This window comes from Taudactylus pleione, unplaced genomic scaffold (assembly GCF_031769625.1).
Source record: "Taudactylus pleione unplaced genomic scaffold, aTauple2 ptg000019l, whole genome shotgun sequence".
Lineage (NCBI taxonomy): Eukaryota > Metazoa > Chordata > Amphibia > Anura > Myobatrachidae > Taudactylus > Taudactylus pleione.
This window is the reverse complement of record NW_028284421.1, coordinates 18,099,917-18,223,234: the sequence shown is the minus strand read 5'-3', so window position 1 is coordinate 18,223,234 and position 123,318 is coordinate 18,099,917. Positions and strand designations below refer to the sequence as shown.

General features: G+C 39.8%; 2 protein-coding genes across 2 annotated transcripts; one reads left to right on the top strand and one right to left on the bottom strand.

Moving 5' to 3' along the window:
• Positions 1-3,585: 3,585 nt before the first annotated feature.
• On the bottom strand, positions 3,586-90,279 carry LOC148540359 (dual oxidase 1-like). Its single transcript, XM_088445741.1, has 34 exons — positions 90,203-90,279; positions 76,922-76,982; positions 73,032-73,115; positions 68,116-68,280; positions 66,716-66,903; positions 64,810-65,008; positions 64,234-64,400; positions 63,475-63,535; positions 62,466-62,562; positions 60,889-60,979; positions 58,562-58,664; positions 55,556-55,719; positions 49,365-49,528; positions 48,077-48,195; positions 39,420-39,557; positions 35,987-36,103; positions 34,521-34,723; positions 34,115-34,300; positions 33,358-33,574; positions 30,732-30,825; positions 27,147-27,319; positions 24,621-24,693; positions 22,321-22,374; positions 22,039-22,223; positions 18,279-18,509; positions 17,980-18,079; positions 16,588-16,637; positions 15,228-15,355; positions 9,907-10,060; positions 8,711-8,940; positions 8,129-8,287; positions 7,488-7,643; positions 5,456-5,584; positions 3,586-4,162 (listed from the first exon to the last, which is right to left on the bottom strand). The coding sequence occupies exons 2-34, from the start codon at positions 76,965-76,967 to the stop codon at positions 4,040-4,042; spliced, it is 4,548 nt and encodes a 1,515-aa protein (XP_088301867.1). The 5' UTR covers positions 76,968-76,982; positions 90,203-90,279; the 3' UTR covers positions 3,586-4,039.
• Positions 90,280-90,501: 222 nt separating this feature from the next.
• On the top strand, positions 90,502-121,196 carry DUOXA2 (dual oxidase maturation factor 2). The gene is made up of 7 exons (XM_088445742.1): positions 90,502-90,576; positions 97,397-97,569; positions 100,814-100,871; positions 101,354-101,488; positions 102,314-102,527; positions 106,626-106,840; positions 119,592-121,196. The coding sequence occupies exons 2-7, from the start codon at positions 97,423-97,425 to the stop codon at positions 119,759-119,761; spliced, it is 939 nt and encodes a 312-aa protein (XP_088301868.1). The 5' UTR covers positions 90,502-90,576; positions 97,397-97,422; the 3' UTR covers positions 119,762-121,196.
• Positions 121,197-123,318: the final 2,122 nt, after the last annotated feature.

Below are 123,318 nucleotides of genomic sequence, written 5' to 3'. Positions count from 1 at the left end.
CATGTAGGTCATGATGGGTAGTAGAGTTACAAAGGCCTGTATCCAATTTGGAGCGAAAAGTCCGCTGCCGGACTTTGCTGTCATCGCGGGTTTTGCCGGCGAAAAAGTATTGCGTGCTTCCCTGCATATCCCTGTAATCAATTGCAAGTGTGCGAAAACAGGACCCAGCGAATTGGAAATCGGCGAAAAGCTCTGACAGTTTTGGGGAAATCAGCCTGACACCCCCCTAAAGATGCTCTGACATAGGGGTTCATTATGGGTACCCCCGAATAGCCCTGTTAAAGGTATTTGGGATTTTTAAATGGTCTCAATAGGCACTATTTAGCGTCATTGAGTAAGTGGTGAAGAGCACTTTGCAAGTTTTTTGGGGGAAATGAAATAGTCCCATCAAATTTGGGGTACATGAAAATGGGTGCAAGCATAGTTCTAAATCACAAAAAAAAGCTTTAAAGTACACAAAAAAATGCACCTTCAGCAAGCATCTGCAATAAAAAAAAACTTCCTGCATACTTCCAGACCCCCCCAAATGCTATTTCGCTAGTTTTTGAAGTTGTACCCCCACTTGTCCTTTGTGTATTTTTTTTGCGTTTTTTGACGCAGTTAGCGTCAGGTGGGCTGTCCAAAGGGTTCAGGATGGCTCCCGCAACGTTGCACCCCAAAACCCCAATTCTGCACAAAAAAACGCACCTTCAGCAAGCATCTGCAATAAAAAAAAACTTCCCGCATACTTCCAGACCCCCCCAAAGGCTATTTCGCTAGTTTTTGAAGTTGTACCCCCACTTTGAATTTTTTCACCCATTTTTTCAAAGTGCTTTTTTTGGGGTGTCCTTTGTGTATTTTTTTTTTGTGTTTTTTGACGCAGTTAGCGTCAGGGGGGCTGTCCAAAGGGTACAGGGTGGCTCACGCAACATTGCACCCCAAAATCCCAATTCTGCACTTTTTTCCGCCAGGTATTCATAGGCAAAACTTTTTCGCCTATTAGATTGCATTGCGTTATCGCACCGGCGTAAAGACGCTGAAATTGAATAGGGCATAAATGAAATCGGCGAAAATTACGTCATCGGCGAAAAAGTATTGCCGAAACGGTCTTTTTGCTCCAAATTGAATACGGCCCTATTTATTTATTCCCATGAGAAGCTTTTCCTAAACTCCAATTGGAGCAGTGTTCTTTGCATGTATGACATATTCAAGACTGAGGACTGTGAAGGCCATTTTCACCTTATGATTAATTTTGAGATATGACTTGGATTGTTGTCTTGTTAAAATATCCAACCTCTTTATAGCTTTATCTTTTCACGGACACTAGGACATTGGCAACTAGGATTTGTTGTCATTTAGCTTAATCCATTTATCCTTATGCTGGCCATACATGCTACAATTATCGGGGCGATCCGCCTGATAACGGCGGATCGGCCCGTTAATTGTAGCGTGTGGGGGGGCGACTCAGGGTTAAATATTGCTCGGTCGGGCATGCAGGATTGTCCAGCATGCCCGTCCGATGCGATATTTACCCGGTAACTGTCGGCCGCATCGGGCAGTGTATGCCCAGCGCGGCCGACAGACAGACATTTCCTGTGTTCCTTCCTACGGAAGGAACAGGGAAATGTCTCCTCCCCCGGGGGCAGAGCGCGGATGTCTGCCGAATTCACTGTGAGAGAAATCTCACAGTCTATGCCGGCGACATCTGCGGCTGGCAGATGGCCAGATAAAATGTCTGTCGGTCTGACAGACATTTTATCTGGCTGTGTATGCCCAGCATTACACACATACGATTTGTTCTGTTCTTTGACTGCCACACAACTCATAACAGATCCACCTCTAAGCCTAATGGTTCATAGGTTAAAAAACTAATCTGTTTTTGTTTTTTTTGTATAATGTGTATGTAATGATTTTAATTATTTTTCATAAGACCATGGTACTTTATTCCAAAAAGTTTGTGATATTGTTTTCTTTGTTTCAGATATTGACTTTTGTTATGTGATTGTAGGAAACATTACCTTCTAATAGCTACTTAATGCAAATAATTGTTGCTTGCGCAAAACTGCTGTGGTCTGTAATGAAACAAAGGGATAACCTTGCCCCACCATTGTTGCACCTAGTTTCTCAAAGAAAATGGATTGTGGACAAAATATTTTCTACCCCTTTGCACTTCCCATTTACCCCATGTATAAGGAGAGGTGGGTACTTGGCATATTCAAACAGAGGATACAGTAAACTCTCTTCTCCAGTTGGCAACCTTATGTTTTCTCCCCTGTATGTGTGTGTAAACTGTGATTATATATAGGTACCATATAATATGTCACTTAGTTGTAGTCAACCTAGGGAAGTTAGACCTCACACATTTTTGAGCGTAACCTGGCCTGCTGCAGTGTTAAAATAAGTTAAAGCTATTGTTGGTTTTGGTACCAGGGTAATGTACTTAATGGTGGTCAGACTTCACTGGTAGTGTCATTCAACACAGAGCTTGCAAATCTTTGAAAAAACAAGAGGCTGGTTAATCCAGAAAGGATGACATTGTTAATTTAATCTGTAGTGAATAGGCTGTTTTGTTGATATCCATTGTTGGTGGAACAGTTATCGTGGAGATAAAATGGTAACCACCACTGGCAGAAAGTCCTAAAGAAGCATATGCCCACAGAAAGCACGTTGACACTGAAATTGGGGTGTGGCCTTGCCAGCATCAGGGGAGCAATTTCTTAAACAATTTCTTAGTACTACTGGACTGTGCCTGATGTGGACATCCCAGGGAATGGTAATAGAGTCTGGTATTGTATTGTTCTCTTGTGTGTTATTTTACAAATGTTAAAGTGTCTTTGTTAACATTTCAATTAAAAAGTATAGAGCTATTGGTGAATATTTTTGTTAAATAAACTTAGCATTCTATAATCAAGTACTGTATTTGTCAAGGTCTAAAAATATTTTCCATCATCCATGTTACTGGATGCACATGATGGGCTGAAAAGTCACCTGGTGGGTACGGACTTGGTTGCATGAGTCGCTGCTGGTACTCTTGTGTCAGCAAAATCTTTCGGTATGACTTATACAGTGAAATGTGCATGTCTCACTTTTATGCACAATTTTCCACAGCAGAATGATTTGAACATTATTATTAAGCTTTTCAAAGACCTGTTTTACTTAACATCAGAAACCAAATGAAAAAGGAGTTACTTTTATAATAAAATAAATATAGCAGACATGTGGCCAAATGTAATAAATAGGGTGAGAGTTTAGAAAATGTGAGAGTTTAGCAGTAAATAGAGACCGAGAACATACAAGCTCGCACATTTTTAGACTAAAAAAACTCACGATTTAAAATGTCATCCAGATATTTTCCCATTTTGAAGATAAAACTTGACCAATGTGAGAGATTACTGCTAAACTCTCACATTTTCTAAACTCTCACCCTATTACATGTGGCCCCCGATGTTCTCAAATTGATATTTTCATTATGACCTAGAAATACACCCCAATAACTAGGTTTCCTAGCTAATCATGTTCCAGTCACACATGGCTAGTACATAGGTTTCATTTCACTTGAAGGACAGGAAATCAGGGGTGTATTTGAAAGTTAAATCTTTATTTGTATATTGTACTATAAACATAAAAAGTTGTAAAAAAAGAAAATTACATACAAATTATAGGGTTCTTTATGTATAAAAATACTGATTGAAATTGTAGATATATATTTCTTTACCACATAACATAGGCACACATTAAAATCCCAGACATGTCTTTTTGGTTTAAAATTGTTGTTTGACAGGTAATATCATAAAATCATATACACCTAATGATGTTCCTTATAGCATACTGTTATGTTGTATAAAAGTCTGTCATTATAATAAATATATACTCATATATCAAATATGTATAATTCAATAGAAATTGAAGTGGTTTCGATGAAAAGCTGTCAGCAACAAATCAGCAGTCATACTGTCCTGTGGTATCATCCATACTGTGGGTACTGTATATATGTACTTCTTTTTCTGTATAAATCTGTTTTTCTGGTACAGAATAACTTAGTAGTTCAAGGTATGGTACACTAAAAATTCTCATAGTGATGCACAAAATACGACTCGTCTCTTTTGTTAAGCTTCTGGCAAGCGTGCTCCACGTTTTTAGTCATTCCAGGGGGGCCACAACTAAACACACCGATTTTCTTTACCTTTTAAAATATGCAAAACAAAAATTCAGTACAATTATAGTGTTTCAAAGAACTTGTTATATAAATCTAATAAAATAACACCCCTCCCCTAACTGATAGACCCACAGAATTTCCAAGATCCCAAAGTTCAGGAGATATTATCCTCACTAACTGACACTTCTCCAAGGCTAATAGCTTGGAGAAGTTTGAAAGTAAGATGCAACCATTTAAGTGTCCATGGAGCTCTACTGACAACTTTTCAACGCTTGCAGAGTACCTCTAAACAGGAAGTACACAATTCAGAAATGGGGATCTATCAGGACCTCTGTGATTCTTCTAGATCAGTGTTTTACAAATGCAGTCCTCATGCATCTCCAAAAGCTCATGTTTTCTGCATCTCATTAATCATGCACAGGCAACTTAGGGCCTGATTCAGCAAGGATCGCTATTGCGAATGTAATAGCGATTACACACGCAGTCCCACTGCGATAGTATGCCAATCTACTGCAATTGCTAAGCTGCCGTAGCAGCACAACATGAGGATGTCCACTTTCCCTTACACACATCCATAATACTTAGGAAGACTACAAAACCCTCACGCACACTTGCACAAGGTCAGACCTTACTCAGAAATTGCTAAACTTCCTGTACCAAGTGAGAGCTCAAGCTACGTATTGAATCGCAGTGGATAATTTATGCACGCCCCTGCATTTCTCTGACTCCCCCCCCCGCCACCATCCCCAAACGTTACTCCTGTCAATCACTCTGCGATAGGTCTGTTTGGCCTCTGCGATCCCAGTCCTGATCACAGTGGCTGGTTCGCGCACTGCAATGTATACGCATGCGCAGTAGGCAATAATCAGCCAATTGCGTGCGTATTAGCAGTTGCGATCCTTGATGAATCAGGCACTTAGTCTATTGGCCGTGTCAGTAAGACAGACATAAATTCTCAAAACATGAGTTGGAGGGATGTGAGGACCAGACTTGGAAAAAATATACTAAAGAATACATGAGAATTGAGAGATATTTATTTCAGTTAAAGGACTGTAATTAATTTACCTGCATGTGGTATTTCCTATTTACATGTAGCTACAAATTATGAAAATTTAGACTCGTCTAGTGGTGATGCATTGGTTAAACTAAGGACTAAAATTGGACTTGCATTGATATTTAAATATTTGTGCATTACTCAATTTTGTGTTGAATAAAATTAATAATTTTATAATTAATTTATAATGGAAAATCAAACATTTTTGATCTATTGGTGCCCTCTAAATTTGTAATATTAATGTATATACAATCTTCTACACATACCTTAGGATGAACGTCTTGTAAGGAATTCAAAAATCCCAGAAATGGTGGTCTCCCAAAATGTGTGGTGGATCTCAGGCCAGTCATTATACTCTGATTCTGGACTTTCTGGAAGTGTTGCTCACAAATGTACTAAAACAACCAAGATAAGATTTGTTATGCTGTTTAACACCCCTGCTCTAGCCTAACCATGCAAAGTTGATTCAATTAAGTACAGTTATTTATAAAATAAAGAAGGCACAGTGGTGTAACTATAACTTTTGCTGCCCCCTGCCAAAAATGTGTCAGGACCCCTACCACCCAAAAACTAAACGCACCCAGAGACGACGTTTAAGGTGTGTGGTTTCATGATACAGTAATGTCCCCTACACATTATGACACACTAATTAATGCCCCTTATAACACATTATGCCACACCATAATGCACTTATAACAAATTATTCCACACCTTAATGTCCCTATAACACATTATGCCACACATTATGCCCCTTAAAACACGTAATTCCACACAGTGCCCTTTGTAGTTGTGCCCCTTATGCAATGCCCCCTGTAGCAGTGCCCATATGCAGTGCTCTTGTAGTTGTGCCCATATGCAGTGGCCCCTGTAGTTGTGCCCATATGCATTGCCTCCTGTAGTTGTGCCCACATACAATGCTCCCTGTAGTTGAGCCCATATGCAGTGCCCCCTGTAGCTATGCTCATATGCAGTGCCCCTGTAGCTATGCCCCCTGTAGTTGAGCCCATATGCAGTACCCCTGTAGCTATGCCATTATGCAGTGCCCCTCTAGTTGTGCCCATATGCCGTGCCCCCTGTAGTTGTGCCTCTGAATCTACGCGGCCATCGTCCAGGCTGTTGCTTCTGCTGCCACGCTGACTGGAACTAACTTGATCCAGAAGGTGCTGCCGAGCAGGCTCACTGGGAATGCTTTAGCCTCCGATCACTTCAGAGGCCAGCGTTCTCAGTCGCAGTGGCGAAGCAACGGCCCCCAGTGCCCCTAAGCCACCGCGGGGGCCATAGTTATGCCACTGAGCAGGCAGCAAGATTAGAGCATACACATTATTTGAATACACTTGATTTGCTTTCTAGCATTACTTTTCAATTACCATTTTGTTTTGCTGCCTTTGAACCCCGTAACTGAAGTCATGAAGTTTAAAAGAACATAAAACGTTACGTTTTACACAATAAGTCAGTTTGACAGCACCACTCAGAAATAAGAAAGGGGTGAAATAATCAACTTTGTCCAAAATATTACAAATTGTAGGGTGAGATCACTAAATAATAATATATTTTTAAGACATCCTGAGCTGGAGATGGTTTATGAAGTCAACATTAATATTTATGGTATTTTTCCAGAAAGCAAAGAATAGCCCTTGAAGTATTACAGCAAATGTACCAACCCATGATGAAGATTTATGGTTTGCATTAATAATATAGGGAAATGATTTGATAATGAGTTTCAGCATAAATGCTGAGAATGTTCCTTTGTCATCAGTAGAATGTACTAATACTATGAGCAACGTGGGTGGTTTCTGCAAAGAGATGACACCACTCATTCTACAGTAAATTAAGGCATTCCCCATTTTAGTACTACTCTGTAATCTAAATAGTTATGTAAAGTGTATAATAATAGCAACTGGTATTATGTTATCTCATTGACGCTAGAGATGTGCAGTTCAGATTTGCTGAAAACCGAACACACCCAAACTTTGGGGTTCTGAGTCAAACCGAGTTCTGGCTCAGGTCACTTTGAAAGTTTTGAGTACAACCGAGTCCTGGCTCAGGTCATACCGCTTGTCGGATCTAAAAAACGATCTTGCATGTTTTTGATTGCATCTAAACAGGTCCAAATTACATCATTTTGCTGTTTTTATCAATTTCTAAAAAATCCAAAACTGTAAAGAACCAAACTTACAAAAAACAAAACACTGGGTCCGTGCACATCTCTAATTTACACCAATCCAGCAAGGATATCATGCTATACATTTTATTATCTAGTGAGGAGGAGAAAAGAGAGATGGATAGCTGTGTGATTACCAGCATGGCGGTGCGGAAGTCAAACTTTTCAGTCAGTTGCGTGATGTATATGTGGACTGACAGGAGCTCATGTTTATCGTTTTCCTCTACCTCTCGAATGATATCGGTCAACCATTCAAACTGTCTCTGAGTGCGTGTCACCCATATGAAATAAACCTGTGCAAGGAAAGGACATTTTTAGCCATGTAATGTAAATTTTTTAGACTTTGTTTTATTCATAGACAACTAATTATATTAGTATTATTGTGTTAAATTAGAATTATAAATTGCCTTTGAGAAAAATCCTGTATTTTTTTTTTTTTTTGTTGATAAGAGACATCAGGGAAAATTTTCCTGTTTTACAAAATCACAATCGCATATTTTTAGGAATTTTGCCAGCTTTTTAAAACATCATTGTTATAAAAGGCATTTTTGAAAAGTTGGCAAACTTACTGAAAATATGCGAAATTGCAAAACCGGAATTAATTTCCCACTACTACCCATTTACTAACTAATGGTTACTTTTTAATGCTTACAAATGTCACCTTGTGTTACTACCTCAACAGGAGCATATTATCAAAGTCTTAACAGTGGAGTAGTTTTCTTTTATATTTTAAAGTGCAGCTTTAAACATCTGATTAGGAACAATGAGCTACTCTTACTTTCTTGCAGTGGATCCTTGCATTGACTGATGATTTGAAAACCAAATCCTTGAGAATTGAAGCAAAAGGTGTAACACCGATTCCTCCACCAACTAAGACGGATACTTCATACTTATTCCATTCCTGATGCCCTTCTCCATATGGCCCATCCAGAAAAAGCTGTAAAATCAGTTTAGAAAACAGTGTTCTTTAGGAAAGCCTGGATGTTATAATGAGTAGCATACCCACTACTGTAAATTAATATGGAGACCTATATTAAACCTTTAAATGATTGCAGCACTCATCAGTGATCTATAATATACTTATTTTTTAAAACAGGGAAGATTATTTCAAATGTTATGCAGCCATTCTGAAATAGACTTACTGTATAACAATACATGTCAAATATTTAAGATACATGAGTGCATCAAAGGATAATGGGGTTTTAGAGAGAGAAGTTTTTCCTCTCTGTGCTTCATTCATTATTCTCTATATGACTATATTTATTCTAAAATAAAATAGTATTTCCAGTATATGAATAGTCATGAACATCTATGCCTAACACTATTCAAGCAATACAGTACATGAAAATGCTAGATATACCTTGGGGTATTTCATCTCTACCACGTTATGAGGAGAGTAAAGCTCTCTTAGTCGTGTTGTCCATGGCCCCACAGCTCTTATATGTAAACTTAATGTGTCCTCATGGGGTGCAGAAGTCAGTGTGAAAGGATGGTACTCGTCTGTGGCAAGAGATAAGGAGGCAATCCTAACCCATTGGCCAGACTTGTAGTCAAATTCGGAAGGACGCTGGAACTTCAGATATGTTACACCTGGGAAAAAGTTACAGACACTGTGAGGGACATTTTTATAAACTGGTGCAGAGGAGCCAGGTTATATAACCCAGAGCAATCGATCAGATTATAACTGTCATTTTCCCCATGCCGTTTAGACAGTGAATCTGATTTGTTAGAGCACTTGTGCAGGACGTTTTAGAAATGTTTTTCATATACTTGTCATATGAAAGCCTTTCCCTGTTGTTATATGTAAAGGTCCAATATTGATATCTCTGGATATGTCAGTTCATTTCTTGATGGATGTTAGTGTTTAAGATATAGCAGGTTGTTAAAGGGCAATATAATATACAGTATATTAAGGGTATATATGACTACGCCAGTACATACTGTATACAATACATATTCTTCATACCATTAATACATTTCTCAGTTTCAGATATGAGTCTTATCAGACACTTAGCTTTTACCTAATAAACTGATTTACAATGTCATAATATGTGATTGTCATCTTTCAAAAGCTTTTTATTTTCAATAACCGGTCATATTTAATATTTCTTTGTTAGTATAGATAAGCAGAACTGCTATAAAAATGTTTGTGAATAAAATTTTGTGGCAGAACAGGTTATTTTGCACAGTTGTGATAATCCACTCTTGTTTCCCCATTCTGCGGATGCCATTCTCCACTACATGTATAAATTCACATTTCACGTAGTTTATAGTTTTTGACTATAGCAGAGGTGGCAATGGTCAATTCATTCTGCCATGTTTGTGTGTATCGATCAGTCATTTGAACACTTAAAGCTAAATTCTGCTTCCAAGTCTGGGATGAGGCAAATATCTTGATGGAATGTTTTGAATTTTTTTTCTAGGTTTTACAGTACTAATAGTTTCACACTTGTATAATGTAAACTCCAGAAATGCTTAGTTTCTTTTCATATCTAAGTTTTACATTGTGCAGTCAATGTAAAATGCACCAGTGTACAATACAGTATTAAGTCTTACCAGAAGGAAGTTGCTTCACATCTAGAACATCAATCTCTGTCTTCTTTCTGCTTAAACTAATTAGTTTATCGACTACAAAGATAATAGCTGGCACAATAAAAAATATGTAAAACCGGGTTTGCTGGATGAGTGCAAAACTGCCATGAATGATAGTCTAAAAAACAGACAAAAATAAAATGATAACAGTTATAACTATTGAGCAATATGAAGTCAAACATCTTATCAAGTGGAATTAAGCCAAGCCTCAAGTTTCTTATGACAGCTGACAACCACTGATAATACTTTCATTGGCCGCCCTAACATATTAAGCACAGTGGTGAATAGCTCAAGGGCTGGAATCTGTGTGTTTGGGTATCCCATGTTGTGAATGACCCCAAAACCTGAGGACATTGGCAGATGTGTAATGGGTTTGTGACCTTGTGGACTATGCACCTTTCTACTTCCTCCATCTGGGGGACACTTCTAGACCATGGGGTGTAGTGAGGATTGTGGATCTAGCAATTAATAGGTTAACTTTTTTAACTATTAATAGCAGAGTCGCATGGGACCTAAAATCTATTTATGTGGCTGCAGAAGCAGCTTTAAGGTCCAATATTGTTTCAGCTCGGGTAGCTATGGCAATGGAGAAGTGGACTGACCTTTTAATAGAGAAGGTCCAGTCAGACAGTTCTATGTCTCAGCTATTATCTATTACAGAGCAGCTCAAAGGAGGAGCAGATTATTTGGGGGAAGCCACTTTATTTTGTGGCTAGAAACATTCTATGGTTAAAATCATGGAATGGAGATTCTGAGACAAATACATTTTATTTAGCCCAGAGCTAGATAATTTCTTAGACCAGGCAAGGTAAAAGTTGATTTTTACTTATAGGAAAATTGTCTAAGTTTAAGATTTGGTCTATTCATCCTTTAAACAGGGGCAGTCATCCATATCCTTTCAGGCCAGGGAACAAGCACATTTGTTCTGAGGTTTTGCAAGTAAAAGAAGAAATATTAGTAGGAAGGAGCCAGGAAAACAGGTGCCTAGGCTCCAGGATAAGTCAATATGACAGGAAAGGCATACATCTAGAAGTGCCTGTGGTGGGTGCCTGTCTTCTGTCAAACAGGGACCCGTGGAGAAGGTCCTCTTCAAACAAATGGGTATAATAGACAGAAGACAGGTATAATAGAAATAAGTTACTTTCGCAATCTTTTGGGCCACCACCAAGAAGGTACTTTACAACAGTGTTACCAAGGGACAAGACAGAAGTGTCTGGCTTTATATCATGCAATTATGGCTCTTCTTAATTCAGGTGTGATTCTTACATTACCAGAAAGTCAAAGAGAAATGTGATTTTATTCCAATTTCTGTTTAGTCCAAAAATCAGATGAGAGTCACAGACCCATTTTTATTTTAAGGTACTTAAATACTACAAGACTGCAGGTAGACAGATTCAGGATGGAATATGTAAGAACAGTGAAATGAAATGGAGGTAAACACATGTTTGGCATCTATAGACATCAAGGATGCCTACCTTTATGTACCCATTTGGGAAGGCCATCAATGTCTTTAATACTTGCAGTTAAAGGAATACATTCAGGGATTTTCCTTTCAGATTAACAATAGCCCTGTATTATTTTCCAAATTTATGGCAGGCCTACTAAGATCTATGGGTATAATGATTGTTCCCTATTTAGACAATTTGCTTTTCAAAGCAGATTCAAAGGATGCTCCTCAGGTAGATCTGCTAAGGTCCTACAGTCCAATGGCTGGGTTATCAAATGGCAAAAGTCCAAGATAATTCCTATTCAATGCATGATATTTTTAGGCTTTGTGTTCAATACCCATCTAGCCACCAAGAAAGATCAGAGACATAAAAAATCTAGGTAGAAAACTTTCTCACATGAAGTTACTAGGAAAGATGGCGTTCTCCTGCAAAGCAGTCTAATATGCAAGACTGCATTTCAGAATGTTCCAATTAAACATTCTAAAGGCTTTGTTTCATTCCAATCATCTGTTATTTGCTCAATTCATCATCCTTTCACCAGAGACAAGACAGTCTTTCATCTAAAGTACCCGCTAAGAATACTTGAACATAGGCACTTTGTCATCCAGATGTGGTTGGTCATCTTGACTGATGCCAGTCTCAACCGATGCCATTCCTTTTCAGGGACTCTGATCCAGTAGGAAACAAGGCTCCCAATTCTTGTGCTGGAGCTAAGAATGGTTCTAAACACATTGTAGAAAGCACAATCTCTGATTCAGGGAAAGCCTGTAAGAGTCAGACAATGCTACAGCAGTAGCATACATAAATTATCAGAAGGGGACAAAGGGTACTCTGGCGATGAGGGATCTTTTCAGATCCTATTTTGGACAGAGGTTCATGTTTCACGGATATATGCAGTCTTTATTCCAAAATTAGGTAATTGAAAGATGGACTTTCATAGTGGTCAGTCTATTCTTCTAGGATAATGATCTCTGAATCCAGAAATATTCAACAGTCTGGTAAAGGTGGGGTCAGCCAGAGATAGACATAATGGCTTCTCAGTTCAACAACAAGATGGCCATGTTTTGTTGCAGAGTCAGGAATCCATTAACCTTTCAAATAGATGCTATGGTTGTCCCTTGGACTTTTCATCTAGCTTACATTTTTCCACCGATACCCATACTTCCTCAAGTTCTTAGCAAGATAAAAAGGTTAAGAATTACAGTAATCTTAGTAGCACCAGGCTAAACATGGCAGTAAGTCCAGGGATCTGACTTCCACTTTGATAGAACCTGTTGTCTCAGGGGCCAATTGTTTGTCAGGACATCAATCAGTTACATTTATTGGCATGGCTCTTGAAGACAGAATCTTAAATAAGAAGGGGTTTTTTTCAGATTCATTAGTTCAGACTATGATAAGTGTCTTCAGACAATAATCATAGAGTCTGGAAGCATTATATTGCATGGTGTAAAAATTAAAAAGTGTCTTATTCCTATCTTTCCTTGCCAAGGTTTCTCTCTTTTCTTCATACAGGCCTCAAATTGGGTCTTCAGTTGCAGTAGGTTTTCTTTAAGGTACAGGTATCAGCTTTGTCAATTTATTTTCATGATCCCAGATTAAAGACTTTGTACATATATTACATATAAGGCCAATATACAGTATATGCATTCCATAGGGCTTTAGGATATAAATATTGTGCTGTCATCACTTAAGTTGCCATCCTTTGAACCTTTGCAGGAAGTGGACCTGAAGTGGGTAACCTGGAAGTTATTTTTTCTTTTAGCTATATCGTCAGCTAGAAATCTGTTAGAATTAGGAGCTTTATCTTGTAAACCTCCATTTCAACCAAAATTTGTGTCAGCATTTCATCTTAATCAAGAAATTGTAATACCAACTTTATCTGAAGAGGATAACTTGTATGAGGAAAACTGATAGTTTAATTATCCTTTACTAAGTTTACTTATCCTTTACTATTATAAGAGTGGTTGATCAGCGTTCAAGTAGACTATAGCCTGATGGATTAATCCTACAATTCAGCAGGCATATGATGGTGCTTAATGACCTATTCCAGTTAGAATCTCAGGTCATTCCACTCACATATTTGTAACTCGTTTATAACATCATGGGTGATGTGGCATTCTGCAGAGCAGTTATGTAGAGTAGCTATACATGGTCTTTGATTTATTTATTCACCAACTTTTACTGATTCCGTGACTTTGGATGCTTCTTTTGGATGGAATGTATTGGGTTCAGCCAAGGCTGTAAATACTCTCCCCTAGAGACAGATTTTACACATCTCCATGGTCTAGAAGTGTCCCCTAGATGGAGGAAGGACAAACTAGGATTTTGCTTGCTCTTACTGTTAAATATCTTACCCAAGTCCATCTGGGGGACTCTATGATCCCTCCCTTATTTGGTTGTGTGTGTGAGAAAGATGTGATCCTGTCCTTATATTTTTACAACCTATCCTTGGGACTTTTTAAGTTCACACTGAGGAAGGGGTTGGAGGGAATGAGCTTATATACTACACAAAGTTGACTTATTTAGTGCTAGCTCCTCAACCCTCACTACACTTCATGACCTATAAGTATACCCCCAGATGGACTCAGAGAAAGACATTTAATAGTAAGAATCAAGAATGTTATATTTTATCATTTGTTTACCCTAAGCATCACTGATGCATGGTGGCTACAATTTTTTTGCACTTTTCATTATTAGGTTTGTTTTTGTCCTGTCTAGTAAAAACAATGGTGATGATTCAATTAAATGTAATATAGGGGTGAGTGATGCAGGTGATGTTCCATTGGTATGACATGTTAGCGCCAGCAATAGTACTATAATCTCTCCTACATTGTGCATTTTACCTTGGACCCATAATGGTGCGCATGGAAAATGCACAATATTAGGTTACCATATGTACGGAACAGTGTGGACACTGTGGGCAGTTTGGAAATATATCCCCCTGAGTGACACCCCTCCAATACTGCACGCAAGAAACAGCAGTTTCTCACTGCATTGAAGGTGTGACGTTAGGATAGGGAAAGGGGACTGATGGAGGGCTAGTGTTTCTGGCTCCAAAGTGATATATGCTATGGGACATGTATGTGGCATTTACAGATAGAAAGTATGGGAGGAAGAAAGAAGAGAGTGACCAAGTACAATCAAAGGACACACAGCAGAGTGTAGGAGTAGATATAAAGTGAGTAGAGTCTAAATAACAGAATAAACAACATAACAATGCACCAACAACAACTGAAAAGAGAGAAAGAGGACCAGAGAAAGACAACATGAGGTGTGAGCCAGGTAAAAGAGCAGAAGACTAAAGGTGAATGGAAGCTACAGTATAGCAAGCGCTGAGGAAAGGGGGCAATAATTTTAAAGTGTACTATACTATGGAAATTTTATTCTGGTTGATTACAGTACCATTTGTGAGAAATGTGAATTTATATGAGAAGCCACTATATTGAGGTAAGCTGATTTTTTTCTAATATTTTATAACCACATTGAATTCACTTTTTTTTAACTGTGACTATTAATCAACTTTTAATACACTTTATATGACACATTGTCTTCTCTTTTTCTTGTACATTTAATTTAGTCCAATGTACAGTATCTCTGGACTGTAGCAGGATTGAGCAGCCAATCATTGCACTCTATCATCCTATTCTTCATTATGTGAGTTACTTGTGCTGTAAGAATTGGCCTCCTACAACTTTTTTGTTTATTATATGGAATGGCCACATTCTATCTATCTATCTATCTATCTATCTATCTATCTATCTATCTATCTATCTATCTATCTATCTATCTAATTATTTTTTCCTCTGAATATGCTATCTCTTAGACTTCATTACTTACCAAAATATAGAACAGGACATATAGATGATGTATGACCCAGAACCCACGAAAACTGACACGTCGAAAATGATAGGTGGAAAAGACATACATAAAAGCCATGACTAAAAGTAGAAGTACTCCAGTCAGACCTGTATGGATAAACAGATTGGTTAGTAAACTGCAGTAACAATAAGTCTAGTTAAACTTTCTTTTGCTAAATTTTGTTGGATATACAGTACCAGTTTTTTCTGATGATAAACATGGTTCTGAATCATTTACCCACTGAAAAGAATACTTAATTCAATGTAAATTGATATAATGTTTATATTTTTTCCCAAGAGTATTTACAGAATAATGTTTAGCCTTTGTCTTGGTTTTTAGGTGTTGAGTGTTGAAAAACCATTAGTAACAGTTCTGCTAGTTTTCATGTATAAGACTGCCTGTGTTATAGGGGCATATTACATAAATATTGAACATTTTCCTTTACTAAATATATCTCTTACCACCGCTAAACACAATGATAAGAGATGAAGCTTTGTGGCAATTTACCAAGAAGCCCAGCCTGGGCATGGCATCAAAAATATACTGTCCTGGTGAATAAATAATAGAGAGTGATAGATTTACTCAGTTTAATAAATAGGTCCCATAACCTTTTTTTCAGGATAGGATATACTGTATACAGAATACATATACAGAATACATAATATTAGTTGTTAGTTGTAATTTAGTTGTACATATAGAGAGTTTACATAATTATTTTTTTTGCTGTCACCGCTATTATAGATATGTAATACTAATTGTTCTGTTACTAGTTCATTTAAATCTAGTTAAGGGGAACTGATTTTCCGTACTTATTACTATGATCAATGGGGTTGTACTTTCCAGTGTAGCAGTAAGGAGTTCTCTTCACTGTAGTCAACTGTTTCCAAGGGGTACATCTATCACATGGCAAATACTGGCTATATGCCTCACTCTTTTATATAAATAAGCATTTTTGTAACAAATATCATGGTGGTATATGTACTACCACAGTAAAAAAAAATATCACCATCTTGCAATGTAGATAACATGAAAATTATTGACAAAAATGCTTAATTCGTTGAATAAGCATTATTTTAATGTTTAATAATTTACATTTTTAATAAAAAAAATTATCTATTTTGTCAATTTTTTTAAAATTTACTTTTAATAGTGGAACTGAGAGCCCAAATATTTGACACTGAGCATATGCAAGCCAGCTTGCTGGTATTCACTTGCCCAAATCTATAGAGACCTGCACGGTGAAGGCGTTTAGGCCAGTATCGCAGGGGCATCTGAGTATCACTGATGTTTTCTATCTAGATGTACATTGCAACTACAGTATCTGAAAACAAATGCTTACCTGGCACAGTCTCAAAGAACCACCAATAGTACTTTTGTGGGTATTCAGATCTATGGATATTAAATAAGCCTATGTCAGCAGCAATACAATATTTACAATTTTTTTCCCAAACAATATATTATCTCTATGCTTTTGCAAACAGGCTTTTTCTTTTTAATGTGTAGTTATAAAAATATTTCTAGCATTACAATTTACCTAGGCTATAATAACACATTAGAATAATAGATCTTACTAAAAAAAAACCACTGATACCAATAGTGTCAGGACCAGGAGGTGAGGGCTCCAACAAAGCAAGGTCTCTCTCACCTCCAAGGCCGCATCTCTGAATAGAGCAGGATGGGGTCTCTTCTGAGCATCTGATTTAGGGCATGTGTGCCATGGGTTTAGGTGCTGAACTGTGAATTCTCTGAAGAGGCTGCCAGTCTAATCTATTTAGGGCAGGGAGTGTGGCCCAGGAGGCAAGAATGACATTATTCTAACATTTTGCTATGGGACACAGCAATGAGATGTTCCGTTCCTAATTATTATTATACTTCAATGACATTTGACCATGGAAACAAACATCTCATGTTGAGCAAACAATGTCATATAACATATAAACAATGTAATTTGTTATATAACTATATAATCTGCAATTCAAATGGAATTTATGATCAGCTACATTAAAATAAAATAACAATTCACTACTGAACAAGTTGTCCACTAAAAACCTTATTATAGTGCATGTAATAAGGCTCAGTTATCTCTGTTGCTAAATAATAAGATCATAATCCTGCATTCTAAGAGATGTTGATTGAATAAAAACTCAACACTGTTGAGTAGAGAGTCTTTAAATGTTTACTGAATAATATTTAAATTATTTTCTCAATTTAAGAAAGAGTACACTTTCTAATATCATCATTAATGGTATTTTAGAAATTTTGTAGAAGGCACCAGATTTATCAGAAAACTGCTTTGTTGTTTTTATTATTTTCCTTTATTTCTATGGCACCACAAGGGTTCCCCAGCGCCTTACAAAGTACATAAACAATTGAGCAGAACAAGGCAACAGTGACTTACAGTATAAGATAATGCAGGACAAGTATTTGGTATATAAACAGTGCTGCAACAGCGGTCATAACCCTCAAATAAGTAGTATGATGGCAGAAGTCAAGGGTTAGGTGTTGGATGTAATAGTGAGGGAAAAGCACATAAGGGAAGAGGGCCCTGCTCGTGAGAGCATACATTCTAAAGGGTAGGGGTAGACAGACGGGGGTGACACAGATGGGGTAGTTACTGTAGTATTCCAAGAAAACATTTAGGCTTCAGAATTCATAGCTAATGAGTATCATCATTTACCTTTACACTAACCAATGTTTTCCATTTCTGATTAAACATTATGGTTCAACATACCCGTTATCTGCAAACACTGTAGGGAACAGGCAGGAGAGGACGCTTAGAGGAGTGATAGTGAAGATGTACACATTAACTAAATGCCCAAGTGTGTGTAAAACTAAAAGAAAAAAAACAGATACAATTATATATTATAAATAAATTGTAATTCTATATATATTTACAATGTTGGTTGTGCTATGTGGTTTATTTTCAGTTAGTGCATAAAACCTTAAACCAAATGTGAAACAAATATATCAGTTTTTGCAATTGGTGTCTTACATGTATCTTATTTTAGTGACAATGAATATAATTCTTACTACTAAGGATTAGGGCAGTTATGGCGATCCAACGGTGGAAATCTACTGCTGCATCAAATGGAATATATCGGTTCAGGAAGGTCTCTCGAAGGAAGGTTATCAGGTTCCGGCACATTGTCAGAAGAATGTAAGAGAACATGAACGAAATGCTGGCAGCGGAACCCCGAGAAATAATGAGTCCCGCATATGTGCTGTCAGCTATTCCCGATGCTGGAGATGCAAACCCATAATCTGTGGAAAACATTTAAATGTAGTAGAAGATATGACATTATCACAATGATTGCTGAAGCCACTTCAAGGTATTTAACAATACATTTTAAAAATGTTTTATATGAACATTTGTCATTTAAAGGCCACTAAACATAAAATACTAATTGATTTATATTATAGAGCTACAAATAATACTCAAGACATGCTTTTTTTTTGTTTGGAAACTTCCCCTGGCTGAATATACATACAATGACTACAGTAACCATGTAGATTTCAAGCTTCATTCTGTACTATCACTATAGGATCAACTTTTTGATTGTTTTCCTATCTCTCAACTTGGTTTAGTCTCAATTACTAAATTAATCAAGATAGCGATGGTATATGAGGAGTCCTGATTCAGGACTGTTTTTAATATTATTTTGTAAGAATTAAGGATGACCTTAAATTGTTTTTAAAAATATTGACCTTTGTTTTCCAAATATAACGTTTCACCAGTGGAGTCTGTCCTCAGATGTCCCCAGCCCTGCACCAATCACATAGCTTCCTTTATCACTACCTATATTTCACTGAAACAATCTAGTTCTGCAAACTGATATATCTATTTTGCTTGCGGGGCATATTTAGATTTATTAATTTACCCAAATCACAAGTACTGTCACAATCCACCCAGCTCCTCCTGCCCGAAAATGCTCTCACTTTTGCAAATCCATACCCTTACACTATGTAAATCCTGGCAGTAGTATAGAATGTCACTAAATAGTACTGGTGCTGTAAGCCTGCAGTTTTGACTTGAATGAATACTTATGGTTGGGCACACTACATCATAGGATAGCATGCAGCATACTTTTTGCCAGCTGTAAGCACATCCGAAAGGCTCAGAAAGAGGAAGTCCGCTTACTATTTACTTCAGTGTTAGCAATAAGGGTATGCTTGGCTGGAAGCAGCGTATAATAAGCAATGGGACTATGCTTCTGCCCCTCCCTCTGCTATAACTTTTATGAGAGCCCTGTTCCCTTTCTGTTTTGAACCAATCAGTGTTCAAGCAGGGAGGTTGGCTCGTAGAATTCAGTGTGTAAACTGCTCTGTATAGAAATTGATGTACAAACCATTGATAATACTTGCCTTTATTATAAAGTTCAGCATATTATAAATTAAATCAGATATGGCTCAGTTGTTTTACTAGCTAGCACCAGATGTGGTTCAACATATTAATATTGCTAGCAATTATATCTCAGTTTTGGAGTCTTGGCACAAGCTATAGTATAGCCTTATTTCTGGTTTGCACCAGATAAGGCCTATTTGTTTTCTAATTGGCTAAACCCACACAGCCAACAGTTAATCTAGAAAGCTAATATATACTAATCAATACTGCCAGGGTCTTCAACTGGGCATATAAATTAATATACACTATGTGCACCTTTCTGCATAAACTGAGTCCTCCTTGTCAATTAATTCTATCCACTTTTGATGAATAGCATTGCAGTGAAGAGACTCACTACTCACCTTTGAGATTGGCCTTTAGATGTTGAGTGCCAACTACTGTACACACACTTGAAAAGGTGTATAGTTATGTGATCATGTTTTTTACCATGTTTCATGACCCTAGCTCTCTGAAGAAGTAGCACATATGTGGGTTATTCTCCTGAAGGTAAGGATGGTGATTTTAGCTTTACTTATGTCCACAAATCATGCCCATGATTATTTTTTTTGATAAAACTTAGGTGTTACATGACTTTCATTTAAGAGACATTTTGGTGGTAATACAGTACATATGCCCCTCAAAGCTTTTAACGTATCTCTGACAACACTCTTAAAAAGTAAATCTGTGGCTACTTTGGCTGCAAATGGATTGATATTTGGGTATGTTGAAGAACATTCTGGTCAGTTGGTCTGTGTTTTACATAAGATGAGGAAGTCAGAGCAGTGGATCGGTGCATTGCTTTTCATGTAACCACTTGGGATTGCCCCTCAGAATAAAGTTATCACCCATTATGGCCCTTACATTGTTAACCTTGATCTTATATATCTCTATGCATGACACCATGAGATTCTTCATATATACATTTATATGCAGTTTTTTCTATGGAAATTCAATATATTTATAATGTATGGTCCGAATGGAGCCTTTAAAAGGTCCAAAGTGCGTTGTGGATAATAAAATTAATAACGCCTGTATAATGCATAGATGATGCATGAATAATGCATGTATAAAGTGGACCCGGGCACTATCATTCATATCTGGTGGTGGTAATGCACAAAACTGTCTTCCTTTTAGGCCACAGTGATATCTTCATTGAAATAAATTGAAGGGATGCTTACACCACTGACCATAGTTTTTGGCTATTCTCTTACTCTAATATTCCAATTTCTACTTAGGAAGTCACTGCATAACAACCTGAATAATTACTTATTCATTTTTTCTATGTCAGGATGATGTGAACATGTCAACAGCAGACAGATTTTCTGAGTTTTCCACTACATGTATTCCTTGGTTGGAATTTAAAAAGTCTCCCTCATATACTTCCCATTTGGAATGTTAAGCTCGTGGCTATTGGTGTTTCTTCAAAGACTGCTGTTGCACCTGCATTCAGGTGTATGGACATTGCTCTGGACAACCAGGTTTCCATCTGTACCACTTACTCTCCTTCTTGTCCTTGCCCCTTCTCTATTCCTTCTTTCTTTATTCTCTGTTCTTTCTTTTCATTTTTTTATTGGGCAGTTTCTGTGTTTTGCCAGTTTGAGTGCTAGCTTTACTATGTATTAGGTAGCATTTATTGTTTTGCCTTGCTCCCTGTATTATGTTGTACAGTATATTGCACAGGGTGTGTTTTTGTCTCTACATGGAAAATTAGAAATAAAGTTTAAAAAAAAATATAGTAAATGCTTTTGAAAGGCATGGTATTTCAGGAGTCTGTTTCGTTTCAGTAATATGCTAACTGAGGTTTCTGTTCTCCCTGAGCTCGTCTTAGTATACCTGCATATACAGTACTAAGGGGTATACTGCCCTTTTCAAACTTCCCACCTTGCATCAGCCTTAAAATAGGTCCAGGAAAATGTTGCAGTTAGTTGGATGCATGTATTCCTTTTATGTGCATCACACACTGTACACATGGCTCAGTATCCCACAAACATGTCATACAAACACGGCACATGTTCATAATATAATGATTCTACTCATTAAATATTTTCAAAGTCCTGAGAAGTCAGTAGCCAAACAAGGGACTCTGCAGGAAAGAACCTTTGGTAGAAAACGGGTAAATGGGATAGGAATGGGGTATAAGATTTTAACATAAGGGGATCAGAAGGGGAAACAACATAAAAACATGCTTTTCTTTTTGCACTATATAAAAAGCTCCAAAGAACAGCCTGACGTGCTTTCCATAAATGGCTATGTGACCAGAATATATAGCATGTAATGTGCCTCTTAAGTAGCATCGTGTGACATTGTAATGAAATCTTGACTACTGAACATGACATGAATAATCCCAGAATATAACTTGACCAACCAAATATAAGATATTATGGACGCATGGCACGGTGTTATACTCACAATAAGCTCTTTCAGCAAACAAACCAGCACAGATTCCACAGAATATTACTATGCACACAATATGGCGCCGGTAGTTTTCAATTAATCGTTTAAACTGCTGTATTTTTTGGTGGATTTTGCTGGACTCGTATTTTTCTCTTCTTGCTGTGGTGTATATATTTGGCTGATCTATCCTATAGTTATTCCTAATTGAAAATGATAAAACACATGATTTAGTGAGTGAGATAGTTAAAAATATTAAAAAAAAAGAAAAATACAGTGTGTCATATATACATACAGTACCTTTTACCATGTCTTTGCCGAAGTTCGTGTCCATCAGTATGGTTTTCAGCAGTGCTATAACACAAGACAAACATCATTACAATGTCGTCTTTATCAGTGAGGGTTATTTACTAAATGTGTACAAATGTACCCTAAACCCATGTCAGTCAGCAACTACAAATGTGTCCTCATACACCTAGTCCCCAATACGCCATACAGCGAGAGACACTTGGTGCAAGCGTCTTTTTCATGTCATTTTCACTAAATAGTCTCAACGCGATGTGACAATACCGCTTCACAAGACTGCATTGATTAGTTTAATATGCGACACTTGTACAGTTCATCTATGTGCAACTGAGTCTAAGGGGTAAATTTACTAAAGTGAGAGTTTTAGAAGTGGAGATGTTGCCCATAGCAACCACTGCTAGTCTATTGTTAAGGTGAAGGTGCTAGTTTAATGTTAAGTAGAATCTGATTGGTTGCTATGGGCAACATCTCCACTTCTAACAACTCTCACTTTAGTAAATATACCCCTAAATCTGTACAACGGAACATGACAATAAAAAGCAGCGGCTGCTGCAGTGTAGCACTTCGTATACAGTCGCACAGAGATACAAAAGTGTCACATACCAGATTAATCTGTGCAGTCTTGTGAAGCCACTTTCTCACATCGTGTTGCAAAGAAGACACATATTTGAGCAAAAAAGATACTTGGCGCAAGTCAAGCAAGACCTGGCACGCCAAGAAAAGTGATGGCGTGACTGCGGCAGTAGTGTATGAGGACACATCTGTATCCTATGCCAGTTAGACAGAACCGGGGTCGTAACTAGGGTAGTGCGACCTTTGCCATGGCACAGGGGACCGCAAGGCAGGAGGCATGTTCAGGCCTGTCAATTTCCCTGTTTATTATCATTCTCACTTGTAGCTTCCTCTTCTTTTATCCCCAGCTTATCCTGGCTGCCCCAGGAGTACCCCTATCTCTTCCCTGGCCCTTTCCATGAAGCCATGTCCCTTTTACAGGTGCACTATGTACCTATTTATAAAATGGGGGAGGGGCGCCAATGCCCTCTCTGGCACAGGGCACCAATAGGCCTAGTGACGGCTCTGCACAGAACAAAAGTGTCAGGCGGATTGCATTGGTCTCGGTTCAGCGTTTCAAATTTGAGTAATGTTACAAAAAACTCTCAGTTGATATTTTTTACCAACTGTCATAGATTCCTGTAAACCAGATGCAGAGATGTATATACACGTTTGCAGAGTATCTAGTGTGTTTTCACACTGTGTATTCTCCGGGACCATGTGTATGGGCCAGAGTTGTACGCATTTCAGTCACATTTCCTCTTGTGACTGAAGGGGAATAACTGTGCTGTCATGGGTGATTCTCACATAGGCAATGTACACTGAGGGCTTATCGAAAGAAATGCAGGCTATGGAGAGTTGGACAGAGGCATAGATACAGCTGTTTCCAGGCATATCATTTACACCAAGTATAGCCTGGTCTGAATGCACCCTAATGGTGATGTACGGATAGCATATGGATAGGGGAGTGGTTCACCACAAATATGACTACAACTCTGTATATGGGAGAATATACACATTTAGTTCTGTGTCGGTAATGTCCGAGTAATTATAGCTGACTTGCGTTCACCTCCGCATCAGACTTTGAGAAAGGATTGCAGTTACAAGGAGGACTTTATGCTAATGCTAGTATCAGCCCTTCTTCTCGGATACAGCCTTGTGTCTGAATGCAGATGGGCTGGGACGCCCACTTGAGAGGTTGCAGTTGCAACCATCAGAAGCACCATCAGGACTTGTACCAGCTCCATGCTAGGTGCAGAACCTCCGTCACAGTATGGCGTCCAATGTGAGCGATTAAATGCCTGAGACCAATACCACTCTCCACTCATGACACTCCCATAACACGCCCATAAGACGGAATATCGTTAGGTGTCTGCATAGCCACCACCCAGGAATGCCCAATACATTCCAGAGTCAGTGCGTCTCAACCGATCCTACAACTCTGTGCTGTGCATAGACATTATGGAACGCATGCACCCTGCGATTATTTAAGGATTTAGATGCATGCGCCAGGGCAAAAAAATAGCGAACATCGGCTTTGCATCTGATTCATGATACCTCCAGGGGTATGTAAATGAATGTGTTTTTAGATTTGCCTGCCACGTATGCTACAGTGCTACAAATACAAAAGTGTTTTATTCATAAAGTAACATACTTAGAAATATTGCTTCTTGGATTACATACATTTAAAAATGGTAAATGATACCCCATGACCATGCATGTAATAAAATATGCTGTGTTACCTATTGGCGTGTTCTTCATCTTTCCTTCTTATAATTGAGAATTTAATGTTCTTGTTAACAGGAGCTGCTGATCCTTTAAATCAAAAACAATACCTATTGTAATATAAAAACTACACATTGCAATGAAATTAAAAATGGTGAAAAACAACAAAACATAAATAGTGCATAGAAAACATCTTCTAAACTAAGAAGAGACTGAATATCCACCTAATAAATCATCTTAGCCTCCTTATTTACATTACACTTATTCTGGCAATAAGACTAAAAGCAGTCCCATCATTTCCAAACTCATTGTTATATCCCCATCTGAAGACACAAATTATTTCTAATATAAATGCAGTTATTTGTCACGGAACCATGCCAAATTGTAGTAAACCCTGTGAAATTGTCAAATGGGAGAAAAATATAAAGCAAGTAAAAAAACGGAAAAATAACATAAGGCATTTTGCAATGGACTGCATATAAAATGCATACACCTAGTGGTTTAAGTATTTATATGGAAAAACACATCGTAGAATAAAATTTTATCTTAATATCAAAAAGAAAACAAAAACAAACTTGATGTACTAAACACTTTCCTCATAATTCTCCTATAGAAAATATAAAATAGGCTCAATTTCCCTCTGTCATACACTAGTTGATCCATGCCTGAAATAATTGGATGTAATTTATATTCATGGGCAACTCTTTTGGTCCAAAAATTAGTACCTTGTAGCATTTTCCTTAAACAGTAATTTGAAAACTCAGGTAATAGCTCTAATAGAAAGCAATGTTTCCTGTACGAGTGCATTACAGCCAGGAATGATCTGGTCCTCTGGTATATTGCAGATTGGCTGATGCCCTGGTAACCTGATCTGGCTGTATAGCTGTACTATACTTATGGGCCATTAGCGGCTGGTCAAGTCTAGCTGTACCTTGCGAACTTGGCTGCACTAGCCTTAGATAGAGTGTCTATTATTACATACTGTATGATAGGCTTATAGAGGTCAGCAATCACTTCTTGCAGACTAATTTTTGCAATCCTGGTGCAACAGAGGTCACTTGCATGGTCACCTACGTACACCCCAGTTGTTTGACATGTGACAGCAAGCTGGAAATTTTTTGGGTAAATTCAACACTGCCACTTCCCTAGTTTCCCTCCCATCATTATTTAACAATGATTACATTATTTCTCCTCAATATATAGTATATAATATTTTTACTTATCACCAATTCCTCTTTCTTGCACTATCACTTAATGCAGGTAATTCGAGCAAAAGCATCTAGTAAAATGTATATTTTATAATATATACCATAGACATTAATACCTAAAATAACTAAACTTACCCTGCTATTTGTCTTTGTACTGGGTAACCAAGTAAGCAATAGAAATTGATGACAAAGCTAGGTAAATATATAGATATCTAGAGTACTGTATATATAGAATCAAAATAGTTACCGGTATTCAGTTTTTTTTTTTTCAATTAAAAGATAGTTTACAAGCAGTAAACTGCTGGCAATGGTTGGTCAGATGGGGGTGAAAGTGTAAGTACTTGGTAAGTGATAAGTATTCATTGCTGACATTGATAGACTATGACAGCAATGAATTTAGTGGTAGCCAGTGATAATGCAAGTTAATCATAGCTATGACAATATCCTGACTGCACAGTCCAGAGTTTAGAACTTGTAGCACTTAAGGCCCTCATCTCTACAATGGCTTTTATCTGTAAAAGCCACATTGGCCCAGGGAGTAATTGACCCCTTCCTCTTTGATAGCTCTCTCCTGACAATAAGTGATTTAATTGCTCTTCATGCGGATCTGGAGAATTGGTGTAAGTGGTACAGGGGAAGAATACTGATATGGATGTAGTCTGCAGTAGGGCTGGAATGTTCTAGTTGATAAGCATTATTGAGCAGTAGGAAACTGCAGGAGTAATTTAGGAGACTGGAACCTGCAGAAGTAAACAGATTGGAACTTGCAGGAGTAAATAGCATACTGGAACTTGCAAAGTAATCAGATTGGAACTTGCAGGAGTAAATAGTAGACTGGAACTGTAGGAGTTAATTAGCAGGCTTGAACTTCCAGAAAGTAATCAGCAGACTGGGATTGCGGGAGTTAATAAGCAGATTGGAATTGCAGGAGATAATCAGAAGGCTAGAACTTACAATAAGTTAAAAGCAGGCTGGGACTGAAGGAAGTCACAACAGCAGACTTGAGCCAAGTAGTTCATCCACAAGGGAAAGAAATTGTACTGGCAATGACTGCCAGCACTAGCCAGTTTATATTAGGATGCCTGTTCAGATGATTGGAGGGTCTGTCCATGTGACTGGGATCTGCCTGAAGCTACAGTAGTTGGTCAGGAATCTGATGTCATCCCAACATGGCGGCATATGTGGGACGAAACATTGGGAACCTCCAAAGAGGATGCCAAACATACAGGTAAGTTCTTGGGGACGTGAGAGGTAGCCAGACTTGGTAACGGGGTCCCACGTCCTGGTGTGTGACTGATAAACTGTCACTTTGTAAATGATCTTACAGATCCTTACCTTGTGTTTGGAGTGTTAATGAGTTTAAGACATTGGAGTATTGCTTAAACATAGAATAAAATTCCTCAAATGTGATCTCTTGTTTGGATGGAAGTCCAGCCTCATTGAACATGCTATTAATTACTTGTTCTATTTGGTCTCTTGAAAGAAAGTCGGAAACTTGTCTGAAAGACCTGAAAGACAAAGAAATTATGCAACGTAGTTACATTTATTTATAGGTTGCATAAAAACCTAAGATATGTGTGTTACGTCATCGAAAACCTGGATTAAGAAAGAATAAAATAAAGAGCATATTGCATATTTAAAGTATGCTTATGACTTCTGCTTCATCAATAATTGTTCAGCAGCAGTGTATGGACAATCATCACACACATGTTCCTGTATAGAGTATAAGAGAATATCCTGTGATCAGGTCAGCTCATAATAGATATTTCTAGTGTCTTATGTTTGTATAGGACCTAATTTTATAGCACTGTTGACACACACCACACAATGAAATTCACCTCTTTTTATCTTTCTATTTGTAGAATTTTGAAATTAACTGTACTGTATAATTATGTCCATTGGCCAGGTCACATTGTATAAGTGTAGATTTACAAAACCAAAATAACCGCTGCACCAGTACTTGTATTATTTTTCACTCCGGTATAGAACCAGAAAAAAACCCTAATCAGACATATATATATATTGCATATCATGCATAAGTACAGGTTGAGTCTCCCATATCCAAATATTCCAAAATACGGAATATTCCGAAATACGGAATATTTTTAGCATGACTGAGATAGTGACACCTTTGCTTTCTAATGGTTCAATGTACACAAACTTTGTTTAAAGCACAAAATTATTAAAATACATAATAAAATTACCTTCAGGCTGTGTGTATAAGGTGTATATGAAACATAAATGAATTTCATGTATGTACACAAACTTTTTTTGATGCACAAAATTATAAAAAATATTGTATAAAATGACCTGCAGGCTGTGTGTATAAGGTGTATATAAAACATAAATGTATTATGTGTTTAGATTTGGGTCCCATTCCCAATATATTTCATTAATTATAGTATGCAAATATTCCAAACTACGGAATATTCCAATATCCAAAATACCCCTGGTCCCAAGCATTTTGGATATGGGAGACTCAACCTGTATTATACTGTGGGGATGCAGCACTCTGACAACTGGTAACGATATTCAACAGGTAGAAGAGAAGAAAGGAGTTGTCTTGTTTGGGGCGCACAATAAATTCATGCATAAATATTAAAACATAACTTATTTAATTGCAAATAAAATTGAAGCAGCAAAATATTTAAAAACCTCATATATATATGAACATAAATTGTGAAGACAATATTATTAAACTAAGTGTGATTAAAACAAAGAATCTCATTCTGTGTTTCTTTCCCCTATTCCAGTGGTTCAATGTAAATTGTAATTTATACAGCAGTTATATTCCCTTATATTCCTATACATTCCTGGTAACAAAGGTTCATTAAAGTGACACCATAGAAAAGTTGCGTCAATTATTGGAAGCCCTGTGGTGGATTGGGAACTCGCATACACAAATCAAGTATTGTTTACCTCTACTGGCTGAGACGTGTATGTTTAACTGCTGATTATGTGGTCATGTAAGTATAATATCTGCGTTATCCTTACATCATAATAACACCATTATACCGCATTAGAGAGTACAAATATGACATGCCCTTGTTATCAACCTGCATAAATAGTATCTTATTCTATCTTGTATTGTAACCACCTACGAATGTAGTCTAGGAATTTTGATACTATGTTCCTAATATCTCACATTAATTTGTAACAAAATACTTGCAGTATGTTACTGTTATTGGTATGTCAAATTTCAATATGACATACTGGTATTGGCACTGGCTGGTTTATGAATAATAATAATTAATTTCATCCAGTCTAAACATAATATAATATAACAATGGTAAGTATAGTGTTATTGTGGGGCGCGGGTGTATAACGCTAATATAGTTCTCTAGTGCACATCAATTGATCCCCTCCAGAATATATGCGTTGACGATGCCCGGCTGTTTGTTATGCTGGGTCCGTCACCGGCTTCTGGTAATCATAAGCAGGGTACAATGTGCGGCTTGCGGGTGTGTCCCGTTATTGCCGCCTGGCATACCAGTGCATACTATGTATGCCGTCAATATTATTACATTACAGTACACATTAGTTGGTACCCTCCAAGATATATATGGTGATACCTCCCGGCTGGTAATGATGCCGGGTCCGTCACCAGCTTTGGTAGCTATGAACATTATAGAGTATATAGCTTACGGGTGTATCCAGCTATTGCTATATGTGCACCAGTACAAACATGACACACAAACAAATAAACACATATTATGTTAAGTAACACATGGGGGAGAGAAACCACAGCGAGGAGAACGCCGACGCACGTTTTGCTGGGTTAATGCTTTTTCAAGGCTAAACCGATTGCCTTAATCTGTGCCTCTTTATTCCATTCCTCCACCTATCATGTCATCCCCTATGGATCATGGATTTAGAGGGTAAATTCATTACCAGAGCTGTTTATATGTCTCCCGGCATTTATTTAAATAGTTAGCTGGCCTATTCTACCAATCCAAATTCAGTCAGTCACAACAAATAGATGTAATCCGTGTAGCACATAGGGACTGTTATTCCCCAATGGATTATCATACTTAAAAATAAATATATTATGTGTAATATTGACATTAATAAATTGCTTTCTCCCGATAAATTATTGAATATATATATTGTAAACATTAACTCTAATAAATAAAATATATGTAAAAAAATTATAAAAAAAATGAATATGCATAGATAAATAGAATATACCTAATGCATGAATTCCTATGTAATTACTAGTTGTGCTAATATTGAAATTAATGTGCATAATAGTGAGAAAAATAGATGTATGTAAGTAGTAAAAAAAGGTAATTAAAAGTGAATGTTGATATACAAGTACAAAAATATTGAATTGAGTGATACAAATGTGATCCTAGTGAAAGTGAAAGTGATGAAAAACCAAATTGGAAAATAGTGAACAAATAAAACATAGTGCCTAAAAGTGTACTAAACTAATTCATGTAAAGTATATATTGGTCACATTTAATCTTCTAAATTCATATAGGTACGAATGAGATGATATTGTATTCACTTGAACCTAGAGAATACAGTGGTCTTAATTACACATATAATATATTATCATTTATCATATTAGTGTCGATGAATAATTCAGTCACCCATCCATCATAAACCCCTAACCTAAACCAATACTTTATCAATAAATAATAAAAAATAATTACTATTCTGATATATTTATATCAAATCTCAAACTATTAAATAACAAACAAATATAATAACATAATCATAAATTATATGACACAAATATAAATATATGAACAAAATAAATCCTAAATTTGCAAACCATAATAAATATTAAATACTAATCCAAAAACATATTATCACAGTTAAGGCCAACTTGTGTTCAATTCTGCATCAGGCCCTATATCAGCAGTTACATCTTTCTATGGAAGCAACTTAGACCCACTAAATGTAAATACATACCTAAGCAACTCACAGAACTCGTCCTTTGGAAGAAGCCCATTTCCATTAATATCATGCATTGAAAAGATAAATCTCAATTTGTCTTCCACAGAATCTAAAGCAAGAGTGAGAGAGAAATGACAAAGGATAAATATATGCAGAATTGACCATTTCAGCACACAGGCTGATATTAATTTATAGATACAGTATAAATACTTCAATAATGGAAAACTGACTGTGACTTAAGCCGGCTACACACTTGCACGATATCGGCCTGATTTGGCCAAATCTGCGTGCTCCCATGCGTGCTCCTGCACGGCCAATCACACGATCGCATGCGGAACCATACATATTAATGAAAGCTGGAACAAGTAATTGTTCCGTCATTCATTAAATTGTGTAGTGTGTACCGACAATCATGTGATGTCCAGGGTGAAGGCAAATCGCCTTGAACATCGGCATGATTGCCGGTCGTTCTGGTGTGTACCCACCCTTAACTTTGGCTTACTATAGTGGTGGTAGTTACCCCCAGGCCAATGAGCCTTAAAAGCTGAATACAATTTCCAGAGGGTGTAAAAAGCTACAGTAGCTTTTACATATAAGTTAAAGAGAGTAATTATGAATGTACTGTACATAAATGCACCCTGCAGTAATTTGTATATTTAAAACATGCACCTACTTATTTATCTGCTCTGCCATAGATGCAGGTTCAGGTACTGTTTTTAAAGTTGTTCCCCTAAAATCTGTGCCCAGTAGGATTTAGAGTTCGCCTGGAAATGAATAACATCACTTTACAGTCGTAGTACCACTTTAGCACAAGGTTTATAATTGAATCTTTTAAATGAATCCCAAGAGTGCATGATAACTGTCTATTATGTGTTTGTGGATATATACATTTTTATACCCACACTACTTGCTTCTGGTTGGTAATAAGACAGACCACTGAAAGTATAGGATGATGCCCAAGCACCAGTAAAAAACTGATATGTACTGGCTGCTAGCTCGGGAGAGATTTGCAGAGAGAAAACACTGCAATCTCAGGTGAGTAATCTCCTGCAAAACGAGTTACTCGGGAGAGATATCTCGTTCTGCTTCACCATTGGCAAACTCGTTTAGCCTCAAATCACCTGTTGGTAAATTTGGTAAAAGAAAAGGGATTAAATCACCCGAATTTTGGCGAGGTCCAGCGAGATAAATCACTTTGAAAATTGGGACCATCTCGTATCTTAGTAAATTTACCCCTAACAGTGTATTTTGCCCTTTGTTTTATTTGATTCACAATTAAACAATTTGAATCAAATAAAGACAGGTATTGGATCTATTATATGAAATGCCTGGGATTTAGAGTATTCCAGACAAAGATGTATTTCCTATATGATGAGGTACTTGGTAATGGATTCGGTATGATGTACCGCCGGACCGCATGGCCGGCAGTTCAAACCCCGGCAGCGGCGGCCCAACACGTCAGAAGGTAAGTATAAACTAACCTATTCTACCCCCTAACCCTTCCTTAGGGGTGCCTTTCCCTAACCTCCCCCCTAAGTGCCTAACCCTAATCCCCCCTCTAAGTGCCTAAACCTAACCTCCCCTTCCCCCGCCACCTAAACCTAAGTCCCCCTGGGGGGTGCCTAACCCTAACCTCCCCCCGGGGGTTCCTAACCCTAACCCCCCCTTCCCCTAGCCTGACCCTAACCTCCCGGGGAGTGCCTAACTCTAAGTCCCCCCCGGGAGACCTAAAACTAACCCTCCCCCCCCACGGCTGTCTGCACCCGGCGTCCAGCATCCCTTTGATCGGGATGCCGGGCGCCTGTCTCCCGACGTAGGTAAAATGACAGGCATTGAGATTTCAACGCCTGTCATTTAACCCTTGCCGGGATTTAGCAGTCGGGAAGCCAGCGGTCGGCATTGCGTCTGCCGGCTTCCCGACTGTTTCCCGCCTATACTTATGGTATTATTAGTTAACAAGCATAATGTGATTAAAAATAAAAGATCCAATACATATATGGGATCATCAGAGAAATAGGTATGTTGGCCACTAACAAATTTTATAATTAGGTTGCAAACTTATACCTATGAGTTCAGAAACATTAGACAACCTGAATGAAGCATCTACAAATAAAGTCATATTTTCACATAACAGCCTGTGACCTTGTGATTTATTTTCTCCAGCCTTGCCTTGATTCCTAAGTGGGAATTATACATATATTTGCGCATCCAAAAATTCCTTCTAGCCTCAAACCTCTAGCTGCCACTCATTAATTTTAATATACTTTAAATTCCAATGTATAGATGAGCAATTCCAGCTAAAGGGTACAGATTTGTGCTCTGCACAAACCATGTTTGATTGTAAGGGATGCAAATGAAATATTGTTTTGTATTTTGGAAAAATACACAGTTTAAATGTGCCTCTCCCACTCAACCTCTGCCCCACCCCTTACCCCTTGCAATCCACTAATTTGTTTCCAAAGTTTTAGCTTGATTTACTCTTAACCCTAAATGAGGCTCATAATGTTTCTGACGTTACATTATTAATTACTGACTTTAACTGACTTTTTATTTAAACAGTAAACATTTTAATAGCATTCTAGGAAAGCTTTATAGGATAGGCTGAATTATGTAGTAGAGAACTATTCAAAACCAGTCTTACCTTTTAATAATATAACCAATATGTAGCAAAATTCCTTAAATGACAGATATCCATTGCCATCTTTGTCAGCCACAGAAAACATAGACTCCACAAAATGGGCATTTGGATTGAGTCCAAGTAATTCTGCAAACTCTTCCCGTGACAGCTCGCACTTTAGTGCCTCAGTGATCTTCTGCCTGTCTATGGCTCCTGCATCTGACTTCTTTATGTTTAGGACCTACATGATTACATTACATTTTAATGAATATACTGTATATTTTGAAATTTATAAAAAATCAGGCATGTTTTATTCATCTCAAAATGCACCTATCAATACTCAATTTTTAAAGTATTATAGAGGTTAGCTTCGGCATGTGTCTCTGTCCTGACCAGCTACTAGATGTCATTACTTTAGCCTCAAAATCAGCAATATTTCTGAATAATGTATAGATACTGTAGGTATTCCTGAGGCCCAATTGAGCAAGCACAGTGCCAATGATATCAGTAACTTCATAGATTCCAAAGGGCCATTGCAAAATTAGCAAATGAACAATCCGTTTTTATTACTCAACCAGCTCCTTTGACAACAACCTAGTGCCTACTGTTTACTTTCAAACTTTCCCTGGCTGAAAGTCAGTGAGAATAAGTCAGGAAGGAGGAGATCAATTTCATTGGTTGCTATGGACAACAACTCCACTTTTAAAAACCTGCACTTTAGTAAATATAACCCATGGTTTGCTACAAATAATAATGATCCAAATTCTTATCACAGTCTTACATGAGAAAGTGAGTGTCTGAAAAATGTCTCCAACTTCTCTTGTCTCTGGATCTTAGAAATTGATTCTTTTAATAGGTCCAGTTCCCTCAGATACTTGATAGAAGAGGAGACTTCACCTTCACCTAAAAATTCTGTAAACTTTTGGAGGAAGGCAACTCGATCTTCGTTGTTGTTAAAAAAGAGCACCTACAGTAGAATGAAGAAAAAAGTTTTGACTACCTCAATATTATTATTATATTATTTATATCTTGCTAATAAAACTTGCATCTTCTTTACAATGTCTTAGGTCAATGCAGTCAAAAAATATTAGTAATACTGATACTATTGGTGCAAATGTATGTCATGTCAATACAGAATACAGTTCAACAAATTGACACCATTTATGATGATAAGTAAATATTCTTACCAAGTCATACTCTTTTGGGATCTTGATACGGGCAGCTCTATCCCCGTCACTGTTGGAAAGGGTGACCTCCACATTTTCCAGACTATTAAAGTTTATTGTCCTAGTCTTAGTTTTTTTACTATCTACAACTTTAATGATTTGGTTTTGATGAAACTGAATAAAAATGGGTTGGAATGGCTCGTCACCTCCACACCATTCAGAGGCTAAGAGAAACATACATTAAAAAGTAAAGAAATCATATATGAAACATAGCATCTCTAAAGCAACATATAGAAATGATTTAATTAGTTTTGACTTCGCGGTATATTATTGTATGTTGGAAAATCAAACATATTGTAAAGAATATAACAAATTACTCCTAAATGACTTGGGCTCAATGTTCCTATGTAATTTAAAGGAGTTGTAGGAACATATTCCAACTTCTTGTCAGATTGTTAAATGATGGAAAAATATGCCTTGTTATTTAAAGGTTTGGAATTAAGGACATATGAGAGCCCTAGGTACTGTGAATCATGCTAACATTCGTAGTATTAGACCAATTTGGGATCTGCATTCCAGAGTTAGTGATTCCCTACTCAATCGCCATTCTTATGGTGCATCACAACTATATATGTATTTAGCGGAATCAGTATGTAATGCCGGATCAAATACCGACAGCGGCAGCCAGACGGATCGAAATCCCGACTGCAGCAGGTAAGTACCCTAACCCTCTCCTCTCCCTACCCTAACCCTCCCTCAGTGGTGCCTAAACCTAACCTCCCCCCCTAGTGCCTAACCTCCCCCCGTTAGTGCCTAAACCTAACCCCCCCTCCCGCACCCTGAACCTAACCCTCCATGGGGGGGTGCCTAACCCTAACCCCCCCTAGTGGTGCCTAACATCCCCTTCCGCTACCCTAACCCTTCCAGGGGGGGGTGCCTAACTCTAAGTCCCCCCAGGGGTCCCTAAACCTAACCCTCCCGGGGGAGCCTAACCCTAACCCCACCCTAGTGGTGCCTAACCATAACATCCCCTTTCCCTACCTTAACCTTCCCAGGGGGTGCCTAACTCTGTCCCCCCCATTGGTCCCTAAACCTAACCCTCCCGGGGGGGTGCCTGACCCTAACCCCCCCTAGTGGTGCCTAATCCTAACCTCCCCTACCCTAACCCTCCAGGGGGGGTGCATAACTTTAAGTCCCCCCGGGGGTCCCTAAACCTAACCCTCCCCCCTGTGGATAAACGCTAAGACACCCTGTTTGCCTTCGTTCGGTATGCCGGGTGTCTGGATTTTGTAGAGGGGCTAATGATAGGCGTCAGGATTTTGACGCCTATCTTTAGTCCCATGTCGGGATGTCAGTGTCGTGATATTGTCGGGCGGGATAGCGCCACCCGGTATCCTGACTGCATCCCATATTTAGCATAGCAATCATATAACAAAAACATTTACAAGTGACACTTTTGGGGAAAAAAATTGCCAAGAATGTATTACCTGGAAATCCTGCTGCATCATCCACACGTCTGACCCCATTATTATTATTAAACGTCTGAAGTTTGGTAAAAGAACTTTTTCTAGATTTGGCGACCAGCAGTGCAATAAGTAAACTTACTAGAGGGAAACAACAAATAACACAAAATTGTCTTTCAGAAAACATATCCATTACTTTGATTCTATTTATATCCTGATATACTGTAATGTTTTCCAACTCCAGTCCTCAGGGAACACTAACAGTGCATATATTTTTTAGATCTCAGTATCACAAGTGAAATAAATACGGTAACACCACCTGTAGATCTTTTTAAAATGTACAGTATCAACCAGTTATGACCACACCTGTGCTCCAACTAGGAGACCTGGAAAATAGGCACTGATAGGGGTTTATGAGGACTGGCGTTGGGAACCACTGCTGTAGTTGTCTAATATGTAAATAAGGCAAATGTAAAATACTTCCAGTGTAATGCTAAATACTGTAAATATGTGCATCCCTGGTTTAGATGATAGCTGGCAAAGTCCCACAGGGGATGTATATTTCTCAGACATATTTGAACTATGTATGAATAGGTTTTGACAATGAGTGAAAATCACAAACTGGCTGTTTTGAATCAGTGCAATGTTCTAGTGATAAAATCTGCAGGTTCTGCTCCGGCTTCACCACTATACAGTATATGTATTCTGCATTTCAGGGAATTTATTATGTGACTTTGATGGTATAATTTCACTCTGCCCTGTAGTACGGTTGGTGTAAAATAGGGAAATCCTGCCAGGAACAAAATGATAGGGTGTTCCCACATGAAACATTTAAGGCCAAACATTGAAATTCTGTACCATATGTAAAATGAGGCTAATATACCACCAATGTTTATGTAATACTAATTATCTATAAACATAGTTGTGATATTTTGTCCAGACCTGAATATCTTAAAATGGCACATGAAGACATGTCATTTTGATCTTCTTCTATTAAATCCCATCATCCTAGGGAATGTTTACTATCCCATGGAGGTGTGGTAAGGTCACCCTCCCTATAAATATATATGGTTATAGACTGTGGGACTGATGCAGAGATGGATGCATATTCAGTTGTCTTTGTACGCAGTGACTGTGCAAAAATACGCAAATGTCGCAGCCGCCAGGATTTGTATTATGAAGCCCACCGACGGCTTCGCAAATACAACCGCTTGTGTACAAAGATGCAGCAATGGACACAGATCAGTCGATTATCAAAGTTCTGAGTAACCCTATGGTCGTGCAGAATGGCTAACAGAACTAAGACGCTGGAACCTCAACTGCGTACGGGATTACAGTCTCAGGTTGCGACGCCCCAAAATGATCGAGACTTTCCAACCCTCTCTGGGGGTAAATTAAATTGACTAAGAATCGAGTTTGGTCGAATTTTTATTGTTTTAACTCTTTGCTTACCGAAACACGGGTGAGTTTACCATTTAACAACTCGCAAATTTACTAAGAAGTGAGTTTAGCTGAAAGCGAATTTTCCAATGGTGAAGTAGATCGAGATTTCTCCTCCTATTTGCGAATTTAGGTAAGATTACTCACCCGAGATTGCAGTGTTTTCTCTCTGCCAAACTCACCCGAACAAGCAGCCTGCACATATCAGTGAGATATGTGTAAGCTGCTTGTGTGTTGTACCTGTAAAAAACAGGTTAAAATATATTTAAAAAATGAAGCAGGGTCCTCCCCAAAAGCCTAAACGGCTCTTCCCCGCTCCCCCGAGCTGTGGGCACAGGGGATAATAAAGTGGAAAATCTAAGTAAACTATTGTATTTTACATTTGAACTACAGGTGCCAGCTTGCCTGTCCTTTGGCACTTGTGGAAATACAAGTGCCAGCAGGCGGCCGGCACCTGTACCTCCACTGTAAAATAAATAGTTAAACAAAGATAGTACACACACACCATATACAGAAAAGTTTAATACACACATACCTCATGCACACATACTTACCTGCTACCAGATGTACCCATGAAGAAATCCGTGAGGAATGACCTGCAAAAAAAATTCTATACTCACCTCCATCCTCGCTCTGGTCTCCATAGCATCCAGGGGAGGTCTTTGCAAAAACACAAACCGAGTATCCGATTCATATACTTACCATTAGCGGTGTATGTGTGTGACCACATACACCACTAACTTGCTCCCGACTGTTCAGTGAGAACTGTCAGGAGCCACCAGCCAATCAGCAGCCACTCTATAGTTAGCGGCTGCTGATTGGCTCCGGCACCTGACAGTTCCCACATGGGCAGGTCAGTGTGTCAGGAGCCAAAGCCAATCAGCAGCCGCTAACTGTAGAGCCGGGAGCTGATTGGCTACGGCTCCAGACTCACTGGTCACACACATACACCACTAAAGGTAAGTATATGGATCGGGTGCTCGGTTTGTTTATTTGCAAAGACTACCCTGGATGCTACGGAAACCAGCGCGAGGACAGAGGTGAGTATAGGATTTTTTTTTGCAGGTCATCCCTCACGGATTTCTTCATGGGAACATCTGGCAGCAGGTAAGTATGTGTGAGTGAGGTATGTGTGTATTAAACTTTTACTGTATACGGTGTGTGTACTGTCTTTATTTAACTATTTATATTTGTGGGGGTCCCCACCTCCCCTGAGATCCCCGGCTTGACCTGAGCGACTTGGGGTGAGAATGTTTTGGCCCTGGAGACCCAGGCGTTTTGGGTCCGGTGCTGGTTTTAATTATAGGGGGACCCCAACGCATTTTTCCACCCCTATAATTAAAACCAGGACTGGCCCTGCAACCTTATGCTGGTACCTAAATTACGGTGGAACGCTACTCATTTTGTTGCCCATCTGGTTAGGCTTTTGGGGGGGACCCTATGTCTTTTTTTTTTTTTTTTTTAATAAAAACGCTTTACATGAGGTATACAGGCAGAATCATACACAAATCACACTGATCTGTGTATGCTTCTGCCAAACTCGCAGTTCAGGAGGTGGTTCATTTGAAACTTAAATTTCTCATTGAGTTTGCTAATAATTTCACATGAGATTGGAAACTCTATTCTTAGTAAATTTGCGAGTTGCATCTTTTTCATGTAAAGTACTTCCTAATTTGGCGGATGGTGAGTTTTTCCGAGTTTGCAATCTCACATGAGTTTTAACAGTGAAAAGAGAGAACTCATGCCAAAAACATGCCTAAACTCACGTGAGATTGCAAACTCACACAAACTCGATTCTTAGTAAATTTACCCCTGGGTGTCAATATCTGAAGGAACTTGAGCTGTGATAAACTGCCAGCTTATCAGTTGAGATACTGATGCAAAGCTTTATTATGAATTAGCTCTTCAAAATTTAGAAACACACAGCTTTTCCCGTAAGAAGTTTGGAAGTCACCAATGTTAAACATATTTATTTTGATATTATTTCTAAAAAATAAATTCAGGGTTTTTTTTTTACCAATAGGGAAACAGCAAAGTACAGCAATACTGATTCCAAATCCAGCAGCACAGCCTTCAAAGTAGTCAGTGACTGTAAGAGGAACACACTTCTCCAGATCTTCTGAGTTTAGCTGGTTTGGTTGAGGACATGGATCATCTAACAATGAGATTTGTTTTACTTGTTAGTATGTAGGGTACAGTTCAGAATGTCATAACAAAAAATATATATAATGAAACTCAATGAAATATATAAGTACACATTGTAATTATGACAGAGAACATTTTAGAAGTAGCACTGTCTGCTAGAGTGTATCTAATGGCTCCTCTCCCCTGTTTTGGCAGTCCCTTTTTATGTAGGAGTTCGTTCCATAGGGTATCAGTAATACTGTGATGGAACAGCTCTACAGTAGGCAAGGGCCATTGATGATTAGATCCATCAATGCTTTACCATCCATGGAAAAGGTCTGATTGTTTCATCTCTGCCATCAAAGGAGGATAATTATTTGGGGGTTTTTTCCCCAGGGGCAGGACACTTAGCCCCCCCATCTGTAATGCTCCTTAGTCCCACCTTAAAATCAAACCAACAACTAATATCTCATCCATCCTCATTCCTGTAAATAACAAAAATAAATAGGGATACATATTGAACACTCCTAGTGGCATGTTCTTTATCTAGCTATAGCATCTCTAAGTCTGTTAGCAGTTCTTGTTATAGTTATATGTTTGGTTCATAAACCTTTTACTTGCAAGAAATAGGAGCTAAGGCAACATCTAAAGGCTTAAGGTCCTAGATGCAAATTTTGGATACACGTAACTCTTTTAGCACAGGTATGGGTAAGCCTTAGTAGTAGTTAAAGAGTAAAGTGAGAGCAATAATTCATCAATGATTGGATGCCTTAAAAATATCTAGTCATGGATTTAACTTGGCCAACTAGTAATAAATTAATCGGCTTTATTAAATTTGAAGAATAGGGTTTTTGGTAAACTGTATGCATTTATGGATGGGTCATAAGTGAGCAGGTAGCAGGCTAACAGGTCCAGCCTACAAATCTAAATCCCACATTGTCATCAGACTACAGATACAATTTTAATATGTTATGGCAATTGGTGCAATTGCTAACATCTCTACAGTCACAAAACAGAGACTGTTATTCTCCTGCATATTAGATATAAGGAAACAGAGACTGTTATTCTCCTGCATGTTAGATATAAGGAAACAGAGGAGAGAAATGACACGTACTCACTTTTTTCCATCATTAAGTAGGTTGGAGTGTAACCTCTTCTGTGTACTGTGTATGGCATTTTGCGATGTACACATAGGAATAACCTCTTAGAATTGGCTGGAGGCCATGACATCCTTTTTGTTTTGTGTACCTGGAACTGTGATGAGTCTGTCCCTTATTGCCTTTAGTGCCAGGATACTCCTTACTGGGTCTATTGTTCTGTTACTTAACCTTGGATTGAGATAAAGTGAATGGAGTCCAAACCAATCAGCTCTGAGCTGTTATTTTTCAAACACAGTTTATAACATGGCAGTTAGGAGCTGATTGGTTGGGACTTTATCTCCGTTCACTTTATCTCCATCTAAGGTTTAGTAAATTGTCCCCACGCTTTCTTGATCTCTCTGTTTAAAGTAGCTGGGTAATGGCACGTGCAATGTGAACGAGTCACAGTGTGTGTTGCATTGATGTGTAGGGAAAAGGGTCCAAAATAGAATAATTATGTGGGTATTGGGCCTGATTCATAGTTGTACACAAATATCACAGCCGCTCTTTGGGACTGATTCAGCAAGGAACGCAGTTGCTTATACGCACGCAATTGGTCGATTATTGCGTACTGCATATGCATCACAGTGCGCGTGTGCGCAAACTAGCCACTGCGATCAGGACAGTGATCGCAGAGGAAACGCAGACCCATGGCAGAGTGATTGACAGGAAGTGCCATTTGTGGGTGGTAATGGGGGGTGGTCAGGTGAACGCAGGCGTGCCATTGCGTTGGGATGGCGTTGCATGGGCGTGCATTAATTAGCCACTGCGATACCAGTTGCCGTCTGAGGCCTCATAGCGTGTGCTGAAGTAAGCAATTCCTGAGTGAGGTCAGGGCTTCATTAACTGTCCGATGTTACCGATTGTTTCTCTATGTTGGCCAAGCATACAGATATGAGTAAGGGGAAGTGGGCATCCTTATGTCAGGCTGCGATCGCAATGCACATGCAAACATTTGCATGTCACCGCTGATTTTAGCAACTGCATTGCATGCATATAAGCAAAATAGCGATCCATAGTCAATCAGGCCCTTTGTACGCAGCGTTTGTGCTAAAATATGCAAATGGCGCAGGAGGCGTCTTGTGTAAATAGATGCCTCCTGCAAGCTTCTCTGATCCACAGCATCACATAACTGCATGAACATCGGACATGGATGTTCGGTGAAATCATGCTGCCTGGGCCAGTTAAGCTGTATCTGAGGACGCAGCCACTGGCTTAAGGAAGATCAGAAATCGGAGCCGATATGCCCCCTGTTTTCTGGAATGCAAAAATATCGCTCCAGTGTACAACTATGAATCATTCTCGTTGTGTTGATATAAATGGTAGGAAACACTGAGGAGAAAGGAAAATAAATCTAATACCCTCCCTGGGCTCCTATGTGGTCTTAATGCAGTTCAGCGATTGTCACTATATACTGTAAATTAGGGGTGAGCGGGTTCGGATTTCTGAAATCCGAACCCCCCCGAGCCCCCCCGATCCGAGTCTGATCCGAGTCAGGCTCGACTTTTCCCGCCTGACTCGGATCTGAAATCGAGGCAAAACGTCATCATCCCGCCTTCCGAGTCTCGCGGGTTTTGGATCCTATATAAGGTACCCGCGTCGGCGCCATTTTCTCACTCGGCTGTGGACAGTGAAGAGGGAGGGTGGGAGTTAGGGCTGTGTAGTGTAGTGTAGTGTAGTGCTGCTGTTGTCCACTACTTCAAAGTCCATAGGGGCTGGCTGTGTTGTGCTGTGCTGCTGTTGTTAATAGGGGCTGTGTCCACTACTTCAAAGTCCATAGGGGCTGGCTGGACTGTGTTGTGCAGTCAGTTCTCCATAGGGGCTGTGTCCACTCCAAAGTCCTGTGCAGTGTCCCAGTCCTAAAGGAGTGCTGTAGTGTTGTCCAGGGGGTGCTCTGTCCATCAGGGGTGCTCCCCCCAAGTGCTAAAAAAATAATATATTTTCTGTGTTTGTGAATTGTGTGCGCAGTAGCCGCACGTGCATCAACAAAGTAGTGCCAAGCGTGCGCCTGTGTCATAAGTAAAGGGCCGGCTGGCTTGACCGTTAAAGGGTGCTGTAACCCCCGAAAGTACACTCCAGTCCAAACCAAAAAAAAATTATTTTCTGTGTTTGTGAATTGTGTGCGCAGTAGCCGCACGTGCATCAACAAAGTAGTGCCAAGCGTGCGCCTGTGTCATAAGTAAAGGGCCGGCTGGCTTGACCATTAAGGGTGCTGTAACCCCCGAAAGTACACTCCAGTCCAAACCAAAAAAAAAATTATTTTCTGTGTTTGTGAATTGTGTGCGCAGTAGCCGCACGTGCATCAACAAAGTAGTGCCAAGCGTGCGCCTGTGTCATAAGTAAAGGGCCGGCTGGCTTGACCGTTAAGGGTGCTGTAACCCCCGAAAGTACACTCCAGTCCAAACCAGAAAAAAAAATATTTTCTGTGTTTGTGAATTGTGTGCGCAGTAGCCGCACGTGCATCAACAAAGTAGTGCCAAGCGTGCGCCTGTGTCATAAGTAAAGGGCCGGCTGGCTTGACCGTTAAGGGTGCTGTAACCCCCGAAAGTACACTCCAGTCCAAACCAAAAAAAAAATTATTTTCTGTGTTTGTGAATTGTGTGCGCAGTAGCCGCACGTGCATCAACAAAGTAGTGCCAAGCGTGCGCCTGTGTCATAAGTAAAGGGCCGGCTGGCTTGACCGTTAAGGGTGCTGTAACCCCCGAAAGTACACTCCAGTCCAAACCAAAAAAAAAATTATTTTCTGTGTTTGTGAATTGTGTGCGCAGTAGCCGCACGTGCATCAACAAAGTAGTGCCAAGCGTGCGCCTGTGTCATAAGTAAAGGGCCGGCTGGCTTGACCGTTAAGGGTGCTGTAACCCCCGAAAGTACACTCCTGTCCAAACCAAAAAAAAAATTATTTTCTGTGTTTGTGAATTGTGTGCGCAGTAGCCGCACGTGCATCAACAAAGTAGTGCCAAGCGTGCGCCTGTGTCATAAGTAAAGGGCCGGCTGGCTTGACCATTAAGGGTGCTGTAACCCCCGAAAGTACACTCCAGTCCAATCCAAAAAAAAATTATTTTCTGTGTTTGTGAATTGTGTGCGCAGTAGCCGCACGTGCATCAACAAAGTAGTGCCAAGCGTGCGCCTGTGTCATAAGTAAAGGGCCGGCTGGCTTGACCGTTAAGGGTGCTGTAACCCCCGAGAGTACACTCCAGTCCAAACCAAAAAAAAAATTATTTTCTGTGTTTGTGAATTGTGTGCGCAGTAGCCGCACGTGCATCAACAAAGTAGTGCCAAGCGTGCGCCTGTGTCATAAGTAAAGGGCCGGCTGGCTTGACCGTTAAGGGTGCTGTAACCCCCGAAAGTACACTCCAATCCAAACCAAAAAAAAAATTATTTTCTGTGTTTGTGAATTGTGTGCGCAGTAGCCGCACGTGCATCAACAAAGTAGTGCCAAGCGTGCGCCTGTGTCATAAGTAAAGGGCCGGCTGGCTTGACCGTTAAAGGGTGCTGTAACCCCCGAGAGTACACTCCAGTCCAAACCAAAAAAAAATTATTTTCTGTGTTTGTGAATTGTGTGCGCAGTAGCCGCACGTGCATCAACAAAGTAGTGCCAAGCGTGCGCCTGTGTCATAAGTAAAGGGCCGGCTGGCTTGACCGTTAAAGGGTGCTGTAACCCCCGAAAGTACACTCCAGTCCAAACCAAAAAATAATTATTTTCTGTGTTTGTGAATTGTGTGCGCAGTAGCCGCACGTGCATCAACAAAGTAGTGCCAAGCGTGCGCCTGTGTCATAAGTAAAGGGCCGGCTGGCTTGACCGTTAAGGGTGCTGTAACCCCCGAAAGTACACTCCAGTCCAAACCAAAAAAAAAATTATTTTCTGTGTTTGTGACTTGTGTGCACTGTGGCTGCACGTGCATCAACAAAGGAGCAGCGCCAAGCGTGCGCCTGTGTCCCATAAGTAAAGAGCCGGCTGGCTCATTTCTTAAAGGGTGGTGTAACCCACAAAGTGCACTACTCTCCAGCAAAAATAAAAAAATATTTTCTGTGTTTGTGTGCGCTTTAGCCGCACGTATATATATCAATATAACATAAATGGAGGACCAAACTTTCTCCGATAAAAATAAAATAGGGAAAGATCAAGAACCACTTCCTCCTAGTGCTGTTGCTGCTGCTGGGAGTTGTTCATCATCCCAGAGAGGAAGTAGGAACATCACTACTTTTACTAAACAATTGACCCTCCAACAGTCCCTAGCGATGAGGATGAAGTACGACAGCAGTCATCCTGAAGCAAAACGTATAACTGAGGCCTTGACTGCAATGTTGGTGTTAGACGTGCGTCCGGTATCCGACATTAGTGCAGTGGGATTTAGACAATTGATGGAGGTAGTGTGTCCTCGGTTCCAAATCCCGTCTAGATTCCACCTGCATCCTCAAAGCAGCAGCGACAAGCGTGCGTCTGTCTGTTAAAGGGTGGTGACACCCTCAAAGTGTGCTACACAAACAATTAAAATATTGTTCTTTTTTTTTCTGTCTTTGTGAATTGTGTGGGCTGTAGCTGCACCTGCATCCTTAAAGCAGCAGCGACAAGCGTGCGTCTGTCTGTTAAAGGGTGGTGACACCCTCAAAGTGTTCTACACAAACAATTAAAATATTGTTCTTTTTTTTTCGGTCTTTGTGAAATGTGTGGGCTGTAGCCGCACATGCATCCTTAAAGCAGCAGCGACAAGCGTCCGTCTGTCTGTTAAAGGGTGGTGTAACTCTCAAAGTGCTCCAAAAAATAAAAAACTATTTTTTTAATGTGTTTGTGACTTGTGTGCGATGTAGCCACACTTGCATCCTCAAAGCAGCAGCGACAAGCGTGCGTCTGTCTGTTAAAGGGTGGTGACACCCTCAAAGTGTGTTACACAAACAATTAAAATATTGTTCTTTTTTTTTTGGTCTTTGTGAAATGTGTGGGCTGTAGCCGCACCTGCATCCTTAAAGCAGCAGCGACAAGCGTGCGTCTGTCTGTTAAAGGGTGGTGACACCCTCAAAGTGTGCTACACAAACAATAAAAATATTCTTCTTCTTTTTTCTGTCTATGTGAATTGTGTGGGCTGTAGCCGCACCTGCATCCTTAAAGCAGCAGCGACAAGCGTGCGTCTGTCTGTTAAAGGGTGGTGACACCTCAAACTGTTCTACACAAACAATTAAAATATTGTTCTTTTTTTTCGGTCTTTGTGAAATGTGTGGGCTGTAGCCGCACCTGCATCCTTAAAGCAGCAGCGACAAGCGTGCGTCTGTCTGTTAAAGGGTGGTGTAACTCTCAAAGTGTTCCAAAAAATAAAAAACTATTTTTTTAATGTGTTTGTGACTTGTGTGCGATGTAGCCACACTTGCATCCTCAAAGCAGCAGCGACAAGCGTGCGTCTGTCTGTTAAAGGGTGGTGACACCCTCAAAGTGTGCTACACAAACAATTAAAATATTGTTCTTTTTTTTTGGTCTTTGTGAAATGTGTGGGCTGTAGCCGCACCTGCATCCTTAAAGCAGCAGCGACAAGCGTGCGTCTGTCTGTTAAAGGGTGGTGACACCCTCAAAGTGTGCTACACAAACAATAAAAATATTCTTCTTCTTTTTTCTGTCTATGTGAATTGTGTGGGCTGTAGCCGCACCTGCATCCTTAAAGCAGCAGCGACAAGCGTGCGTCTGTCTGTTAAAGGGTGGTGACACCTCAAAGTGTTCTACACAAACAATTAAAATATTGTTCTTTTTTTTTCGGTCTTTGTGAAATGTGTGGGCTGTAGCCGCACCTGCATCCTTAAAGCAGCAGCGACAAGCGTGCGTCTGTCTGTTAAAGGGTGGTGACACCTCAAAGTGTTCTACACAAACAATTAAAATATTCTTCTTTTTTCTGTCTTTGTGAATTGTGTGGGCTGTAGCCGCACTTGCATCCTCAAAGCAGCAGCGACAAGCGTGCGTCTGTCTGTTAAAGGGTGGTGTAACCCTCAAAGTGTGCTCCACAAACAATAAAAATATTCTTTTTTTTTTTCTGTCTTTGTGAATTGTGTGGGCTGTAGCCGCACTTGAATCCTCAAAGCAGCAGCGACAAGCGTGCGTCTGTCTGTTAAAGGATTACATCGGTGACAGCATCCAAGTAGGCATGTCAGACAGTCCGTACCTGTACTGGCAGGAAAAAGAAGCAATTTGGAGGTCCCTGTACAAACTGGCTCTATTTTACCTGAGTTGCCCCCCCTCCAGTGTGTACTCCGAAAGAGTGTTTAGTGCAGCCGGGAACCTTGTCAGCGAAAGGCGTAGGAGGTTGCTTCCACAAAATGTGGAGAAGATGATGTTCATAAAATGAATTATCAACTCTTCCAGGGAGACCAGCCTCCAGAACGTACAGAGGGACCTGTGGTTCCAGCAGGGACGAATTAATACTCTGTGAGGATGAGGATGTACACACTGAAGAGGGTGAGGAATCGGTGGATGAGGAGGATGAGGATGACATCTTGCCTCCGTAGAGCCAGTTTGTGCAGGGACAGATAAATTGCCAGCTTGTTTTGTGGGGGCCCAAACGAACCAATCATTTCAGCCACAGTTGTGTGGCAGACCCTGGCGCTGAAATGATTGGTTTGTTAAAGTGTGCATGTCCTGTTTATACAACATAAGGGTGGGTGGGAGGGCCCAAGGACAATTCCATCTTGCACCTCTTTTTTTTCTTTGCATTATGTACAGTTTGGGGCCTAGTTTTTCAATGCCATCCTGTCTGCCACTGCAGTTTCACGCCTAGATGGGTCACGTGTTTGTGCCGCCCACTTGTGTCGCTTAGCATAGTCATCCAGCTACCTCGGTGCAACCTTTTCGACATAAAAACACTATTGTGAGGTGTGAGGTATTCAGAATAGACTGGAAATGAGTGGAAATTAAGGTTATTGAGGTTAATAATAGCATAGGAGCAGAAAAACCTACAAATTCTGTGATTTTAGCTGTTTTTATGCTTTTTTCAAAAAAATACAGATCCAAAACACAAAACCCAGAACCCAAAACACGCAAGGGTGGTTTTGGCAAAACCAATCCAGATCCAAAACACGAAGAAAGATCCAGATCCAAAACCAAAACACAAAACACGAAAAGTGGCCGGTGCACACCCCTACTGTAAATACAGTAGGAACAATTTTTAAACTGTTTTATATATCCCTGCATCATTACCAGACAATCTCTAATGGGAGCAATTCAGTTCACCACTTTATCAACATAAGCTGCTTTTATCATTTGTCACTGATAAGTAAACTAATACTTAAAATGCATGTATTGTAATCATCCATCTCATCTGCACTACCAATAAATTGATTACTATGGCACTTATTATAATTACGACATTAAATACATTACATTTGTGCCCTGCTTGAAAAGCCTGAAATAGTTTATAGAACTCAAACATCTTACCGTTCTTCCAGGTAAAGACATTTTCTTGAATTTCAGCGTCCGTTGTTTTGGTGACAGCAACAAGCACGTCATGAAATGTAGTGTTCCTTATATTAGATATTTCTTCCTCTGTAAATAAACTACACACAAAACACATTTGTACATGATGCCAAAGGTAGCACAGGCCTTGGTAGGGTTTATTTTGGGTGCCTCAATTTTATAAGGAAAATACACATTTTGGGGATGATTCTGTGTCAGATGAATCTCTGTGAATGGATACAAATGACGTGTTTAGCATACAGCACATGAACAAATGTCAATGTGCACATTTCTGTGTATGTGCGTCCTATCCTGAGTTGTATAGAACTTTATGTCACAGAAAGACTATAGTCTTTCTGTCACATTGCACGTTCTGGGGCGACAATGTGAATGCACAGGACCACCCTGTTTTGTTGGAGTTGTGCATACAGGGAAGGGAAGCCTGTCTCTGATGGATCTCTGACACCTCGCATGGGGCTAGTGCAATGGAATTACTAATCATGATGGTTGTGGCAGCTGGCATAACGTCAGTGGGTGCACAGGTTTCTGCTTGCAGACATGCAGCATAACAAGGTAGTAAATCTGGCTTCCGCAGTTGCAGCCACTTTGTGTATGACTTAGAATCAGCCCCTTTATATGGTCTAGACCAGGGGTCTTCAAACTTGGCCCTCCAGCTGCTGTGGAACTACACATCCCAGCATGCACTGCCACCTTTTTGATATAACAGCATGCTAAAACTATGTGCAGTGCATGCTGGGATGTGTAGTTCCACAGCATCTGGAGGGCCAAGTTTGAAGACCCCTGGTCTAGACTACTAATATGTTAAAAGCACCCTCTCAAATTGCCCATAAAAGTACATTGTTGTGCTTTGATTGAGTCCTGGTTGAGTAATGCAAGTTTAGATTAGTATAGCAATATGTGTGAAATAAAAACAGGGTATAAATAAACTAATAAAAGGACATAACAAAACTTGATAATTTACATCAATATTCTAATAAATAAGTCAGTTTACAAATATTCTTGATGTGATCAACTGCTTTTCATCTTATTTATCTATGATACATTATATAGCAGTAATGACACTACTTGCTAAATATTGCACTCAGGCTAAAAAGTGCATTACAGAACGGTTATGTCTCTGAGATGCAGTCCTTCCTGCAACCTAGTCCCTTGTCACATATTAAGTGCATTTGTTACTTGAGTTTTATTGTCATTCATGCAAGTTCTTCATATACAACTACACTAACCAGATGTAAAAACAAAGCCATACCGATTTTTCCTATTTTCAAACCAAAATCTGTCCCCATCTCTTATGCGACCAAATTGGTTGAGCATGATTTCAGATATAAGGTCACCAGGGTTCCCGTTAAGCTCCAGCATGGCTCCAGGAATAAGCTCCAGCTTTTCTATGTTATTACCATACATTGTTAAAATCTATTGAAGGCAATAAAAAGTATGAAAGTGTCATGTTAAATATGGTGAAATATTAAGAGTGAGAAACAACAACAATGGTGTACAGTACATATTGTATAAAGCCAAATGTATGGTGCTAATCATAACAGATCTTAGATACAGGTTTCTCTCATTCATAGAAGGATGAAATGCAGAAACGCCTCATTATTATACACACTGTAGTATTTTATTAGCAGCACCGAATTATATATTTTCTACAAACACTGAATTTAGAGGCCAATTTGCATAAGAACAGCAATGTATGAGACATTAGAACAGTGGTTGCCAAACTTTTTTGAATCATGACACCCTAGAGTATCAGCATTGTTTTCACGGCACCCCAAAGCCAAAAGTTTGTTATTGAGAAATTCAGAAAAATATGTAGTGAAGTAGTACAGTGATGTAAATTGTGCTCCCCTGTCATCCTTAGGTTTGGTTATATAGTGGTGGACAGGTTAGTGCTTCTTTTTTGTACACATATATAAACTACATTGACCATTTGATTTTGTACTGGACCACCAACCTGAGATACCCCAGCAAGTGTCCCGAGGCACCCCAGGGTGCCGCGGCACACAGTTAGGGAACCACTGCATTAGAATATATTTTCTTACTTATATGGGACAGATAATGCTAATTGCTGATTGCTGCAACTCCAACCCTTAAGCTGGGTACACATAGAACAGATATATCTGCAGATGATGGTCATTCATACACACTGAACGACCATCATCTGACTCTGTACGCTGGTGCTGCTGGCCGGGGGTGTGTCCCGCCCCCCTTCTCCCGGCCTCTGCTGCCAGTGTATGGGCAGTCAACATACCGCCCGTACACACAGCACGATGGACAGATATATCTGCAGATTCATGGGATCAGTATGAATGACCGCCAGACAGGGACCCAGCGGTCAAAACTCCGACGCCGGCAGGCCGAACAGTGGAGATCCCGATGGAGGTGAGTAAACTACCTAACCCTCCCCTCTCCTCCTCCTAACCCTTCTGTAAGGGTGCCTAACCCTAACCTCTTCCCTTAGTGCCTAACCCTAACCTACCCCCTGGGGTGCCTAAACCTAACCCCCCCTCCCCGCACCCTAAACCTAACCCTCCCGGGGGCTGCCTAACCATAACCCCCCTTCCACTAGCCTAACCCTTAACCTCCTGAGGGGGTGCCTAAACCAAAATTTCCCCAGGGTTCCCTAAACCTAACCCTCCCCCCCCGCGGCTATGAGGGCGCTCAGATCGTACTTACCTTGTTCGGTCCCGCATCGTTCTGGATTCCGGCATTGGGATTATGATAGGCGTCGGTATTCGACGCCTGTCAATAATCCCTAGCCGGCATTCTGGCGTCAGGATTGTGACCGGTGGCTGTCATATGACTGCATCCCGTGGTTCACAGACATATCGCTGGTACACGCTGGCCGACGGGCACCCGATATATTGGCCAGTCAATTGATCGGCCAATATATCTGTCAATGTTTACCCAGCTTTAAGCTCTCCTAAGAGGTTTTGCTGATCAGATTGTACTGATATCCATGTGTGAGTAGGGCTGGCTTAGTTAGGGCCTAAATAATTTATACTCATCCACCTGTGCTGAAAGATGGATTTCCTTAAAACGCAGACTATTACAGAAGCTTGAAGTGGTAATCGCTGGTTTAGTTTACACCAGAATACATGGTCTAGTTGTGCTCGTTTGCTAGGACTTGCTAGATGTCATTAAATAAAAAAGATTCAAGGGGGAGGAGAATGTACATATCAGGGATGTTACCTGCCATAATTGTCCTTTCTGTGTTCTTTGGGTAGAGAAAACCAGGCTACAACCTATACTTGTAAACTTTACAATTGTTCTCTCTGCTGAGATGTGTATATCTGGGCAGATTTAGACCAGTGTAATACAAACATTCAAACACACAAAAGTGATATCAACTAAAACTTAAAGGTATCAATCAGTGAAAAGAGTGTAGAAGTGTACCAGAAGAGAAGTTGCCCATATCAACCAATCAGCTTCGAGATAGCATTTGTCAAGTATATTCTATAAAATGATAGGTAGAAGCTGATTGGTTGCTACTTTATCAACAACTTCTCCACTGGTCCACTTCTCCACTTATCTCACAGTGTGGTACATCTCACCCATAGTTCCACTGTCTTCTCATATTCATGATTATGTAAGACATGAATGAAGTTATATGCGGGATGTAGTCGGCATCCCGGGGTGCAGGATGCTGACGGTCTTTAAATTGACGACGAAATCCCGACAGGTCAGGGATCCCGACACCAGTATCCTGACTGCCGGCATCCCTAAGGTAGGTATCGGAGTGTTAGGGGGAAGTTAAGGTTAGGTAGCGGGGTTAGGCATTAGAGGGAGGGTTAGGGTGCAGGGAGGGGGGGAGGTTAGGTTTAAGCACTAGGGGGGTTAGGTTTAGGTACCGGGGAGGGGGTCTTAGGTTTAGGGTATGGGGAGAGGATAGGCTTAGGCACTAGGGAGGGGAGGTTAGGGTTAGGCATCGGGAAGGGAGGGTTAGGATTAGGGAATGGGAAAATACTTATGTGCGTTCCTATGGGTGTCGGGATTCTGGCTGTCGGGATGCCGCTGTCGATATTCACCCAGCAGCATCCCGACAGAGGGGATTTCATACCCAACCCTTATATACAGTAGTATTGTAGCATTTATGTATAACAAAGGCATCTGTGGGCATCATGTTTGTTTTAAACACACATATGACTGGACATATGGCACTCAAGGCACAACATATATGTCCAGCAAGAGAGATGACACCATGGGTCTTAAGAAGAGTAATTGTATTTAATTCACGATATGTTTAAATCTCCAAAATTACATTTTTAAGTATATGAGTTTTGTGTATTTGTATATCCCTGAGGCAAGCACTGTTTATAGTACTAAAACATTGGATGATAGAGATTTTGGGCCTGATTCTTAGTTGCAGTCCATCATTCAATCCAGTCGTGTCTGCGACTTTATGCTATTGCTACTACAAATTCCTTCCTTGGTGTACATCCACGCATCCGAATGTGCAAGGACCGAGATGCCCACTGACAGCATATACAGATGCTGCATTACCGTCTGGTGCTTATTTAGATGCACCATCAGTCACACCATTGAAAGTTGCACCAGTCCTATTGTAGGTGCTGTTTCTCCATCTGAGTGTGGCCTCCTATGTGAGCTGCTGTGTGTCTTTGTACAAAACAGCATTCAGCGACACGCCCATGACACACTCCCATAAGATGCAACATCTCAATGCTTCTTTTTAGCCACGCCCCTGTTACCTACCAGTCATCGTCTAGGATGGCTCCTTACATTTCTGAAACCATGCGTCTAAATTTGTTCAGTGACTCTGTATGAACAAATCAGATTGAATGTGCGGTGCAACTCAGACACATGCACTGATGAGAAAACATTGGCCGTGCGCATTTATGTCAGCATGGTGAGCAAGAATAAGGCCCTTCATCTGTTTGGAAACAATTATTCTTGTCTCAGATACCTGGTGTACTGTATATACAGAATCATGTTTGAACCTGTCAATTTAACATGATGAGTTTTCACTTTTTTATGTGGAATTGAAAATGTACAGTAGTATTTGTAGAGATTAAAAAAGTGAAAATAGAAGCATAAGCTTTATTACCTTGCAGGAGCTGTTAGCAGGGGCGTAACTAGACCTATGGGGGCCCCAGAGCAAAATTTTCACGGGCCCCCCTAGGTCCCCCGGCCCCCCCCCCTTCCTCCTTGTCCCTCTCCTCGACTTACCTGCTCCATGGTTGCGCTGTGCAGGGCAGGTACACCTCCTCTCCCGAGCGAAGGACACCCCCAAACTAGCCCAGCTAAGCCACCCCAGGGCACCGCCATAGAAAGAAAAGTGCAGTGTGAAAGAGATAGTTAGGAGCTGCTACTGCTGAATATAAAGAATGAAAATAAAAAGTGAGGTACATATATAATAAACAAACAGTGAAGGGTTAAAATGTGTTATAGAAGAAAAATATGTTATAATGCAGTGCCCTGAAACAGATCAACAAAGGCAATCCAGAGGGACCCACGCCCCAAAAATTAACCAAAGTTGCACTATAGTATATAAAACTTTTAGGACTTACCTAGAATTGTGCCTAATACTAGTGTGCATATTCATTACAAGACTCCATGCTTTAAACCAATAAGGTAGGGGTGCTAATCCAGACTGAGGGTGTCTCCTTTCCCTCAGGTGTGCAATAAAACACATTAAATGGAGTATATGGGAAAGATCCAGTCCAGAAATCTTTCCCATATACTCCATTTAATGTGCTTTATTGCACACCTGAGGGAAAGGAGACACTCTCAGTCTGGATTAGCACCCCTACCTTATTGATTTAAAAGCATGGAGTCTTGTAATGAATATGCACACCAGTATTAGGCACAATTCTAGGTAAGTCCTGCAAGTTTTATATACTGTAGTGCAACTTTGGTTAATTTTTAGGGCGTGGGTCCCCCTGGATTACCTTTGTTGATCTGTTTCAGGGCACCGCATTATAACACATTTTTCTTTTCTAACACATTTCAACCTTTCACTGTTTGTTTATTATATATGTACCTCACTTTTTATTTTCATTCTTTATATGCAGCAGTAGCTGCTCCTAACTATCTCTTTCACACTGCACTTTTCTTACTATGGCAGTGCCCTGGGGCAGCTTAGCTGGGCTAATTTGGGGGTGTCCTGTGCTCTGGATTTGAATCGCAGTATGTTAGGGACCTACCATACAGAGGTTACCTGGATAAGGTGGGTAGGCCCATAACCTTGGCCAAGATTATGATAAAAACCTCTATTGATTGCAAAATGTATTGCATTTATATATTATTAATAATTTGGAGGTGTGCACCTGAGATTTGTCTGTTTTTGTGCCTGCAATTAGTCTCATCAGGTAGCACCTCCCACTATATATATATATATATATATATATATATATTCAGGGTGTGCAGTCCAGAAATCTTTCCCATATACACCTCCTCTCCCAGTCTGCTCCATCAGACTCTCCTCACTGACTGATACGCCTCCTCTCAGTATCAGTCAATTAGAGCTGGAGGTTGAGCCGACTGGGAGGACGCGACCACGGAGGGGGGGGAGCGGGACCACAGAGCAACCAGCAGGTTAGTCAAGGAGAGGGGAGTAAGGAGGGTGCAGGAAGGGGGGAGTGCGGGCGAGGGGAGTGGACCGTGGCCTGGCACCTTTAGTCCAGGGGAAGGGCTGGGCCCCATGTCGGTCCGGGCCCCATGTTGGTTCGTGCGCACCCCCTGCACCTATGGAAGTTATGCCACTGGCTGTTAGCTATTGTATATCTACATGAGACTTCTCTTCACTCACCACTCTGAGCTTCCAGATTGGAAGCAGGAACAAAACACCTTGTCCTTCTTGGGAGTTAGGTGGTGGAGGATATTGTGCGGAAATGTAGCGACTGCCCAGGGCCCATGGCTCTGGTCCCATCTGCAGCCCCATTTAAAATACCAGAATTGGGAAAGTGCAAAAACCAATAACTAATAGCTTGCCTAAGTTGTGAATGCACCCTACTGTAGAGGGAAACCCTACAAGCAGCTGCACTGCATCCTGATGTTTCTCCCATCCTTGCTCACTGTTTAGCCTTTCACACAAGAGTGTATTGATGTCTGTTACCAAATGGAAAGTTTATGGAGATGGAATTTGAAAAGTCTAAAGAGGTGTGTAGCATGGGACCATTATACATACACCTGGCATATCATGTGAATGATGCCTTTAATTAAGTATACTTCTGTATTTTATTCTAAACCCTCATTTCTACCCAGAACTAGATAATGATGTTGGATATTTGTTTGAATATTTTGTGCGACAATATTTGATTTTTTTTTTTTGCTAAATTGTCTTTTAATCTATACAAAGAAAGAAAATATCTGTAACTTTGTTTTTATTACATTGAAAATGTTAAGTTAATGCATTGCTTTATATAGAGTATCATTAATGCACGGTTTTCATTTCACTATATAAGGGAAAAGCAGACTAACCTTTTCTCCTATATTGGTGGTTTTAATTTCATCCAGTGTCATTGGTGATTGATCATAGTATTTTCTAACTTTGTTATAGCTTGGTAGCCCCATGTCTCTTCCATGCTGAATACTTGCAGCTAGCAAATCTGTTCGGGAATATTTATTTTGCCCATACCAGTAGTCTGAAATAAAAACATAAATGTTATGTTTTACATTTTTTATACGCACTTTTTTTCCCATTGCACCAAAACACTTGGATCAGAAAGAGTTCGTAATAAGTCTTAGTCCATCCCTTTTTGGGGGCTACCACGCGGGCAACAGGTGTGCATCATTTAGGTAAGTGAGGTTATTTTGCCCAATGTATATTCTACTGATTATTGAAATAATTTAAGAAAAGGATCAGTCTCATTTACTCCATCAGTGCCCTATATGACAGTCCTTCTGCTTTCCCCTCATGCTCAGAAAGCATTTCATAGAATTATCTGGTCCTTAATGCTTGATACCTTCTATCAATTTGGGTTTTGGGAGGGGGGAGGATTCATTAGGGGAATTCAGACCCAGGGTTCCAATCCCTAAGCCTAGGTGTCAAGTATATGTCATCTAATCTGGTATTCTTAAAACTAGAAAGAGTACTAGGCAACAGTGCCCACTTTTATCCCTGGGCTGATTACTGAACTCCTGGTACAGTAGCTAGGATTTGACTTTCCTGTCAGTCAACATAGAAGAGGAGATTTCTGTGTTTGATGAGGACACTCTGGTTCATAGTGACCTCCCGCTACACCTCACTACCAAATTTATATAACATTCTGTCAATCTATGGCTTAGTCACGGGTGACAAAATGAACTATTCCCTAATTAAAGCTCTCTACCTCCATGCATCACACTTTACCCTTGGCCTATTAAATTCCACTTTGGCCCAGTTAGTTCAACCAAGCCCAATAAGATAAAACACCAGGCAGTCTATATTACAAACAGCTATGATACCCTCGCTAAAGTAGACTATCCCCAGGTCCTTGCATCCACTAGGGCAAATGTATTAAATTGGCAAAATCGTATTATACTAACAATATCTGTCTTCTGTTCCAAATGTTGCTATTTGCATGCCCAAATCCTCTCAATTACAATTACAAAAAATGTTTGTGCAGTTCATCTCCAGGAATAACATTTCCAAGATTACTTTCCCAATCCATTGGTGCCAATCAAAAGTGGTTTCCTAGGGCTCAATTAGCTAGGGAGCATCTAAAACACTAAGTGAATGGCATTCAATTTTTTAGGCGCCCCCATAGTGCCCACAGATGAAGAGTCAGCCGCTGACAGGTGATGCTGCTTGCTGCTGCTCCTCTATGTCAGTGTTATGCTGTGAATGTGACACTAAAATAGGATGAGCCTCACTCCCAGTCTACGGAACTGAAGATGTCACCACAACCTTCCACCTGCCTAAGTAAGAAGCAGTGGGGATGAGGCCACAATGTCTAAGGGGGTGGCAAAACATTTAAATCATAGGAGGTGTCATCTACTGTACCCCTGCAATGGCAACCACTAATTGGGGATGGTTCTTTCCAGATGTTAGGTAATACCACTTGTCTAGTCACTTAAAAAAGGTGACTGGCTGAGTTGCCCTTAAACACATATTGAGGTGGATTGAAGTGGAAACAACATTATGTGAATATCCTCTATGACTTTTGTTTTAGCTGTCCACAATGAAAGTAGATCTAATTTACTCCACAGCACCCCACCATTAACTTTCTTGTTAAATGTGGGGCTACTGCAGACTTCATTATAAACTATATACTCCTCCATCCCCTCTTAACCCTGTTTCAAATAATCTTAGCTTCACTCCTGGACACCCACCAAGTTCTCTTTTTTTGTACTACAGTGGCCCCAATTTCACAGTTAACCCCTTTTCCCACCCAATCCATAATCTTCTTTCCCCTCCACTTACAATAATTAAGAGTTTATTTATTCTTGTCATGAACGCATGCCAGCATATTCTAACAAGTTGGAGCCTGTTTTAAGGCAGCTGGTGTTCAGTTTTATTGTTCACTTAAGGTGGGTATCCACTTATAGATATACAAGCGAGAGCACGATTACGACATTGCTGTCGTGCTCTCGTTTGTATATCTAGTGATGTGCCTAGACCACAGGTTCTCAAACTCGGTTCTCAGGACCCCAAACAGTGCATGTTTTCCAGGTCTCCTTACAGAATCACAAGTGAAATTATTAGCTCCACCTGTGGATCTTCTAAAATGTGTCAGTGAATAATGAATACACCTGTGCACCTGCTGGGTGACCTGAAAAATGTGAACTGTGCGGGGTCCTGAGGACTGAGTTTGAGAACCACTGGCCTAGACTGAGCGTTCGCTCGTTCAGTCCAGGGCACATCCCTGATCCCCATACATGCTGAACCTGACGAGATCGTCAGGTTTACCAGCATGTACGGGCGATGTCGGATGTCGGAAGTGAGCAGCGGGCACGTGCATCGCTGGTCGCTTACGACCAAAACATGCCCAATGCATGCACGATGCATGCGAGATTTTCAAGCGATTGCATGATAACAACGTCGTTATCGTGCAATCGCTTGGATAAATCGCTAAGTGGATACCCCCCTTTACTCTTCCACTATGCTGCACAATTGCCACCCATATTATTTTTGTATTAATTTGTGGAAATTAAAATAAAAAAACAGAAAGACAAAAAAAAACAAAGAACTAGCAATGATTCCTATATTAGGAAGAATATGTGAAAGGATACAATTGCCTCTCTATGCAAGAAGACAATTTAGCAAAGGAAAGAGTGCTTCTAACTGAAATATATCTATGCCTCAAGGGAAGAATTGCTACTACTGTATTGCTTAAGGCCAGCATGAACCACACCCCATATACAGTATATAATACTGTTATAGAGTATATAGTATTTATACAAAGCACAGCTGTACAGTCAGGAAAAAACCATAGTACAGTTTAAAAAAATGGCAGGCAATATTACTAAACATAATTAGAATTATCTATACATCATATACTTTACCTCGCAAGTCTGATACTACTATGTGATCTTCTTTCTCAGCTATTTGTGAACACATACCCAGCAACAAATTATGGAAATCAGTAGCGTTCTTCAGGTTTATGTTCTAAAATGATTACATAGTTAAAATAAATATAACATTATAAATATGAATAAATATGAATAATGAAGACACTTAAATGCAGGGCTATTTTTCAGCTGGAACAAGCAGGATCTCAGTTCCTGAACCGCTCATTAAATATGACGAAATGTCCTGTCCCAAAATATATTTCCATAAGATAAGTTTATAGTAATATATTATATGTAGCCTTTATGGTTTGTTTACTATTGTTGGCAGCGCTCACCAGAGGAGTGAGAATGCTACGGAATTTGCTGTGCTATATAAGAACCTGTTAATAAATAAATAATAAATACGCTGCATTTTGTTTATTGAGATGTTGTTGTTTTGATGTATCCACTGGGGAACATGGCCCGTGTGTATTTGACATATTATAATATTTTTGTGACTATTAAGCTAGTGTATTTACAGTAATTAGTATATTTAATATTTAAGTGCTAATTTTTATTATTGTTTTTTGTATCTTAATCAGGACCATAGTGTTGTGTGTCCTGTTCCGGGTCCTAGTTTCTATCTGTCCCCCCCTTTCTTTATCTACTCGGTGCCTGTTGATTCAGCATTATTGAAAGTGCACTGGCTGAAATATCTTAATTGCTTATGTCACATGTTTTGATTGGAGTGTTGCCCAGCAATCACTTTGTGTTTTTCCCCCAATCGCCCTCTAGCTCGCTGCATTCCACAGATGGCATACACGCAGGCAACAGGTGTTCATCATTTAGGTAAGTGAGGTTATTTTGCCCAATGAAGTGAATTTTGAACATTGATAACATTTATTTAGAGGTGGATTATTTCTCCAGGTTTTGCAGCTGATTTTGCTAAAGTAAGAGATCATATGTTGTGGGTGCACAAACTGGGATCCGGTGGGGTGTGCATACTGTTGCTGTTATTACTCTACTGTTGATGCTATGAACTTTTGCATGTGTTTGCATCACAAATCTTGAGAAAGGACCACCTAGAGGTCCGAAACATCGACACATTGTATCTGCGACCATTTATGACAAGACGAGATATTAAAGATATATGAAGCTGTACTGTGTCAAGTCTGATGAGTGCTCTCTTATGATATGTGTCTATTTGATTTATATATTTTTGGTACTTTCCATTGAAGAGCATGGCAGCATCTACAACAATATTGTGACGTGAGTGCAGGATTTTTTGTATATACAGTATATATATGAGGCACCCTGACGAAAATGCAACAAGCATTAAACATTGATAATGATTCTGTCTGCAAACTTCTTTATTTCTGTAACGAGTGCCACCGTATAAGATAAGGGGATCTATTTACTAAGCTTTGTTAGGAGATAAAGTGAACGGTAATAAGGTACCAGCCAATCAGCTCCTAACTGCCATTTTTCAAACACAGACTGTGACATGGCAGTTAGTAATTGATTGGCTGGTACATTATCACTGTTCACTTTATCTCCTAACAAAGCTTAGTAAATAGACCTCATGGTATTTATGTCTGTCTGATGGCTGACCGGGAGGGCACCTGCGTTTATTTGGCTTAACAACCTGACATAGATGAGTGCTACCTGCTCTAGGACTTTTATATATATATATATATATATATATATATGTATATATGTATGTATGTGTATATATATATGTATATATATAATATATATATATGTATATCTATATATAGTATATATAATATATATAATTGTGCTAAGAAAAATAGCCCTGCTTAAATGTAAATATATAATTCTAATGAAAGATACAAAAAGGTAGCACATTGTGTAATCAGTGTTATGGGAATAAACGTAGCTCAAATTTTTTTATAAAAATTGTTAAATTTGCTCAATACCATACTGATTCCACATCTGATTTGTATGTGAAAATTAAGTTGAAGGGAGTTTGATGGAGAAATGTAATCTACAATTTTAACTACTGAAATTAATGATAATATTGTCTGGGCTCAGAAATGGCAGGAAGATCAGCATCTGAATTGGATAGGCGAATTTGGTGGAACCTAAATCTTACACAAAAAGTTACAACCATCATAAAATGCCATACAACTAAGGAAGACCAGAGAATAAACATAAAATGAAATCACTACTTCATCCTCACTTCCGCCACTGTTACTTTAATTTGTGAATTCACATGAATACTAACAACTTGTCTGCCATCATCTGTATAATTCAACTAAAGCTTTTGTTCTCAAACACAAAGAAAAGATCATTTTATTTCAGGTTTTCAATATTTGTACCTTTCTGTTCCAGTAGTTGTTGCACAAACGAAGAGCTGTATAAGTGCCACCATCTGAGTCTGTCACATTTAGAAATCTGCAATGTTTATCTCTAGAATGAAAAATAAAAATAAATCCAGTTTAGAGTTTATTTTAAGCCAACATTTGGTATTATTAAATCAATTAAAGCCTTATTCACATTTGCACACATGTCCGTTTCTCATATTTTGTTTTAGCAATGTGCATGCTTTGTAACAGAGCCTGCACAACTTTGAGCAACTGTAGGTAATTCATAGTACCTGTTGTATCTCCACTTGCGACTGGGCGGCAACTGAGGGTTTGTTCGTAGGCTAAGTGTTCCGAGAGCGTGTCATTGGCATGTATAATTGTGAGCTATTCAGAGGTGAGTGTATGCAGAGAGATCCTTCTGATTTTAGAGACAAAGGACCTGATTCAGTGATGTCTGTTCTGTTTAGGGGTCTTTGCTTGCGCAGGCCCCATTCTGCGCATGTGCAAAATGGGTCCTGCGATCTGGCTCGCAGACCCCCCAAGCCACAGCATGATTGACATGCTGCGGCATTTGGGGGCGTGCCTCGTCACCGTTCCCTGGAAACTGAGGCATGTTGCCTCCAATTCCCGGGAGGTATGAGGCCAGGGTCTGCATTGGTGGACGCAGATTCCTGGTCTCTTGAGTGACCAGGCACCGGCCAGGCTGCAGGAAGCTTCAGCTCCCACAGCTGGACCGAAGGAGCAACCATCAAGACCATCCGTTGTGATGGTTCCGAAGGTGATCCCAGTCTGTGACGTCGGTCGCAGTGCTGGGATCACAAATGCAGCAAGGAGGTGTCTGACATCTCCCTCTGCATTTGCATCTGAGATGGACGGATTTACACAGCCGCTTGTGTGTGGCTGTGTAAATCCGTCAATCTCTGAATCAGGCCCTAATAATACACCTGGTGCAAATAGATACTGACAGGATGATGTTTACGTTCACAAGCGGATTGATAATAGAGGTGCAGCCGCATAGATGTGGCCAACGCAAAATACAACCAGAGATCCACATTATTTTTCCAAGCAATTTCTAAAGCTGGCCACACACATAGCAATATTTTACCCGATCTGGCCGATTCCGACAGATTGGAGCGACAGATCGTGTAAAATTTGGCCAAATCCTCAGTAAATCGTGAGTTCCCACTCATGATCACGATGCGATGCACGTCCCTGCTGGTCGCACATCACATCGTCAGATCTACCATGCAGAAGGGCAGATCTGACAATCTAGGACCCGATGCACTGTGAAAGTCTGACTGCAGGAGAGATCGTATGAAGATTGGACACCAAATTGTGTGCAGATCATGTGGAGATCGTGTGCAGAGCTGCCGGGGAGAGTTTCAAGGGAAATCGTACACAAATAGTACACATCGGCTGATCGTGTGCAGATTTCCATGTGTGTGGCCAGCATAAGGTGTTAGCATAATATTTTAGTCCCTCAATCAACTTATTACCAAGCTTCCATATGCTTCACATTAACATATTACTCAAATGTTGGACAAGTATGATTTATTTGTAAAAACTTAGCTAAGAATGTAAACAATTACCTCATATAGACTCCTGAGGGCATCATAGTGTATATTATCTGTGCTGTTAGTGCCACAAACTCAGGGGATATGTTAGGGTCCACATGTTGTTTGTAGCCTTAAATGTAAACAAAAAAAAACATAAACAGTATTATTCAGAAACTATGGAGATAGTTATCGACAGTATAAAATAATTTTAATGTTCAATGAAGCTGAGCATGTCTGCCCCAAGCTGATAACGCATGGTTCCTGCCAATAACCGAACCAAGGGGCTGTTTGGAAAGTAGTTTTTCTCATGGATCCTCCACTCCTATTATTACAATGGATGGAAACCAGAGAAATATAAGTACCAGTCACAAACCACCATAAAGAGACTAAAATTTATGATTGGTCATCTCGCTCACAACACCCTCTTCACCCATTTTAAGTTGGCAAACTAAATTGATTTGTGGATTCTGCTTTGCAATACCCCAGGAAATACAGCTGCATGTAGCAGCCACCAGGGTTCAGTTATTTGAATGTTATGCCTTGCACTGCCAGTTTTATGCGTTATAGTGTTGCTTTAATTTATCACCATTATATTTTTTAATATAGCAAGGTTCTATTTATTAAATATTTATTTGACTATATTTTAGATAATATACCTATACTGTGTGAAAAGACCTGTATTAAACTTTAGCGAGAAGTGTTGTCAGAACTCAGCAGTTATAACATTTTACTTTATGTTAACTCCCTCATAACACATCTGCAGTGATACATGTGTTTTGCTTTCACTTACTAATGTTTTTACTATTTCATTTTGTTGTGTTTACAGGTATCTGTTGCAATTCTTTGGTCAGAGTATATTGAAGTTAAATATAATATAGCATGATATTATCAAACCCCGCCAAATCTATGCTAAGATTTTTCAACAAAATAAATCACAATTGTATGCAAAATGTTTATTTTTCTTTAAAATAAGCATTTGCTGTTAGTTTACTGTATATTATCATATTAAGGTATTTATAAGCCATGCCTGAATTACTAGTACCTTTGTAGTCTGGCACATTTCTTGACAAAAATGTAGGCAGCCATTCATAAAATACAATATTCTACAAAATAGACAATAAAAAATGGAAATAAGAACATATTGCATCAAAAATAATATTAATTAATTTACATGTTTGTAGTTATTAGCAAATTTTAGTTTAAATCCAAAGCAATAGGAATGCAACATTTTTTTAAATCTATATATTGTAAGCTAACAAACAATTAAAACTTGCACTTTTAGATAAATTATTTTACGTGATGAAAGCAGTCGTTCACAAATAATTATTATTTTATAATGAATTATGTGATAAGTGGGTTTGTATCACCTACAATGTAAGGTTCTCAAGTCACTTCTTGTCCACAGAAAATTATGATTTTAATTTTTTTTTTATATTTTAGTTTTTATCTTCTAACAGTCTAGGAACAGTGCTATACTTTTTCTTAAACCAATATTTAGTTTTATTATAAGACCAACTATGCACTAAAGGCATTTAAATAATCTACTTTTTGTCTTTAGGCTACACCACTTATCTACAGTGTTAAATGATTTTATCATATATGTCAAATTACTTTTAAAAAGACATACACAAAGTTAAGCAATGTACATACCTTACTGTTTTAGATGATGTTTATAATTTAAATATGCATCTATAATGTTTGAGTACATTTATTGTACTAATTTAATAATAACTTACATTTTTAGATTTCATATTCGTATGTTCCCATATATGCTATAGAAAAAGAGTAATGAATGCTTTACCTGGTAAATGGCAATTACCCATTTCCTAGCACTTTGAAACAGGACTTCATCTGACCAGTCTGGATGGCTTTCTGCAAATTCGTGTGCCTTGTAGTTGTGGTACCAGAACCAAACCATACTCTCCGCTTGGAGAAATGGACTTTCATTAGCCATAGCATTACCAAAACCTATAGTTCAGTAATAAATATAATTATAAGAATGTAACATTTAGCAAAATAGTTATTATTTACAGTAAGTATAAATAGCATATTCTTGATTGTGCTAATCATGCAAGCAATGGCATATTGCAGAATTAAATAATATAATATTATCTTAAATATGTTTAGCGGAGACTTATAACAATTTCTACATATGCATGCATCCCTCACTGACAGCCAAATATGATTATCATTAAAATTTAGCAACAATTCAGAAATTAGCTGTGTGCAAGAAATATTACAATAATATGTCATGTTATGCCAATATCACACAATTTAAGTAGGCTCATGGAGACCCACTCTAAATTAACTCTAAATTAACTTACATTTACATTAGAGGTTAAAAATTTCCACTTTTAATGGTAGTATAAACACTTACTGTATATTCCTTGGTCTCCAGTTTGCCCAGTTGAAGGATCTGGCACTTTCCACATGGGAAGACTGTTTGTTGAATATGGTGGCAAGAAATCATTCTCATAAGCCAACTTTCCTCCAGAAAAACTTCTCAAAGCATCACTCCAAGAATTAGATGAGCCATAAATGGAACTACCATCAATCCATGCTGTTACAGAGTTAATCTGGTTAATCAGAAACCAACTGTTACCTTTAAGTTATGCCCCAGAATATTGCTCTAGCCCATTTTATGCACCAATCAGTAATAGTGCCCTAGTACCGTAGTTCACATTATACCACACAGTGCCACCAGTTTATATTATTCCACATTGTATTCACCCTAGTTCACAATATGCCACAGTGTATTGCTGCTAGTACACATTATGCCACACAGTGCCTCCAGTTCACATTATACCACACAAGAAGGGGCGAGGACCAATCAACTCCTACCCGATGGGGATACTTCCAAATGTAGGACATTCCATTTTGAGTGGAAATCTACTTAATTTAGGCACACTTTTCCTTTTTGGGAGAGATAATCTTGGAGCTCAAATGCCATACACCAGCTTCACAATGGTTATAATCAAGTAGAAGCTTAGGGGTAAATTTACTTAAGGTCAATTTTAATAGATTTTGATAATTTTAAAATTGATTAAAAAAACAAAAAAAACATCAATATTTCATAGCTGTTGTGTTGCTAACAGACAATTTTTTTTAAGTATTAGTAAATATGCTATTTAGCCCCAGAAACACATCATCAAAGTTGATTGATATTGAGCCATATTAATCGATTTTAAATTTACCTTTAGTAAATATACCCCTTACTTTCTGACAGCGCTGGGCTTACTGGTTACCTCTGCTGTGTCTGTGAGTGTGATCAAGAATGTGGGAGAAGGCTCATATCATTGTGGAGCTTTAGTGAGAGGAAGAGCAAGAGATTGCCACTGACGTTTCCCCCTTTTCAGGCCCAGGCAATGGCCCGGTCCCAATTCTTGCCTACTCTCCCGAAATGGCTTGGAGGCTCCCGAATATCAGGTGCAATTCTTTATAACTCTGGTGCATCTTCTTCCAGAGTTTGACCCCCATGGGTAGATAATTATGATACTTAATAAAATGTTTGAAATCTCATAAATGTTTGCGTTCAGTTATCAGTATTTCTTGAGATTATGGATTTATCTATTCCCTGCTAGTTTTTCAATTGAGTGTCCTCTTCCCCCCTTCCCTTTCCACAGCCGCCATTCCCCTCTTTACTTCCCACTCCCCAATTTGCTCATTCCCCCCCCATTGAAAATATTTAAAGGCTCTTTTGCTAGAAGGTAGCTAGCAGGATCAGAGGACAGCATATGAACTGTTGTTGTTTTGATGACTTGTTATTGTGTTTTATTTATATGCCTCTCTGTATTATTGCGGAATACTCATCTGAATATAAAATGCCTATGCAAATAAAAAATGAAAAATTCCAGACATATTTATAATAAAAATATTGGCAAGGTATCTAAGCATTTATCAGCTTCCCCAGAGATACAGGCCAGAGAAATAAGAGTTTTAAAATTTCCACAGATCCACAGGCATAAAATAAACTTTAAAGAAAACAAAGCTCTTATATAATAACAATGTAGCAGTAGGTATAATATTTATAGTATTGTTAAAGGATTTCTATCCCTAACATTACTATTTATGTTCTGGGGAGTGGGTCAATGTCTTATTCATTTGATAATGGCTTCCTTTGAAAAATAACATTTTCTTATTTAATAAATTTAGTTTTTAGTGCTTTTACTTTGTTAATGATATTATGTCTTATTTTTTGTCACGTACTGGTTGTAATGATGCATTTACAAGTTTGTAACTTTGTATATTTTTGCATTAATCCGCGAATTGAGCACTATTCGAACCTGTTCTCTTGGGCTGTTTGGGCTTTTTCCTGTATCAGGATCCCATTGAGTTCTTTGCCATGGCAGAACCACATTGCTTTTGCTTTCAGGATCAAACACAGGGTCTCCGGTAGGAATATCAATATTCAGAAATTCAGCTGGGCAAGCGGACTTTTTTGTGGCTACAATTTCTGAGAGTACATGGTAACCTGAAAGAAATGCAGAATTTTATGTTGGTACTTATTGTACTATTATTGATCAAAATCAACCCATCTGTTGAATAATAATATACCATATGAATTTTAGAGGTCTGTTTGGTCTGAGCATGGGAACCATGTGCTCTGACAAAAATGCATTTTTATGGCAGTGGTCGAGAGTGAACTCTTATTTGCCAGTATTGGTAGTAAGTGGTGTGTTATTGTTTTGTTTATTTTTGCTAGGATCCAAAGATGCCTACAAGGAACAAAACAAACCTTATCCATCTGGAACTGAGTGATTAATAAATTAGTGAATGATGGTGTTATTTAATAAATTATTTTTACATAGTTTTCGTATCCCGTGTTTTTTACATCAATTTTTTTATAAGTTAACTGCACTTCCCAGCAAATCCTATATGCCAGCGCATGCTGGCAGTTATGGTTCTCCAGGAGCCAAAATGCCCTGGCAGACATTTAAATACATGACAGGGCTAGATGGTGCCACTAAAGAATAATGTTAATTATATCTTTAAACAATGTATATGAGAAATAGTCTTAGTGCTATAAGCACATAGCTGGTTCTTCCTATGGGGTGGGGCAAAAACAGAAAATGTAGGCCCCCACACACCTAGGGATTCCAACCCTGTTCTATTTGGCCTAGGGTTGGTTGATAATGATACACTTCACCTTCTTTATCCCCAAAATAATGCTAAAAATAGGGAAGACTGTATAGATCCATTAGATCTGTGCAGTGCTTTACACAAAATGTGTCCCAGAGGCAAATCTTGCTTTGTCATTTTTGCAGCATATTATCTGGTTTTCTGCCTCTTTGCAAATTTGATTGTTTGTTCGCTTCTAATGGGGAAATATCAGGTTAGTGATTTCTGGTCTAAAGTGTGTTTTTTTTGCATTTTTGTGGTGGTTTTGAGTTTAGTAAATAGGTGGATGCAGACCTGCAAAGTAAATGCAGAAATCCCACCACAAACCTTCCACATACTAAGTTTCCCAAATCTGTTTTCTATATGTAATTATATTTTTATTCTAATGTACTTTTAAACATTTTCATAAATATATGAGACAAAAATTCACCTTCCTTGGTGGAAGTCTCCATATCAGCAGTGACTTTACACATTATTTTCCTGTACAATATGGTAATGCTGCATCACTAATAAAAAGAAGTCAATGAAAGAGTTTAAACATAGATTGTCTTATTTTTTATCTCACCAAAAAATATTGCCATCACTGTCATGTTGCGAGGAGATGGAAAACCTGACTCTCCCTTTGTGACCACATTACTGATTTCCCTAGGATTAGGGAGCTCTGATTTTGATGCCACTTGATAAACTCCATCAGAATAACTTGCTTTAATGAGACGCAATAGTTTTGAATCTGGTGAAACATAAATGAGAACCTAATTTTCCTGCATAAACAACAAATGTAAATATTAGACAAAGAACACAATGTTCACAGCTTAGCAAGTTTTTTAAAAAAAACTAAGCCAAATTACAGTCTTGTGTGGTATTTTACCTACTTTATTGTCAACTATTCAGATGTTGAAACGTATACAATCTGTTGCACAAAGATAGTCTTGATTAAGAAATTTGAATTAGACAAATTTTAATGAAAAAAGTCTAGTTATGTCTTTTATTATTATAACATAGGACTAAAGGTTATTTCTGTGATATGTGTAGAACAGGTTATGTTGGTGTTGATATTTGAAGATGATTATAGTTAAGGAAACCTCTTATTCAGTGTAAAACAACTGTAAAACCGAAAGGAGGTGATTTATTTAGTATGTTGATACTGTATTATTATTATAATTATTGATACTGCATTATATTATGCAGTGCCGTGCATAGAAATTTGTTCAGGAACATCAGTCCCTATAATAGTGGATTTTACAAACAGCTTTTAATTACCTTAACACTCTAGTGCCGATTTAGTAAATTGCAAATTATGTATTCCTAGTGACTCTACTTCTACTGTGGAGGGATTGAATAGACTTTTGTTTTGGAAATATTACTTCACCTCTAGATTCAGAAGGGAGATTTGAAACACCAAGTCAGTATGAAAGGAAGTTGGAAGCTATAGTCTACACACTACAGGATTTATCTTTCCACTGATTGGGTATATTCAGATGTACATAGGCACCAGTTTGAATGAAAACAACTTCAAGGTGATGTTGTGTGTGTGGAACCACACTTTCTTGTACATGGAAAATACTGGCCCTTCCCATCTCCACTGGTCTGCAAAGATTTTTTAGGTAGTTACCACTGTTCAAAATACTCCTACAGCCACACAGTCCCAGGAGGTCCTGTACATGCTTGTCTTCAGGAGAAACAAGTGACCATGGAAAAACAGGATGACAACCAGGTGCAAACCATGCTTCAGGTAGAAAGGGGATACTACCATAGAGTCCTGTGCAAGGTTTTTCCATGAGAACTTTGCCTATGCAATCATTTAGGACTAGTCATCTTGGGCAACTATGGCAAAACACCGTAGAAACTGTTTGAGGGATTGGTTAGCATACTCCATCTGTCTGTTCAACCATATATGAAAATGACCAGTTCTTTGGAGACAAACTCCAAAAGAAGTTCATGCTACTGGAAAACTTTGTTGATAATGATTTGGGAGGAGTGCATAGGTGGCAGGTTTTTCAAGGTCGTGAGTGGACAGAGCAAAGAGTGTGTAGTATTTTGGTGCATGCACAGGTAGTGCATGATTGGACAAAGGTGGAAATATTATACCTTACAATTGACTATCAGAATTTTCGGACTATCAAATTGATTGTTTACCTTATTCCAGGATGCACTTCCATTCATAATTTATTTCTCCATCTCTAGACTTGCAGCTAATAGCCAGAAAAAATGAACCTCTTGCCTTTGATTGTTCTGGGCATAATGGCTTCACCCACCATGACTTTTAGGAGATAGATGTCAGGAGAGTGCATCAGATTAAATGTAGCTAAATCCAGCCTGGTATATTATAATGAAGTCAAGCCTGGTTTAGAATAATGTTATGAGTGTCTCTTGAGAGGTCTACCTCTTCTCATCTTGAGTGTACTGTAGGTTCTTGTGGTCAAAAAGTTGATGATGTCAAAGTCTCCCACATTGTATTTAACTTTGGAAAAGAAGAATATCTTTAAAAAAGCATGATTCCTGCACCACACTTGGACATGTTAACTTAGAATGTTTGTCTGATAGGGGTTGGGCTGGAGTGGGTGCAGAAGTGAAGAAACCTTTTAAGGTGTCAAAAGCTGTGGTGAAATAATGTGCACCAGGAAACTCCTGCTCAACTTTTTGAGTGAATACTTATCCAGTGTGGTAAAGTGGAGCCTCTGCAATACTTCTCCCAAGTGGCTATGATTTTCAAAATATGCTGAAGAAAATGAAGATATCATCCAAGTGGATGAGTACTGATGTCCTCATTCAGTCCCTAAAGATGGAATTCATGTTTTTGGAGAATGCTAGGGAATTGCACAGACCAAACAATATGACCTGGTATACATAATGTCCGTCCTTTGTATTGAAGGTGATATTCAGTTTGACAACATACTGTATCACATACACAGGTTGTAGGTCCCATGCAGGCCTATCAATAAGGTCAGAGGACAGTGGTAGGAGTAAGCTAATATTGATTTTGTTGTACCTTGATAGACACAGGTCTTTAGGAAACTGTCCCCTTGCACAAGTTAGGCACCTGGTCTCTGTGATGAACACCATACCTTGTCTTCTGAAATGTGGAGCCATGTTACCAGGTAGCAGGCTGATTCAGCAGTTAGTGGGGTTGTAGGGACTCGGCTGGCATTTTATCATGCACTCTGTTGAATCTTGGTACGTTTACTTGGTAACTGGTACTTGGCACCATGCTGAACTCTAAAGGGGGGTATCCACTTAGCGATTTAACCAAGCGATTGCACGATAACGACGTCGTTATCGTGCAATTGCTTGCAAATCGCACATGCATCGTGCATGCATCGGTCATGTTTTGGTCAGAAGCGACCAGCGATGCGCGTGCCCGCTGGTCGCTGCCGATATCCGACATCGCCCGTACATGCTGGTCAACCTGATGATCTCATCAGTTCAGCATGTGCGGGGATGAGGGATGTGCCTGGACTGAACGAGTGAACATTCAGTCTAGGCACATCACTAGATATACAAACGAGAGCTTGACAGCAATGTCGTAATCGTGCTCTCGTTTGTATATCTATAAGTGGATACTCATCTTTAGTCACTCTTCTAGTCATCGTTGTTCTCCTTTCTTTGATTAGTAAGTATGGTTGTTGCTTTCACTATGTGTAGTCAAATAACTTGTTCTATTCTTTTATGTGGGTTGTATGTAACCAGAAGGAACTCGGAATGATTTGGCTCTTTGTGGTTTACTAATGCTGACATTATGAATCATCTGTACACAGCTTGTATGACAATTTACTTGATCTTTTGGGTGAGGTATAAACAGTGTATATTGTAAAAAGAAGGAAGGTTCTGACCAGTAATATTTTTATGAAAGGAGATTAGCAATGACTAATTTTTCCATCTTGTCTCTGCTATAATAGTTTGAGATTAAGGGCCTGATTTAGATCCGAATGCTGTTGCCATCGTAGCTCACGGACTACAATTGTGAAAATATGCTAATGACACACTCACCGTCCAGTGCTTAGAGACACGCCCACTGAAAGCATCTCACATCCACCGCTCACGCACAAAACTGGAAACATCGAACGCAGATCTGGCAGCCATGAGCCTTCTGAGTAAAGGCCCCCATACATCAGCAATTGATTGCAGCAATCGTGCAATTTGCAATCGATTAGTATAAAAATCTTTCTCTTTTTCAATCGATTGCAGATTGCAGAATTGCCACAATCGATTGAAAAAGGGAAAGATTTTTATACACAATTGATTTCAAATTGCACGATTGCTGCAATCAATTGCTGATGTATGGGGGCCTTAAGTCTAAGGTGCCAAAGATACAACGTGTCTCTAGACACACAGAGGGCTCTCCTGCTGCAAGCAAGGACACAGTGGCTAATTTATGCATGCCCTGAAAACAGTGTTTAAACTATCAGACACACCTGCGTTTGTTTAATCTCCCTCGTTTGCATCCCCAAATGTTCACTACTTGTCACTCACTTTGCAAGTGAATCCTCCGTACAAGTGCAATCATGGGGCTATTTATGATTGTACATACAGTATGATTCTGGGTTCCACTATAATATGTTACTTAATGTAGCACAATACAGTGCAGTACAGAAACTAGGGGATCTGCTTGCAATTGCATACAGTATTTATAAGTGTGTGGAATTGTTTCGTTGTTAACACTGATCAGAGAACATATACACTATTTAGCCAACATTGGAATAGGCAGATAAAGCAGAAATTAAACATTTGTTTTTCTTTTTAAATTACAAGTAAAGTAACCATTAAGCATGCATGTGTGTCTTTTTCTTAGCTGACCTCTGACAAATACTGGACCTCCTTTTCAAAATCTCTCTTGAGGTTGCCAGTCACACAAAGGGGTAGACATAATACTCTGTGAGTTGCAGGCAGGAGTGAAAGGCTGGTTTTGACTTTAACTATTACTACTTTAAATCACTTTAAATTGCCAAAATCTTGCAGCTGTCCATAGCTTGTAGACTATTACATTTATCCAAAAGGCTCACAGCTCCACGGCATGTCATGTGAAGGCAGGTGGGAGGAGGAAAAGGATCTTTACAGTGTAATAGTCACAGTTTTGCTGTATTGTAATTTCCTTTCTAATATATATGACTTCAGAGAATAGTAATGTTTTACTTATGTTGATTTATTATGTTATATAAATTTTATATTTTTTCACTTATGATAGTAATGAATGTATTGCATACAGTTATGATAATTTACTTAATCAGAGCCATGGAGACATAGGGCGGGCCTGGGTCTAGATAAGGAGGGGGCATGTCCAAATTAGGGAGACGTGGCCATGCCCCCCCCCAAAAAAAGCAGCTAAAAATACTATGCATTGCACTGTGCACTGCGAAAGGGGCGATCGCCCCACTCAGCAGCTGGCCTGGAATGGATCACCACCAGGCCCTCGACCAAACCTGGGCAATTAGCATTGGCTCCCCTCCCCTCTCAGTGTCCCTTGACTTAATTACTATGTCTTACCTTTGGCACCCATATTGTGATGTGCCAGATTATTGTACCAGCCATCATAACGTTGTACCTCCCAGTTAACAGTTAATTGTGCATCTGTTAAAACAAATAATGTAATAATTTTAAGTTATTAAATAATTTGCAGCATTCTCTTAATATTCATTAAATTATAGTTATGTCTATATAAAGAATTAGACTTTTTGCCTCCTGTACAGTATTTTTGTATTCAATTCAACAAACAATATTTAGTAAACTGTAAAGAGCAGCATATATAATACATTAAAGTAAAGTGAGTCGGGAAATCCCCTTAAGACAAAGAATCAACATAACTGTTGAGTTGTTGTCCAAAGATCAATATATTTCTGAAAGCATTATATACAGTCTGTTGTCTGCAAGACTGATATATGTACATTCAATGTGTATTTTGAATGACTGTTGAGGCAAGGAAGAGAAATATGAATGCAATAACTATTTGCACGTAAGGGTTTGTCACAGTGGCGTAACTATAAATTTTGCTCCCCTCAGCCAGAAATTTTTCTGGCGCCCCCCATTCCCCTCCCCTTGACCCCACTTCTGACTGTCTTCACCAGTGTCTCTCCCCTGCTGCCAAACCCCTCGGCCACTGTCGTGTTCGCTGTCCCCGCTGTGGGTATTCTCCGGTGCACAATTCAAGCCCCTGGCCTCCTGTGCAGCCAAGTCCGGTCACTCAATCTCCTCCGCCGGCTAGTCTCTGATGGTGCCAGCTTCCAGCTGCCGGCTCCCATCAAACCTGCTTCGGCTGCCGGTCAGGAGCCGGCTCCAAGGTGCAGCAGACATTCTCCCTTCCTTCTGCTTCTTTCCTGGCTCACAGTGACAGGCTGGCAGGTCTTCTCTCCCTCCGAGGCTCCCACCCCTCATGTTCCAATCCTCACTGTTGCCCCCGTGCCCCCCGTGCTGGTGCCCCCAAGTCTGTGGGGGCCATTGCTACGCCACTGGTTTGTCACCAGAAGTAAGGAAGCATTTTCCTCTGCCAAGTAATGGGGAATATACCAGTATTATATTAATACAAATCATTAAAATATAAAGAAATTTTGTTGTTTTCTTGCTACTATATTATGCAAAGTTACATATTTTATATTTTTTAAGCTTTGCAGTTGTCATGTGATTTACTGATGCAGCAATGCTGCTTTAGAGAGGAATTGCTGTATTTAACAAAGGTAAAATGACTACATTGGTAAGGAGGTAGAATAAAGAATTACAAGTTGTGTGAGGTGAAGCAACAACTACAGGAGAGACAAGGGGAGAATTGATGGGTAAGGAAGGGTCAAAGCACAGCAAAAGTGAGAGATACTGTAACATTGGGACAGGGGTGTATCTAGGGATCAAGCGCCCCTGGCAATATAATGGACTGGCGCCCCCCTATGCAGTGCCCCTGTAGTAACCCTCCAGTAGCAATCCCCCTATGCTGCATTGCCCCCATTAGTAGCCCCCCCTATACAGTGCCCCCAGTAGAGTGTCCCCCCTATACAGTGCAACACCCCTAAATTACCCCCAGTAGTGGCCACCCCTATACAGTGCCCCCAGTAGTGGCCACCCCTATGCAGTGCCCCCAGTAGTGGCCACCCCCCTAAATTGTCCCCAGTAGTGGCCACCCATATACAGAGCCCCCAGTAGCAGGCACCCCCCCGTAAAGTGCCCCCAGTAGCGGCCACCCCTTATTTCAGTGCCCCCAGTAGTGGCCACCCCTATAGAGTGCCCCCAGTAGTGGCCTCCCCTATAGAGTGCCCCCAGTAGTAGCCACCCCTATACAAAGCGGTCACCCCCTATTTCTGTGCCCCCCCTACACACACACACACAAAGAGAGAAAAAAGAAAACTTACCTGATCCTCGCTCCTGACGCGACCGCCGCTGTCCACTTAGTCCCGCCCGCTCTTCTCCTGCATGGGAGAGACATCATACGTCATGATGTCTCTCCCATCACATGCTGCAGAGGGAGCCGGAAGACGGAGCTCATTAGTGAGCTCCAGCCGGCTCCTTCCGTGGACGACGCAGCAGCTAATGAGAGTCAGGCAGACTCTCATTAGCTGGCTGCTATTACAAACACACAGCCACCACTGGCGGCTGCGTGTTTGTAAACTGTGTAGGGCAGATCGCTATCTGCCCTACACTTGTGGGGCCGAGGGACTTGTCCACCCCTTGGCTACTGGTGGCACTGCCGGGTGGCGCCCCCCCTTTGGTCGGCGCCCCTGGCGAGTGCCATCCTGGCCAATGGGTAGATACGCCCCTGCATTGGGAGAGAGGAAACCTCAGAGGAAGGACAAGGGGAGGTGTCATGATTAACTTAAAAACTTACACGATTTAGGAGATAAATGGAAAATAAATGGGGAATTGCTTAAGCAAAGGAAGACAGGATCACTACCTACAAAATATCTCAATATAGAGTGCTAATTTAATGACTCCACAGGAAATGGAGCAATATGACAGAGAAGGGCACTGATCTCCAGTTATGTATAAAGGTTTTGTTCAAAAACACGGGATTTGTTAGTGTGTAATTAGAAAAAAGAATTATTAAAAATATAAAACATGTTTACTGTTATGTACAGTATATATTTATTTTAATATGTTTCACATATGTAATATTTATGAATATATTTATCTTGGCTGTTACTGAACAGATATGTTCTTACATAATACAATAATTTGGTTGCATAAAAAGATGAATGTAAAGTAAATCATTTACATTCAATATTGTACAATACACATACAGTATGTTCACATGTTATGTTACACACAGTACAGATAACCATGCACAAGGGTCCGAAGAGAAGGCCCTGGACAGGAGAAGTTGGGCCAGGAGGAGGAAACTACCTACCAGTTGCAAAATTAGGAGGTGGTGCCTCAGGTACAGGAGGCAGGACAGGTGGGTCAAAAGGTGGACATCCAAAGTTGGGGTGTAAATATTGTAAATTAACTATAATACAAAACAAAAATTTGCAGCATGCACTAGCGTTCATGGGCATGGTGGCACTTGCAATTATACAAGCCCCAGTATGCCTAATCACTCAATAGCTGCCAGATGTTTCTGGGGCTCACAGTATGCATAAACATACTTAAGGTATGGAACAGTATAACCCATTACCCTGCCACCAACCAGTGAGGAGAGCGAGGGGGAGCTCCAGTACTATTTACTATGTGGCTAATTTACCCAGTGATTTTGCACAGGGAATTCTGTCTCGGGGACCTCACATTTCAGGACTCCCTCTTATAGCATGACTAGTCCAGCCTTGCATAGAATAATAGAATAGCGACAGGTGCCACTTATACAATGTAATCCTGGTCCAACTGCATTTGCAGTATCCAACTCCGGCTTTAACAATGGTGCTTGTTATTGATATGGGAAATCATGTTTTCCATTTTATTCTATGTTTGTTCTTTTACAGAGTTTCCTAGTGGTAAATCTAGCACTACTGCATGAGCTGCCACAAAATGTTGCTACATGTTCATAAAAGTGTAATTGAGACTTAACACTTTGGAAAAGCTTTGCCATGCAATGCAATATATTCCCAGGAATTGCCATGGCACGTTATATGAATGGTAGCGTGCCATGCTGGGTGTCAACTTAAGACTTTATACATCTGCAATCTTAATATGCAGAGTTGTTCCTGTAATGAGGCAGCTGTCTCAGCAAGCAAGTTTTGTTTTTATTTTTTTTTTGGGGGGGGGGAATGAGGGTAATCTATTTTAAAAAAGATATATTGTTGGTTGATCTAGTAATGCATGAAAATTACAATAGTTGTCTAAAATTGTAAAAGAATAATGCATATCAAATGTGCATAGTAGTTTGTATAAGTCATTGACACATATTGTAACAGAATACAAATTAGTAAAAGATAAACGATCCCTTTCTTGTTAAATGTACCTACCCATACACACAATTGCCAAGAAGAGCAAGAAGAATTTCCAAGTCATAATTGTTGACTGCGCCTTGGGATGAAAACAGATAATAAAATATAATAAAATAACATGTAATACAGTACAACAAAAGAACTGGAATATACAGTGATAACATGTTTATAGTAGAGCATGGGTCATTTATCATTCATTTCTTCTTTTTATACCCTCCCTTAAAGCATATGTACCTACACTCTGTAACCCAAAAACCTTTTCTCTGTGGTAGTACAATAAAACAATGCTCATTGATAAATATTGCTGCAGGAACTACTAGCTGTTTTCGGGTCTGACAATTTCTCAACCATTCTGTCCAGAGATCAAGAACAGGAAGTTCTATAATGTTTCTGTAGGTTTAAATAAACCTACATGATAAATGATGAAATTATATTGCTATGGAAGTTAAGGTTTTCCCCTCTATTAACACACAACTGACATCAAGTGTATTTGTAATGTTTATCTTCCCCAACTCTCTGGTGATAAACTAAACTGGTAAACTTCTGTTTCTAGTTCAATGTTTTCTTGACCAAGTCAAAATACAGTATAATGATAAACATTTTAGTTATTATAAATCTACCCAAAAATATTTACACATTATTGTCAAAGTTTGAGAATTGTACACAATGTAGCCACAACGGTTTGCTTTATTGCAATTTGCTTTTTCTTATTGATTTCAGAGAATAATAATAATTTATCTATGTTGATTTATTTAATGTTTTTTTTTTACATCACATGCTACTGTGGAGCTGAATCAGATGGAGATGGAGGTGCGGCCATGGTTGCGTCTATTGGCGGTCACCCATCTAAGACTTTATGCAAATGCCCTTCCTTGGTGTACATCCATGCGTCCGAATGTGCAAGGCTCTTCTCTATGGCGCTGCTTTACCGATTGAAATGTTTTTAGATGCACCATCGGTTGCACCATAGAAACTTGCTTCAGCCCTATGGCAGTTGCAGTTTCTCCATCCAAGTATGGTCTTCTGTGTGAGCAGTCGAGCATCTGTGTATGCAACCAATTTCACCAACATACCTGCAACACTCCCATAAAACAACCATAAGAAGGACCATCTCCATTACAATCACAACACATCCTTTATACATACTGTAGAATCTGTGTAACACTTGGGTCACAGGAGTTTTTAGGTGTTTTCGTGCACGGGCAGTAGCAAAAAATCACTCAACTATGTGAACTTCAGCATTGTATGTTCTCTGAATCATGCCCTGTATGTTTTTCTCTGTTTATATGGATGCATTAGACTAGAATATCTGGACAGGGGACACTGTTTTGTACATGGTCATTGCTTTTATATTATCATAAGCAAATATTCTATTTTGATGCTAAAGGTTGTTATTGTCATTTGTGCCTTACTATAATACTTTTCTTTAGATCTACACTGAAATCAATATATAAATATTATGCATTATTTGTATAACTATTACCTAAAATGTATTTGTTGCACTCTTTGTTTATCTAATTGCAGCAAGATATATATTTTCTACGTAGCTGCTTTTGTTCACACAGTATGATTTTTAGTGTTGTTGTAGAACACTTGGCTGTTAGAATTTTTTTATTATTATGTATGAATGCTGCTTTGATATCTATATATTTTTTAGCCTTATATGTGTCTTTAGAGTCACAAAGAGCATATTGTTGTTGCTACAGATCTACACTAAAATTTACATGAGCAAACATTACCTTATAACATTTAAAGATGTGGTATATATAAAAATTAAGCTGTCAGAGAGTGCTTAATGTGCATCAAAATAACATTTGTTACAGTAATACTCTGTGTTGTAGGGTGTCCAAAAAATAATGTAAGTGTAACCCTGGCTTACATATACTTTATGTTCAGTAATGCAAATGAAGAGGTACTTTTACTCCTCCAGTGTAGTCCTCAACTTTCTCGTTAATGGACAGTACCTCCACCCAAGCCTTGTACTTTGTTGGTAATCCATCAGAGGTTAGCATTGGGTTACTCCTATACCTTTTATTTAGATTGTTAAAAGACACTTCCCTTTCGTCTCTGTTCAATATCCCAAGTAAGGTGACACTAATACACCAGATTGACCAAAGATTGATTAAAGCTTTAAATATTTAGGTATTGCTCAGGAAAACATCCAATTTGGATGTTCCAGTAGGGTTATTTCTATCTATACAAAATTCATTAATACTAATATTAATACTAATATATTAATACTTGGTCACTTCAAATAATAGATCCCCTTAGCTCATTCCTTCTCAATTGCAATAAAATAGAACACTTGTTATTTAAATGACCCCTATCCTACTTCCACTCCCCCTTTTATAATAGAAGGGAAACAATTGCCTCCTTACCACTGCTAACACCTAACCATTTACCTTAAACTTACAACTCCCTATAGTATAAAACTATTACTCTTCCTGTTTTTTCCTCCCCCAGTAAGAGTCTTAGTGGTAAATTTACTAAAGTGAGAGTTTTGGAAGTGGAAATGTTTCCCATAGCAACTAATCAGATTCTAGCTATTATGTTCTGGAAGGTGCTAGATAAATGTTAATTAGAATCTGATTGGTTGCTATGGGCAACATCTCCACTTATAAAAACTCTCACTTTAGTAAATATACCCCTTACTCTTCTTAGTTCCTCACAATCACTCCAGTAACTAACATTCATACCATACCGTTATTAATATATTTTGGATACTCTTAATTATTACTCAAGTTTATCAATACAGAATGGGTATTAACTAAAAGCTTGCTTAGTTTGTTTGCAGCTGCCCCAAACTAGTTGGTGCACATAATAGTCTGTTGCAAACCCAGGTTTGTATGACATAAAGTACTGTAAATAAGAGGCACTCCTTAATCAGACTGGCTCTTCTAACCCTATATCAAAGTGGATGAATAGAAATGCCAACTATTAGAAATTATATTGTCATGTTACTAAGGAGTTCCCCCAGTGTGTGAGGTTACCAGGAGTAATTAGCACCACTGCCAGAATAGTGAATCACACAGTTTATTGTCACACAGAGGTTCTAATGCAGAAATCAGAAAAAAAGGCAACTATCAAGGTAAACTGAGGGCTTGCTTCAGAGATGGACGGCATTGCATAGCCGCACAAAAGCACTGTGCAATACCGCCCAACAAAATGTTAATGCAGCAGGAGGTGTCTGTATGAAATAGACACCTCCTTGCTTCACTTGCGATTCAAGTGCAGCGTCCGTAGACGCTGCCTTGGATCACCATCACAACCATCGCACAAGAGCATCTGAGTCAAAAACACTACAAAATCATATAAACAGTATGGTGGCTCTGTGAACCTGGGATTCCGATACCCAACAATAGAGTTGCATGGTCAAGTCCATTAAGGAATTTGTTTGCATTTGGGTTTAGATGACAAAATGACAACTTAAGATGGAAAGGTGAGCAAAGAAAAACACAAGAATAATAAAAACATTGTAAATGAAAAATACACCAGGCAAAAACATGCATGAGGTTTATTTAAAAGGAAAGGTTCGGTTCAAAGAGTGCAATATCCAGAGAAACATTTAAAATGTTGCATGAAGAATGTTATAACTACTACCATAAAGAGACTATCGGAAAGAAAATAACCCTCTAAGTGCAGACATGCTGTGGAAGTAAGAATTGGAAGTGGGAGGGAAGGGTGCTTTGGGTCATTGGGTAAACCAGTGGTTCCCAAACTTTCTTGAATCATGGTGTCCTATCAGCATTTTTGTCATGGCACCCATAGGCCAAAAGTCTCTTATTGACAAATTCATCCAATATTATTAAATTAGGTAAATTATGCGTAAATTTCACCTATAGGTTTCGTTGTATGGTGGTGACAGGGTTGCACTTGTTTGTCCGCATATTTTATGATTGGCAGCCACCAGCACTAGTTTTGCCAATCACATTGACCATAAATATTTAGATTCAGTGGGTGTCTCCACAGCTCACTACACTCCCGGCTCTGCCCTGCCTGGAGCTGCACTGCTGCCTTTGGGATATCCATATAAATAGAGCCAAAAAGGCAAGTGATTCCACATAGAAACTGTTAATTATATCTCAAAAAATCCAAAAACCAACATCTTAAGAAATAAAGAGCCCTCCCAAGAGATCCAAGTAAATAGTAAGGGTTGGTGGTGCTCCCTAGAGTCAGGAATACAGATAGTGTGTACAGTATGTAAGACAGAAAGTAGACTCTTTTTTTCTGGGACACGCTTATGTAAAATGACTTATGTACTGTATGTATTAAATGTAACTTTTATTTTGTTTATTAAAATACTGTATATCTCACAAAATGATCAAGAATATTAGAGAATAAAATATCAAACGTAAAGGTTTGTTTCCTTGTATATTTAATTTCTCATTTTAATTGAGGGTTTTTGAGGACTGCGGTGAGTAATATATTCATACTGCAATGAAGGAAACCTCCAAGTATCATTCAATGAAAACAAAGCAGGAAGAAATACAGCTGCAACTCTACACATTCTTTGATCACGCACTTCCTTCTTCACGTTACCATTTAGGCATTTCCATTTTGAATCATTTGCATATAGTCTCCTTGGTACAATTTCTCTTGAGCTTCGAACAGTTTCCTGAGTTTTTTCTATTACTAAATACCGTACTTTGACAATATTAGGTGTATCCCCTTAAAACAATTCTGGTGGTGAAGATTATGTGAGTTAACACATAATGTTCATAATTTTAAACGTTCAAAAGCCATTAATGAGGTTACAGTATGGTAGTTATAGGAAGACAGTGGACATCATTAGTATTTCAAGGTTAACATTTGCATTAAAGAAAAGGGGACATGTATAACTAGTGACAGTGTACCAAATTATATAGATACCATAGTGATGGGATACAGTGAATATCCCGTTGGCCACGATGCCGGTGCTGATATTACCGGTGCCAGAATCCCAACGCCTCTCACAATCCCGATGCTGGCATCCCAACCGCCAGGATACCAAAGGTATGTAGCAGGTAGGGGGGAGGGTTAAGTTTAGGGGTTATGGTTAGGCACTAGGGGGAGGGTTAGGGTTAGGCATTAAGGGTGGAAGGTTAGGTTTAGGGCGCAGGGAGGGGGAGGTTAGGTTATGTTCAGGCACTAGAGGGGGAGATTACGGTAGGGAGAGGGGGAGGGTTAGCATACCGAACAACAAGTGTCGGTATGCTAGCCCTTATCAGGATGCCAGTGTCTGGATTCTGACAGCCGGTATCCCGACTGCCGGAATTCCATACCCAACCCTGTAGTGACAGTGTACCAGATTATATACATGCCATACACATAGGTCTCCAACATATGCAGAATGCGCTGGTATGTCACCAACAGGGGTCATACATATTGTGCTTTCCCGTAACAGCAATCTCTGTACTTTTCTATCAGGATCTAATATGTCTCTGAGTACTCTCACTCACATGCTCACTACTTATTAAGGGCCTGATTCACTACGGATCACAACTGCGATTGAAATAGTGATTACACACGTGGTCTCACTGCGATACTATGCTGATTCATTGTGATCGCTATGCCGTCACAGCACTACATAAGGACGCCCACTTTACCTTACACACATCCGTAATCCTTAGCAAGACTGTGAAACCATCGGTAACATCGAATACAATCGGAGCTTCACGTACACTTGCACAAGCTCTGACCTTACTCAGGAATTGCTAACTTCATCGCACGCTATCAGTACTCAAGCTGCATATGGCATCGCAGTGGATAATTTATGCACGCCCCTGCAACGGCATTCAAATGTCCTGGCATGTCTGCGTTTCACTGACCACCCCCTGTCAACTCCCACAAACGGCACGTCCTGTCAGTCACTCTGCGATGGGCCTGCATAGTCACTACGGTCGCAGTGGCCAGTTCGTGTACGCGCACTGCAATGCATATGCATGCGCAGAACACAACAATTGTCCGTTTGAGTGTACGTAATTGAAGTTGCGATCGGTAGTGAATCAGGCCCTAAGTACACAGATGCAAGGTTACCATCACTGGACCCTGATATTTTCTCCTCTATTACACAATAATTGAATACAAGTTTGATAGCAGTATAAAATAGGAGGACATGTGTTACATACTATCTGATGTTACAAAACATTTGTTCTATGCAGATTTCATCACAATGATATACAGCTTGCCTCTATAATTCTGTATAGAGGCACATCTATGATATCTCCTTGCATACTGTATGTTAGAATTACCACACACTGGTTTATTCATGAGGTGTGATTATATATTCCCTAAGAGGTTGTGAGAATGGTACTGTGACACATTGTCATTGTCATAATATGCAAATACTGCTGATTCACAAGATGTCTTTGTCATATGTAAATTCCATTCAGGATACTTCCTTCAACCATGATTCAATTTTGTATTTGTTGGATACCTATATGTACGACAATGGTATGTATATAATCTGGTACACTGTCACTATGGTATCTATGTAATCTATATAATCTAAATAGCTGTTACTAGTTATACATGTTCCCCTTTCTTTTATGCAAATGTTACCCTTGAATTACTACTGTTGCCACATGTCTTACTATAACTAGCATACTCAAACCACATTTATGGATTTTGAACTACTGTACTATAAATATGAACATTATGTGCTCAACCATATAATCTTCACCACAAGGAGAAATGTTTTAAGGAGATACACATAATATTTTCAAACTATTTAGTAATAGAAATATACGGACAATGGGCCTGATTCAGAGCCACTCATTAGATGCGATCGCTCGCACGATGTGTATGCATATTGCGTAGGCAGTGCTGTCGCACAGCACGCCTAGTATTTCTTAAAGAGCGATCACATAGTGTATGCAGACACCCACCAGCCTGTTTTAAGACGCCCACTTGTGCACGTCATGTCCAGGAAGTGTATGCAACCATCGGTATATTGGATGCTATCACAGTGCTTGAGGTTGACCATACCCTGCCGCAAGCACTGCGAGCACTTCAGTGTAAAAACAAGAGAGGTGACGTGTACTGTGATGCTGTCTTTTAATTATGCACACCTCTAAAACGCCATTGAGATGCTCAGGCACATCTGCGTTTGCACCTCCACTCCCCTGTTTTTAATGACCAGCCCCTGTTACCACCTACATACGGCTTCCCCTGTCACACTCTGCTGGGCTGTCTATGTGCAGCGAGCCAATGCATTGTGAACTTTCGCTAAGGTATGCACATTCGCACTGCGATGCATACACATGCGCACAATGCATACACAATACATACCATCAGCAGCAGCGAGTGTATGTATCTTAGCGAGCGGATCTGAATCAGGCCCAATATACGGACATATATTTAGGATCCTAGTATCTGCCCACAATATTTTTGCCATTATACATTACTTGTTTTCATTGAATAATGCTTGAAGGTTTCTTTCATTGCAGTATGAATATATTACTCACTGCAGTCTTCTAAAAACCTCAATTAAATTGACAAATTAATATATACAAGGAAACAAACCTTTGCTTTTAATATTTTATTCTCTAATTAATATTTTTGATCATTTTGAGTGATATATTTTCATAAACTTAATAAAAGTTAATTTTTAATACATACATAAATCATTTGACATAAGAGTGCTCCAAAACAGTCTACTTTCTCTCTTACATATCCATATAAATGACGATCCACCTGAATAGGAAATTGAATGCATATGACTTACGGGGCCTCATTTACTATCGAGTTTTGTCACCAAAACGAGTGATAAATGTCACTGTGTATGATAAATGGTGCAACAGCCAATCAGCTCCCAACTGTAATTTTTCTAACAGTTGACAGTTGGGATCTGATTGGCTGGAGCACAATTTTTCATACACAGTGAAATTTATCACTCGTTTTGGTGATAAACCTCGTAAGAAAATGGGGGCCATGGTTTTTTTACTGAATAGGTGATGCGCAGTGGAACGCACATTGGAGATATGCCCAACAGCAATGAAACTGAGGTCTGAAACACAGACTGATTGCACAGATGCGGAGGTAATTATAACCATTTAACGGGTCGGGTATGGGCTCCCAGTGGTCAGAACACCGACAGCGGCATCCCTACAGAATTAGATAAGTATCCTAACCCTTGACCCTCCCACTAACCCTAACCCACCTTTCCCGCAGTCTAACCCTCCCACCCACAGCCTAACCCTAACCTCTAAACCTAACCCTTATACATACCGTCGGGATGTCAGCGTTCAGGATTCTGGAGCCGGGATTCCGACTGCTGTTGGGATTCCGGTGCAGATATTCTGACTGCCGGCATCCTGACTACTGAGATGGCGACTACATCCCCTTTAAGTAGGCATTCCTTAATGTGACTGATTACTTTCTGAGGAAGCCGCTGATTATTTACACAGAGAAACACGCTAAAGGAGCTGTTGAAAATGCCAGCTGGTGTTTTACTGATTTGGATTGGTGGAGTCCTGAGGTCCTAAGGAACCTGGAAGCACTGAATGGAGTGATCCCCCTGACAAGCTGCAGCATATGGATTTGACCAGCAGCTAAGAGGTGAATATAACTCCACACTCACCAGTGCCAATTATAAGGAATCGCCAAAGGAGTAACCAATCCATACTGGCTTGCTAAAAATGTGCAAATTTACCAATATTCAGACAGATTAAGACATTGTCACTTCAGATGTAAGTAATTGGAATTCTATATTACTAATACAACGAGGAACATCTTGAGGAATCAACCAGTTCCATTACTAACAAAACTACTATTTGGATTCTAACTTTGTATGTCGTTTGCATGGACAATTACTAAAACAATACAAAACTGCAGTAATTATTAAATGTTCTATGCTGTTATTGTATTTTTATATTAATTACACCGGCCGAGTGTTATTTTATTGTATATGAATTTTTTATAACTATATTAAAATTTTGATATGACAACCAGCACTTCTTTAATCTGTACATAGAACTGGCTAAAGGTCACAACCTTTGTAACAATCATAGGGTAACTTACAAATTTTATCTAAAAGAAGATTTTTAATGTGTGTAAATACAAACATGTAGCAGACAGATCCATTTCACTCGCAGTATTCATTTGTTGTGTAACAAATGCAATCATCATTTGGCATCAAGAAATACCTATTTATACCTATTTATTAAAGCAGAAAGCACTGCAGGTCTCGCATATGCAAAATAACAAAATAAAATTAAATAATTTGAACTTGCTCACAAAAGCATAATCTACTTGAGCGATGAGGAAAGAACCAGTCAGTGTCAGCAGATTGTTGACATAAAAAGACAATCACAGCTTATTCACTAATGCTGGTGATCATTATCTTCATTATCCACTATTTGCAGAAACCAACCCCTGACCGCCTGCATATAATATAGCTTTAACATTTTTACTCTTTCCCAGTATGGCCTACATTAGAATGTCCATCCCAACCTTGTACTACTGTACTCCTTCAGATGCAGGCCGGTGTTAGTATAACGCAGATCTACATGGGTGCATGTGAGTGTGCCGACTGCTAAGGGCACAAGCAATGCGAATTGAAGCAATATAGACAGTGAGCTACTGTATCAAATGCAGGGTTCTCCACCCTCTTTGTTCTTATCCTGCACTATCTTTGTCTATGCTACACTCCTACTCATAGTCAGTGACTCTGATCCCTTCTGACTGTCCTTTCCAGACAAGGGGTCACAGAGTGCTACTGTTATAAACTATTTCACTATCTCATTTTGTGGTATTATTATCATACGGTTTGTTTTTTGCTCCTGTATTGTCAGTTTGTTGCCTTTCATAAGGTACTGTTTATTTAAACTATTGCAATTCTTTATGTACAGCACTATGGAGACTTGGTGGTGAAATATAAATATAAGATAATAATAATAAAAATAAAAGATTTGCTATACCAACGGGCGTACAGTAGTATTCACTTTGCATTGGCTCCCGGGTCACAGCTCAGCTTAGTACTGAAAAAAGGTTTAGAGACTGTACTGTTTTTATTAGTTGATCATTTAAGACTCAGATTTCTACTGGCATTTGCATTGATTAAACCAGTGGTTCTCGAACAGTCCTTGGTACCTCAAACATTTCACGTTTACCATGTCACCCAGCAGGTGCACAGATGCTTTCATTACTCACTGACACATTTCAAAAGATCCACAGCTGTAGCTAATTATTTCACTTGTGATTCTGAGAGGAGACCTGGAAAATATGCACTGTTTGGGGTCCTGAGGACCGAGTTGCGAACTTATGGATTGAACTATTGCTAGGTCTACTAGTAATGTTTGGGATTGTTTCAGACTTTGGGCTAGATCCAATTAGGTGTGATGGGTGCGATGTGCCGTTGCAACAGCGTTAAAATGCCAGCAATGGCCCAGCACATCGCACCGATTACAGCCCAACTCACTACTGAATTTCGCCAAGCACGGCCACTGTCGCGATGAATCGCACACGTAAGTACATCGCACCTAATTGGATCGAGCCCTTTGTGTTAAAGCTATGGCTTTTTCTTAAACCCAGAGTTAAGAGTTAGGAATAGGGCTAGCAAAATAATCAGGCTAAATTAAGATTAAGAGTCAATGGGATAGATGTATTATAGCGGCACTTAACATGGCGAAGCAGGAAGCACTACCAATGAGATGTATAAACATCTCATCAGCCAGAGCGGGGGAGCGATAACTCCCCCCTCGATAGTGACAGCTACAGTGGGCCGAACGGTCAGGCGATCTGACCGTTCATACATGGCCCAGGATATCAGCGCTGTTATCTTGTAATGACATACCGCCAAACCCCCGATCATACATCGGGTAGAAGCGGTATCAGCGCACATAACGTGCGCTGATACCACTTTTGAACTTCTTACATCTCCCACAATGTCCACTCAGTCAATATAGAAGAAAAAACATCAAAGAGAAAAAAAGAACCAATGTGTAGTAAGTTTAAAAACACCAAGGGACGAATGTAATAGGGTTAGAGTATAGAAAATGTGAGCGTTTCGCAGTAAACTGTCACATTGGTGGAGTTTTATCTTCAAAATGGAAAAACATCTGGAAGAGATTTTAAATTGTGAGAGTTTTTTGAGTCTGAAAAACATGCGAGTTTGCTCTGTTGTTTTGTTCTCAGACTCTATTACATTGGCCGAGTTTAAAAGTGTGAGAAAACTCAAATTTTCTAAACTCTCACCCTATTACATTTGGCCCCAAATCTCTAATATGGAAGGCAAGTGGATTCTACTCTTCAATATGGTATAGTATGGCGTACCCCACTCACATGGATTGTGGGAATAGTTTATATATAAAGGTATCTTTAGGGTCCAACAGTACTGCAGGTGAACTCTTTAAAAGATTAGCGTACCAAACTCACATATATACATGCTAGATAAAACACATAAAGGTTTATTTTGTTATATCCTATAGCAAAACCAGCAGTGAGTTTGGGTAGGCAATCTAGGCTACCTTTTAAAGATACCTTTATAAGATGACTAACTACTATCCAGCTGTGAGTCTGGGGTACACCCAATAACACTCTACTTATCATAATATTAAAGAATGTATCATCATTTTATGTGAATTCATCTTTACACTATTAGCGCTACTGGTTGTGTCTTTTCCAATTTTTTATTTTCTGTATTGTACTGAATTGCTGGTTTTTCATGATATACCCAAGGAAATTATTAAAATGACCCTTACTCATTTATTTTGCACACCTCCTCTTTCCATATTGTATATAATGCCCATTTACTGTATATGTCATTTTATGTCATTTTATTCAATGTAATTTAATAAAGAATAAACTGCCACCAGTCATAGGTCTTAAATTACAATATATCTAAAGAATTGTCTCCAGAAACACTTTATTGTATTGTTATCAGATAAATTGATTTACATAGTGAGAAAATGTATAAAGTGTATTTTTTTTTTATCTTCAGACTACCTACAGTATTGTTATACAGACATGGTAGAAACACATTTAAAGAATGCTTAGTCCTTGGCTGGCTTAACATGATGGGGCATACAGTTGCTCAACAGCCTGGGAGCCACCTCTGACTTAATCCCTGAAAGTTGGGTAAATCTTCCTGTTTTCCACAAACATTATTACTTTACCTGAGGGTGGGGAAAAGGAATTCCTCTATCCATAACCATAAAATAAATAATAAAATAACCATACAACAAACATAAAATAACTCAAGGAATCTATTCTCAAAATACTGTATTTATATTTTTCAAAATATTAATGATTTTGAGACAAACAAATAAATAAATAAATAAATAAATAATAAATACATATGCTATTGCTATGTATTTGTACAATAACGCTTGTACAAGCGTGTGCTGGGCAGCTGTGACCTAAGAGGGAGGGGGAGCGGTGCCGGACCCGGGCCCCTGCTCGGGCCCTTCCAACAAGCACCCGGGTAATTAGTAAACGCCCCTCCCCCCTCTTGGCACCCCTGGGCGTCACTCACCTTAGTGACACCCGGTGCGGACCCATTAGAGGAGATAATAGTGCTCTGTGCGCTGGTATAAGGGGGCGCCTTGTGGATAGGGGGCATGGCACAGTTGGTGGTGGGCATGGCATTGCGTCCCGGACCCCCTGCTTTAGTCACACTGGGAGTCCGGAGATGCGGGCTGTCCTCGATGACCGGCCTGTGTGAAGTGCCAGCTGGTGCCGAGTGCTGCATGTAATAGTACAGTGCAGCACCCGGCTCCTGTCACTGAGGAGAAGTCAGCACTTTGGTGTCACCACTGGGCAGGTAACACCCAGGTGCAGCCCGCACCCCCTTATGACACCACTGCTTCAGGGCCTAATAAATAGTACTTTATAGACCACTTTTGCTCTACCTTTCTGAATACCAGAATAGTCATTGAACCCCAACAATTACGGTGCAGACTATGAAATATTCAGAGGTTAAGTGACACTTTAATTAGGTAATAAATGTTAATTAGTCCAGTGGTCTAATCAAATAAACTTATGTAATGTAGAGCTTCCCATTAATTTGCATATATAAAGTAAATCTTTCATTCATAATGTACTTGTGATATCCATTTAAATATGTTCCTCTGATTCTGGCAGATTGGTATTTCATTTGAGCACAATTATATTGTGATGAATTAATCATAGTGCATTTTTTAAATGAAAACTTCTACACAACCAGTTCTGCAATCACGAGGAGACATCATAGATTAATTTAATAGTAATGTTTTTAGTTGATAAGCACTAAAGCAAAATAATCTTAGTTCTGCAACACATCAGCAATATAGCCAATCAGTACATTATAGTATGTAGCATGATCAATGAAATGTAGCTCACCTCTTCTTGCAAGCATCAGCACTCACTTCTTGTAAATCTCAGCACAGAGTTATTACAGTCAGGCACACTGACTGAATTGTGTATGTGACATCCTAGAGGAAGTTTCTGACTTGGTAAATTCAGTAGCACTTGGGTGGGGCTTCAAACTCATTTGAATAATATCTTCTATTCTAGTCACTAGTGATCCACATAGTAAATGGTATGATGATTCATTCCTGTAATCTGTTACTGACTGCCATCCTTTTTGTTGGAAGTGGGTTATAAAACCAACAGCTAGTAGGTCCAGTAAACACTTGAGATTCCATCTGAGCTCTTCTAAACTTTTCGGCCCTGACACACACATTAAGTCAGGGTACAGGATCCGTGCTTTCAAGGTCAGTTTGTGCACTTCTTTATTAGACACAGACTTATTATATATTTTAATTATTCATATCTAGAGCTTATTGACTTAATTGTTGCTTTTTTTACAGTTTGATACTGATAAATTATTGTTTTTTTTTATTTTACAATTAAACATTGTTATAATTTTAACTTGATAAAAATACATTGACTATCTCTATCTATTATTCTATCAACTTTTTTTATTCATTAATATTTAAAAAAAGAAAGTGTGAAAAAAATATATCTGAAAGTGATAAACATATATAACATGTTTTTTTCACACTGATGCTAATTTTTTAAATATTGCACAAGGAGGCGCTAGTTTTCTAGATGTTTTTTTTTTTTTTTACTATATATATATATATATATAGTCCAAATGAGAACGGCAGCACACACCCTCGACTAAAAATCAGGGCGGGCAAGGCACATAATTAATGTGAACACAGAAACAGGACCAAGCACATCTAATTAGATGATGAAAAAGTGTTTTTTCCACATAAAATGCATAAAAATAATGTCAGTGCATCCATAATAAAGTACATATCCAAAAGGGCATAGGACAACAAGGTATATTCAATAGTATATATATATATATATATATATATATATATGTATAAAGATAGCTATAGGGTCCTCATCGATAATAGCATGGTCCTGGGTTTCATTGTTATCCAAACACCTGCACATGACTATGGGCATTACTGTTTTGAAGGACCTGGGATCATGCTATTATTGTGGAGTACCCTATGGCTATCTTTATATATATATATATATATATATATACTATATAATATACCCGGTTGTCCTATGCCCGTTTTAGACATGCACTGATGTTCTTTTGATGCACTTTATGTGGATACTACTCATTATTATCTATTCGGATGTGATGGCTCTTTTTTCTATATATATATATATATATATATATATATATATATATATATCCATAGAAAATACAGTGGCACTCACAGGGCTTTGTCAGCTACTGGTGACACAACACCTAGAACTCTGATTGTAGTCTACATTTCAGTTTATTTCAAACTTTAATTGAAACTTGTGACAAAAGTTTGAAATAAACTGAAATGCAGAAGACGTTCAGAGTACTAAGTGTTGTGTCACCTCACCAGTTTTTTTCTGGAGCTGACAAAGCCCTGTGAGTGCTACTGTATTTGCTGTGGATACTTAATTAAGTCTGGAGGCACCGAGGCATGTATATATGAGAAGAACAGAGTACCGGCTCTTCCCTATCACACACACACACATACTGTATACACAGTATAAACAAACACAATTTAAATGATTCAACTCTACATCAAGCCATGAAAGTGTATGTGTGTATCAAAATATATTGTTGTATATATTATTTTATATATAACATTTTAATATATTTTCCTCAATTGTAGCTATTAATTCTGTTATATGTTTCATTATAGTTCTTAATCTAAAAGAAATAAGAAATAATTGTCTGAATTTAACTTTAACTTTCTTTTATACAGGCTACTACCAATTGTCTTCATTCTACTTCATAGCTTAGAACAGTGTTTTAAATTAATTTGTCTTCGATATCTGATAACAGATTACACTATTATTATTGTTTGTATATGGTGATTGTAATAATATCAATCAACAATCATGTATTACAACGTGCAAGTAAACAAGAGCTGTATTATGCCAAATACCAAAAGTATTAGTTTATTAAAGGAAGTTTGTTTCCTGTCCTAAAGGTGCACATATTTGGCACTGAGTAATGAACTGTCTTCTTTTACAGTGTGTTTTGCAATGCCAAGTAAAGTGGGCAGTCTGAGCGGCAGATGATGCAATTCTCGCTGGACTGTGTCATTGTAGCAACACCACGTGTAGTCTTGGCATTGTAAAGCAGGGAGGGACAGGGCCACAATGTCGCAATTGCACCATTGTGCCCCCCCCCCCCTTTGCAATGCCACACCCCCACACACATCCTACTGTGCCCACCTGGCTACCCTCTCCAGAAAGTTGCCAATAATAAGTATAGGTTAGGTTTATGGTAACATGGTTTTTATTATATCATTTTTGTCTAATTTAATAAGACAGATAAGCAATGTACAAGCATATCCCACAACATATGGGAGTATAGGAGAGGGACCTCGTGTGTGTGCCGAAGGCATGCCCCTAAAAAGAGGGCATGGCCTTACAGGAAATACGGTATATATCACTTCCTGCCAATGTTGTGTTTCTCTGGGGATAGGCCAGCTGCTCCCTGAGCACCTTGGCTGTCCCCAGGCTTATCCCCTGCACTGGTTAGATGTTGTGCAAAGCAGTGGTGATAGAGACCTTCCCTTCTCCAACCAGACAGTGTGGCCCATGGGTGGGACGGTGGGACAGTACCCGAAAATCAGGACTGTCCTACCAAAAACAGGACGGTTGGTCATACTTGCCTACTCTCCTGGAAGGTGCTGGAGACTCCCAATTTTTCGGACACTCCCCTGCACCCCAGGAAGAGTGGCGGATCTCCCGCATCCTGTCCATTTATTTACCAACATTTGGCCTCATTAGGGAATCTACTTATTAATTATTGTCGTACATCCTAAAAAATCATTACTTATCGCTGCATAATGTGACGAGTCGCCTAGAACGCTTTTCAGAGCTTATTTTCAGGGTTGTGCTGTCCCTGCAAATGCAAAAACCTGTTACTTATTGCACTGCCCACAGCACAGAATGTTTACATTGCCGGACTCTATCTTGGCAGTGTTCCTGAGTATACGTGACTTTGCGCTATAACAGCCTGACGGAATGGAGGATGTGAAGATGGCATTAGCTGTCAGAGACATGCTCTGAAAAGCTTTCAAAACGTGATAATTTGCACAACTGCAGTGTTCTCATACACGGTATGGGTTCAGCAGTATGCAGCAATTACAACAAGAACAACATATCATTGAAATATCATAAATAGGTACAAAGCTTACATTTTGCGGCACAAACTTACTATAAATGAAAAAACTGCACATAAAATTGCATTCTTATGTTGCATATTTGTTGCTCAAAATACAATGTAAGAATACAGCTGCATTGTTACTTGTTATTGATGATTGCCATTTAAAGTGTATACATAAAGATAATCAATACATTTTTAAGAATAATAAATAATTATATTAAGAAAATAATGTGCACCTCCCACAATTGAAACCAGCAGCAGTGCTTATTGATTACCTGGACTGATTACCTCTAATATTAGGGGACAAACAGATTGCGCTTCCCAAACAAACTTTACAACTAGCACAGAGACATGTTGCCCCTGTAACAGCAGAAAACAGCCCCAACCTGTTCAGCATGGGCCTGAAATCCCTAAAATAACTAGCCCCGTGCTGATTATGGGACTCATCCCAAACCCCCAATCCAATGCGGTTAGCGTATAAATCAAAATTATAAAAAAAAAATACATAAAAAATATTTACTATGTGGAACTACAAGTACCATCTGGAAATGGCTGTGTAGCATGCTTGCACTTACAGATGACCAAGTACTAGTACAGTATGTCTGACAGTCATGGTTATGTTGGTACTAAAGGTTCTACAAATGCCAGTGTATGGCTTCCAAGGATTGCTTGGACTTAAATGCAGAAAACTAAAGTATTTCTAATTTTAGCACTTTACCCCAGCTCCTACCAGTCACAAAGGATAGGATGAGCTCCAGTGCTTTTCACCATAGGGGGGCAGGACTGTACAGTATTTTTGTTTGTGGGCCCGATTTTCTGAGACAATTGAGCCCCATGCTGACCAGAAGAAAACAATGCTTAGACTTCCTGTTACAATGTGACAAGCCGAGCTTGGTGTAGCTAGCTGCTGATAGTGACTTTTGCACAGGGACCCCACATGATATGCCTCCCCGATAACTAGCCCACTCTGAGTTATGGTGAATTTTTAGAGGGACTATTTTTATGTTATAATTTATTTATTTTTAATTGTTTTATCAGTAATGGCTAGCGGGTGATCACATGCATGCCCAATGAAACATAATTAAACAGAATTTCATGCTTGAGAGTAGTCTAGATCAGACCCATTGTATTTAGGTGTAAATATGCACTAGGCCAGCAGCAGAAGTGTAGCCAGGTGTGATGGTGAGGTTGATGACCAGCGATGTTTCTCCATCCTTTACTCTGTCTCCTGCTCTATTTTCTGAACTGCACAAAGACCTGCACATGCATAATGAAGCTCCATTTTAGCTTCCAGGACCATGACTTGCTTCAGTGAATCATGACTATGCAGTTCCATAAAAATATGCACATAGCCAGGGAATACAATTTTAGGACACCACAGTGGTAGTTGTGAGATTTCTTTATGCATTGCCACAAATTGGTATTTAACATGCATTATCAGCAGCTGCGGATTTTACCTTGAGGCCGCAGGGCTGCATACCCCTCAGTAAAAATCTGCCACTGCGAGTCCACAATATTAGTGAGCTCCAGTGCCAGTCATCACACCCCTTCGTTCCCGCACCCGCTCTCCCCGTTCAGTTTCCACACACACCCACTGCCGCGTGAGCACGACTGCCGAGTCCTTGGTACAGGACAGACATAGTATGGAGCAGGAGACAGTCTCCCTGTGTAGACCTGCCCTGCAAGGAGGAGCTTGTTGTGTAGTGGCTTCCTATTGGAAGTTTTTACTGCTAAGCTTACACAGGGCTGGCAGTACTGGGAAGGAACGTCCCCCTGGCACTGCAAGTCCAGAGTGTGATTAGGAGCAATCATCTTCCAGCAGGAAGTCATTCTGTATAGAATCGCCTGCCATAACGTGCTTCTAAGGACTCTGGGCCTGACTCAGCATGGATCGCAGTTGCTAATACGCATGTAATCATCCGATTGTTGCGTTCTGCGCATGCATATGCAATCGGGATTACGATGAAGGCTATCAAGATCCATCGCAGAGTGATTGACAGGAAGTGCCATTTGGGGGTGATGACAGGGGGTGGTCGGGCGAACACAGGCGTGCCAGAGCATTTCAACACCGTTGCAGGGGCATGCATACATTATCCACTGCTTCAGCCTACGCAGCCAGAGGTCTGATAGCGTGCATGGTTGTTAGCAATTTCTGAGTGAGGTCTGGGCTTGTGCAAGTGTGCGTATGGGTCCGATGTTACCGATTATTTTGCTATATTGCTAAAGTATATGGATGTGAGTAAGGGGAAGTGGGCATCCTTATGTTAGGCTGCGATCGCAATGTGAATGCAAACATTTGCATACCACCACTGATATTAGCAACTGCGTTGCGTGCGTATTAACAGAATAGCAATCCAAGCTGAATCAGATAGGCACTAAAAAAGTGCTTGAAAAAATTTGTATAATCTACAAATCATCTGTCTTTTTTGTTAAGCCACTTTTAAGTTTCTAAGGGTTTTTTTACCTATAAAATGTGTTTAGTGTTTGAATCTTTATGTTATGGGTTGCAAATTGCAACCCAGTGGTGGATTTTACCTAGGGTCTGCTGGGCTACAGCTCCACTATAAAATCCATCACCTCCAGTAAACCCCTAGTCCTCCAGTCCGTGCACTGGCAGACTTCATATTGGAAGCCTTTTGTTTCTAAACGCACATAAGACTGTCAGTCCCAGGGGGAGGTGTTTTTCCAATGGGAAGCCACTTTGGCCTCTATAACACCAGCTTTATCTGGCTTTTCATCCACCAGCGCCAACGTGTAGCCTGGATAGCCCCCCTGACTGAAAAAGGTAGGAGCTGCCAGTGATTGTAAGTTATGATGAGTACACTAATGGTGTTTCCACCTCATAGTCCATACAGCTTTTTAAGTAGCCATTTCTCATTAAAAAGATGTTACCACTGGTTGACACACAAGACCATTGCTGTAGAATATTAGAAAGGTGGTTAGAACATTCTGCAGGATGGCATCACAAAACTGGGTGCTGTGACCATCCACCTTGTAGAGCAGGGGTTCCCAACCATGGTCCTCAAGGCACACTAGCAGTCCAGGTTTTAAAGATAGCCATACTTGAGCACAGGTGTCTTAATTATTACCTCAATTATTTTGATTTAACCATGTGCTCAAGCATGGATAGCACTAAAACCTGGACTGTTAGTGTGCCTTGAGGACTGAGGTGCGGAATCACTGATGTAGAGACATTTCCTCCGTACATACTGTCAGTACCTTTTTATATCTATGACTAGAGGAAAAGAAAACAATATGGGGCTGTTGGTTGAGCATTTCTATAGTGTTTTTTCATTGTGTATGCTACGGAACTGGGTGTATGCAGGTAAGGGCGATAGAGTAGAGTCATACATATGTCAGTCACATCTCCAATAGTGACTGAAGGGGCATCGCTGTCCTATAATGGGGAGATTTCATACAGGTAAAGCTCTGTGAGGGAGTGTGATGTAATTTTGGGCTGTGCAGAGATGTGCACCTGTTTTCAGATGGGTCTTTTGCACCAAGTACAGGCTGGTGCAGGTGTGCCCCAATGACGAACAAGGGGTTATTGAGTGTGTAAAAACCACTGTATCAGTACCATTGGTCATATATGTGTGAGAGATGGGGTGAAGAAGTGTCTATTGTCTAATAAATCATGTTTTCCCTACCCTTTACAACTACCTAACCAAAACAAATATCTAAATATATCATTTGATATTCAAGGGAATGCTGCCATCTTTGAGTAATCCTGTTTAACGTTTCAGTATAAGGTTCACATTATTGTAGAGTGAGCAATGTAAACACTCCCTGGATATTTTTAGAGTTTTAATAGTGTAATATTGGCATAACAGTACAGGATATGAATTGTTTATCATAATATGTGTCAGTCCCATAAATGTATCTTGTAATTACATTTATTTTTTCAGGTAAAATTGTTTCCTGGATAATAAACATGACTTTCTATGACGGTGTGTTCCCCTTCTACCCACATGCAAGACGGACTTGGATCTTTTGTGTGGATTACATTATCGTTATCATTGTCTTTTTGGTGTTTGCCCTTGCTTTTATTCTCATAATTCCTGGAATAAGAGGCAGAGTGGTGAGTTAGTAATGAATCTCCTAATCCCTCATTTCTTTCTCTGTGCAAGACATACTATAGTATGTACTGATTACTGTGAGCAGAATATAGCTAATGGAATAAAATAAATATTATTATAATGTAGCGTTGGACAGGTAAGCATAGTAAGGGCGTGTTCAAGTAAATACATCTCAATAAGACATTGATGCATATTCAGATACACTTTTCAGGAGGCATATCAGTTATAGGCAGTGATGGATTAGTGTAATGATATGAACTGATGATGACTGTCAGTTACTGGATGGGGAGTTGGACATGTTATATTAGAGGTTTGTTTTAGGTCTTATTGAAGCCTAATAGTGAATGCCTATTTAGCAAGCAATTAAAGAAAAGAACAAATCACAGGTATTAGTGATGTGGTGTATGCTCAATGTAAACCAGGCAAATATGTTATTTGCAATACAAAACACAAACAAGTGCTCTCTTGGTTGGGGCACTCGCCTACCTTAGTGAGCAGATCATCTGTATAAAACTTAACTTTTAATAATAATAAGTAAAATAAAATGCAATCTCGAGGACAGTACAAACAAAACGCAAACAGACACACAAATATAGTACTGACCAGTACTTGTTATATAAACCTGGGACCGAGCATAAGGTTTCACTTGCTCAAAAAATGCAATAGCAGGTTTGTACACAATTGAAGTTGAGTTTTACAATATGGTTAGAAATTAATCAGTACCTAATAACGATATTCGGGTAATAGTTCAAATTCTGGATATTAATACCATGATAAAATTAGATTACAATATGTGAGTATTGATTATTGTGGTTTATCAAGAATATAATCAACACCAAACAGAATTATTAGTGTAGTAATCCAGCATCAATGTTTAAATACAGTAGTTATTATATTGGATTATGTGGTGATCCAGTACCAAATCAAATTGTAATTCCAAATTCTACCAAATTCTACCTGCACTACAACTAATGCTGGCCATACACTGTCAGATAAAAATATCTGTCTGACCGACAGACCAATTTAAAAGCAACAGATATCTTGCCCACACACTGACAGATAAAAATATCTGTCTGACCAACAGACCAATTTAAAAGCAACAGATATCTTGCCCATACACTGACAGATATTTTAACACAACCAACAGATTTTTTCAAGCAAAAATCTGCCAGGCTCTGTCATATTTTTGTTCCCTCACAGGGGAGGGACAAAAGAATTTGCACTTTAGCAACTATAAAATATGCTGACCCCCATTTTCAAGTACCCCAAATTTGCTGGGCATAGTTATTTTCGCCCCCCAAAAATTCTAAATGCTCTTCTGCATCACTTTCTTCAAAGTCACATTTATGCACTTGCCGCGGCAATTATAAACCACGACTTCAATCAGTAGTTATAAATGGGGGACCCATATTGATCCCCCATGTCTACACATCTTTAGGGGGGGTTCCTAGAATATTTCCCGAAAATTCCCGTTGTTGTTGAACCTGTAAAAAAAGTAGCAAAAATTTACAAAAAAAATGACATAAGGTCCCCCCCCAAAAGGCAAACCAGCCCCAGGCTTGCCAGCCAGTGGTGGTTTCTAAAAATACGGGGAACAAAATGTGTAGGGTTCCACCGTATTTTAGAAACCAACACCATGTTGCAGGGACTAGTGCTGGTTTTAAATATAGGGGGCAAAAAAGACGTGGGGTACCCCCTATATTTAAGACCAGCACCAGACCCAACCGTCCGGGGTGTAATGCCACAGCCCGGAGACCCAATCACCGGGGCCCCAGGTCCAGAGCATTACACCCCAAGTCGGTCAGCGCAAGCCGGTGATCTCGGGGGAGTCGGGGGCCCCCCAAAAAAGGGTCCCCCCTCTCCCGAGCACCACAGGCTTACGCTGAATCCTGGGGCTCATCCCCATACCCCTGGAGCGGTGGGTATGGGGGTAATAGGGGGGCCAAATAATGTAGCACTATTGTACTTTACAGTGGAACTACAAGTGCCAGCATGCCTGCCATATTGCACTTGTGGAACTACAAGTGCCAGCAGACATGCGGCACGTGTAATTTCACTGTAAAATAAATAGGTTAAAAAATCCAAAACACACACACCGTGCCCAGTATAAGTTTATTACATACACCTACCCATTCACACATACTTACCTATACCAGATGTTCTGTCCCATTCTCCACGTAGAATATCCAAAAAAAATGGGCCTGCAAAGAAAGATTTCATACTCACCTACATCCAGCGCTGGTCTCCGCAGTAATCCATGGGTGTTTAAAAACAAAAAAACGTCCTTACCCGATCCACGGAACACAGCTATGTGTATGTGTGTTGTCACACATACACACAGCTCCCGAATGGCAGCTCTCGGCTCTTCATGGGGCATTGCAGTCCTGTGAGCCAATCAGCGGCAGCGCTGACTGTAGAGCGCCCCCTGATTTGCTCCGGCAACTGACAGTTCCCACGTGGGCTGAGTCACACCACGTGGGAACTGTCAGTAGCCGGAGCCAATCAGCAGGCGCTCTACAGTCAGCGCGACCGCTGATTGGCTCACGGGACTGCCTAGACTTCAACTAATCTATGACGCCGGAAGTGAACAGCGGCTACCCGGAAGTTCGTCGGCTCAGCTCTGCAGTCGCTGGGGATAGAAAGGTGAGTGCATGCACATGCAGAGAACTGGGGGAAAAGTTGGTCGCTCGGGCAGTGACCGCATACACTGCCCGATGCGGCCGACTACAAGCTTGCAAATATCGCATCAGTCCAACATGCTGGTCGATTTGGCATGCCAGACCGATCGATATTTTGATCTTGGTCGCCCCCACACACAGTACAATTATCGGGGCGATCCGCGGATATCGGCAGGATCGCCCCGATAATTGTATAGTGTATGGCCAGCATAATATATGATCTGGCAGTGCTGTGCCCCAAACATTCGTTAATTTGTAGACATTTGCATTCCTTTCTATTACATTTTGTTATAAACTTTACTATTTTCTGTACTAAATTACTTAAGAAGAGACTATCTGAATAGTTTCTCGGAAAACAAAACAAAAAAATATCAACCTTCTATTATTGGCAACAGTGTCCCTAGGATTTAAACTATAAAATACATTTTTATAGCATTAAACCCTTAGCATGTTTTTAGTCAGTTGTCTGCTGAGAAACCAAAATATATATGCACACATGATCTCATTACTGTTTTATACCAATGTAAATATGTACTAAATAAAAGAAACAATCTCTTTTTGTTCACAGAGAATATCCTGGGCATGCAGAGTTATAATAAGCCTGTTTATAGGAGCTGTAACAGTTGGTAAGCAATTTACTGGTTTCCTGGACACTTAAATTCATATCATATAGACCTCCACTGTGATATTGAGTCTAAATTGTATTGTGACAGATCTGTAATTGTTCCAAAGCAAGGAAGAGTGCATTGCCATTGCATAGCATAGAACATATGGGATTAACGTATCCTCTACAGTAACTAATATGAATAAGTCAAAGAAGAGTTCCATGGTCATTTAAAGTCACAAGGCTGTAAAGTCCATGGTAAGCTGAGGTGACCTTTAGAATGCATATGTTTACAAGTTATCTTAATGAACTCTGGAGTGATGACATCAGAACCCAATAATTATAACTAGTGACATCATAGCTCATTGTATACATTTTACAGAAGTTTATACAAGAGATCCTACTATTAATACAGTATATTATTTATGTATAAACAATTAAACAGTAAATATATTGTACATTATATCTTAATAAATAAAACACTATTATCACTAATATCTGCAGCTGTGAACTTCACCACTGACTGGGAGGTTGGATCAGTCGATGCTACAACTACATACAAATCGTTCAGTGATGCCATAGTGAATGCTAGCATTGGAGTACAGGTTGGGTTTAAAGGTGTCAATATAACCTTAAAAGGTGAGACTATAGTAGACACATCATAGAATGTATTTACTTCACAAATATACAGTAATATTAAAGTATCTAAAATAATAATTGTTTATTTCAAGTGATTAAAAAGAAGGTATAGTGATAATCTACTTTATGATGGCTACACACATAGAGGGACAAATGGGACAGATGAACAAAGAACGTTTTCCTTAGTTGATAGCACACATGCATGTCAATGGGGACAACTGGGTGACCAGTTTTAAATTCTGCTCAATCACTTCTGATAGGAACAGGTTTTCATCTGTTAATCGGCCATAAATATTGTTGTATTAAGTTAATTTGGATGAGACTAATCATATTGGTTGACAAATGTTGCATATTTATGGCTAACTGGTAAAAAGGTTTAATTTCTCATATAATGATGGCTACACATGTTGACTTGGTCGTTTAACATGTTCACTAAGCAATCAATTTTGACACACACATGAAGACCTGGCTCAAATTAGAATAAATTGGGTTTCATCTTCTCAGAAATGGACAAACATTGTGCAAATATTAGACATGGGGTTCTCAACTCCAGGCCCCAAGTACAACCAACAGGCCATATTTTGTCATGCACAATTGATTTATTTTATTTTGCTGGTTCAGTAATTATCCCACCTGCTTCCACAGACAGAAATCCTTAAAACATGACCTGGTGGGGATACTTGGTTGAGGTTGAGAACTACTGGATAAAACTATTTGGTAAATTTAGTAAGTTCATCTATGCTGGAGGAACTGGACAATTATACAAACAAATGGCACTTAATTATCCCACGAGTTTCTAAATTTTTGTATTTTTGTTTTCAAAAGGAAATCCCATTCACCAAATTAATGAGACAATTGACTATAATGAACAGTTTCTCTGGAGCTTTGGATCAAATTTCAATCAGTATTACATTGATGGTCTGAATAGAGGTCTCCCTAACCCTATTCTGTACGTGGCAGAAAAATTCACCCAGTATGACCCATGCGGCTTATTTAGCCAATACAGAATATCTGGTCATTACGCTTCAGCATGTATGTGGTAAGTGACATTTCCAAGTTAATAATAGGTTGTATAATATGTCATTCATTCTACGTAGAATTGTAATATGTCGCACAATTATGACTATATTGAAACACAGCCACAAAATTTATTTTATTAAGATTTTCTTTCACATTTCTATAGTGCTGTTTTATAAAGAGACCAGTGGTTCCCAAACTGTGCACCGTGGCACCCTGGGGTGCCTCGGGACACTTGCAGGGGTGCCTCAGTATGGTGGTCCAGCACCAAATTAAATTATTTATGGTCAATGTAATGCAAATATGTGGGCAAACAGAAGTGCAAACCTGTCCACCACCACATAACTGAACCAAAGGATGACAGGTAATCACAATTTACTTCACTACATTTATTTCTGAGTTTCTCAATAACAAACTTAACCTAAGGGGTGCCGGGGAAACAATCCTGATACTCTATGGCGCCCTGACTCAAAAAAGTTTGGGATCCACTGTTATAGACAGTTTCATAAACACACTACAATTTTTAGGTGATTTGGTATATCTTACCATTATTGTCATGTTACTTTTGTGTAAACAAGAACTTACTATAATTGACTGTATGAAATAACAATAAGTTACCACCACCAGATTTTTATTTATTTATTGTACTTTGTTTTTAAGACTCTATTTTAGAGTTCTAGGAACTAAGGGTAACTCACTTTTGCGATAACTAAATGTAGCCCTGTCTTATAGATTAATATCTTTATTAAATAGTATAGCAGCACATATTTAAAGTTGCAACAAGGGAATGGAAAACAATGATGGATGTTTATATACATTAAAATTGTAAAATAAAATAAAAATAACATTTAAGGTAGACAAAAAAGAAATGGCAAAGAAAAAATAAGAAAAAATAAATACAAATAAATGAATCCCTCACCTGTTGCTTGGTCTAAATATTGTTCTTGCTGATGAGTTTACTTTATCAAAAGAAAAAGAAAAATGTATTGTCTTGTGTGATGCACAATTTATAACATTTAGATAACAGAATTAACAGCGCTCCAAGGAAATGTATATCTATGCGGGAGCTGCTTGACAAGCGAGAAGTCCTATCTCGCGAGGTAAAGTTATAGATAAAGCGCGTTATGTCAAGCGCTACACCATTATCAATTGATATGCCTGAAAATGTATTGATATTAGATCAATACTAATGCCAATACATTTTCAGGCATATCGATTGATGATGGTGTAGCGCTTGACATAACGCTCTTTGTCTACAATTTATAACATAAATTTTATGTATTATACTAAGACAATATTGAATCTCAGCAAAATTTTAAAATAAGGAATGAGAAAATAAAATGACGTGAATTAAATTAGCTACTCCACCCTTCAGGCATATTCAAACAATATGTAAAAGTTGCATACAGAGACCTGTTAGTTGGGTTGGTTCATTAGTAACAATTTGCAATTTAGTTTAACATTTTACTATATACAGTAACAATTACACCTTAGAAGTCATAATTATTAATCCTTACTTCAGTGTATTATCTGTGGTAGAAAATAAGATCTTTACATTTTCTGTGTTTAAACTAGAGATGTGCGGTTCGGTTTTGGCTCAGATCTTTCTGCCATGTACGGACCTTAGAATGCAGCAGAACAAGCCAGAACAAGGCATAATATCATCTTATATGGACAAAATGTCATGTTTCTCAAACATGTGCCAGGGGATGTGCAGGCTCGGTTCTACTCGGTTCCGTTCGGTTTTTTTTCCCGAATCTTATTGGGTTTCAGCTGTCACGAGTTTTGGATAGCCAATAAGATTCGGTAAAAAAAAAACGAACGGAACCGAGTAGAACCGAGCCTGCACATAATAATGACTTTTTGCCTCGTTCAGAGATCCAAACTTGGCGGGAAGATCTGAGCCAAAACCAAACCGCACATCACTAGTTTAGAATATATAATGCAAATATACTGTGTTAATAAAATATGGATGAATAATTCCAAGTTGATACTGTGAACAGGTTTTAACCAAATGTCAGGTTTAGTACATTATATCTCACATTTCTTATATAATATTACTGTATGTTATAATGGGCTGGGTACGGGATGCCGGAGCTCGGGATCCCAGCGGTCAGAATCCCGTTGCCGGCATCCTGACAGTGTTAGGATCCCGACACCTGTCGGTAAGTATCCTAACCCTAACCCTCTCTCCACGCACCCTAAACCTACCCTCCTCCCTAATGCCTAAACCTAACTCTCCCCCTAGTGCCTAACTCTAACCCCTAACCCTTCCCCTAACCCCAGTACTTAACGTTGGGATCCCGACAGCTAGGACTTCAGCTACCTCCTGTTATAATAACGTGATAAATAAATGGCAGCACTCAGTATTCTAATCTTGTATAAGAAAACCTTTTCTGTGATCTGCATTATACCCTGCAGTCACAACCCTGTGTTATATATGCAGTCATATACACCAGTGTTGTTATGGTATGTTTGGTCGAGACAAGCATTATACCCTTCAGTCACAAACCTGTATTTATATTCACAATCATAGATAACAGTGCTGTTTACAGAGTGCAGACTTTCCGATCCCAGACTCTCATGTAAATATACCTTAAACAGCAATTTTATCTATAACTGTGAATAAAATACAGGTATTGTATTAGTATAATAAAAGGCAATACATTTTTATTTAACTTTTGATGTAACATTTAAACTTGATGTTAGTGGTCGCACCTCCTTACTTCATAATGGAAAGTCATATGACCATAACTATATATGTAGAATTAGGGTTTGATATGATATGTCGACAGTAATCTCAACATTCATTATATCGACATGGTCATAATATTGACACTGTATATGTCAACAATCATAATGTTGATTGTGATAAAATGTTGACATGGTAGAATGTCGACATATCATCACTGGTGGTCCAGTGGTGACTTACTTGCTCCAAGCGGCTGCAGTGACTCCAGCAGTGTCTTCCTCGTCCCGGCTGTCATGTGACTGTGACTTCCCAGGTCAGAGCTCCAATTCTCTTGCATTCGGGTGAGAAATTCTCCCCTAACCCTAATCCTTAACCTCAACCCTCCATCTAGTGCCTAACCCTAACCACTCGCCACAGCCTAACCCTAATCCTCCCATCCTCAGCCTAGCCATAATATAGACATTCTGACAATATTGACATTTCACCTATCGACATTCTGAGAAAATCCACACATTGTCTGTAGACATTTTAACAATGTCATCATCATAATCACAGCTGTCAACATTGTGGTGTCAACAATAGGACTGTGGACAATGTCATTGTTGACCTTTTGACCACATCATAGAATTATAGGAGTTCGTTCTACATAATTATATGATATTTCCAGTGTAGTCAATGCTTTGTTACTGGTAAATCAAAGCCAGCCATACATGTACATACTGAAAACCTGCATAGTTACAGGGGAATCAGTATGTAATGCCAGCTGTCCGGATGCCTCCTGTCAAAATACCAAAGCAGCATACCGATGATTGGTATCGTGGCAGGGGTTGGGTACCCCGCACCCTAACTGTCCCCGTTAGTGCCTAAACCTAAGATTCCCCCCCTTCTTGCCTAAACCTAACCCACCTCCTTAGTGCATGCCCCTAATTCCTCCCAGTGGTGCCTAACCCTAACTCTCCCCCCTAGGGGTGCCTAAACCTAACCCTGCTACACTGCCTAAACCTAACCGGGCTGGTGTCCTTCTGGATTCCGGTGTCGGGATTAAGATAGGTGGCGGTATTTCAATGCCTATCTTAAGTCCCGTGTCGGGCTTCCCACATCGGGATTTAGAATGGCGGCATCGCGGCCGCCGGTCCCATAACTACATCCCATCATGGATCCCGTTACATGCAGGAATAGTACAATACATTGCTAGACCCTATTGCATATTTTGAGTAATGAGCAGAGCAGGGGCCTATCCTTAATGTGGATGATCTGGTGCCTGCTCCAACTGCACATTTACCACTCCGAAGAGGCCTCTGCTCTGCTTCATTTTGGACAAGAATCTGAAAGTGGAAGATATACTGTCTTGCACTCAGAAATAACCTGTGTTGTATATTGATGCTTAAGAAACATAATTAACTGTAAATCTTGAATTTTGCTTTACAGGGTGGCATTTTGCTTTTGGATTATCAGCAATATTCTATTCTCTATGCCTGTTTTCATATATGGAGCTTATATGATTCTAGGAACTGCGGCTTTCATCATTTTCTCACTAATTTCTTATGCAACTGTGAGAAATGTAACATTTTGTAATATACAGTTCGGATCAGAGTCTCTGAAAACACAATATGGAGCATCTTTCTGGCTGAGTCTGGCAACAGGTGAGTTAAATACTAATTTATGTTTTTAGCACTTACCTAAGATGAAAGAAAGATACAAGCTTATTTTTTCTTTTTGATCAATTACCGTAAATAGTTTTCTCCCCTATAGTGGATGGACAAGAATCATGGCCCGTACACACAGGATGATCAGACAACGATCAGATATCGTTGTCTGATCGTTCTGCATGTGCTGGATGTTCGATATCGAACATCCAGCAACATACACCAACCCCAAAACAATGTAACGACCCGCAATCAACAATATTGATATCGACCATCCGTGCCCGCGCATCGATCATCGTTTGGTTGTTAGAGGGGGTTACAAAAAAGGGCGATATAAATTATAAATAATATCGTTATCGTTTATATCGTCCTTTTTATCTGACCGTGTGTATGCACCATCAGATAGACATCAGTGACAAACTGAGCAGTGCTGGCTAGAGGGCAATTCACTGTTATGCTACTCCTGCTCCTGTTTTAGAGCTGCGTCACTGTATATAGCAACCATAGACCTCAAGTACAGGCAATTTCAACTAGAGGGTGCATCATAGATAAACCATGTCATGCTTAATGTCTCAAACCAATAGTGGCAAAGCAAATTTAGTCCAGATTTTTATCCTGATGAAAGACATGGCCACTTTTTCCTTCCTCTCACAGTTCTCACTGGCTGCCTGACATCCAGACATAGGGCCTGATTCAGCAAGGATCGCAATTGCAAAGAAGCATGCAGGTAGCTTTGGAATTGCGAACCTTGCAATAATGCAAATGCAGCAGGAAGTGTATGACACCCCCTGCTGCATTTGCGATCACAGCACTGTGACGGAGGTCACAGGCTGGGATCACCATTGCAAACATTGCAAACATCGATGGTTGATGATCGCGATGATGGACGGCGCCAGGTGGCTGGCCAGCTGAGTAAGCCTCAGCTTTCTCAGGCTGGCAGGCGAGCGAGCCCAGCAGACTGCGTGCACTGCTAAATCAGGCCCATAAAGGGGCAGATGTACTAAGCTCTGGAAAGTGATACATTGGAGTGTGATAAAGTACCAACCAATCAGCTTCTAAATGTCAAGCCCAGCCTGTAAAACGACAGTTAGGATCTAAGTGGCTGGTAGTTTATCACTTTCCAGAGCTTAGTACATCTCCCCCTGAATCTCATATCCTCCAGGACAGCACTACAGTGGAAACAACAGAGCAGAACTACCTCCTCACCATACATGCTCCCCTTCCCGCTGACTTCTATCAGCCCCTCTGCTATTAAGTTGTCAACAGGCAGACATCTTTCTCTTTACTACTCTACATGTCCGCTAAATGCCCACTGACTTTTATTACCAGACTTACTGCCTACTCAGGGATGACCACGATGAAGATGTCAGCACACAGCCATGGTATAGCTTGCCATAATTACTCTGCATGTCATCCCCAAGTTGGTGAGCAGATGCAGGTAGTCTGAGCTGACAAAAAAAAAAAAAGAGAGAGACCGGGGCACCAGGCAGCTCATCCTTTATTGCTCCCTCGGCCCTACTGGAAAGCCATCTGATCTTTTTATTAGTAAAATATACATAAAAATGGGTGGAAAAAAAAGGAGAGTGGAAGGAGATGGGACAAAGAGGAGATTAGAGAGATACATTGAATGATGGGAAAACACAGAATTGTGTAAGGGGACACACCAGGCAGCTCCTCCAGTATTGTCCCCATAGCACTACTGGAGACCTGTATGATCTTTCAATCAGTGGGATCTAAATAAAAGAAGACGATAGAGTAAAAGGGAATTTGGAGGAGGGAGACGGGATAAAGAGGAGGAGATAGAGAGAGACATGGCAGATGGGAATAGAGATAAGGGGGATAGGCAGTTGGGGGTTGTGGAGGATAAAAATCCCAGACAACGCCAGACAAAGTGGACCACTGTGCTCTGCCCACAACCCAGTGACAGACGGGTCAAAAATAGTAGAGTTATTTTATATATATATATATATATATATATAAGTTCCAGTAAGACCCACACTCACTGCAGCAATATGATCCGTTTGGGGTGCAGCCACAATGTAACCATCAGGAAATCTGGGGGCCACTTGTGTATAAAAATCAAAAACTGCGAAGGCACTCACCATTGCAATGATAAGAAATCCTTTTATTTACATACCACCAGTCTTATATGAAAGGCTAGATCCAACATTTCGGTTTCATGTGAGACCTTTATTGCCACACAATGTTCAAGCCATTGAGGAAGGTGCAATAATAACAGCTAAACAGCATTCAATACATAGCAAAGGTAATACTTACCAGGTGAGAGCCATGTAATCAAAATCTCAAGTGGCCCGCAAGGGTGTGGGCATGGTCCACAAGGCAATGCCCACTCAAAGGAAGCAGTGCCAAGCCTCACACTGGATAACCAATCAGTGCATAGGGAAATCACATGTTAACGAGGTCACATGGGGCGGACATCCACTGCATCACCTCAATGCAGGAAGGCACCTCCTTCCTGCAGGCACCAGCATCAGGCATAATAGTGTCATTGTCAAATATAGCATGAGTCATTGCAAACACGATGTATGGGGGCGTGTCAGCACACTGGCTTGTCCCATATACAAAACCACATGATGTATTAGGTTGATGGATAGTTTAGCCCAGTGGTTCCCAAACTTTCTCAGTTCATGGCACCTTTATTCACTAAGACTTTTTTTGTGGCACCCCTAGGCCAGTGGGTAGAGAAAAGATCTAAAATGCCTAGCAACAGAATGTTTGCTTTGTTTCAAAGCAATTGGCAGATTTGATAAGTGATCTATGAAACCAGACAGGTACCTGACAACTTTCCTAGAATGTAAAACACCCAGATCCAGGCTTTTTTAGGTGGGTAATGGAACTTTGCCCACTTGACCCAATCCTTAGTGTGCCACTTACCACCAGCCTGCGCTGTAGCAGCACATGATTACTGGCAGCAGCAGTGGGAAGTGTGATGGTCTCAGGGACCTGGCACACAGAAGTTGGGGCAGAGACACCTCTCTCTCCCGGATGTGAGCACATCCCTGGTGATGCGGTCAGGATACCAGCGGGCACTACCCCACCCACCGATATCCCGACACACACATCCCGACATGGGACTAAAGATAGTCATCAAAATCCCGACACCTATCATTAGCCCCACTACTAAATCCCGACACCCGAACTTACCTTTAGCTGTCGGGATTTAGACCCGCCGGGCTGCCGCTGCCAGTATTTGATCCCATCCCTGTGTGTGTGACTGTGCAGCGGTGGGAAGTTGCTGTAGTACTTTGCAACTCTCTGAGCTCAGCAGGAAGCTGTGTGATATGGGGTGGTCTTAAGGGGGGTGATTGCCCTGATCTCTCCCCTCCCCGGATCCAACCCTGGTGCCTGTGTGTAAAGGGTGTGGGCAAAAGTGGTCCTCACAGTGCCAGTGTACACGGGGTGGGGTAGCACAATACCAGTGTACATGGGTTAAGAGCACAGATGAGGCTACACAGTGTCAGTGCACACAGCATGGGGACACGGATGGGCTGCACAATGTCAGTGTAGACAGGGTGAAGCCACAGGTGTGGCTGCACAGTGTCAGTATACACAGGGTGGGGCATAGGTGAGCTACACACAGTATACTTCTTTCCTGCTGTAGTTTGCAGAAAGCTACTGCACAGCAGGACTCCCACTGCCATCACTCTGGAGGTGGAGCTGTCACAGATTCTTTGTGCAGAGAGTTACAATAAATTTATTCCAGTGCTCCTCACTCCTTTGCTCTCTGTGAACCCCAGCAGCTGGCTGCCTGTTCAAACTCCTGAGCACGCAGAGCAGCCTGACGGCAGGCAGTGCTGGGGGTGGAGATGGGAGTACTGCTGTCCTGCTGCAGAGATATCATTACTCCGCAATCTCGGAGAGGGAATACCAAGTCAGGGGCACAGGAGGAGAGACAAGACTTCAGCCTGGAATCAGGTCAGCCTCAGCCGTGCAGGAAGGAGGAGAATGGAGGGGGCAGAGCCAAAGCATGCAGTCCTGAGTTTCTGTGCAAATGGACGCACGCGGAGGCTGCTATGGTTTTGCAGCGTACGGCTAGTCTAATAACTTGCCGGCCCATCTAATATGGAATCGGACTGGATCACCAGGCTGCGGCACCCCAGGGTGCTGCGGCGCACAGTTTGGGAACCACTGATATCAGCCTATCAGATATCAGCATAAACACAGCAAAAAAAATTGCTACCAATGTAATCAAAGAAAGTGGATAATCTCCATTACACTTTCATTATAGTAACTAGATCAAAGCACGAACAGGGAGATTGTATAATACATCGCAGCTCATCATAGATATACAAGGCTCTCACTGTAAGTATACCAATGCGAATACAATATTAGACATGCATATACAGAATACATATTAAAAAAACATTGAATGAAATTTGTTTAAACCCTTGGGGGCAACAGTATCTAAATCAAAAATCCATTTTGCCTTGCAACGTTTAAATGCTATTTCTCTATTACCGCCCCTTATCAATGGTGGCTGCCAGAAAAATAACCATACATCTCAAAGATGCAAGTGAGTATCCCTCCGCAAGGAAATGTTTTGCCAACACCTCATCCCTGTGGTCAAGTACCTGCCGAACCGAACTTCGGTGATTGGCCATCTGTTCACGGAAGGATCTCATCGTGAGGCCAATATCTACCAAGGAGCAAGGGCAGGTGAGCATATAAATCACAAACTCACTTGTGCATGTGAGTCTGTGTTTCATTTTTATCAATCTACCCGTATGGGGATGCTTAAATGAACTGCCAATATCCATACAGCGGCAAGTTATGCAATTAATGCACTGAAACAACCAGTACGCATTTCCTTAGTCTTAGAAGATGATTCTCATACTGTTGGTCTCATCAAAAGTTGCCTTAGGCTTGCAGCTTTACGCAAGGATAGCAGAGGTGTCTTGTCTTTAAGTGGCAGCAATGTGTCAGTTTTTATAATCTGCCAATTCTTATGAATTGCCTTCTATACACTAGTGGTATGTGTGTCATACAGACTTGAAGAAATAATATGGTTCTTGAGTTTCTCATGATTAATCCGCTTAACATAGGCTTATGGAATTTTTTCCTTGCCTTAGCGAGGCAGGACTGGACAACCTTTTGAGAGTATCCTCATTGTAAGAAACATGATTCCATTCCATGCAACTGAAGTTCAGTTATATCGGCTTCACTATTGTTTCGAAATACATACAAGAATTGTGATACAGGGAGGCTAGATTTGAGATGTTCAGGGTTGAAACTTTTTGCGAGCAACAGTGTGTTACGGTCAGTGGTCTTACGAAACAAAGTAGTTTTAATCTTTGTTCCAATCCTGAATACAGTCAGGTCCAAAAAATCAACCCCTTCACTAGTAACTGTGTATGTGAACTTAATTGGCATAGGTAGCTCTTTCATTATAATTATAAAACTATCATGATCACCAAACCAAATCATACCTAAATCACCTATGAAACATTTAAGATACATAATATTCTTGCCATACTTGGGGAGAATGCGTGACTGTTCAAAGAAGTGCATATAAATGTTTGCATACATCGGGGCCACATTCGACCCCATAGCAGTCCCTGAGGACTGCATAAAGAAGCCATCCTTATACTGTAAATAATTATACTCCAAGACACATCTAAGGAGTTCGAACAAAAACTCAACTGGAAGCTAAGAAATGTAATTTTGGACTTGAATGAGGGCTTTCCATGCTGCCTCTACACCGTCATCATGAGGGATGATGGTGTAGAGGAACCCAACATCGGTGGTCGTGAACAGCATGGTCAAAGGGACCTCTCCTAGAGCCTTCAACTTACAGATGAAATCACCTGGGTCCTTAATATATGTGGAAATTTGATCAGCAAAAACCTGAAGGAAACTATTTAGATATTGGGCCAAAGGCTGCAGGATTGATCTCTATGCCAATATTATCAGTGGTTTTCTCAAAGTTTTGTGCACCTTAGGAAGTGTGTACAAAATTGGGCACACAGGAAATTGTAGCGTTAAACATTTAGCAAGTGTTTTGTCTAGCCATCGATGTAGGACAGCATCATCTATAATGTCATCCACTTTCTTTTTAATTTCACTAGTAGGATTGTAAGTCAATTTCTTATATGTAGTACTATCAGACAATTGTCTAACTATCTTGGCCTCATAATCATCCAGATCTTGTAAGACAATGGCTCCGCCTTTATTGGCGGGCCGTATAACCAAATCACGATTTTGTTGTAAACCTTTAAGGGCCTTATGGTTAAATTGTCTAAATACTTTTTACAATTGGTCTTATGATCAACATCAGTCGGCCGTTGAAAAGTTTTAATGCTCGAATTCATAGAATTTGGATCAAAAGAGCTAGGTTGTCTGAGAATGGGTAGGATGTCATTATATGGATGTCATGTCACCAAAAAATTCTCGTAATCTGAGCTGTCTCCCCATTTTATAATGGTTGACAGCCCACTGAAATTCACTGTGTCTTTGGAGTGGAACAAAAGGTAAACCTTTGTTTAACAAAGAAGATTCACTAAGGGTTAAAGAATGTGACAACAAGTTAAATATAAGATCTGTGGCTATTTCTTGTGGACTATTCTTTTTGTCCACCTCTTCAGTGTACAGAAGGCAATTCACAAGAATTGGCAGATTATAAAAACTGACACATCGCTGCCACTTAAATACAAGACACCTCTGCTATCCTTGCGTAAAGATGCAACCCTAAGGCAACTTTTGATGAGACCGACAGTATGAGAATCATCTTCTAAGACTAAGGAAATGCGTACTGGTTGTTTTTGGTGCATTAATTGCATAATCTGCTGCAGTATGAAAATTGGCAGTTCATTTAAGCATCCCCATATGGGTACATTGATAAAAATGAAACACAGACTCACATGCACAAGTGAGTTTGTGATTTATATGCTCACCTGCCCTTGCTCCTTGTTATATATTGGCCTCATGACGAGATCCTCCCGTGAATGGATGGCCAATCACTGAAGCTCGATTTGGCAGTCACTGACCACAGGGATGACTAATAAGCCGGTGGCAAAACATTTCCTTGCGAAGAGACACTCACTTGCATCTTAGAGATGTATGGTCATTGACTGGCAGCCACCGCTGGTAAGGGGTGGTGATAGAGAAATGGCGCACAGAGCCCATTCATGTTATGCTACACAGAGCCCATTCAGGTTATACCACACAGTAGTACCCCTTATACACATTATGCCATGCAGCAATAGTGCCCCTTATACATTATGCCACACAGTAATGCCCCTTGCACATTATACCACAAAGTAATGAGCTGTACAGATTATGCCATAGTAGTAGTGCCCCATATAACACATAATTCCACACAATAGTAGTGCCACTTATTATGCCACACAGTAATGCCCCATACACATTATGCCCCCCATCTCCCTCTAGCAGCCTCTCATCTCCCCCTTTGTGGAATCAGCAGCCAGCAGGTGTGGGTTTGTTGCCGGTCCGCCAACTAATTACAGCTAGCGCACTGGCAGGCAGTGGCAGACATTGACAGGCAGCTCTGATTGCTTCACGACCAGCGGTGCTGTCTCTCCATGTCTGCCTGCTGGTGCGAAAAGTGTAGTCAGCTGACAAGAAGGCATCAAATCAACACCGCTGACAACCAGGCCCCCTTGCCAGCCCTGACTGAACTGGCCCACCCCGTGTGCATGACTGGGTGCAGGGGAAGCGGCGGGCCACAGAGGCAGCTTGGACTCAAATGCTGCGAGGCAAAATGGATTTTTGGTTTAGATAATGTTGCCCCTAAGGGTTTAAACAAACAAATTTCATTCAATGTTTTGTTATAGATTATGCTTTGGTCACCAGGCTTGTTTTGTTTTTGTTTTTTGTTCTTTTTGGGTTTGCTGACTTTTTTAATATGTATTCTGTATATGCATGTCTAATATTGTATTCACATTGGCATGCTTATAGTGAGAGCCTTGTATATCTATGATGAGCTGCGATGTATACAATCCCCCTGTTTGTGCTTTGACCTACAGTAGTTACTATAATGAAAGTGTAATGGAGATTATCCACTTTCATTGTTTACATTGGTAACAAGTTGTTTTACTGTGCTGCTGCTGCTATTTCATAGGCTAAGCTACCCATCTAACTAAAAAAGCCTGGATCTGGGTGTTTTACATTCTAGGAAAGTTGTCAGGTACCTGTCAGGTTTCATAGATCACTTATCAAATCTGCCAATTGCTTTGAAACAAAGCAAACATTCTGTTGCTAGGCATTTTAGATCTTTTCTCTACCCACTGGCCTAGGGGTGCCACAAAAAAATTCTTAGTGAATAAAGGTGCAATGAACTGAGAAAGTTTGGGAACCACTGGGCTAAACTATCCATCAACCTAATACATCATGTGGTTTTGTATATGGGACAAGCCAGTGTGCTGACATGCCCCCATACATCGTGTTTGCAATGACTCATGCTATATTTGACAATGACGCTATTATGTTGCTGGGCAAAACCTGACGCCGGTGCCTGTGGCGAGGAGGTGCCTTAGCGCTTTGAGGTGATGCAGTGGGTGTCCGCCCCACTTGACCTCGTTGACATGTGATTTCCCTATGCACTGATTGGTTGTCTAGTGCGAGGCTTGCCACTGCTTCTTTTGAAGTGGGCGTGGCCTTGCGGGCGGGCGTGTGTGTCAACATGGTTCTGGTAATGAGATTTTGATTACATGGCTCTCACCTGGTAAGTATTACCTTTGCCCTTTATTCAGCACTATCGTCAGGCTTAGTATCTAACCAATTTTGTGCGGGCACCCGGTGCAGTATAGGATCACACAGGGAGAGCCAGACACTATGACATTTTATATATATATATATATATATATATATATACAGTATATATATAACTATATAGGACCAGCACTCCAAACAACCATTATAGTGCTCGGGTGCTCACCCCCGCAGCAGTGACCGCAAATATATAACTCCATTTGGCGGGAGGCAATACTGGGCTTTAATGAATGTCACTCAGGACTCATCATTTACTCTGACATTTCAGAAATGTTATATATCTCTTATCAAGGCTTTATCCTTGATAAAGGAAATATTAAATTTCTGAAAGGTCAGAGTAAGAGATGAGTCCTGACTGACATTCATTAAAGCCCAGTATTGCCTCCCGCTGAATGGAGTTATATATATATATATATATATATATATATAAATATACATATATATATATATATATAAATAGTCCAGAAAGCTGCACTCACTGTAATAGAGACCCAAATTGTGGGGTGCTCCATTAAAGGCATTAAAAGTCCCAAATGCATATAAAGTCCAAATAAATGGAATAGGCACTCACCAGTCAATTGAAAAAGGTTTTTAATCACTCACATGATTTAAAACAATGGTCGACGTTTCGGTCCAGATAGACCTTTGTCAAGACAAGAAGTTCACCAACATAACTCCACCACAAGTGACTTGGGGTTACTCGACCATTGTTTTAAATCATGTGAGTGATTAAAAACCTCTTTCAACTGGCTGGTGAGTGCCTATTCCATTAATTTGGACTCTATATATATATAAATGTATATATATATACTGTATATTTATACTGTATATATATATATATATATATAGTCTATATCAAAAGGATCCAGCACTCCAGTACTCAAATACACCTTGCCCCGGTGCTCCTCACTGAACAAGCAAATATATAACAGTATGGTGTAAAGGCACTCAGGGACTAAGCAGCATGAATGAAATCACCAACAATGGCTATTATAGTCAGCGTTTCGGAGGGACAATCTCCTTTATCAAGACAGGAGTTTGTCCCTCTGAAATGGCGGCACGCTGGGGAGGGGGGCGCTGTGAGCCCCTCAGCCCGGCGCAAAGCCAGGGGGGGCACAATCAGTGTGATCGCTCCCCCCCACAGACATAGAAGACTGCTGTGGCGGCAGCTTGGCTCCCCCCCACAGACATAGAAGACGCTGTGTGCTTGGCTGCTGTGAGGGAGGGGGGCGGGGCGGCGCCGGACCTGGGCCCCCACCGGGTACCTCAGGAAGCCCGGGCCTGGGCAAATAGCACCCGCTCCCTCCCCTCTCGGCACCCCTGCTCCCATCTAGGATTTATATCTGTTCCTTGACAAAGGAGTAAAATCCAAAACATTGGATCAAGTACACGCAGAGCTGTGGTTTGTTTAGTCCAGATGAGTGCCTCGATAGAGAGTATATATATATATATATATATATATATAAGCAACGCCCATAGTCATAATAAAAAACATAAAATGCTGGATCGGTCCATGACAAAATGGTATCCAGTGTGTGCAATATTGTTGTATTACAAACAATATAATTGTGTGTGTAAAGACAAATTGTATATGTAAGAGAATTATGATATGTATGTTTTATATTCTGACTACACAGAATGGGGATGCTTGTTATTAGAATTATTATAGTAATATATTTCTTATCACCAAGATGATGGGTGCAGTTAAGAGAGACAGATAATAACCTATAAGGAAATAAGGTCTATTTTTCAATAGCAGATAAAGGGGTCTATTTACTAAGCTGTGTTAGGAGATAAAGTGAATGGTGATAAGGTACCAGGCAATCAGCTCCTAACTGCCATGTCACATGCTGTGTTTGAAAAATGACAGTTAGGAGCTGATTGTCTGGTACCTTATCACCGTTCACTTTATCTGCTAACAAAGCTTAGTAAATATACCCCTTAGATAGGATGTGGTAGCTATCTGATTGGGAAATCCCATTCTCTAGATAGAACTTTGACAATGTAATAGAGTGTGAGTGCTTCCCATCACACGCACATATTACTGCCTGACAAATCGCAAAAACAATAGACCTGCTTCAGGATAGCGAGTTTATCCTGAGCGGGTAAGAGTAACACAGAAACATGCACATATCCATGAGATACATGTATGTTTCTGTGTGTACATATGAAAATACTTTTTAAAAAAAAGTGTTCACCCTCTCCCCAGAAGCATAACCAGCCCCGGACTCTGTACAGCCTGTCCTGGTTCTAAAAATACAGAAGCCAGAATGCATAGGGGAGCCCTTTATTTTAAGTACCAGCACAGGGCTTTTCTGATCCGGTCCTGCTTGTTGGAATACAGGGGACAAAATGAGTAGGATTCCCCAGTAATTTTCATAAGCAGCACCAAACTTATTCTAGCGGGGACGTAATGCCACAGACAAAAGCATTCACGGATCTCACTGATCTTTGAAGGCTTCTGTATACTTCACACCTTTTAATGCTAGTCGCATTAAAAGGTGTGAGGTTACATGGCCAAATACTCACACAGATTCGCATAGTGTAGTAGCCTTGAGCTAAAATGTTTGCAGGCTATTACATTAGCGAGTCTCGGCACCAACTCGCACCATCAAAAAATGCAAGAAGGTGCGAGATGGATTTAAACTAAAACTGACACCCTATTACATTTGGCCCCTAGTGTTTGTATGTCTACTTGCTTCAACTTTCTAGTGATTTAAAATAAAATTTTATTTTAGCAGTCATTGATAAGAAGTGAGCACACAAAAAGAGTTTCTTTTTTTCTTATTCTGTGCTGTTTGCCTATATAAACTCTTGGGGAACACCGCCACATTACTTATTGTTAGAGGCCTATGTATCAAGCCATTTTCTACATACATTTATGCAGAAACTGCAATTTATGCATAATTTTAAGTATTGTTCCTATGTACTAATAGCACATTGATGGAGATTTCTGTGAAATCTCCTGCAAAGTGCTAATTAGCACTGTAGATCACAGTCCCCATTATTATCAATGGGGACTACGACCCCTATGTACTAAAGTTTTTAGCCCCAGTAGTTTACACCATCTTCAGATGGTGTAAACTACTGTAAGCCTATGGGGGCTCCTGGTGTAGGAGAGAGATCTTTTGATCTCTCCCAGCAGTCCCTGGCCGCTCTGGAAGCTGATGCTGTCTACTTGAACAGTGTCAGTTTCCCCCGGGGAAGTTTTTCACTTCTGTGGAAGACTTCTCCTAAATGCCGTGGATATAACTCGCGGGGACAGCGGTAACCACAACCACTGTCCCTGCGAGTTCCTGGTAGTACATACCCATGATATTTTTATTAACAAGAAAATACATATGGCGAGTTAGGTACATAATAGTCACAGCAGTACTGCGATTGTTAGTGCATAGACCCCTTAGTCCCTATAATATTCAGGCTGGATATTTTTTAAATTCTGGTTAAACCATATGAACATATACGTTTCTGGGTAAACTCTCCCTACAGATTCTTCTTAAACATCATATAAACTTATTTTATATTATAATTGGTATCAGTTTTCTGTTTAATTTAAAATGTACTTTGTTCTTGTTCATTTGTGAGTTCTTGGTGGGCAATCAGTTTCTGGTCATATTTCAGGTGTGCTAGAGGCAGGTGCAACAGGGGAGAGATCAGCAGACTTTACATAAAACTAGATTATGGATATCACTTAAATGATTAACCCACATGTCTATGTAATGTAATTGTATATTAGAAATCCAGACTAGAACTACTTAACTCTAACATGCATTTTATAGTTTCCATTTAGCAACAAGCAGTGGAGTTTATTGTAACAGTTCATGCACTTTGTATTAACTTTATTACCCTTCTGTGATTAAACATTGTCACTTCTTTGTCATTTTAGCTTGATCACATTGCCATGCCTATTTCCTCTCTTTCTATCTTGTTTGGCTTTGAAGATTATTTGGAACTATTTTCATGTGCCATTTTCATGTGCCATTTTCATATGTCATTTCAGGTCTGCTTTGCTTTATCATTGGGATGACATTACTTATTTTGCACTGGTGTGTTCCTGAAAAACTAAAGCTCATTTTCAACACCGTTGAAGAAGTAGATGAAGAAGAATCAGCAACTGAACAATATATTACTCACTATTGCTATACCAATGATGCATTTAACCATGTATAAGTGCAAAGCAAATCCATGGACATGTCAATGAGCCTTATTAGTGAATGGACTCTTAACAAGCAATGTTGGTGAACAGTATAACATTTTCAAAATGCCTATAATAGGTATTAGCCGGGATACCTGGCATTGCCCAGGTTGAAGGCTGGACCCTGAAGGACACCTACAGCCTTTATTTGTTTACATTGTACTCGCCTATAACCCGATTCCATTGATCCTGAAAAGAACTCCACTGTTTGCTAACATGCATGCAAACAGTGGTGTAACTATTTTAGGTGCAAAGGGTGTGACTGCTATGGTGCCCGAGCTGCCTCTGTGGCCCGCCTCTTCCCCTGCACCTAGTCATGCACACAAGGTGGGCCGGTTCAGTCAGGGCTGCCAAGGGGGGCTCGGTTGTCAGCGGTATTGATTTAATACCTTCTAGTCAGCTGATTACACTTTTCGCACCAGCAGGCAGACATGGAGAGACAGCGCCGCCGGTCGTGAAGCAATCAGAGCTGCCTGTCCATGTCTGCCACTGCCTGCCAGTGCGCCAGCTGTAATTAGTCGGCGGCTCGGCACCAAATCCACACCTTCTGGCTGCTGATTGCACAAAGGGGGAGATGAGAGGCTGCTAGAGGGAGATGGGGAGGTGAGTTGCTGGGGGGAATAATGTGTATGGGGCATTACTGTGTGGCATAATAAGTGGCACTACTATTGTGTGGAATTATGTGTTATATGGGGCACTACTACTATGGCATAATCTGTACAGGGCATTACTGTGTGGTATAATGTGCAAGGGGCATTACTGTGTGGCATAATGTATAAGGGGCACTACTGCTGCGGGCACTACTGTATGGCATAACCTGAATGGGCTCTGTGTAGCATAACATGAATGGGCTCTGTGTGGGGATGAACTTGCATGAGTCATAAAGTTTGACACTTGCTCAGACTGTGAGGTTAAAAGGATACTTTTGTAGCTTTCACACAGGTTTTTGGCAGACTGACGATTTCCACTGGAGCCAGCCCCGGAATATGTGTAATTTAAGAGTGTCCCCATTTTTATGAATTATGTGACAGTGTGAGGCCCTGACAAAGTTCAAACCTTGGCAAAAAGCTAATTCTGGTCAAACTACCCCACCCTGCTAAATTTGGTCAAGCTAAGTCCAAAACTCTGGCCATGTATAAAGGACAAAGACAGACAGACACACTTTCTTGCTTTTATACAGATGAGGCATGTATGATAATGACTGCAAGTTATAGAAGAACAGCACAGGGGTGAATCAGACGTCAGTATCATTCTGTCAACCTTTAAATATTTTGTTTTTTATTCATAAAGTACAAAAATATGTTTTTAAATGCCACCTGGCTATTAAAGATGTTCACTGTAAGAGAAATGTAACACTAATGAAATTCCTTGAACGACTCAACAGAAATGGCACTAGATATTTATTTTGGTTTAGCCTATATGACTTATGTATGTTATATATTATAGTGAAATTTTATAATTCCCATTGGAATTAAACTCTATAAAAAGATAATACTGTATGTTCTGTTTTTCTTTCTTAACACACAAGATTTAATTTATTAACATTGAAGTTTAAAATTTGCACTATACAACTATGGGCAAACAGTTACAGATTAGTTTTATCTGTCTATTGAAAGTTAGCCAATAAAAAGCATGATATTTTGTGTAATACACAGTTGTAGGTAGCGCTAGAACTATCTGACACTGCAGAAATCACAGGGCAAATGGCGTGGCCATTTTCACTGAAGATTTGCACAGTAGAGAAATCATTGGGAACATGGAAGTGATGCAGACTTTGTGGGGAGCGCATAGTTCTAAGAAAAACATCTGCATTGTTGTGCAGCGTTACCGGCCTATACTCCAGATAACAGTGGAACAGTTGCAATGCTAAGAACCACCGGGTTACTCTGGAATTGATTTCCTTGTTTGTATGCTTCCATTTTAATGGACCATGGTAAATTAGCATTTCATTGCAAATCAGGGAAAAGTGCAGGGGAGCAGGTAATCGATCAATAAACCACGATTCAATCTCTCCAAATCAAAAATAACGGGGGTGCTGCCACAGACAATATGGAAAACTATATGTATGAACATCAGAAGAAGGAAAGAAGAGGATTGTCCTGTGGTGGTGCACAAATAGAAATATTCAAATAAAATATAACCTTTATTTATAAATTCATTTAAAACCTTGTTCATTGAAATATTAAGAACAAATAGACAAATTCAGAAATGGTGAAGACAAAGATAGGAAAGTGATGCTCTAAAAATCACGCTAATACTCTGTGTGCTGCTACAGTATCTTATTATAATTTACTGAGTAATATTATAAGTATCAGTAACACTCATTATTTACCCATGTGTGTGCTGCTCAGCTCACTATGTGTCTCCTGGTCTCAAGAATAATATCTAATCATGAAATAATACTTTTGTTATGTATATTGCATTGGATTAATTACAGCTGATAAAGTGGATCCGTATCATCAGAGTGTAGTGTAATCAATGTAATTTACTGCACTGTCACTTAAGCTGGGTATACACTGACAGATATATTGGCTGATCAATTGATTGGCCATTATATCTGGTGCCTATCAGCAAGTGTGTACTAGTGATATGTCTGTGAATGATGTCGTTCACAGACATATCATGTCGGCTGGGTTTCACAGCCAATGGAAAGATATATCTGCAGACATATCTGTCCATTGGCAAGTGTGTATGGGCGATCAGCCAATCGCCAGTACACTTGCAGCGGCAGCTATGTGGAGGGGGCAGACCCTGGCCAGCAGGGCCTGCGGCTGCCTGGAAGATGATGGTTGTTCAGTGCATATGTATCTACAGATATATCTGCAGATCACTCGATCTGCAGATATATCTGCTAGGTGTGTACCCAGCTTAACTGTTAGCCCACAAGCTGAGCAGCGTGCGTTTGTTGAACAAATGAAAATAAGCCCTTATCTCTAATTGTATGTTTGTAGTGTCTGTCAGGCACATACCTAATATTTATACAAGATATGCCTCCGGGACAATCGAGTTAAGGGGGGTACGCACTGCAAAGATATATCTGCAGATAAAAGAGCTCACAGCACTGGTATCAGTATTGTATGAATTAAATAAAATATATACTGAAGCAAGCATGCAATAAAATAACAATTTATGAAAAGTATCAATTAATTTGTTAAAATGTAACCATATGACCGTGTTCATCTGCAGATATCAAACACAATTGCAAACTATAGATGTAATTGTATGTAAGTTGTGGTATCAAATGATAGTATAGTTACCAGTAGTCTGATAGAAAAAGGTGCCATAATAAGGTGAACTTTCTTAAAATAAACTCCATACAGTTGTTAATTCCACAAAAGTATAATGTGTATACAGTAGGAACCCTTTATTGGAAACAACACGGATATCCTGGATGACTGGCGAGTACGGTATATGAATATTGTAGGTCTGGCTGTAGCAAACGATACAAGGATATCTCGACATTTCTGCGATGCACATAATGCTGACCCTGCTTGTCTCAGACTTGTTGGTCTGGAGACTATTCCCCCCACTA

Bases quoted from the DNA above. Each gene is read 5' to 3' on its own strand.
- LOC148540359 (XM_088445741.1), bottom strand. From the start codon at position 76,967: ATGACTTGGAAATTCTTCTTGCTCTTCTTGGCAATTGTGTGTATGG. The intron at 73,116-76,921 runs GTAGGTACATTT...TTGTTTTAACAG, and splicing joins CTTGGCAATTGTGTGTATGG to ATGCACAATTAACTGTTAAC. The intron at 24,694-27,146 runs GTAAGGATCTGT...TTTGATTTAAAG, and splicing joins ATTAACACTCCAAACACAAG to GATCAGCAGCTCCTGTTAAC.
- DUOXA2 (XM_088445742.1), top strand. From the start codon at position 97,423: ATGACTTTCTATGACGGTGTGTTCCCCTTCTACCCACATGCAAGACGG. The intron at 102,528-106,625 runs GTAAGTGACATT...TTTGCTTTACAG, and splicing joins TACGCTTCAGCATGTATGTG to GGTGGCATTTTGCTTTTGGA. The intron at 106,841-119,591 runs GTGAGTTAAATA...ATGTCATTTCAG, and splicing joins CTGGCTGAGTCTGGCAACAG to GTCTGCTTTGCTTTATCATT.